General features: G+C 40.1%; 11 protein-coding genes across 17 annotated transcripts in view; 5 read left to right on the forward strand and 6 right to left on the reverse strand.

Moving 5' to 3' along the window:
* The first annotated feature begins 24,368 nt into the window (after window positions 1-24,368).
* On the forward strand, window positions 24,369-32,544 carry LOC145446242 (diphosphoinositol polyphosphate phosphohydrolase 1-like). Its single transcript, XM_080324490.1, has 2 exons — window positions 24,369-32,371; window positions 32,414-32,544. Exon 1 carries the CDS (start codon window positions 31,034-31,036, stop codon window positions 31,580-31,582), a length of 549 nt encoding a protein of 182 aa, XP_080180616.1. The 5' UTR covers window positions 24,369-31,033; the 3' UTR covers window positions 31,583-32,371; window positions 32,414-32,544.
* Window positions 32,545-33,054: 510 nt separating this feature from the next.
* Window positions 33,055-51,297, reverse strand: LOC145446222 (TBC1 domain family member 22B-like). Its single transcript, XM_080324463.1, has 13 exons — window positions 51,104-51,297; window positions 48,098-48,251; window positions 45,991-46,192; window positions 45,880-45,930; window positions 44,506-44,628; window positions 43,734-43,804; window positions 43,531-43,659; window positions 42,290-42,355; window positions 42,113-42,227; window positions 39,611-39,799; window positions 39,094-39,190; window positions 38,322-38,448; window positions 33,055-33,910 (listed from the first exon to the last, which is right to left on the reverse strand). Exons 1-13 carry the CDS (start codon window positions 51,166-51,168, stop codon window positions 33,776-33,778), a joined length of 1,524 nt encoding a protein of 507 aa, XP_080180589.1. The 5' UTR covers window positions 51,169-51,297; the 3' UTR covers window positions 33,055-33,775.
* Window positions 51,298-51,454: 157 nt separating this feature from the next.
* Window positions 51,455-52,995, forward strand: LOC145446241 (multiple coagulation factor deficiency protein 2 homolog). The gene has a single exon (XM_080324489.1). It carries the CDS (start codon window positions 51,593-51,595, stop codon window positions 52,022-52,024), a length of 432 nt encoding a protein of 143 aa, XP_080180615.1. The 5' UTR covers window positions 51,455-51,592; the 3' UTR covers window positions 52,025-52,995.
* A 42-nt stretch (window positions 52,996-53,037) lies between these two features.
* LOC145446232 (COP9 signalosome complex subunit 3-like) lies at window positions 53,038-55,166 on the forward strand. Its single transcript, XM_080324477.1, has one exon. It carries the CDS (start codon window positions 53,039-53,041, stop codon window positions 54,350-54,352), a length of 1,314 nt encoding a protein of 437 aa, XP_080180603.1. The 5' UTR covers window position 53,038; the 3' UTR covers window positions 54,353-55,166.
* A 19-nt stretch (window positions 55,167-55,185) lies between these two features.
* LOC145446219 (DNA helicase MCM8-like) lies at window positions 55,186-77,916 on the forward strand. The gene is made up of 16 exons (XM_080324458.1): window positions 55,186-55,302; window positions 58,755-58,905; window positions 59,179-59,356; window positions 60,175-60,259; window positions 60,628-60,724; window positions 61,156-61,471; window positions 62,617-62,727; window positions 64,663-64,808; window positions 65,317-65,534; window positions 66,479-66,655; window positions 70,099-70,248; window positions 70,308-70,407; window positions 71,599-71,736; window positions 73,512-73,636; window positions 74,684-74,852; window positions 77,420-77,916. The coding sequence occupies exons 1-16, from the start codon at window positions 55,241-55,243 to the stop codon at window positions 77,591-77,593; spliced, it is 2,397 nt and encodes a 798-aa protein (XP_080180584.1). The 5' UTR covers window positions 55,186-55,240; the 3' UTR covers window positions 77,594-77,916.
* A 1,192-nt stretch (window positions 77,917-79,108) lies between these two features.
* On the reverse strand, window positions 79,109-80,779 carry LOC145446225 (nucleolar protein 58-like). The gene has a single exon (XM_080324469.1). The coding sequence runs from the start codon at window positions 80,663-80,665 to the stop codon at window positions 79,190-79,192; it is 1,476 nt and encodes a 491-aa protein (XP_080180595.1). The 5' UTR covers window positions 80,666-80,779; the 3' UTR covers window positions 79,109-79,189.
* A 2,563-nt stretch (window positions 80,780-83,342) lies between these two features.
* LOC145446236 (pre-mRNA-splicing factor 38B-like) lies at window positions 83,343-88,032 on the forward strand. Of its 4 annotated transcripts, XM_080324481.1 has the most exons (8): window positions 84,306-84,715; window positions 85,011-85,082; window positions 85,291-85,415; window positions 86,102-86,225; window positions 86,293-86,389; window positions 86,481-86,603; window positions 86,987-87,107; window positions 87,360-88,032. In XM_080324481.1, exons 1-8 carry the CDS (start codon window positions 84,444-84,446, stop codon window positions 87,524-87,526), a joined length of 1,101 nt encoding a protein of 366 aa, XP_080180607.1. In that variant the 5' UTR covers window positions 84,306-84,443; the 3' UTR covers window positions 87,527-88,032. The 4 variants fall into 4 exon arrangements, 2 of the variants coding, with proteins under 2 accessions (XP_080180608.1, XP_080180607.1); XR_013917234.1 differs by lacking the exons at window positions 86,102-86,225; window positions 86,293-86,389; window positions 86,481-86,603; window positions 86,987-87,107; window positions 87,360-88,032 and adding an exon at window positions 83,343-83,481 and having other exon boundaries at window positions 83,589-84,715; window positions 85,291-85,344; XR_013917233.1 differs by lacking the exons at window positions 86,102-86,225; window positions 86,293-86,389; window positions 86,481-86,603; window positions 86,987-87,107; window positions 87,360-88,032 and adding an exon at window positions 83,343-83,481 and having other exon boundaries at window positions 83,589-85,082; window positions 85,291-85,368.
* A 218-nt stretch (window positions 88,033-88,250) lies between these two features.
* Window positions 88,251-112,645, reverse strand: LOC145446216 (signal-induced proliferation-associated 1-like protein 1). Of its 4 annotated transcripts, XM_080324450.1 has the most exons (31): window positions 111,758-112,645; window positions 110,996-111,169; window positions 110,257-110,365; window positions 109,712-110,013; window positions 107,379-107,515; window positions 104,736-104,921; window positions 103,906-104,080; window positions 102,852-102,955; window positions 102,293-102,450; window positions 101,093-101,243; window positions 100,715-100,932; window positions 99,995-100,216; window positions 98,818-98,983; window positions 98,643-98,758; window positions 98,314-98,493; window positions 97,772-97,818; window positions 97,257-97,354; window positions 97,089-97,194; window positions 96,529-96,628; window positions 95,864-95,901; window positions 95,707-95,807; window positions 95,009-95,108; window positions 94,622-94,724; window positions 94,181-94,235; window positions 93,463-93,533; window positions 92,107-92,163; window positions 90,316-90,356; window positions 90,134-90,208; window positions 89,917-89,990; window positions 89,241-89,432; window positions 88,251-88,708 (listed from the first exon to the last, which is right to left on the reverse strand). In XM_080324450.1, the coding sequence occupies exons 1-31, from the start codon at window positions 112,497-112,499 to the stop codon at window positions 88,592-88,594; spliced, it is 4,515 nt and encodes a 1,504-aa protein (XP_080180576.1). In that variant the 5' UTR covers window positions 112,500-112,645; the 3' UTR covers window positions 88,251-88,591. The 4 variants fall into 4 exon arrangements, with proteins under 4 accessions (XP_080180576.1, XP_080180578.1, XP_080180579.1 ...); XM_080324452.1 differs by lacking the exon at window positions 92,107-92,163; XM_080324453.1 differs by lacking the exon at window positions 90,134-90,208.
* Window positions 112,646-122,921: 10,276 nt separating this feature from the next.
* LOC145446855 (pirin-like) lies at window positions 122,922-124,049 on the reverse strand. The gene has a single exon (XM_080325228.1). It carries the CDS (start codon window positions 124,027-124,029, stop codon window positions 123,166-123,168), a length of 864 nt encoding a protein of 287 aa, XP_080181354.1. The 5' UTR covers window positions 124,030-124,049; the 3' UTR covers window positions 122,922-123,165.
* Window positions 124,050-128,520: 4,471 nt separating this feature from the next.
* Window positions 128,521-144,179, reverse strand: part of LOC145446205 (lysophospholipase D GDPD1-like) — an 18,876-nt gene continuing 3,217 nt past the window's right edge. Inside the window, exons 3-8 of the mRNA XM_080324440.1 lie at window positions 133,407-133,542; window positions 132,103-132,267; window positions 130,921-131,010; window positions 130,010-130,146; window positions 129,128-129,239; window positions 128,521-128,762 (exon numbers count right to left, since the gene is read on the reverse strand). Coding sequence (XP_080180566.1) covers window positions 128,625-128,762; window positions 129,128-129,239; window positions 130,010-130,146; window positions 130,921-131,010; window positions 132,103-132,267; window positions 133,407-133,542 — 778 coding nt within the window. The 3' untranslated portion in view covers window positions 128,521-128,624. The remainder of the gene's footprint in view (window positions 128,763-129,127; window positions 129,240-130,009; window positions 130,147-130,920; window positions 131,011-132,102; window positions 132,268-133,406; window positions 133,543-144,179) is intronic.
* Window positions 143,268-144,179, reverse strand: part of LOC145446206 (uncharacterized) — a 1,414-nt gene continuing 502 nt past the window's right edge. Inside the window, exons 4-5 of the mRNA XM_080324441.1 lie at window positions 143,669-143,821; window positions 143,268-143,605 (exon numbers count right to left, since the gene is read on the reverse strand). Coding sequence (XP_080180567.1) covers window positions 143,511-143,605; window positions 143,669-143,821 — 248 coding nt within the window. The 3' untranslated portion in view covers window positions 143,268-143,510. The remainder of the gene's footprint in view (window positions 143,606-143,668; window positions 143,822-144,179) is intronic.

Genomic DNA, 144,179 nt, shown 5'->3' on the forward strand with positions numbered 1-144,179 from the left:
TTTGAGCTCGCGGGCCGCATTCAACATCTGAATCCATTCGCGGGCCGCACTATATAAAATTGGGATTATAAACCAAAACGCGATATTGGTATTTGATTATATAGTGAGGACATGGAGATAATATATATGCTTATTTAAAACAATCAACATTGCTTTGATGATATCGTACACTCGTCAGAAACAGTGGCGAGATTTCATAGGCTGGTCGGCCTCAATAACCAATTTGTCAAAACTATAGCGATGAAAGTCGGTTGTCCCGATTCTTAGAACAGGATTGAAATTTAAATCTCCCATTAGCGATCTGTTCATAGATTTACTAATTCCACTTTTGGTTCAGCTCCAGAACACACAATGCTGACAGCATCATAACCATGTTAGCTTCAAACACGCTTCTATACTGTGTGTAGATAAAATATAAATACCCTGATTCTACGCATACAGAGAACGAATCTACCTAAGACACGCGCGAATCGTTTTTCATAAGCACATCACTGAAATAACTAAAACTGGAGTGGCCAATCTGAAATCACACTCGTGATCCGAATTATGTCAATCTCGTTTAGGATTTCTGTGATATTTAGCAGATGAAACCTTTCAAACTGCCTGGGCCTTGAGATCAGGCTGTCGCGACCGAAATTAAACATAAAAAAGAATATAGGAAGTATTTACCCTAGAACAGTGGTTCTCAAACTTTTTAAGACACGTCCCCTCCCCATGATAGCAAAAGATCCCCATCCCCCCCCCCCCCCCTTATCGTCATATCACAAAACGTAACCAGGATGCTATAGCAAACCTAACTGATAGTTTGATGGCATGGAAGGTTACGACTGTGGATGAAAATTGACTAAATACTGAATTGATGAAATTCGGACTAAATACTTGGAAATATTTATGAATGGGATGTAAATATTTTCAGTTGAGCTCAGCTTCGGGCCCTCCTTCAAATGCTTTCACGCCCCCAAGTGGGGTGCGCCCCCAGTTTGAGAACCACTGCCTTAGAATTATCATGGTGAAATATGCTAAGAAAGTTTAATCAAGTCCCTGCATTACTTCGATATTTAGTACGCATTTTATCAATATTTTTGATAAGTTTCTTTAGACTCTCGCGGGCCGCACAGAACGGTGTGGCGGGCCGCATGCGGCCCGCGGGCCGTAGTTTGCCCACCCCTGGCGTAGCCACACCTAGTAATCAGTGTTGGGAACGAGTCACAAGTCATTTCGAGTCATTGCGCATTTTGACTCCAGTCAAGTCAATCGATTTTCGAAGGTGACTCAAGTCAAGTCACTCGATTTTTGGAGGTGACTCGAGTCAATTCAAGTCCAGTTGTCTTTTCAAAGCATGAGGCATCATTACGTCATTTCATTTTGCTAGCTGTCTGAAATACAGATTGAGTGCTCATTAGGGTTGTTCAAAAAAAACTTTTTTTTCCAAATCTCACTCGCCTACTGACTAAATCGTCAGGTTGTCCAAGAAAACGATGCACACCAAATTTGACTCAATTCTAACCAGTCACGGCCGTGCAATCTTGAATTGAAATTTTTAATTTATTAAAAAAAAAATCTCTAATTTTTCTGTCAACCCCATGAAATTGTTGAGCTGTCTTCAAAGACGATGCAAAACAAATTTGAGTCAATTCCGACCAGTAGAAGCGGAGTTATTCGCGTTTTTCGTTGATATTTCTCGGATTATCCTTGAGCCGGGGATTATCAACGAAAAACTCAAATAGCTCCGCTTCTACTAGTCGGAATTGACTAAAATTTGTTTTGCATCGTCTTTGAAGACAGCTCAACAATTTCATGGGGTTGACAGAAAAATTTGAGAAATTTTTTTTTTTAATTTTTTTAATAAATTAAAAATTTCAATTCAAGATTGCACGGCCATGACTGGTTGGAATTGAGTCAAATTTGGTGTGCATCGTTTTCTTGGACAACCTGACGATTTAGTCAGTAGGCGAGTGAGATTTGGAAAAAAAAGTTTTTTTTGAACAACCCTAGTGCTCATTGATTCTGAACCGATGAACGAATATAGAGTTAACATATGTAAGTAATCATATAGCCTCAGTTCATAGTTACCGGCCAAAATAGACAATAGAGAAACGGATTGATAAGATGCAATACATTATCCATTTACATATTCATATGATATACTTCGAGCCTATAGCCAATGGTCGAGGGGTAGGCCTACGTTCGAATTCAACCACATTCGATTCAATTTCAATAAATCAAAGAGGTTTGGTTAAGGTACGAACAGACAGAAATATATATTTTGCTGTTGAATTACTGTACTAGTAGTTTACGACAACGTAAGATTCGATCACTTCGTCTGTGGTCAATTTATTTGTGAGAGAACAATGGAGGTTAAGTAAAACGCACGATCATAGCAATAATAGTAATATCGATAATCGCTAGAGTCATTGAGTGATTGGTCGCGCTCACGGGTTACACCAGCGGTCCGGGAACAATCCGAACAAATGCAAGATACAGTGATTTTTATCGACACCGATTACTTGATGACTTGAAATTGACTCGTGAATTTTGCTCCGAGTCACGAGTCAATCCACATTTCTGATACACCAAGTCAAGTCATTTTTGCAAAGTGACTCCAGTCAAGTCAATTCATACGAAAAGGTGACTCGAGTCATCCCAACACTGCTATATAGTAATACGAAACGAAAGGATTTGAAAAGGTTGGGGCGATGTGTCGTAGGCAGTTGCCAGTTAATCAAGGCTCACAGAATTGCGAGATCATTTTGGATGCAAAACAGAATGACTGTAGTCCCCCAAAATAGGTGCAAGCATATTAATATATCAGTGAAACAAGAATTCTTGTATATATGGACTAATTCAGGCTAGTGATAAACTATCGAATGTCACATTCAATAGATAAACAGTAACAAAATAACTTTTCTTTAAAGTAACACCATGGAAAACTGAATGGGATAGAACGGTAACTGCGTGGCCTGTCAATCATTTCCGGTCGGGTAACAGTGACCTCACGAGTTGAGCAAATTTGCGCCAGTCACAAAACCTTAGCATTGAGAAAGTGTCTGTTTTCTGTTAGTGATCTTTCGGGGCATTTGACCTTATAGTAGGTGTTTTGCAGATATGTATTAGTGATTAATTACAACTATCGAATATTGGAAATGCCTGCAAACAGTTGTGCCTTCCCTGGTTGTAATACTAGTCGGTAAAATAGTAATTCAGTACTGTCATGGGATCTGTCTTATTATTATCATTAATATTTTAATGAATACTCATTTATACAGTATATCTATTGAAATTATGGCCTCGAAAGTCAGTGATGTTGTTGAGGAATGGTACGATATTCCTCCGGAAATTGTCCATGAACTGCTCTTCAACGACTTTGACGAAAGCAAGGACACCATGTATGTTCCAAATATCATACAGCAACCTGTTGATCTTGCACCGCTGCTGCGCTCATTGGATTTCAAGGACCCGCCAGTACTCTCTGAAAAAGGTATTGAACTAGCTACGGGTTGGATTATCAGTATGAACTCCAACGGAAATCCTGATGATCTTGTGATGAGTTACAGTAAGGTTTGCGGTGATCCAATATCATTCACAAAATCAAAGGACAGGCTTCTCTCTGCCAAATTTTTACTTGAGCTCATGGAAAGAATTATTGATAATGGAATAAAGGCACCGCAGCCTGAGTCATTAGTGTCTGCCAGTATTTCTGAAAGGAAGAGTGATATTTTGGAATACATGGCTGGTTTTACTTTGAGAAAGGCGATTCGAAAATTCAATGACCAGTTGGACCAATCTTTGCTTGAATATATTACAAATAACACTGGTAAGCCCTTTGGCAAGTTGATCCCCCTAATGGAGCGGAAGGCTGGGGCACTTATTTATCCAAGCTCAGAGCTGCTCTTTCTTCTTAGGAGAGTCTACAGGGAGTTTACAAGGGAATGCAGCAAATCCCCAAAGTTAATGAACTTTTCAATTTTGCAGGACAGAGTTATCGAAAGTTCGTACGTCTTCAACTTCAGAAGCAGCATCAACAGAGCGACATGTTCTGATGTCCATTCCAAACTAGTTATAGATTATATCATTGGCTTATTTCTCAGAGTGTTGGGTAACTCCTTCACGAAAAAGCTAGTTAGTAAACTTAGAAAAGGAAGAGAATCGAATAAAGGAAGCCAGGGTACTCGTGGTGATTTGAAGGGAAAACCAATCTTGAGTAAAGAATGATGAATTGTTTTGTTTGCAATTTCATAGTTATTAGCGATCGGTGCTGCCTTTCCTGTTCGTTCTTCGCGAGATCCACCCTGTAAATGACAAAGAGTGCTGAATTACTATTCTTCCGACTAGTATTACAACCAGGGACGGCACAACGGTTTGTAGGCATTTCCGATATTCAATTGTTGTAATTAATCACCAATACAGATCTGCAAAACACATAGATATATGGTTAAATGGAGTGCAGCAACGGTGCAAGATCAACAGGTTGCTGTATAATATTTGGAACAGATATGGTGTCCTTGCTTCGATCAAAGTCGTTGAAGAGAAGTTCATTGACAATTTCCGGAGGAATATCGTACCATTCCTCAACAACATCACTGACTTTCGAGGCCATAATTTCAATAGATATACTGTATAAATGAGTATTCATTAAAATATTAATGATAATAATAAGACAGATCCCATGACAGTACTGAATTACTATTTTACCGACTAGTATTACAACCAGGGAAGGCACAACTGTTTGCAGGCATTTCCAATATTCGATAGTTGTAATTAATCACTAATACATATCTGCAAAACACCTACTATAAGGTCAAATGCCCCGAAAGATCACTAACAGAAAACAGACACTTTCTCAATGCTAAGGTTTTGTGACTGGCGCTAATTTGCTCAACTCGTGAGGTTACTGTTACCCGACCGGAAATGATTGACAGGCCACGCAGTTACCGTTCTATCCCATTCAGTTTTCCATGGTAACACCGTACTATTTATGTACAAATTGAGTTGAGTTGACTTTTACTATTTCAAAGCGAATTCTGCAACTGCATCTCTTGAAATACCGGGTCGTGTCTTGAAAATTTGTGTATGATCGCAACAAATATATAACACCACAATTCACAAACAAGTTTTGCATTGAGCATATAACGTCATGCCCGGTCATTTACATATAGCAGTTCATCTTGAAATTATTATGGAAAATGGTTATGTGGGCTATATCACAGGATAAATGGATTTTTGTAAACATTTCGAAGTTATCGTGATTAACCTTACTAATCCAACTTTTATTTATTCCACAATACCTATACCACAACATCTCTAAACAGCAAAATGTTTGTATCAGTACGGGCTATTGAAATATTCGAGACAATGACAGCAGTAGTGTGATAAACTTAGCGATTTCTAGTTTCTTCTATGTTTAGGACACCATCTGTCCCATCAGCACTATGGTCAAGTAGTCCAAAATGATGGTCCTCATAGGCAATTACACTAAACGGGCGATTCCCACTAAGAGCGAAGTCTACTACAAAAAAAGAAGAAGTCAGCTTTGTTACTGCTGACCATGTCTGGATCCTGGTATGAATGAGGGTTGTTATGTAGGCTGTATAGGCCAACTGGTTGTATCCGTTAGTTCAATAACGATAGTACTTTTTCGGCGTACTCGAGTTTTATCGCTGCTTGCACCAGGCTGTATATTAACCCAAATTCCGGACACTCTTTAGCGCCGACTAGTGGATTTCAAAATGGGTCATGACGTCACACTAGCAAAGCTTTTGCTCATAGACCAGAGGTGATCACGATCCGGCTCAGGAGTATGTGGCTGTGTGTTGTGTCGAGACCGAAAGCACATGTTTTCATCCCCTTCCCGCCCAAACAAACAATGACTTTTGAGCCCACACTATCGGGTAATCAATGCAACATCTGGGCGGGGGTGCTTGCTATATGAATCTGGTTTCTATATGCATATGGTCGTTAAATTATTTGAATGAATTCTGTCAGTAATATTGGTTTTTCCATATATTACTATTCAAGTGCTGCTCTCCGCCCACATGATCAGAGTTAGCGGTAGAGCTGGTGGAGAATGATGAGTTCGAAAATGGGGTGCGTTATTGCACATCGTTACGTCATGTTCATGTCCTACCTATAACATTGTTTATCAGTCTTATGCCGGTACGCAACACGGAGATTTATAAACACCCCACATCCAGTGGTTCCCAACCTTTTATGGTCGCGACTCCATCTCCAATTTGAAAATGCTCGGTGGCGCAGATCAAAATTTGACGAGTTGATTACTAAAAGAAGTCAGCACCTTTGCCCGGACTTACTCACGGGCTATTTTGGAAGCTGATTAGGTTCAACATATTCGCAAACCCCAGAATAAAGGTAAACGACCCCCCCCCCCCCGTTTGGAACCAGCACTATCTTTGAATAAAGCATTTAAACGCCCTTAACGATCTCTAGGAATATTCAGTTCTCCTACAATTGCGATTACAATTAGGCTTATTCCGGTAAGTGAAGGTTGTTTTTTATTTATATTTTATTGCAGTTTTTGCGAGGGTAGTAGCCTCCATATTACAATCAGGAAATGTGATAGCAAATCGCGCGCAGCGCGAAGAAAATGATCATACATCAGCATAAATATTCACAAAAATAATGTTTTTATGCCGATTTACGAAAAAATTATGAACCTACGCCAAGTCTTCAAAATTCCGGACATTTGGCTTAATTTAGAAATTCGTCCCGGACGCTAGTTTGAACAGTGAAATTCCGGACATGTCCGGGAAATTCCGGACGTATGGCAACCCTACTATATATTTACTGTAATGCTCAAGAGGTAGTGATTTTAGGTTAGGGGTCTCAAACTCAAATGTGCTCGCGGGTCAATTTTTTGTTTTTTGATGACAATGCGGCCCGCAGAATCAATAATAAGGGTAGACCTAGGCCTTTTCAACGTATTTCAAGGTTCGGTAGGCTTTGTATGACGGGACTTTGCGGACTGATATTTCTCACAAAAATCACTCGTTTAAAGACGTCGGAGTCGGTATATTGAAAGTGTGTGGAGCAGGGATATCTAGATATCCCTGGTGTGGAGTCGTAGTCTAGTTGGTATAATGAAAATGTCTGGAGTCGGAGTCGGTGGTAAAATTTACCGACTCCACAGCCCTGGTTGGTCCTACGTATACCTTTTGACTTTGTGAGATATACAATAGATTAGAGCCGACTACCAACGCGGAGTCTCGGACGTTGAATTCGGCCCTAATGGCCCATTCATCCGGTTGTAACTTGATGCAAACTCGAGTCCGTCGCAGCGAACGAGTTTGGCAAAATTGAGGGAAATCGAGAGTCGAGTCAACGTAGTGATGGCCTTTGGGTAAATCGGGAGTCAAGCCGTGGCAAACCTATTTTACGCATTCTTGTCCAAGGGATCGAGCAGTGAGTTGGTGAGTTTGCGGAGACACGTGAAAAATTAGGGGAAACATTGGTTGCGACCCCAATGGGGTCGTTTGCTTATATTCTCTGGGGTCACGGAGATGAAAATAAAATTCAAATGGCTATTAGAAGAATGTCGATTAAGCGGATCCTATCGGTGGGTCATTTCTGAATATTATCGTTCAGTTTTCAAAATAGAAGGAAAATTAATGCGAACCCGGCAAACAAAATGTATATAGGATGAGCCGAAGAGTCATTTAGAGCGCCATGGCTACTATAATGCAAGGTTAATGTCTGGTCGTTAGTATGAAGATGGCTGGGGAAGATGGTGTCGGGAGCATAGAAACCAATAGGACGGTTATATTTCCTTCCGGGAAAATAACAAGCGACCGGTAGTGCTATGTGTTCAATCAATCAATCAATCAGGTTTATTAATATTTTCATCGTTTCAAAAACATCACAAGACTGCGATACAATGAAAAGATAGGAAGGTGTCGAAACAACTTGGAGTAGCCTTTAGGATCAGACACCCACCTTAGCCTAGGCGAAGTAAATAAGAGGCATGCACACTGAATGCAAAGTAATGCAGAGAATATAAGACGCAAGCGACAAAATGAGGTGGTATGTGGCGGAGAGCGAGGTCGATGTTAGGTCGTGGTCCGGTAATCCTGAAGACTGGCTAGTATTCATTCAGAAGAAATTGCTTGTATTTCGACTTGAATGCGGACATGCTCGACGACTGTCGGATAGCCGGCGAGATGCTGTTCCACAATTGGGGTCCGGCATACTTGATAGAGCAATGCGTTTTCTTGTATTCATCATCATCATCATCATTGGTTTATTAGCAATTTTATCAGTTCAATACACCACAAAAAATGCGACACAATGAAAAGAAAGGAAGATGTCGAAGCGACTAGGAGTTGTCTATGGAATCAGACACCCACCTTGGCCTAGGCGATGTAAAGAGGAGGCATGCACATTGCACACTGAATGAAAGTAAAGAAGATAGTATAGAAAAAGGAAGCGACAAGATATAGGGCGGCGTATTCAGTCCTAATCATATGGTAGTTGTTCTTCGCTGACGCGCGTGTGCTGTACTTGTGTTAACTATATAATATAATAATTAAATAATAGCATACAATTTACAACGTAGCGTACGTTGTAAATTGCTATCATAATACATTTACCGGACACACGTAAAAATCTCGTAAGTAAACACGTAGTAATCAGCACGCTAAATTGAGAGTTGGGGTCGCGAAACATTTTCAAATCGAAATTTGGGGTCACGACCATACAAAGTTTGAGAAGCCCTGCAGTCTACACTAACTTTACCGATTTCTAACAGATTAGTGCTCTTTGGTCAGTCGTCAGTGGTCACAGTGAAATTTACAATGTGAATATTGTGTCGGTGGATATGCTCGAGTTATTACACGCCTGCAGCGCATGGGCTAGTTGTGGAGTAGTGTTGGAGGCTGGTCAGTGGTCAGCCTATACCTGCTTCATTCTCGGTTCGTAGCGGGGGTGTGTCGAAGTGAGTTATTCTATTCAATGTAATGCTGTGGCAGGTCGCACGTACGTCGCATTATTCACCACTGTGATTCTAATAGAATTCTCGGGAATTATATATGTTCATGTGAAACACAAAAAAAGCAGGGGCATCATGGTATTTTTCAGTTTAGAATTTTTACCAGAATTCCGAAAACCACTTGCCAGATTTTGCAATCGTTTTTTGTGACTGGTTATCGGGATACCTGATCAAGAATGCGACTCAATCAGTAGACACAGGTACCCAATTGTAACACAGATTTGCAATAAAAATGGTTTGAAATAACTCAGGAATGGGAACAGATCAGAATCACAACCGATTCGATGAAATATCGCGTTGTTCAATACATTAGACCCACTTGAATTTCCGACAAACGCGATACATATATAATCGAAGAATTACCCATGTTGGGACCCTAAAGGAAGACATTCATCCCCATTAGTGGACGCAAGTACCCCTAATAAAGTATTATTCACGATCATTAAGCTTCGGAATAACTCAGGAGCAAAACAGAATCGAATTAAATTCGGCTTAATATCGCGTCTTTCAATACATAGTTACACTTGAATTCCCGACCAACTCGATACATATATAATCGAAGAATTACCCATGTTGGGACCCTAAAGGAAGATCTTCAACCCCATCAGTGGACGTAAGTACCCTTATAAAACAAAAATTGACAAACAATAAGCTTCGGAATAACTCAGGAACAGAACAGAATCGAATTAAATTCGGTTGAATATCGCGTCTTTCAATACATAGATACACTTGAATTCCCGACAAACTCGATACATATATAATCGAAGAATTACCCGTTTTGGGACCCTAAAGGAAGATATTCATCCCCATTAGTGGACGTAAGTACCCCTAATAAAGTATTATTCAAGATCATTAAGCTTCGGAATAACTCAGGAGCAGAACAGAATCGAATTAAATTCGGTTGAATATCGCGTCTTTCAATACATAGATACACTTGAATTTCCGACAAACTCGCTACATACATAATCGAAGAATTACCCATGTTGGGACCCTAAAAGAAGATATTCATCCCCGTTAGTGGACGTAAGTACCCCTAATAAAGTATTATTCACGATCATTAAGCTTCGGAATAACTCAGGAGCAGAACAGAATCGAATTAGATTCGGTTGAATATCGCGTCTTTCAATACATAGATACACTTGAATTCCGGACAAACTCGATTGATATATAATCGAAGAATTACCCATGTTGGGACCCTAAAGGAAGATATTCAACCCCATCAGTGGACGTAAGTACCCTTATAAAATAAAAATTGACAAACAATAAGCTTCGGAATAACTCAGGAACAGAACAGAATCGAATTAGATTCGGTTGAATATCGCGTCTTTCAATACATAGATACACTTGAATTCCCGACAAACTCGATACATGTATAATCGAAGAATTACCCATGTTGGGACCCTAAAAGAAGATATTCATCCCCGTTATTGGACGTACGTACCCCTAATAAAGTATTATTCACGATCATTAAGCTTCGGAATAACTCAGGAGCAGAACAGAATCGAATTAAATTCGGTTGAATATCGCGTCTTTCAATACATATAGATACACTTGAATTCCCGACAAACTCGATACATATATAATCGAAGAATTACCCATGTTGGGACCTTAAAGGAAGATATTCAACTCCTTGATTGGACGTAAGTACCCTTATAAAATAAAAATTGACAAACAATAAGCTTCGGAACAACTCAGGAACAGAACAGAATCGAATTAGATTCGGTTGAATATCGCGTCTTTCAATACATCGATACACTTGAATTCCCGACAAACTCGATACATGTATAATCGAAGAATTACCCATGTTGGGACCCTAAAGGAAGATATTCATCCCCATTAGTGGACGTAAGTACCCCTAATAAAGAATTATTCACGATCAATAAGCTTCGGAATAACTCAGGAGCAGAACAGAATCGAATTAAATACGGTTGAATATCGCGTCTTTCAATACATAGATACACTTGAATTCCCGACAAACTCGATACATATATAATCGAAGAATTACCCATGTTGGGACCGTAAAGGAAGATATTCAACCCAATCAGTGGACGTAAGTACCCTTATAAAATAAAAATTGACAAACAATAAGCTTCGGAACAACTCAGGAACAGAACAGAATCGAATTAAATTCGGTTGAATATCGCGTCTTTCAATACATAGATACACTTGAATTCCCGACAAACTCGATACATAAATAATCGAAGAATTACCCATGTTGGGACCCTAAAGGAAGACATTCATCCCCATTAGTGGACGTAAGTACCTTTAATAAAGTATTATTCACGATCATTAAGCTTCGGAATAACTCAGGAGCAGAACAGAATCGAATTAGATTCGGTTGAATATCGCGTCTTTCAATACATAGATACACAAAAACGATACATATGTAATCGAAGAATTACCCATGTTGGGACCCTAAAGGAAGATATTCAACCCCATCAGTGGACGTAAGTACCCTTAGAAAATAAAAATTGACAAACAATAAGCTTCGGAATACCTCAGGAACAGAACAGAATCGAATTAAATTCGGTTGAATATCGCGTCTTTCAATACATAGATACACTTGACTTCCAGACAAAAAATATACATATATAATCGAAGAATTACCCATGTTGGGACCCTAAAGGAAGATATTCAACCCCATCAGTGGACGTAAGTACCCTTATAAAATAAAAATTGACATACAGTAAGCTTCGGAATAACTCAGGAACAGAACAGAATCGAATTAAATTCGGTTGAATATCGCGTCTTTCAATACATAGATACACTTGAATTCCCGACAAACTCGATACATATATAATCGAAGAATTACCCATGTTGGGACGCTAAAGGAGGATATTCAACCCCATCAATGGACGTAAGTACCCTTATAAAATAAAAATTGACAAACAATAAGCTTCGGAATAACTCAGGAACAGAACAGAATCAAATTCAATTCTATGGAATATCGCTTTAGTCAATATATTAATACTTCAATTTCTTGTTGTACATGATGAATAACCAAATTCGCACCGGCTTTGCATTGAGCACAATTTCTTTTCTAAAACAGTTCCAAGAATATATAATCTAATAGTTAGAGTATAACGAAAAGTAACGACGTAGCTGTGAAATTGTGTTTCCAAATGCATGGAGGGGGGGGGGGGTATATTCAGTGTATTTTAGTCTACTTACCAATGTAGATGAGCAGGTACCGTTGGTTGGATCACTAGCCACCATTCCATCTAGGATTACAGAACACTTTGAAATATAGTCGCTTTTATGATCAAGTCTTCGGACTGGCATGCCCGGGGTTTTTATTAGTGTGCCGCGGATGGACAAATACTCTGATATTGTTTTTTTAATTATCTGACCCGACTTCGGTCCAACTCCAAGATCGGATTTTTGAAATGACCGTGATCCTGTCGTAAAACCCCGATAATAATCATCTACTCACACGGCAGTGTTGTGATCAAGTCACTACCTTCCAGTCACGAGTCATCTCGAGTCATTGCACATTTTGACTCGAGTCAAGTCAAGTCAATCAATTTTCGTAGGTGACTCGAATTTTTTCAGTTCACTGCAGCTTTGCTCCCCCCTTAAGATGCTTTCACCTATCCTAGTTTGAGACCCACTGTCACAGATGAATGTGGATGGTTGCAAATACTACAAAGTCACACTGATGGACCTTACTACTTCAATTTTTTATTTTTTCCACAAACCCCCACAAAACATTACTGAACAGCAATATGTTTGTATCGGTTGGCTGTTGGCAATTAAATTGAGTTCGCACTGTAGGTTATTTGATCTCCGACGGCCGTTCTGATTATGTAAGTCATGAAGTTTTAGTAGTATTTTCGTGATTTCCCAAATTAGAAAAAAATTCCACCCTTATGCAAATTTAGAGGTCTCGTGTACCCCCTGCAAATGCTTCGTGGACCCCCAGGGGTCCGCGGAACCCTGGATAAGAACCACTGAACTGGAGGATCGAATATTAATCCGCGACAAGTGATACAAATTGATATTGTACAATACAATACCCATCTACACATACATGAGAATATAAACGCATCAACATATTCGTTTGAATCAAACTATACAAGAGGGTTGGTAAAGAGCAGCACCGCGCAATGTGGGCATCGAGCCGTCTAAGAAACAGAGATACGATGCTGTTGGATTAATCTCCTACTACTATGACAACGTAGGCTGTGATCAATTTATTTGAGATGTAACAATGGTGGTCCTGTGAGAGGTACAATCAGTGAATGACTGGTTGCTCTCAGGAGCAGTGGTGCCACTCCTAGTGTTTTAACACTAGTGTTTTTTCGGTCGTCCTAATGGTCTAGTGTTTTTTTTTTGCGCACTTTTGCTAAGTGTTTTTCTGCAATTGTGCGAACAAGGAATATTCTAACATTAGACTACTAAATTATGCGCTAAATTTATCACTAATAAGGCGATTTGGTGTCTCTGGCTGTGTTTGTTTTCAACTATTTTATGTGGTGGTGCAGTAAGAAGCAAACGTAACAGGGTGCGCTGTGAATCCGTATTTATGAGCGAATGTCTCGGAAAAAATGAAGAGCGATTTCGCTATAATGCTGTCGTTTCTTGTTGAACTCAATCTGCAGATTCGGGAAAGATTTTCATTTGCCGAGGACGGCATACTTTCGTACTTGAGTGTATTGAATCCGTTAACAGCCTTGTCGACACAAAGAAAAATAAAATCAATCGTTCCTCTAGCTGTGCCATTCCCTCTGTGATATTATTTGATGAGCTTATTGATTTGTCGCAAGAATGGGCTGCTTTTGCAAATTTGCAAAATGAACTGCAGGGGATCAGTCAATGCCATCCAATATAATTTTGGCAAAAATTGAAATATGTGCACAATGGATTCGGTGAATCAAAATTCCCTTTACTGGGGAAGCTCATGACGAATCTCTTGCATTGCCACATTCCACTGCACGCATGGGAATGATGTATGCTGCAGTGCTGCACATGGACACCTCCCCATTGTTTGGTTGAAGATGTACGGTAGTGAACAATATGCCACACAAAAGATACTTATGTTTGATCGATGGTGTACAATTGAAAGATAATTTTTATGTATGCCGTAGGCTACAATTCGAACGCGACAATATTGTATTTTTTTACTCTGTTGAATTCGTTTCATTAATTTTCGTTGAATAATCATGCAGTATATCATACATATGTATCGAATTCATGTGTGGAACACTTCTTATCTGTGGATTTGTACCTTGGTCATCATGATTACTCGGAAACGGAAAATTTTTCCTACAATTTACTAATCTAGTGTTTTTCGCCAATCTAGTGTTTTTTCACGACACAAACTTGTGTTTTTCCAGAAACGTAGAGTGGCAACAATGCTCACGAGTGACACCGGCGTATCTCGAACAATCGTAACATATTTAAGATTCGGTGAATCAATCGACACTGTGTACTGGATGACTTGAAACTGACTCGTAAATTTTACTTCGAGTCACGAGTCAATCCACATTTTTGAAGGGCCGAGTCAAGTCAAGTCAAGTCATATTTGGAAAGTGACTCGAGTCAAGTCAAGTCATACGAAAAGGTTAACTCGAGTCATCCCAACACTGTCACACGGTGGTTTTAAATATTGATTGAAACAAAACAAACAGGAAATAAAAAAAATTAAAGAACAACCCCAACCCTACTCTGAAGTAACTATGTCAACTTGGACTTTGCATGCGGTTTATTTCCATAAACTGCTGTTCAATGCAACTATTGATGCGGGGCGGAAGAGGACAAGGCTTCCCTTTTCTTTGTGAAAAATCACTGGTGTATAGCTCCAATCCGGTTCCGGCCGAAATATATAAAATCCGCCCGAATATCCAATCCGGCAATTGGCAACAACAGAGCTGAAGGAAGCAAAGTGTAAAGTGCTGAAAGTAATCCAGCAATCCGAAAAAAGCTTTGGTGTGTGTGTATCTGTGTATGCATTGCTGCGCGAGTAATTTACACAATGGGAAGAATTAAATATGAAACAAATCAAGAAAGCTTCAGGCACTGGATATTGTACGACTTGCTGTGCTCTTCGCTCGTACTGCATCCTGATGTCAGCACGTCCCAGAAAAAATGCTTGAACGAAGGTTAGTTGTTGCCTACCACGCGTGTCGTGCATGCATATAACTGATAGGCTATAAGTGTAGACTACTTGAAACAAAAAGACATTTTCGAAATAACAAGCGCCTTTCAGATTACGTATTAAACTCGCGAATAATAAATAATGAAAAAATATACTTTAATGAAATCCATGCCAGGGATATTCCACAATCGAAAAAAAAAATGTAATTGATCAAATTTTTTACTACTATGAATTTTTTACAGTCAGAGAAACTAACCATTGCGAGGAGGCCGCATTTGCGTCCACTGCGTCTCCCAAATGCAATGGAAATGTTTCATCGCAGGAGTCAGGTAACTATAAATCGATATAATCATAAAGCCAATCATTTACCCTTATACTACCTCATTTCATTTTAAGCGACCAAACATGCAGAGACTGAGCCACCAGCCATGTTCACAGGTATCATGATGAGTAAATGTATCGCGTTTTGTGTAGGTACAATATCCAGTTTTCTGCAATGATTGTTTAAATTTTCTGCTCTATATATACGTAGCGCGGAACATTTTCTCATTTTTGGCCGGAGCCGGATCAGTAGGCTACTTTTTGTGACACTGCCGGAGTTGGATCGGAGCTGGTTCAGTACTCTTTACTATGAATATGACAGCCTTACCCTCTTCCAACCTCGAATCTATAGTTAAAGTGAAACGTTCACGGAAATAAACCATATGCTTAGTTCAAGTTGTCATAGTTACTTCAGATAACGGTTGGGTTCGATCTTTGAGTGTTTATTTTCCTATTTGCATTGTCTCAATCAATATTCAATGCCATCATGTGAGTAGATAATTGTTATCGGAGTTTTTCGAGCCGGATCGTGGTCATTTCTAGAATCTGGCTTAGAAGTCGGACCAGAGCTTTAAATTGCAGGATCGGAGTAGGACCATGCAATTTGTCGATTGGCTCCGCATTAATATACGGCCCCTTCTGCAGGAAGACAAAACTCCGTGTCGTAGATATGAGAGAGCATGTTGGCTATACTTTGTTTCTCATATTTTACGAATTTACGATATATTAATTGTAATAATAAAGTAATATAGATTGACTAAATTATTTATTTTGTTTCGAATACATATATTATAAATATATATGTTTATTCACTCGAATATCAGATTGTTGTGGTTATCACCCATCAGCAACCGAGTGGAAGCTGTTGTAGGTAAATTATATATAACAAGACGGAGCTTGTGCTTGCTGTCGGGTCAAGGGTGGCTTGATGATCAGGTTCGTCAGACAATACAATTTATGATTTGCTCAGTTTAAAATTCAAGGAATATTGTTTACGCAGATTATGGATGCTGTGATGGAGGGATTGTGCATAAAGGTAATTTCGTTGATTTTACTACATATATATTTCTTATAAATATACTATAACTTGTAACATTCTGTTAACGGTAGGCCGGAAAAAGCGGCAGCTGTGTTTCGTGTCACTACTCGACAGAATGGTGGTACAACGGTTCCTACTCATGCTTAAACCCCGGAATGCTGGTACGAAACTATTAAATTATTTACCTGTTGTCAGCATCTATAGCAGGGGCAATTATTTTACTCCGCGGGCCAAATGACAAAAATAAATATGTTTGCGGGCCGAGTGAAATGTTTTAGCTATATTCTCCAGCGTATTTTAATTTAATTTACAAATTGTATTGTTAATAAATGCGGCTCTGTGAATGTGTTGATATTAGGTAGTAAGAAAGTGAAAGTTAAATATTAAAAAAAAAACTATTTGCTGTCATGATTCGATACAATGTTAAACCTGATACATTTTTGCTCTCTTCAAACACCTATCGATGTTCCTCTATTAAGAATCGAAAACAGTGGTTCTCAAACTTTTTAGGCACGCCGTCCTTAACGATAGTGAATAATTTCGCTCCCCCTTATCATGATATCACAAAATATTAAAAGTGCAACCAACGGATAGTCTGATGACGTGGAAGATTATGGGTGTTGATGAGACAATTGTGAAATATCAAAGTCGGACAATAATCAGAGCAACAACTATAAGCTGGAGACATATCGCTCGGAGCGCGAAAAATTGTTTCAATAAACTTCGGCTTCGCGCCACCGTTCTGAGTCTTTCACGTCTCCCAGTTCGAGAACCATTGCACTGAAATGTATATGCAATAGTACAAAGCTTATTTTCTTGGTTGTGCTGCCTCCCGAGCAGTGTAGGCTACAGCTTAAATACCCTTTATGTTTAGCGAAGCTTGCAGTTTTTTGAACTTCGCCCTCCTTTGAGCGAGTGTTTTGTGTTTTTGTCATCAAACTGTATTTAATTAAAATCCTTAATATCGGCGACATGCTCGGCAGAAACTGAAAGGACGGGTTTACCCATGACCCCAGTATATCAATATTTAGTTCTATAAATTCCAAACCTAAACCTTCTTTGAATTTCAGTTTAAAGCATGGAATCCTTTATGGGTAATAGATATATATGATCAATTGATCAGTCGTGTAGTAATCGCAAGCACTGATTGATTTGTTTTACGAATTAGGGATTTGGAAACATATCACGTAGAAAATTGAAACACATACCGTATAATGCGTAATGTGACAATGGCAACAAAGAAGATTTGAACTAAATTATATGGAAATAGTGATTTCAATTGCTTCTCATACTTTGCCACATTACCTTTATTTTACATCTGCATTACGCATGTCAGGTACATAGGCAGCGCAATCGTGGAATATTAATGAACAGGCTTCGAAGTAAACGAATTTCCTGTTCAGTTGATACAGCCTACGGTTTTAGTTATTCAAAAAGCAAGTTTTATGTTTTGAATTCCAAGCAACCTTTCGCGGGCCGCACAGAATGGCTCCGCGAGCCGCACTTTGCCCAGGTCTGATCTATAGTAACCAACTGATCTTACACTTTCAGGTGGAAAGGTCATCCACACAATCAATAGCGACGTCACTGAATGTTGGCAATCACTGGATTTTCATGGTCAGTCTCATTTATAATGTAACTTACACCGATTGTCCTTCTCAAACCCGTTGCACGCGGCTTAACGGTTGATGTTCACTTTTCCTCAATCATCCCGAATTTATTCAGGCTAGTGACATTAACACTCGAACCCTCCTACTTTACGACCCACTGGGAAATGAGGAGAGCTACGCTCAGAAATTGGAGTTACATTGGAAGTGAGATTCTGCAATTTTACTCTACACGTAGCACAGTCAATAACGACGTAAAGTATCAACCCGGTCTCATAAATTTAGTGGTTTTTGGAGCCATCACAAAGAGGAGTTCGCAACCCCGAGATGGACTATAAAGTCTTGCTCTCATGGTACGCAAGAAGATGGCTTCAACTGTGGTGATCTCGTGCTGAAGGTCATACATCATATATATCAATCATATATATTCGAAATTTATCAGTCATGTTATTGATCGGATCAAACGTGAATTGTATATTGCTTATTATATTGCAACAAAAATTTGGTTACTTCTGGCTGGCTTATCAAATAGTAATGTCGCCGAATACTAAACCAAGTGCAATCAGGAAATGAGCTAGCCCAAGATCTCAGAGTATGGAGAGAACTGCTCCGACCACGTCATCTGCCTTCTAGTCACATCGAGCAATGAGTATATTAGCGTTATTTCATTCACTATGGTTTGAAAGTGACATCTCCTATTATATTTATACACCATCGTCAAATAAGAAACATCTTTAATCGAGACGATGGTTCCCATAACACTATACGTGGTTAGGCTATTTGCTTGATTGTAAATATAATTTTTTTAAACAGTTTGCAAATAATTTATTGGACAATGACGGCTTCAATTTTTCGGCAAAAACTGAAGATTGCAGAAGATATCGAGAAAAAATCGGAAACATGTTGCTCGAGCTAACTGGTATGCTGAAACCTCGTGTCAAAATTTGTTTCATCAGAAATATGACCATATGTTTATTTTTGAACCATACAGATGAGACAAACCTTCTCAGAAATCGATGAAGGTAGGTAGGTATACTACTATTACTACAAGGTTTTCTATGGCTCAGGAATTCCTGACCTGGAATTTATCGACCCTTAGGATGTCCGCGAAGCTGTATTACGGATTTATCGATACGACGAGTCCGCTTCCGAATGAGCTGTGGAGGCAACATAAACCTTCAATAAATAGACACATAGACACATATCCTTGATCCCGATGGTGTCAAGGCGATAGAGGTTTATTGTGATATCGCATCCTCCTCATATTTTATGTAAAAATATTACACTACTTCACTTACTCCATGACACGATCTTCTAACAACAGGTGTGGGGAAATTCATCTACACATCACCAGCGATTGCAAACGCTACCATGTCATGTATGCAAGACGATCGTTTGCTTGTGCGAATGCTATGGATTTATCATTATTGTTATTGCTATTATAGTGTGTTTACTAATTTCAACATTTCTTTGATAAAACGTGATTATATTGCATTTTCATTTGTTTCATTCGATTCTGTTCTGTTCCTGAGATATTCCGAACCTCAATGTTCGTGTTCTATTTGGGTACATACGTCCGCTGATGGTGCTGGTCTTCCTTTAGGGTCCCAACATGAGTTATTCTTCAATTATATATGTATCGATTTTGTCGGAAATTCAGGTGTGTCTATGTATTGAACGATGCGATATTCAACCGAATTTAATTCGATTCTGTTCTGTTCCTGAGTTATTCCGAAGCTTATTGTTTGTCAATATTTATTTTATAAGGGTACTTACGTCCACTGATGGGGATGAATGTCTTCCTTTAGGGTCCCAACATGGGTTATTTTTCGATTATATATGTATCGAGTTTGTCGGGAATTCAAGTGTATCTATGTATTGAAAGACGCGATATTCAACCGAATTTAATTCGATTCTGTTCTGTTCCTGAGTTATTCCGAAGCTTATTGTTTGTCAATTTTTATTTTTTAAGGGTACTTACGTCCACTGATGGGGTTGAATGTCTTCCTTTAGGGTCCCAACATGGGTATTTCTTCGATTATATATGTATCGAGTTTGTCGGGAATTCAAGTGTATCTGTGTATTGAAAGACGCGATATTCAACCGAATTTAATTCGATTCTGTTCTGTTCCTGAGTTATTCCGAAGCTTATTGTTTGACAATATTTATTTTATAAGGGTACTTACGTCCACTGATGGGGATGAATGTCTTCCTTTAGGGTCCCAACATGGGTTATTTTTCGATTATATATGTATCGAGTTTGTCGGGAATTCAAGTGTATCTACGTATTGAAAGACGCGATATTCAACCGAATTTAATTCGATTCTGTTCTGATCCTGAGGTATTCCGAAGCTTAATGATCGTGAATAATTTTTTAATAGGGGTACTTACGTCCACTAATGAGGATGAATGTCTTCCTTTAGGGTCCCAACATGGGTAATTCTTCGATTATATATGTATCGAGTTTGTCGGGAATTCAAGTGTATCTATGTATTGAAAGACGCGATATTCAACCGAATTTAATTCGATTCTGTTCTGTTCCTGAGTTATTCCGAAGCTTATTGTTTGTCAATTTTTATTTTTTAAGGGTACTTACGTCCACTGATGGGGTTGAATGTCTTCCTTTAAGGTCCCAACATGGGTAATTCTTCGATTATATATGTATCGAGTTTGTCGGGAATTCAAGTGTATCTGTGTATTGAAAGACGCGATATTCAACCGAATTTAATTCGATTCTGTTCTGCTCCTGAGTTATTCCGAAGCTTATTGTTTGTCAATTTTTATTTTTTAAGGGTACTTACGTCCACTGATTGGGTTGAATGTCTTCCTTTAGGGTCCCAACATGGGTAATTCTTCGATTATATATGTATCGAGTTTGTCGGGAATTCAAGTGTATCTACGTATTGAAAGACGCGATATTCAACCGAATTTAATTCGATTCTGTTCTGCTCCTGAGGTATTCCGAAGCTTATTGTTTGTCAATTTTTATTTTTTTAAGGGTACTTACGTCCACTGATTGGGTTGAATGTCTTCCTTTAGGGTCCCAACATGGGTTATTTTTCGATTATATATGTATCGAGTTTGTCGGGAATTCAAGTGTATCTACGTATTGAAAGACGCGATATTCAACCGAATTTAATTCGATTCTGTTCTGATCCTGAGGTATTCCGAAGCTTAATGATCGTGAATAATTTTTTAATAGGGGTACTTACGTCCACTAATGGGGATGAATGTCTTCCTTTAGGGTCCCAACATGGGTAATTCTTCGATTATATATGTATCGAGTTTGTCGGGAATTCAAGTGTATCTATGTATTGAAAGACGCGATATTCAACCGAATTTAATTCGATTCTGTTCTGTTCCTGAGTTATTCCGAAGCTTATTGTTTGTCAATTTTTATTTTTTAAGGGTACTTACGTCCACTGATGGGGTTGAATGTCTTCCTTTAGGGTCCCAACATGGGTAATTCTTCGATTATATATGTATCGAGTTTGTCGGGAATTCAAGTGTATCTGTGTATTGAAAGACGCGATATTCAACCGAATTTAATTCGATTCTGCTCTGATCCTGAGGTATTCCGAAGCTTAATGATCGTGAATAATTTTTTAATAGGGGTACTTACGTCCACTAATGGGGATGAATGTCTTCCTTTAGGGTCCCAACATGGGTAATTCTTCGATTATATATGTATCGAGTTTGTCGGGAATTCAAGTGTATCTATGTATTGAAAGACGCGATATTCAACCGAATTTAATTCGATTCTGTTCTGTTCCTGAGTGATTCCGAAGCTTATTGTTTGTCAATTTTTATTTTTTAAGGGTACTTACGTCCACTGATTGGGTTGAATGTCTTCCTTTAGGGTCCCAACATGGGTAATTCTTCGATTATATATGTATCGAGTTTGTCGGGAATTCAAGTGTATCTACGTATTGAAAGACGCGATATTCAACCGAATTTAATTCGATTCTGTTCTGCTCCTGAGGTATTCCGAAGCTTATTGTTTGTCAATTTTTATTTTTTAAGGGTACTTACGTCCACTGATTGGGTTGAATGTCTTCCTTTAGGGTCCCAACATGGGTTATTTTTCGATTATATATGTATCGAGTTTGTCGGGAATTCAAGTGTATCTACGTATTGAAAGACGCGATATTCAACCGAATTTAATTCGATTCTGTTCTGATCCTGAGGTATTCCGAAGCTTAATGATCGTGAATAATTTTTTAATAGGGGTACTTACGTCCACTAATGGGGATGAATGTCTTCCTTTAGGGTCCCAACATGGGTAATTCTTCGATTATATATGTATCGAGTTTGTCGGGAATTCAAGTGTATCTATGTATTGAAAGACGCGATATTCAACCGAATTTAATTCGATTCTGTTCTGTTCCTGAGTTATTCCGAAGCTTATTGTTTGTCAATTTTTATTTTTTAAGGGTACTTACGTCCACTGATGGGGTTGAATGTCTTCCTTTAGGGTCCCAACATGGGTAATTCTTCGATTATATATGTATCGAGTTTGTCGGGAATTCAAGTGTATCTGTGTATTGAAAGACGCGATATTCAACCGAATTTAATTCGATTCTGTTCTGTTCCTGAGTTATTCCGAAGCTTATTGTTTGTCAATTTTTATTTTATAAGGGTACTTACGTCAACTGATGGGGTTGAATATCTTCCTTTAGGGTCCCAACATGGGTAATTCTTCGATTATATATGTATCGAGTTTGTCGGGAATTCAAGTGTATCTACGTATTGAAAGGCGCGATATTCAACCGAATTTAATTCGATTCTGTTCTGCTCATGAGGTATTCCGAAGCTTAATGATCGTGAATAATTTTTTATTAGGGGTACTTACGTCCACTCATGGGGATGAATGTCTTCCTTTAGGGTCCCAACATGGGTAATTCTTCGATTATATATGTATCGAGTTTGTCGGGAATTCAAGTGTATCTGTGTATTGAAAGACGCGATATTCAACCGAATTTAATTCGATTCTGTTCTGTTCCTGAGTTATTCCGAAGCTTATTGTTTGACAATATTTATTTTATAAGGGTACTTACGTCCACTGATGGGGATGAATGTCTTCCTTTAGGGTCCCAACATGGGTTATTTTTCGATTATATATGTATCGAGTTTGTCGGGAATTCGAGTGTATCTACGTATTGAAAGACGCGATATTCAACCGAATTTAATTCGATTCTGTTCTGATCCTGAGGTATTCCGAAGCTTAATGATCGTGAATAATTTTTTAATAGGGGTACTTACGTCCACTAATGGGGATGAATGTCTTCCTTTAGGGTCCCAACATGGGTAATTCTTCGATTATATATGTATCGAGTTTGTCGGGAATTCAAGTGTATCTACGTATTGAAAGACGCGATATTCAACCGAATTTAATTCGATTCTGTTCTGCTCCTGAGGTATTCCGAAGCTTATTGTTTGTCAATTTTTATTTTTTAGGGGTACTTACGTCCACTGATGGGGTTGAATGTCTTCCTTCAGGGTCCCAACATGGGTAATTCTTCGATTATATATGTATCGAGTTTGTCGGGAATTCAAGTGTATCTGTGTATTGAAAGACGCGATATTCAACCGAATTTAATTCGATTCTGTTCTGTTCCTGAGTTATTCCGAAGCTTATTGTTTGTCAATTTTTATTTTATAAGGGTACTTACGTCCACTGATGGGGTTGAATGTCTTCCTTTAGGGTCCCAACATGGGTAATTCTTCGATTATATATGTATCGAGTTTGTCGGGAATTCAAGTGTATCTACGTATTGAAAGACGCGATATTCAACCGATTTTAATTCAATTCTGTTCTGCTCCTGAGTTGTTCCGAAGCTTAATGATCGTGAATAATTCTTTATTATGGGTACTTACGTCCACTAATGGGGATGAATGTCTTCCCTTAGGGTCCCAACATGGGTAATTCTTAGATTATATATGTATCGCGTTTGTCGGAAATTCAAGTGTATCTAATGTATTGAAGAACGCGATATTTCATCGAATCGGTTGTGATTCTGGTCTGTTTCTATTCCTGAGTTATTTCAAACCATTTTTATTGCAAATCTGTGTTACAGTTGGGTACCTGTGTCTACTGATTGAGAAACATTCTTGATCAGGTATCCCGATAACCTGTCACAAAAAAAACTATTGTAAAATCTGGCAAGTGGTTTTCGGAATTCTTGTAAAAATTCTAAACTGAAAAATACCATGATGCCCCTGCTGTTTTTTCTGTTTCACATGAACATATATAATTCCCGAGAATTCTATTAGAATCACAGTGGTCATTATTCGATAGCTTGCTTTTTGACACGCACTAGTTGTTAGATTTAACTCCCATCAACTGTACTACATATTACGGGGTGAGGTAGAGCCGAGTTGACAGGATTCTATTGAGTTCGATACGACTCGATCCATTTTTCCATATATAATGATAATGATAACAAGTCTGAACGTTGTGTGGAACCTCGACGAAGAGACGAGGGTGTTGCGATAGAGCTGGTGCTTTCGTGTTGGAATGACTAATTGGTCATGTAGGATAATGTAGCGATTGGAATATGAGAATTATATCAACCATTTCGAGTCGAAGATCATGTCTATGTCTACGTGACACGGCGATTATATTATGATACCGTAAGTAAAGCCAACTGATTGTGAATACAATTATTTTTTTGAAGAAACTCTTGTAGGTATGAACTTTTATCTACAATTGAATATATATTTGATTTTTCTTTGATATGTTAGTTTTGAATCTTGCCACTTGTTTAGCTTTAGAAGAATCTTATTTAATGATTCTGCATAATTTTTGTATACTGTACCCGTACCCTACTTAAGGTACTTTCTATTTATTAGAAAACTTGTTAGTTCCCTTTATTTCTTGAACTGTGAAGGATGCTATTACAAATCAATTGCTAAACTTGCCATGCTGCATAATTCATGGTACCCGGCAGGCCGGTAATCATTCATAAGGTAACTTTGATGAGAGTTGACCTCGGTATGAATTATAATGAATGTGAAAATGGCGGAACCAAATTTCAGTATCAGTGTATGTGTGTACCATAAATATATGAACGAATGAATTACTGTGTGGTTACCAGAGGTCATTGTGGGTGCGATTCCTATTGGCTGCCTCTTATGAACCTTGCCGCTTGTAAATCAAACCAGTGCTGGTCCCAATCCCAGCTACGGTTGATAGGACTTCAGCCAAATCATTGTCTGGCCCGAACTGACACTCTCTTCAACTTCAACCGGTTAACAAATATGGAATTTTTTCTATTTCTTGATGTAATATCAGACATCATAATTCAGGGCGTAGATAATGAAGTAGGAGTAGTAATAAAGTCGATTGTCGCGTTCGTCAGGATTTATCAACCCATGATTAAGGTAACCGATTGATCGCAGCGCATAAAGTTAGTGGTAATCTCATGATTTAACAAACCGGAATAAATTATAGATAACTAGTATCTATAAAACTGAGTACCGTTCCTACGCACGAATATCTAAATATTTCCGATAATGACCGTGCCGATTGTCTCCTAGGTAATGGCTCTACGCAATCAACGAATTATGTACCCACCGTTGCAGAGCGATATCAATATTCTATAATCCGTTTATTAGCTGTACCGTACTAATTCGACACGACTTTCATTTCGCGATGATGATAATTCATTAATTCTACCTATTACAGTGGCAGCATGGCCGTATCGCTATCAGCTGATAGCCTATAACGAGTCTTTGCATTATGATACAACAGACAACACCACTTGATTGAAAACTCGCGAAACCTCAACTAACCGTCGCACGTAACCTTTTCCAACTTTATCCGTCGCGATTAGCAGTATTTAATCACACGATTAGCATTCTTCTGGATCAGCCAACTTTATTATCTCCGCCTAAAATGGGTCCCGATTAGCAGTTTTTAATCACATGATTAGCATTCTCCCTGATCAGCTGACTTTATTATCTCCGCACTCAATGTCATCTCGGTTAGTTACATCATCTGATAAGCTAAACCAATTGAAATTGGCACCCGTATGGTAAAGTTGGTTAAAAACTTTTAGGAGCAACCTACTAACCCTATCACGAGTTATCTGAATTCAGAAGTTATGATATTCTGCTTCTCTACCTGGGTTACAATGTCATGTACATCACCAAACGTTGATCTTTTTCTGTTACCTTTTCTATTGCAATGGTTGTAATCCCAAGTCGTTTGATTCATATCTAATGTCCAGTCCACGATGTAAGGCCTGTCTATTGTATGTCTTTGGACGAATAGAGTTTCAACCAGTTACTTCCAGTGCATCCTGCAGGTGATTTTTCACATCTTTCGCACAAATGATGTTTTTATACAAGATCCCGCCTTGGTATTTTGTCAGGTATTCAGCAAGGGTGATCACAAACCGGGCTTTTGATTACCTATTGCACAATAGGAATGAAAGTTGTCACAGTTCGGCAATTGTATACGTCTATTGTCTTGCAGTTGGTGCTTGTAGTTGGTATTCTTCCGGCGAGTATGTATTGTTTGCGATAATGATATCACCAAGTATGATGCTGTACTATGGTCAGTTGTGTAACCGAAGGGGTATTTGAGAGGCATGCCATCCTCTTGTTGAAATTTGATGCCACCAATGATGCGAACGCTGAGGGCACGGCAGGATGTTTGTTTTCAGTGCAATTGTTTCTAGTCTGTTTTGATTCCTAAATGCTCTCATGCTGTGTTACTCATGTTTTGGAAAATAGGGTTCATCAAGTAACTGATTTCAAGTCTTTAATGATGCTTTGATGATGCATTTAATGATGATATGTTGTATCGTCGTATCAAGCAGTTGAATCATTTCAGACACCGATGTACCTCGCCAGTTGGCAAAGAGACAAGGTCTCATAATTATTTTGAATTATTTTGCATTGTACTTACAGCTGCAATGGATAATGTGTAATTAAACTGTTATAGAAAATAATGTGACTCACGTCATCAAATCAATTGCCAATTTGCCACGACCTTCGCCTTATTTCTATGCCGATACTTGTCTTGAGTGTAGTTCATTTTAACACAGAAAACCAGTCCATTGCGATTTTTAAGCAAGCATGTATTGGATTCGGGCTTTCAAACGCTATTCTGGAAAACTCATTTATCGAGCTTCCGTCTGTGGTGACGTCATTGATTTCAACTGACTTCAAATCAAATCATCAAATTAATTTTAGTGTGGTTAGTAATCAAGGAACACTGAACATTAATTACAGTGTGTTAGTAATCAAGGAACACTGAACATTGATTATAGTGTGTTAGTAATCAAGGAACACTGAACATTGATTATAGTGTGTTAGTAATCAAGAAACAGTTTCTTAGTCCCACTGTTACTAATTCTAAATACACACACACTCCCTCATCTGCATAGTGCAATCCTTGCAGCGCGCAATCTATTTGCAGTGGCGAAATATAGGTTTGTGTTTGTGTCTCTTACTGTATTGAATACAGAAGAATAATTACAATAGTCAAAATGTCTAGCCAGCCATCTAGCTAATATGCATGTAGATCTGCATCTACACATTAAATCAAGTCACGCAAACTTATTATATTTGGTGACTTCAAATTGACTTGAAATCCGAAAGTTTGACATGACTTGAGTCAGTTTGAAAATTTCAGCTACTTGACTTGAAAAATTTTGAAATTGCTTGACTTGATTCAAAATTTGTGTTGACTATAAATAACGGAAATCAGAAATGTTGATGGATATGTGACTAAAGAAATAACATATCAAATTTGGATAAAAATGTAAGGACACTCTGTACAATTATAAGAAATTGGGGTTAGCTAGTCACGGTATTTGCTGGAAAACTATCTCTTCGTAAAGCTTGATCGTGTGGGGCAGTGCCAAGTCGTTTTTAAAGCGTCTCGGACTTGGCCGTGTCCAGGCCATTGCACATCAAGGCAATATGCCTATCATATCAGCTAATTCTTTCTCCATGGAATGCTATTTCAATTGCTGATACCATAATGAGAAATAGTGATATTGGGCACAGGATAAAAGCTTATTTTGAACAAAAGCAATATTTTTATACTGAAATCAATTGCAGCATTTTGAAATGCTCTATTAAGCCGAAATCTCAAATTTGGTCACGGGCGGCAAAATATGACCGTGCGGCCGTTGGTTGGTGACCCCTGGTCTAGGTTGATATGCATACCATGGCATCAGCTTGTTAGCGGTGAATTAGAGTAAGCCTAATGTTCGTTGATAGCCTGTTTGTTAGTAACTGTATTATAAACTTGTGTGTGATGCAATGACAGCCATCACATGCATAGGCCTACATATGGTTGATATGCATGGTGGTTGGTAACTGGTATGTACATTGTGTTGTATAGGCCTAGCTACTTACCTTGCACATAAGTTGTAGTCGGTGAATGTGAGGGTTTAAATTGTTTGTTTGTTCAATGCCAATTGTAGAATTAACCAGCATTTGTTAAGCCAAACCTGTGACCGCTACGTACTTGGTACTTCCCCTTGTAAAGGACTAGGTATATGGAAATGAAATGTGTTACAATTTTGGCTTATAGTTTTTCTGTGAAAAATACTAATGTGAAGCTGAACTTGATGTTGCAGATGTTTGAATCCTATGGTTTGTGCCGTTGTCGGAATTTGTTTGATAGCCTACTAGTCACAGCCATAATGGTACCTTTGCCATTGTTTTCATTCAATTCAGTGTGGTATGTTATAAACTGAGAATTGTTCCTTTGTTTCATATTGTTCTACCAAGACATTGCTGATCTAGCGACAAAAGCAAGCCTATACTATATGAATCGAATACTTGTCAACCTTGTACTACTTACTGGCTATTGATAGAATATACCTTGGTGGTGCGAAGTCCTAATGATGTGGAAGGCAGAGTCCATTCCTTTGGGACTCGCGTTTGAATCTGTCATCACATAATCTAGTTATATTTCACTCAACACAGATGCTGTTTAAATTACGTACAATTAATAAATATCCAGCACATATGAATATAGAATCGCTCTGAAGAAAATGACTGCTCGTTGTCAAAGAGGAACTGTTATTTTGTCTGTTTGATTCTGTGTCAGCATGAATTGGCTTGGTTTCTACCTCCAGGCTTACTCATGTGACATCGTGCATAGCCATACTAAATGGTCATCAAGTATGCAGTTCCATGACTTGTCTGAACCGCAGGCCTTTAAATGACACGTTTTCACTACAGGCTATTAATGGAAAGCATCTGTAAATCAATTTCACACAGCATCTTGCTTTATTGATCCGTACATCACGGCTCGGAAGCTGTATAAAGGTTTTTAGAATATTGATTTTTCTACTGTTCAAATAAGTCAGGTAAACTTATTGATAAGAGTATCAGTAACTGTTGAATTTGATGCACTATGCTTTATATTTGCAATAATAGAATGAACTTGGTGAACGTGATAGTTTTGATTGTGTATTGATTCAGACATGACATAGTGTGAAATGTGTACATGGCAGTAGTGGTTACTCATCAGTCATCACCCTACCTTCTTGTGACTCAGATATCACTTTAGGCGACCCTGTTGATTTTGGTATGTACTGCGAACAGGTTGCATTGTTGACAGCAGAAAATATGCAACTAGTCTGCAACAGTGGGTTAATGTAACTTTGTAAGCTGAACAGATTTCATTTCTGATGAATAATATCGAATATTTTACCAGTGACCCTAGCAATTGTGTCTGATAGGCCTATAGTGCTTATAGTGTGTTCCTTAGAATCCATGCTTATAATAACACTGCTGAAGTATAGGAATATGAATAATATCAATTGGTATTGATAGAGCGACGTTCTTTTTGTAGAGTAGCCAAAACAGGTAGTCTTATAGCAAAAGTATGGAATATTTTTATGTTGGATAGTTGGAATACAAGGTTTGTCAAAACCAAGGTATTTCTTATCATTGGTTGCGATGAAATCATACTGTCTTCTAGGCTATTTGGTAATGTATCTCATATGAATTTAAAAAATTATCACATTTTATGAGGCGCATTTATCAGTTGTTCTACTTCACAATTACAGGTGCTTTTCCTCAATAATAAAAATTTGATGACCAACTGTACATCATTATTCCGGCGTAATCAAGGTATATGTACAATGTACATGGTTCATTGTACTCAGTAGATTGCCATGCGAAATTGCAACAATCATAAACCTTAATTCCTTGACTTTGACGGTATAGATACAAGTTTACAAATTTCAGTCATGCTAGCATGCATCGCACAAATTATGAACATCTGAGCATACATTATTTCATCTAAAAATAATTTGTCTGGTGGCAACAGTTGGTGACCTTAATCGTAATATCTCTTTCTCTTGTTGACAAGTATGGCCTCTCCTCTCCACGCCTGTTTGCTTTATGAGCAAACATTGTCAAATGTTTGTTTGGATTGTCCTTATTAATGGGCCTGCTGTAAAATGCGATTTATTGGAGCAGCAGCAATGTTCAGACAATAGTTACAGAGAAAATCACATGTAATTGGTCTATGTGTGTCGAGTTCATGAGAAAGTATCCTAATGAGAAAAAAAAATCATTTTGTCAAATTAAAACCATTGCTCTATACAATGACAGCTTCATCCAGCATTTTCATTGAGTGATGTGTAACCTCACGTTATCCAATTGTTCATTTCTTACACTCTACTGCAGTTGGTTAAGAGAAGAGAACTGCAGGCATGATCCCAGCTTGTCATCGCTGTAATGTATTGGCACTTTGCAAACATTGGTATGGTATGAGGTATGTCTTTTCAAGCCAAGGCTTAGATCAATAAGTGAACGAGTTCAGGTAAGGATAGGACGTGCCTTTTATTTTGACATAATGGTATTTCGTGGCCATTTTTTAGATTTGAAGCGATGGTTGTTGTGTTGTTTTGGTTGATACTGACTTTGCAGGGAAGAATATTAATTGCTGCTTTGCATAATTCAGATATATGTAAGTACAGTAGTGGAGAAATATGAAAGTTAAATTGGATCAAACGAGAACGTATGACAAAGACGGCCTTCGCAGAAGAGCAGCCTGCTTATGTCTGAGTTCGGAAGACAAGCCACAAATTTTGCTCGTCACAAGCAGTAGATTCAAAGACCTTTGGATCGTACCGGGCGGGGGACTCGATCCCGGCGAAGCCCCTGATGCCGCGGCGGTGAGAGAGATCGAAGAAGAGGCGGGCGCACGCGGAAAAATGCTCGGACTCTTGGACGTGTTTGAAAACCGGGAGAGCAAAACGCGAACTTACGTATATGTCGTTATTGTCGAGAATTTAGCGGACGAGTACGACGACACCAAAATCGGACGTGCGCGAAGGTGGTTTGACCTCGAAGACGCATGCCGTCAGCTCCACCTGTACAAGCCCGTACAAAAATCATATATTCAAACCTATATGAAACGTAAGGCGTCCGGCAAAAGACTAGTTCTCGCTAACGATCCTACGTATCAGCCGTTAACGCCTGATACGAGTAATGCGATACTATCCAATAACGTCAGCGTGCTTGATGTCAAGTCGTGAATGTGCAATAGAAAGTGGATAATATCAGTGGAAGACTTGACACTTTTCCTTATCTTACGTTAGTCTTCTTTTTTGTGCCACCTCGTTCAACGCTGACCTCGTCAGGTGATATCACTGTCAAAATCAAGTAGCTCTCGGAATGGGTACTCAATGCCGACAGAGACTGATGGGCATTTGAATATACACGCACCAACTATAGTGACAGCACTTGGGATCAAAATGGTGTTGCTGCCAAATCCTTGATGAAATGTCATCGCAATGGAATAATTATGTCCTTTCATTGCTGATTTTTTGATTTGCCATTCCGATGTATGGTATTGCAATCAATCACTTTTGAGATGAAAATGCTGTTTTTGTACGCCCAGTTCACATCACACTACTAGTTGGTGCCTTCAGGTTTGTGGGACCCATTGGTATTATTGGATAACCCCAGCTTGTGTTACTCCAATGGCTGATAAGTGGCCTGCTATTTGTTATGATTAACTAAAAATTCTCCCTCACAACTGCCCTACATTCTTACAAACGAACGGCACTGCAGAGGCACACACAATCTCACAATCAAATACTAGTCAATTCAGTCCGTCTCGGACTACCTTCATGTTTGTTGATTAATTACATAATTCACCGAATTTGTACAGCAAAGCACTGATTGATAAACATATTTTAGTGGTGTTAACTCCTGGGCTGGTCGAACGTCATTTCCTATTACCTGTATGTGTAACTATTGGCATTGATCTGTGTGTTTACTCGACCTTATTGGGCTCGCGGAATTTTGTTATTGGCGATAAGGCATCTTATTGGTCTTGGTGAAATTTTGTTGCTGGCGATAAGGCTGGCTGTTTGATTGACGATGAAGCTAGTAGGGAAAGGAAACTGAAACTGTGTTGCCGCTGCAGTATCGTGCTCCGTTTTGCGTCTTCCTCTGAAAGACATTATGAATAAACGAAATCAATGTGACGGTACCGGGTGGACTTTTGCGGTGTGTAGGTATTTGGTATGGTGTCGTCAGGGTCGAAGAGTGTATTTGGTATGGTATTGTCAGGGTCGAAGAGACACGCTGCAATCATTAGAAGTATGGGATAGAAGTTTTATTGCTGGTAGCGACTGCCTAATTAGGTTATTACCGTCATCAATGCCGTTAAAACGACTGTAATATCAGCCGCCGCAACACAACGCGTCGGTCTCGTACGGAGCCCACAAGATCGTATAAGTGACAGCTAAATAGACTCTGCAAACGTTAAGTATTGTAATATACTACAATAGCCAGCGGCATGTTGGCGAAGGGTAAGGACACCACGGCCTATAAACACACTCGACGGGCAAATATTAGTTGACTAGGTTTAGAAACTTAACGGCGCAGCTGCGCACCAGCCTACTGATGGTATCTTGACTAATCCGTATCATCCGAGACACATCAACCTGTTAACCTGCCAGTGCTTATCCATGTTCGAAGATGATGAAAAGCACACAAATAACCGATGATACATTATTTATTAGCCGCTACACGGCGGAAGTACAGCGAACGAAAAAAATCGTTATTTCAATCAAAGTACATCTGAGCTATTTTCTATATAGATTTAACTAAATCCGTACAATTGCATATCAAGCCCCACTCAGGGGTAGGCGATTCGCGAGCGTATGAGGCACGAGGAAGTACCGCGACACTTCCGAGGCAGTCGCACGAGAAAACGCGAAAGTGACCAATCCCACGAGAATAGGCGAAGCTTCCGCATTCACGCAAGGAATATCCCCAAAATGTGACAATGAATAATAATAGGGCTGGACGCAATGATTCGATTCGAGTTGAGAAATTACAATTTCGAACTTTCTGGAAGCCTAGAAACCTCGACAGGCCGTATCACAGCATCGAAAACACGTGACACAAAGCCGCGCCTGTTAGTATAAACGGCATTTCTGGCATTGTCGAAAAAAATACTAAACCATCTTTAATGTGGCGCATAACAAGCGTACCAAGAGAAAGCGATTACAAGCTACCGTTGATGAATGATGATGATGATGATGTTTTCAGAATTTGCTAATTTTAGACTGGGGTCGACTTCGATTGCCCTGCGAGGTGAAAGCTCTCAACAAACGCCGACTTGGAGAGTCCACTCAGACGGCCTCGCCAGCTTTGTGAACTTCAGTCTTTTACTTTACGCCCTCTCGACACGCCAACAATCGCGACAAGCCTCGTCATCTTTTAGCGGCCAAGTGACTTTGAGCGTCTTGATAAGTGTAGCGCAGCCGGAAAGCTTCGGCCAACAGCAGACCGATCTCCGCGTCACCCCAGTGGCTGGTCGGTACGTTCTGCAGTCGCAACATCAAGCCCTGCGAATACAAAGATTGCCCGACATTTCAGCATGTGACGCAACGAACGAAATTTCAGCACGTGACTTCATAACTCCGAACTGGTTACCGGTGAATTCGGCACTTGACGGCCCCAATCGTAACCTTAGCCTCAATCTTTAACCCTAATGGCTAACTAGAATACATTAATCCATACCTACATAAGTGCCGTAACGCTTTTGTTCAGTGAATTTTTCGAATTTATTCAACAATATTCGTAACATTTCTAATTTCTAATGTCAAATTTACTTGCATTCTCCAAAACTAACCCTAACATAGAAATTAACACTAAATTTAACACACGCGCTGAAGTGTCGCGTGCTCATAATTTGTCCATGGACCGGATGCACAGCATGTTAACTTAAACTTAGCGCTTTGCCTCTGTTAAAGCATCCACACGTGAACCTACTTATTTGAAATCCGCAAAACATCCAAATTACGCGTCCAAATTAAATTACATGACAAAGCGTAACGAGGCGTATTTTAAGCGATTTCTCATTTCGTGAGCGAAATGCACGTCGTTGATGGCGCGTGGCAATTGCGTCATCATTAATTTGACCTTCGCGTCCGTTGTTATTCAATGTCGCGCCGTAATCCTTAACCTTTTCGCGAAGAAACGGTGCTGCGCTTTGTAATCGCGATTGTGACATGCGAAACAGCTTACGTATCGTCGCGCTGTTTTTTTACTTGTAAATCGCTGACCGGACGTAACAACATTTTGTCAAAACAGGAACGAATCGTGGTTGAGCGTGTTTTCGATTCGTAATGCAGCACGCCGCGTCTAAACAGGCTAACGCGGTAGCGCAACAGCTCATTAAATAATCATGGATCATTCAACGGCAAATCCTATCGCGAGTTCGGCTCACGGCACGTACAAGGGATTACGACGCCGTGATCTGCAAAACTTTCTCGTCAGAGCCAACAAATTGACACTTCCACGGAATTCGTACCAAAACCGGTCGGCACTTTACATTCGTTAGCTTACTGGTGTGATAAAGACGACAGCAAGCTGATTACTAAGCTCGCCGATTGTGACGCCATAACTCGTCAATTGCTTTGCATGTAGTCAGTTTATTTGATATGCGTCAGAGTACGCGTGGTTCTTACACATGATACAACGTCCTAAATTTCTACTTGGGTACAAAAAGTGATTATGCTACGCCTACAAAAACGTAAACTGTCAAGAAGTGATTGCAAAGCGCTCAAATTTCCCTACGGACGTACGGCACAAGAATTTCGATACGTTCGTGATGGAATATAGTCGAAAAGTACGGCGTAATAGTATAGATAACGAACTACGGATAGTTACCAGAATCAGCGCGACTGTAGCTTTCAAATAAAATCAACTTTATTAAATTTGAGAGCTCGGGTCGTCATCTATTGGATTAGCAATTACGTTGCCGTTTCATGCTATGAAGCGACAAGTCGGCCGCATCACTCGACCGTGAATCACGTGTTGCGCATCTATCCGTAGGTTAGTTATCTATAGTAATAGACGCATGAACGGCCGCAGTCTAGCAATCCAAATCACTTGACCTTGGACGTAATCCCCCACGCAAGTTCCCCCAAATAACCCGAACCGCGCTAAATCGGATCAAGTCCAAAATCGGCCGGGTAATACTCGCCGCCTTGGATTATCCCGGCTCATAGGCCATCGCGAATCGCAATACCTCGCGTGAACAAAACACACACGGAAATGACGCAGGCAATAATAATTCGTCTCAAGATACTGGCCGCGCGTGAATAATATACGCCATTCGACCACACGCCGCGATACATACACGACATGAACCGGTACAAATTTAACACCGCCGGCGTGCCATACGAGATTGCGCGATTACACATTTCGATGTCACCATACCGAGATAAGATTATACCTTCGGAGCGGAAATATCACGCCGAGACGGATCACATGGTTCTGGCAATTACTGCGCCCGATCGCCAAGACTCCGTTACACCATTACGACTCTGATCATGCTGTGAACAGATGACCAGCGCAAGGCATGCATCTATATTTAGAAATTGCTGCAAGAACTGATGCGTAAAGTGCCATGACATCGTGTATTTTCCCTTTTATGTAGTGTAGAGCAGTGGTTCTCAACCTTTTTCACCTCGCGGACCGGTAAAATTTCAAAAAATGTCTGGCGGACCGGTGGACTTTCAAAAATTGAAATGAAGCCAAAATGTAAAATATGAAACCGTTTTTTGTAATTATATGGCGCTGGAGTGTGACATTTAGAGGGTTTTTATCGTAATTATACTATCTTCATGATGGAATCCATGTGATTTTATGGTAGTGAGTCTGCTGATTCGAGGTAAAATTGCCTTGTCCAGATAAACGTGCTACCGCCGAGAGTCGTTCACAGTCTTTCGCGCCGAAGGCCGTGGGTTAGCCTAAACTTCATTATATGTTGGTACGTCTTGGCGCGATAATGGCTGGCGCCAAAATGCCTATTTCTATAAATTCTGCGCATTTCTTGGAGATGGGGCACCTAATAAGCAAGACATTTAGTGATACTAAATTGAGCAAAACGCGAAAAAATTGAAAATGTTAGAAAAACTTTCAAAAATTACGCTACGATTCATGTTCAATTGCGAAATAATTTTGGGTCTCTTTCAAGCTCGTCCCCTCCCCAATTGGGCGGTTTTGAGTGCCCCAGTTACGGTCCTTATTCACAAAACGAATGAATCGAAAACGAATGATTGCGGTGTTTAGCGATGAGTCAGCTCTTTTCTGTTCTGTACTTCTCGCTCGCATGTCGTCAAATGACACGTCTTGAACTTCAAGTCAAATCGAACATGTTTCCAGCCCTAATGTTACCTCACTAAGTTCTGAATCAGTTTAAAATATGATGTTTAATTTCTTTCATCAATGGACAAGACTTCAGCATTGCATCTTTAAATCAAGGTATAAATTTGTAATATACCTGGCGGACCGGCAGGAATGTCGTCGCGGACCGGCACCGGCGGTTGAGAACCACTGGTGTAGAGCGACACGGTGTCGCCATAATAGGAAGGCAGAATCAAAATCCCTGGACAAAATCTACTTCTTGAAACTGCTTACCCGAGTACTTTTCAAAACTTCATTTTCTATGCCACTTGAAAATATTTTGACATGACTTGGAACAAGCTGCTTCTACTATAATTTAGTAGAAATTTACCCTTAATTGAATACCAGGATGACTACTTTGACCACCTATCCCCGGAACACGGCTGGACAAGGACCAGATTCTGCTTGAGAGTAGGTTACTCAAAATAGCTTACCAGACCCCACCAATTTGCCACAGATGTATGGTTGGCCCTATCCTTTCTGATCAACTTGCCCTGATCCTATCAAGATGCCGAAAATTGCCCCGAGTGCCAACAATCACTTACTGACAAGAAAGCCAACTCTACCAGAGGCACAATGAGAAACGTACGAGCTTGAATCAGAACAGGCAGAGGTCATGAATTCTGCTATTGGCAAACATTTGATGGTTAAATAATTTTATTTGTGCGAAAAATTATCGAGATTTCACGTCATCGGGATAGACCGTTCAAGCTTTCATTTGTGTGTCTTCAAGTCGACTTTTACCAAAATACGCCACCCTAGTTTATGCCAACAGGAGTTCGTGTATCATCCCACATTGAGCTTAAGCGATCTCTTTGCCTCGATTATGCGAAATTTCATGTCGGTGCCGTCATATTCGGTGACACGATCATTGATTGTACAATACTCTTTCCAATTTTCTACTAGTTGCCGACGAGTGTCAGATGGGTTCATTTCAATATGAATATTGTATTTTGCAATTGTATATTGCAATTCTGCATGTCCAAATGTATCTTCATTTTGTGACCATGATATCTGTTCTGCATTCACTTGCAAACGGTTGCCTGACATATCAGCATGCGACACAATGGAGAACGACAGTTGAGCGTGGGACACTTAAGCCTGCATCACTTCAGCATGTGACTTTATAACCAAAAAACCAACCCTAACTCAAGACATACCGGTAATCCTGAATTTAACCCATATATATATCTCAAGCCCAATCCTTACCCTAACCCACCCCAAACCCGTACTTAACCCACATGCTCATGTGTCGCAAGCTCATACGTCCACGGACCCTTGTAAACATGACGCAAGCCCATTAAAAAACTGCTTTATACTTGGAAAAAATATAGAGTCAAGTGGAAGTAGGCCTACATAATACCTAGAGTAGCTCTACAGTTGTTTGACAAAATCAAGTTTAGCCTGACATGTTGAAGCAGTATGACATTCAAATGGCTGGCTTAGCATATCAATCACAACAGAAGTGAGCGTCATGTCATTCTTACGACGTTACAAGCAATACACGCTAGATTTCGCTGGATAGTCGGAAGTTTACTCCAGAATTTGAAGCAATCCGTTTACCTGAAAATCTTTTTCGTCCAGCAATTGTCGCCTCCATTGCCTCAGAAACGCTACACAAACATAAAGGTGAAAATCGGAGAAGCCTTTTGTTTCGGCTAGGTAAGTGTCCCAAAGACGGATGGTACATCTGGAAAAGAGATTACACCTATCTGCACAAGGTCATTCGAACCAGACTATGACAATGTCATTTCTGCCACGGCAGATTGACAGCGGGACGCAAATTGATTCACTTTAAAGTACAAAATGAAAGATATAGAAGCATTCAAGTAGTTTGGAAAATTTAATGGGATGACATAATGCATATTTTTCAACTCAGGTGGTATGTTTCAAAATCGCCAGATGTGTGTTTACGAGTGGTAACTTTTAGCTTGAGTAACACAGAATGACTGATAGTGTCACAAGTGGGTGCAATTACGAAATTGGATTCTGTCTATAACCACAACGTTTTTAATATTGAGCCAGAGTGCGATTCAGTGTGGATGACACAATACGTCATTGCCAAGAGCGTATCCGTACATAGCTCTGGGTTGAAATCATACAACAAAAATAACATGTTCCAAACGTGATAGCAAAGAATGTCATGAGTTTGGCCTTAAACTTTACAAGGGCAAATCCCAGCCTTACGTGATTTGGTACATTTTAACAGCAATCGGAGTTAATCACGAGTCAAATGACATTGTTATAGCAAGTTGAGGTCTGTAGATGACAAATATAGCGCTGATATTCGTATTAGGGCCACAAGGTAGCTTCAAAGGAAATCATTGATACCTACCTCAGTGGAATTTCCCGCATCAACAGATTGTTCATCCACCTGAACGCAAATTGCAGATACTCCACGTTCTCGTCGACTAGATGCTGATGCAATTCAGCTAAAAAAGAATATCATTGTCGACACACAATTCGCCCTGAACATCTTCCATCAATCTTTGACTGGCATCACATCATTTTAAAATATCGAACAAGATTTCAAATGATAGCAATAATTCTCAAGTCTCGCCCCTGATGGACCTTGATCATTGGTCCAACACTATCTCAGAGTAAATATTGACGCATGCTTCTAGGTTAGATATATTGGTCAAAGGTGACCAAAGTAGTCATTGATGATACTCCATTAACTCCAGTACAAGTAAAAGTAACGTTCTAAATTTCTACTCAAGTAGATAGGCTAGTTGAAATAGCAATTTTCAAAACATGGCAATCCACTCAAAATAGAAAAAGGAAAAATTGGGAAATCAAACAAGTAATTAGTCAGAAAAGAGGAGAATAGCAGGCACCCAGCTTATACCCACCATCGATGCTTTTATTCAATTCTTGCAGCCTCTGCACTTTGGTCTGAACGCCGGGCTGCGCGAACGTGTAGTTGTCTTGAATACCGTCTAAAAGCTTCGTCGTACACCAAAACGTGTCCGCTTCCATGTGCTGCAAGACTTCTTCGGAAAGTTTGGAAACGTCGTACGATTCCACGTCGGCACCGGGCTCTAAAGACCGAAATTGCCGATGGAAATTTCACAGAGACGCGCCGCACACAAGTTCAGCGCCTGGGGTGTGCAATTTATGCATCGGGTCACACAAAATACAATTTTCAAATTTCAAAAGTAGTTACTGCATGCCTTATACGCAGTCTGGTTGGTTGTCTGTGTCTTGAAATAATGGCAGATCTACATTAGCGAAGTACTGATGATGGTTGTACACTGTACAGAACTGTTTTCTATATTGTTGGCCAGGCAAAACAGAGTACCCGACTGAGTTGACTTTGCGCTGACCAGCAAGCTTCACTCACTATGACTATTTTTTCTCATTTGTTAACGGGAAATATGTGATAACGCTTTGGGTTGATCACCACTTAAAAACGTCGCGTTGAAAATCCATACTGTCATGCTACATGTTTAGGATACTATGATAAACCAATTGACGTTTCAAGGCTTGAATGATGGGAAAATTGTGTCGAAATGGCAAGTCCAACCTATTAAATAGACAGTACTTTTCCGAAATGAATGCATAATCTCAGTAGCAAAAAATATTTAATGTTACTACTTGACGAGAATCATTACAATCACTACTCAACAAAGAATCAAGTATGTAAACCGTTGTGCTCAGCCCTAGCAATGAACCTTAACCGAAAGCAAGCCAGCACGCATAAATTTATCGGTATCTATTCCATGATGCACAATTAAATTTAAAACAATCAATTATATACCATGACACACAGAAATCGAGATTTAAGGCAAACAAATAATGTGAAGCAGTAACACTAGCAGGATAGTCGCAGTAATGCCACGAAGCTAGCTTTGCTTGTATTGACGCCTATATGGGGTATTGAAGTGGCATACCGCCATCGTTGAGAATACCGATCCATCAAACATTTACACAGTCTTTCCGGCTACAAGTGCTCCAATCGACACAACGTAACATTGCAGTTGAGTAAACACTAGCGGACAAGATGCCGCAAACCCAACAATCACACATTCCGCCGTAAGACACATTCGAAACCAGAGCCCGACCGAATTGCCTATCGAGTTGATATCACACTTTGAAAGAAATATCAGTATCGGCCATTGAGGTACAAAAATTCGTGACATCGCAGCATGCCAGTTGGGAGTCATCAGAGAACTAGGATCTCAACTGGGAGTATTGATCTATTTCTTACAGCTTACAGGTTTCCAGATGCGACCTCTATCAGATAATTCTAGTTGTCTAATTTCACCAAATTAGAGCGAAATCCCAGTGATCTAATTCTAATCTAATTTGTGAAATGTTTCTATGCTCTAATTCTAACTCTAATCTGATTTGTGAATTGTTCTTATGCTCTAATTCTAATCTAATTTGTGAAGTGTTCCTACGCTCTAATTTTAATTCTAATCTAATTTTTTGTTTTCCTTCAAATGCCTTTTCGACCGCGGCATTTTGAAGCAAGTTAACAAGAATATCCCTCTCGCACGGGAGGAATCCAGTGCCAAGCCGCCATCGCATTACTTACAACGTACAGAAATAGTAGTTATTGTGCGACGCATAATAGCCATGCTGGCATAGTAGCTTGTTTGTTTGTTTTGTTGAACAATTGAGACGCTTATCGCCTAATCATGTTATATGACGCCATGATAATGCACGTTGTGATGTGCATTGATCATTATTCGCGTTCTTCCAAATTCACAAATCAGATCGCTGGCTGCAAAATATGACCTCGCGGGCCGCGTGTTGACGACCCCTGGTATAGTGCAAAACGAGCAAAGCTTGGTATACAGACGTTAATCATTCTCATGGTGAAGAGACTACACTGTGCTTCGATAAGAACTTAACTTTTTACTGTATTTATTACGCATTCACAATTTCATTCAATTTCCAAGTTTTTCCGAATTCGGTAATTCTGATTCTAATTTTAATCTAATTTGGAAAAAGCTGTGAAGCTATAATTCTAATCTAATTTGGAAAAAGCTGCGTAGCTCCAATTCTAATCTAATTCGGAAAAATTGTGTAGCTCTAATTCTAATTCTAATATTGAAAAACTCTGCGGCTCTAGTTCTAATCTAATTCGACAAAGCCGAAAATTTTCTAGTTGTCCAAGTCTGGTTCCTATAGTGTATTTCATGTTCAAGCATGGTGATGGCCATAAAGCTGTTCAAATAGATGCTCTGTAGTTTCGGAAATACGTTCGAAGCTAGCGGCTGACTACATTCGAGTTTATCGTTGACGGTGGTAGTTCTGGGTCATATTGGTTAAAAAATCCAATATTGACGGGCTCTATTCAAGACTGTAAGACACGATTCAGCATACAGCGTTACCGCAGATCTCACCTATTTGTTCTGATAGGAAAACTATAAAAAACGGAGTGACGAGGTCGTTGATGCCTTGCACGTATCCACTCGCGGGGTGGCGGATCGCCCATATGAATAAAAGCCTTTCGAATATCTGCAAACAACATTCACTGATAGCAATCCCAGCGCGACTTTCACAGGGCACGGCCGGCTTACTTCTTGAACGATTTCTTTTTGGAACAGTGGAATTAAAGGGTTCGTCCTCGGTATGTCGATGTGTATCTGCATGAATATAACATCGTATCAGACTCAGAATGGTCCCAGTTGTATTATGGATTTTAATGACGTCCCGACTAATCGCAGTTTCGAAAATTTTTGACATGCTCGGCCAACATTAGCCAGCTAGAACAAGGAATTGAGTGCGTACATCGGATGGTGTTTTGCGTGTGCACAATTGACGGCAATTGTGAATGAAAGACAAAAGCTACCGAAAAGTTAGCCAGTGAGCAGACCGACTAGGCCTGTGTCCAGAGGTGGACAGTAGGGCTGTTCAAAAATAATCTTTTTTCCTGAATCTTGCTGGTTACTTGATTAAATCGTTAGGTTGCCTTAAAAAACGACGCACACCAAATTTGAATTCATTCCAACCAATATTCGCGGATTTAGTAGGGTTTGAAAATTTCGAATTTGCCTAAAAATGCAAAAAAAAAAATTTTCAAATTTTTTTGCCAACCCCATGAAATGGTTGCGCTGTCTTCAAAAACGATGCAAAACAAATTTGACTCAATTCGAAGCCGTAGAAGTGGAGTTATTTCAGTTTTTCTTTGATAAATCTTGGATTATCCTTGATTGGTGGATCATCCTAGAATTATCATCAAAAAGTTGAATAACTCCGCTTCTGCAGCTTGAAATTGAGTCAAATTTGTTTTCCATCGTTTTTGAAGACAGCGCAACAGTTTCATAAGGTTGGAAGGAAAATTTGAAAAAAAAATTTTTGGCATTTTTAGGCAAATTCAAAATTTTTAAACTCTACGAAATCCGCGAATATTGGTTGGAATGAATTCAAATTTGGTGTGCGTCGTTTTTTAAGGCAACCTAACGATTTAATCCAGTAACCAGCAAGATTCAGGAAAAAAAGTTATTTTTGAACAGCCCTAGTGGACAGTAATGACGTTCTTCTACTTTTCAAAGTACGCCTAGGTTATGATTTTACACTACTTTTACTCAACAGTTTTCAGTATTTTAGGCAAAACTAGGGCTAGACATACTTTTTCACCTTCACGGACATCACTACTTCTACTTGAGTAGCAGCGATAACTACTTTGACCACCTCAGATCTTAAATCCACATAGCTCGCTAACACACAGCAGGGAAATGCCCGTTAAGACACGGTTATCGAAAACAGATTTGACACCATCGTTTGCAGCAAAAACGGCCCGAATAAGCAATCCCCGCACCTGGTGAAATGTATCTTTATGCATCCCTTGTCTCTCTTTATCGTAATAATCGCGGACAAAATTGAAATACTCCCTCCTTTTCCGTTCGAGGACCGCGCCCCTGCGCTCTTTATTCGCGGGCATATAGTCCTGGCAATCATCATCAAAGTTAGAAAATTAGACAGCGTTTGCAGCGCCTGAATTGTGGCATAACGGACACTTACACATAGTATCCGCCACGTGTCCGGCCTCATACAAGACGGAATGCCGGACCAGCTCAATTCTTTCAAGCGATCTGAAATATCACATAGAAATACAGGTGTCAATTGGAAGTCTTGAAAACGACAAATTCTATTCTTTATACTCATACCCTACTCCTTGTTAGAGTCATAGTCGAAATGTAGAATTAATGTTTTGGAGGCGTTATAGTGATAAGTAAACAGGATTTTAAATAGCAAACGACATGTGACCATAGTAATATTTCATTGACTATTGTGTTGGTTGCTGTTCATTTTACAATCCTATTTCTACCCGTTAACCATTGTTTATCATGCCATTCATTATGAACCTGTTTCGCGACAACAAAATTCTTGTATATTTCCAACATGCTGAAGTTCGCTCCTTATAAGAGAGAGCTTGAAGTACAAGTTTTGCAATATGAATGCATATTTTGCTGGAATAATAAGACATGTGGAACTATAACCTTTCATCAACTTCACAGTTTTCCAAATCCCACTGTGGTGCACTTCAAAACACCCCTGTGGGGCACAGGTTAAGAACCACTTCTCTACACTCTACTTCCATGTTCTACCAACGATTTCGCATGGTTGACAGTGGTAGCTGGCAATTTTTGCCTTGGTTGGATATGTCACTACAAATGTGTCAATCCATGAAGGGTTGAGCTACAGAATACAAGGACACCCACTTTAAATAAATAGTTGCAAATAGCAATCGTAAAACAAAAATATCTAAGGATACCGGACAAGCAATACTCACCCACGTCAGTATTTTCTGAATCGACCAACTTTCTAAATTTCTCGACCTTTATGGCTTCTCTTTTTCCGTCGAAGCTTTGCATAGACGTTCGCATTGATTGCACATTGGGCGGTGATACGTTAGCTGCGAAATATCTCCTTGTTTAATCGTGACGGGCGTACGGTTACCAGTACAATGAATAAATTTTTAAAGCGCAGACTGATATCAATTCTTTTGCAGTTATACAGGCTGTAACGTAGGCTTTCCTGTACGGTTGATATTTGTAACTCTGATGGTGATATTTCGCATATTTTCATACAACATGAAATAAATCAAATTCAATTACAGTTAGCCATCCTCTTATTGATGCCATCTTAATGCTACAACACAAACCCGTATTTTGTAATAACAAGAAAAACGAACTTTTCAGATAGTCTATTCATGAGTCACAAAACTAGAGCAGGTCATTTTCCAGGAAATTACACCACATTTTACCAGGTATATACTCTTTTTCTATTCCTGTTGCTCGCCAACAGGGCACTGATCTACTATATGTTCACTGAAACTGAGATCTTGATTGAGTCATTCACAATTATTATAGCGTACAACAATTTCAAGCGGTGACGTACCCAGGGAGTAGGGTTAAATGCACTCTTCAAATTTTTTGGACATTGTATTGTTATGTCATCCGTTTTCACTATGTCACTACACAATGCATATTTGTGACGTCATGTCATTATTTTCAAAAATTCCACTAGCTCAAATTTCATTCTGGCTACGCCTATGCATTCGAGTGCTAGTTTTGCACCGAGTAGCCTAAGCTAGTCAAATAACCTTCAATTTATGTCGGCTCCACATGCTCACAACTAGTGACATGACTTATTGAAGCGTGTACAATAACCTCAACTAAAAAAGGCTTTAATGGTGTGATATTTGTCAAAAATTTACCATACAGTCCTTAAAATAATATACAAAAACATAACTGAATATCAGAGGTGGTCAAAGTATTCATCGTTCCAACTCAAGCACGTGTAACACCACAAATTTCTGCTCGAGTGGAACCTGCAATTTCCGAGACATGTCAAAACTATTTCAAGTGGAAGCAGAAGAGTGCTCAAGTAGTTTCAAAAAGTAGATTTGGTAGAGGCAGTTGATCGGAGGTGGCTACTTAAACTTCGCGACTAATGGCGATGCAAAATATTCCCAAAACTTCTTTCTATTGCTTGAAATCAAAATTGGTTTTGCCTGAAAGAAAGTAGCCTACAAATGGAAGTAATACGAAAACATAACAACTTGAGCAAGTACTGCAAAAGCTACTCGAGTACTCCAAAAAGTAGAAGAATTTCGTTACTGACCACCTCCACTGAATGTATAACAACCGAGAAAAAGTCTCACCTTGATCTTCTCGATGCTCAACGCTCAGCTTTGTTTTGTCTTCATTCGGCACTAAGGCGAAAAAGTCACGTGAGAAGTACTATCTTAAATCAAACGCAGGGCGAAACTGACTCGTTTCCACAGTAGTTGTGTTTTCGTTCTGGAGCGACGCGTTCGGATCTTGATTTTCAGTAACAGAGCGGGTCGCACCGCCAGGGAAGCGCAGTGATTGTAGTTTTTCCGATGAATTCGACGCGGCCATCGCGACGCTATTTCCATCGTTGTCTGTCAGGCCTTGTTTGCTGTGGCTTTCCAGCACGAGGTTCGCAGACTCCTGCAGAAGAGGTGCGGACGTGTTGATAGGAATTTGGCTACTAGAGTCACCAGACAACACAAACATCAGAAAACAAAAGGGTGTTGTGTATTGGACACAATTCATCCGGTTCGCGCACAAGGTTTTCGATGGAATTAGATATAATGCCCCAAAGATGCAACACAGGCACTGAAACTCACTAAAAACCAGTTACAGAATTTTCTGAAATTTGGAACATCATAGATTAGGGTTCCCTAACCAGGGGTGCGAGAACTACTCCTAGGGGTGCGGATGTGCTGAATCATTAAGATTGGTTAGGTCTACTCTATTATGTAGGCTACTCTACTAAGCTGTTTTGGAATACGGGATTTGAACCGTGCCTGGGCTAAATAGCGAAGATAGAATTATGACTATTTTCAGTATGGTTTCACGCATACCACTAAGATGGATAGTAAACAATGCACCTCAAAACATCGAATGCATGTTCTCAAAGGCAAAATTGAGACCATGAGTACTGGTGTGGAACATATTCACTATCCAGTACCAACTGAAGAGGCCATTGCTATATTGCTGCCTTTTAGGACTAATTATTATATTTATGAGAATCAAGATTTTTCTACCTGCTTTAAATGAAAAATCAACGGTTATAAACACATCAGAATAACAAATTTTTGCCATCCAGAAGGAGGTGCGAAAACTGATGATCTCAGAGGGGTGCGACCGGGGTAAAAGGTGAAGAATCACTGCCATAGATAAAGGTAAGCTTACGTAGATTATACTTGAGGTTTTCTCTGACTGCATATATATTTAAAAGCAGTCATCATTGATATACAAGTACAAGTAGAGGTAATGCCACAAATTTCTGCTCGAGCACAAGACATTTCAAAACTACTTGAAGTGAAATAAAAAAGAAGTTCTGAAATTACTGAAGTAGCTTGATAATAGTAGATTGAGATGAGGCATTGCAAACCATATTCTTAGCTAGTAGTTAGATAGTGACAGCTGTTAAAATTTATGCGTCCAATAAGGCTAATTCCATTATAATTTAACAGGGGCTGTAATGCATACCCTCAGAATTGTCCAATATTTACAAATGTTATTCTTTTTTGAATTCCAAGTTTATTAAAGAAAAAAATTGAAAAATGTTCAGCGGTTCAAAAGATATTGCGATTTAAAATCCTCTCGTCACTAGGTGGCGCTACTTTCAAAAATATTTGAAATCGATATTTTTCGCTTAAATGATGGTAGAGAACCAATTAAAATGTCCAATTAACCAATTCTGGGGCCAAGGAATTCAATAAAACCAACTGTTTCGCCCTAAACTCAATGAAAAAAAGTTACGGATGAAAAAAAAAATGGGGGGGACGGGCTTGAAAATGTCTGTGGGATACAGCCTACACAAAGAAAAATTATTGTGAAATGTGCTTTCAAGCAGTATGATGCATGCCAAACACGAAACAAGAAATATGTTCGGATTTTTGACTTTTGACAATGCTAAGAGACAAAATGCATTTTCTCGTTGCGATTTACTAGGAATTCATAAAAGAAAAATATCAAAACCCCCAAAAGGAACACACATAATTAGTTTGGATCTGGCGATCTGTGACATGAACAAACCAGAAAATGCATTTTGTCTCTTAGCATTGTCAAAAGTCAAAAATCAAACATTAGTTAATTTGGCTTCAAAGGCTGATGAAATAGAAGTGGGAGTAGTCTGAAAGATTATCTACTTGGGAAAAAACATACTTTTCAAAAATGTATCTGTACTTACTGACCACCTCTATATAGATTTTTGTGACAACACTAACAATCATTTGGTTGTTTTGGATTAGTGTTTTTCAGCAACACTATTAATCATAGTGCAAAAGTCATGAATTTATGATGCATTCAATGAGGGTGACTTAAAATAATAAAAAAAAATATTACCTTCACATGTTCCGGATGAATGGAGAATTTAGATGCTGCGTCTCGTATCAAGTCATCATCTGCAGCATCCCACGCGTCTTCAGTATGGTGTTCAAATTCTTTGAATGTGAGCTTGTGTTTTGGCATGGGTGATCCTCCAGACGATTTCATTGACCTGAATGTACAGAATATTTTGTATCAATTAATGCATTCCGTGATATTATAAACGGTTTGGCAGTTGAGATGTTTACAGGACATAGTAAAAAAATAATGCTAGATAATATTAACCCTTTCCGACCGGCGGTCTAGTATACTAGACCGCGACTGTTTAACGCAGAGGAGTCGATATTTAATCCAAGATAGCTAGACCTGCATTGGTCATAAACGATTGCAATCGGTTGGTATGTATAGCTCTTATAAATACGCATACATCAGACCATGTATAACCTAATGTTGCAATGTATATCCTGCTTGAAATGCAGATTGAACACGCAAAAAGGTCTCCCGCAAAATTGAATTTGTAATGATGTTCGCGTGAGTGACCGCCTGAAATATAGACCATTGTATCTTCCGTTCTAGACTTCATATAACCGATTACAGTTATCTTCTACGACTTGTTGTTGGTCATACTATTCTATGAAAGTCCTTATATCGAAGATTAGCACGTAGAAGATGTTTCAAATTGACGTGAAAGAAGCATACCTTATTACGTGAAAATCATGGCTGCGTAAGATGACCTGACTCGTTGCGGTTTCAAACAGATGTACAATTGCTTCAGGCAATAGCAAATTATACATATAGTTAGCCATTATCCTGGCATATCCATCAATATCCATATCATGGAGCTTAGTTTTGTATAAGAAAGCCGACACCAGCCCTAACACCGCACAAATAAGCGTGCGAGTTAGGCTATTTTTGTACCCGAGCCTGTGATAACAACATCATATAGAGGCAGTTATATATCTGTTTTAGATGGCACACGAAGTTACTGTTGGCTTGTATGACTACTGTTGATCATACATGGAGCATTAGCCGTGTAGAATACGGTTCAAATTGATGCGAAATAAAGCAATGAATCACGTGAAATGACTTCCCGAGCGTATATGGGCACTGGGCAGTGTCGAATAAGGCAATATGTGTATACTTACGGATTCCTTACAGCTGCAAGTTACATATAACAAGCAACTGGGGTTGATAACACTTCAATAGCATGGAGATGTAGGCCTATACTAACGGCAACATTGCCAAGGCAGTTCCTATGTTCTGCATAACTGGACGCGCGTTGCCTTCAACGAGAATACGAGATTACGTAATCGATTACTCATCGGCGGCAGCCGCGTGATTGTGCTCATCATCACTACCTTTCCAAGATCGTAGCGCTGGGCTATGAAGCTAAGAAGACTGAGGTTCTGGCCATACCAGCTCTACCGGCGAACGCGACACCAATTCAACTGGGAGATATCGATCTCAAGTATGTAACGAGTTTTGTATACCTCGGTATTGACGTCGCTGACTCTGGAAAAGCGCTCAAGGCGAGGCGAGCAAAGGCCTGGGGCGCGGCAAGACGGCTACATAGCCTCTTCCACTCAAGTGCCTCAACCCAGCTCAAGACCCGCATCTTCCGTGCCACTGTCGAGCAGGTTCTTCTCTACGGAATAGAAGCACTCACGCTGACAGAAAAGCTGGCTAAGACACTCAACGCCAACTACGATGCACTCCTCCGCTACGCACTCGGCATCCACCACCCAGAGCACATATCCACCAATGCTCTGCGCAAACTAACAAAAACAGTCCCATGCCGTTTACTGGCTGCTGAACGACGCTTACGCTTAATCGGTCATCTAGTGCGGCATCAAGACGATCAACCAGCCGCCGCCATCATCAACCACATTCCGACGGAGCCATGGCGCAGAGGTGGCTGGAATAGAACCACATGGCGCTCAACAATAGAGACCGAGCTAGCGCAACGCGGGCTATCGCTCGAAGACGCCCACGACCGCCCACGATGGAGGCGCTTAATAAGGGCCGAAAACTCATTATCTTGATGTTCGTTTGTTTCCTGTTTTCTTTTGCCCTTTTATTTAATTGAAAGACGATATATATATATATATGAAGCGCTATGGTAGCATGTAATGTCTCGTTGGAACGTAGAGATTCATGCGGAAGGCAATCAGGTGGTCATATACTAAGAGAGGGCCTAGGTATGACGTTACAGGAGATATAGAAGAACAAAATTGTAATTTATTTTCAAGAAATCGCGAACATTTTCTCGCATAACGCTATTCCCTCTGGCGTCTGAGCCGTGAGAGTATCTCAGACCGCTAGGCGGCTACTTCAGGTTTACGGCAATATATTGGGCGTCGATTTAAGCCATATGGATGACATTTTATCGTTTTCTATGTGGATGCAGTAAAATTTTGGTCAGTAGGCCGGCCGGTTACAAAGGGTTAAAATCCGAATTAAGTAATTATCATCACAAAATGTACCAGATCTAAGTAGCCTAATGTATGTAGCATTATTCTATATGGGGGAGGATAAAAGAAAGATATATTTTACACAATGATGGCAGTTAGTGATCAATACAATGATAGACCAGGTTCTCTTAATTGCATTTGCAATGTGCACCTTCTCAGCAATTATATTATAGGCCATCGTCGAAATCCCAATGCAGCAAACATGAGCTATAAAGCTGAAAGTCCTAAACTGGAGTAGACAAATAGGATAGATGAGACAGCGATTATGTTATTTGTTATTATCATAATTGTGATAATAAACCAACAAAAAAGTTACTTGAATGCAGGACAAAATATACTAAGCAGTGGTTTAGTGTTGTATTGTATAGTAAGAGTAATGAAAAAAAGGAACACATCGTGTACATTCTGTACTACCAAACTTATTAACGGTACGGTATATGATGCCGTACCAAGTAAAATGGCATAAACACCGATATGGTAAGCCTGCAGGTAAGGTAACCGTATGTGACATCGGTAAATATAGCAAATGTTCCAATTTCTAAGCAATGCTTACCCGCCAGGAGTTTTCGGTGATGACCTTTTCCAAAACGGAACTTTGTTTGGTGATTTCGAAGACATTATATTCGTGCATTGGGACCATTGACCCAGACCCGTCACCTGTACCGACCGCTGTCTTGCAGAAGTATACCCCCAGGCTAGTTAGTTACATTGGTGACGCATAGCCTCCATGAGAATGCATTGAGGCATATCATACCAGAATGGAAATTTGCAGTTTGTAAGTCAACAATCACTAGCGAATGAAAATGCTAGCTGTCACATGTGGTAGTATATGAGAAAATTTTCGACTAAAACCTTTAAAAAAACAACTTACAAAAAATGAAACTTGGAAAACATGATAAAACCAAGTTTCACGGCTCATCAGCTAAAATTGCTAGAGCGACGAAGTGAAAGCATCGTAATCATTGAGCATGAGATAATTCATGAAAATATCGCAGTTAGCAGTTTGGTCCGTATATTTTTTAGTGGAAAAGGTTTTCGTTGGATGGACGCCAGTATGAGATTCGTGATTTCCCTGCTGATTTGCACAATGGCTGCATTCGCAGACGAGTTTTACCACGACATCGACCCAGAGTCGGAACACGGTCGCGCGCATTTGAAGGAAGAACTCGACGGAGGTCCAGTAAATAAAAAAGTCGAAGAAATGAACACAGAAGAGCTGCAATTTCATTATTTCAGGCAACACGACTTCGATCATAACAACAAACTCGACGGTACGGAGCTGATCACCTCCTTGAGCCACCATCAGAAACGGGAAGGTTCAGATCAAAGGACATTTTCAGATGAACAGTTGACTGGGATAGTTGATGAAATCCTAAAGCGACATGATGTTGATAATGATGGAATGATGACTTTTGAGGAATATGTCGCTCCATTGAAGAATATCGCTGAGAATACCAATTCTCAACAGGCTTAAGGGGTGTAATTTTTATCAATGGCACTATAGGTAATAGCAACAATATGTCCAGCTGTGAAAAAAAATATTATTTAAGATTCAAACGCCATTGATTGAAGTATTTTTCTAACATGATAAACAACCAAGATTTAGTACTATACTTTTAGTGTTGAAAAAACATTCGTTGTGTTGCACTGAAACGTATCTATTAATGCCACTTTGCCATTGTATATTTCCATGAAATATAGGGATCATTTTATATAAAGCAGGAAATTACCACCATGACACTTTAATATCAAACTTTTATTACCAAAGTGTAGCCTATGTCTGTGAATATATGTATGTACACAACTCCTTACACGTTCTTGACTGCAGTCTTTAGAAAGCTTTGTTTTTCATTTCTGATATATTGGCCTTACGAAGACGATATATGTTTATTTTATTTCAATTGAAAAGATGAGCATTGTCTGGTCTACATACTTTATCATTTGCAGTAGGCTTTATTTATTTAGGCACAAGCTGCCTCCAGGTACCACCATTATCCTAACACCAATAGGCCTACATAATTGTTTCTTCTAACATCCTTTGACTGCGGTTCTGGGATGCTCGTAAATTCACAAAGTCTATACTTACTTCTAACCGTGCAATGTTTTTTCTCCTGAAATCCATGGATATATTCATGCAATACCTAACTGTTTGTAACTGCAACTGTAATTATGCTGTTATTGATGCATGGTTTTATTCTGGCAAGTTAAAAGTGCAGTGTTTAATTGTTTAGATCCTTTTTATTACTAGTTAAGCCAAGACATTAAATTAGTAATTTGTGCCTGCCTTTATGAAATTCGAAATCCCTGAAAAGGGATACATATAATTTTTGTTTATTGATGATAGTAGCAATGGAATTGTGCCGTGCAGAATAATCTGTAAACATTGAGCTGTTACATCGTGTCAAATGAATGTGAATGAAATTTTACTACGATTACCTTTGCAGATTGTTAGCGTGTAAGTGATAATATCTTGGCACGAACGGATACCATGTCAGCAGGCCTTGAAGACTTCGTTAGCAATGTACAAAGCTTTTCCTCACAAGGACAATGGAGTAAGCTTTGCGAATTTATGAACAAGTCATGGAATCTGCTATCGAAGAACGTGTCCAGCCTGGACACCATAATGGAAACTTTGGATATCCAAGAGCATTCCTTAGGAATGATGTACATTTTATGCGTAAAAATTTCCCTATTTCCATCCACCAGTTCAACAGAAGATTTTGAATTGCTACTCACGCAATGCGACGTCTTCATAAGTCAATGCAAGAAGGAGCAAATTCAGTATTCCACTGGAAATTTCGCCCAGATTTGCCACTTGCTGACGAGCGAATTATGCAAAAGAGGAATCGCTATACGCGGCATTAAGGTACTGAGTCACGCGATCAACAAAATTCAAGATTCTCCTTCACAATTAACGTCAATCCATGCAGACTTATGTCAACTATGCTTGGACGCGAAATGTCTGAAAGCGGCTTTGAAGTATTTGGATATCGAAATAACGGATATTGCGAAAGAGAACAGGCAGTTCGAAGCGAAACACTATCTTTGCTATTATTATTATGGCGGGATGATATATGCCGCGTTGAAAAACTTTGACAGAGCTTTATTTTTCTTTGAACAAGCGCTAGTTTGTCCTGCCACTACTATCAGCCAGCTCATGGTCGAAGCGTATAAGAAACACATCCTTGTAGCGCTTATAAAGGACGGTAAAGTATCTCCTTTGCCAAAATACACCTCCCATATTGTGATGAGGGGAGTAAGACCACTTTGTAATCAGTACAATGACCTTATCAATGCATACTCGACGCATTTGGCTTCCGAAGTAACATCTGTGATCAATTGGAATCGTCAGACTTACGCTCAAGATGGAAATCTGGGCCTCGTGAAACAAGTACTGGCGTCTTTACACAAGCATAACATTCAAATGTTGACAAAGACTTTCATAACGTTGTCTCTGTCTGATGTAGCGTCGAGAGCGCAGCTCGCAGACCCACAGGAAGCAGAAAGATACTTGCGCAGCATGATAGCGGACGGAGAAATATTTGCGGTAGTCAACCAAAAAGACGGTATGGTCAGTTTCTACGACGATCCCGAGAAATACGACAATGTCGCGGCGTTGCAAAAAGTCGATCGCGACATTCGTCATTTTATGGAATTGGACAGAAAGATTCAAGAGATGGACTCTGAGATTTCTGTTAATCCACAGTATGTCCGTAAAGCCAAGTCAAAAGTAGCGCCTGACGATGACATTGACCCTGGACTCAGGTCTGCGACGCAGTCACACGCCACTAAACTCGCCTAATTCTTTCACCGATGTCATTTTTTGTATGAGACAATTTATATCGGACTAATCACCATTCTAGATTTTCTAACTGCGATGTCCACTGAGGGAATGTTCCTTCCAGGCTCATTGCATTATTTTCTAGTGACATCGTCAAATTCATGCATGGTTTAGGCTGTGGTTCCTTGGTTGCATTGTCAGTGTTCTGACATCGGATATTCTATCGAAAAGGTTTCGGTTAAATTATATTACTACTCAAATTTTTGAATACGTTTGATATGAGTTTGGCACTGTACGTTGGATAATTTTTTGTTAATGACACCATCTAGTGTGGTTAATGTGGCTAATGTGTTTGCGACTTCACTGAATTGTGACCTTTTACCCTCTGGTTTAATGCAAGTTTTTTTTGCACTAATATTCAGATTGCTTTGGGAATTTAACCAAATGCAGTATGCATTGTATGCTCTCTGTCAGTTGAGACTAAGATTGGTTACTTCACATATCGTTGAGGTGTTACAGTTATATTTCACACAACCGTGCCCAGTTAGATTCAGCCCTACCATGGGCGATGCCAAAAATAGGAAAAAAATATGATAAAGTTTCAGTACTTGTAATAACTTGCGTAATCATTGATGTTTCATACCAGGAGAAGTATGGTACGGTGAAGGCCCTATCACAATCTTCACTGAATGTTGTTCTTTTCTGTTCTGCCTCCGACGTGAACCACTCGACTAGATTTGCGTTACATACCTCTTCATTTCTATGTATTGAAATCCAGTGTTTAGCGATGACTTTGCTAATCTCATGTTGTGAAATGCAAATGTGAATCTCGGAATCGTGATTTTGTTTTGCAATATGCAGGCTAGTGTGACAGTAATTGCCGTAAGAGATTTAATCAGTGCTTAGAATATGGAGAAGCAAGATCAAGATCGAGAAAAATGGAAGAAGAAGTCTGGTAGCTATGCAAATAGGTCAGTTAGAACAGTGTTTTAGACCAGCGGTTCTCAACTTTTTTGACCTCGTGGACCGGTAAAACTAAAATACAATGCACCCTAAATATCGTTACCACAACTTGAATATGATATTGAAAATTCCATTTATTGATATCTATTGGTACTAAATATATGTACCGGTATGTGGTTTTATTAAAGTCTCTGCAATGTTAAAGACCACTAACTTAATTGGGATTGTTTGTTGTCCTTTGAAAGAAATCCAACTTAGCTATTTGCTATAGGCTCTATTTTACGGCCAAACTGAAGTTTGTTTAAAAGTATATGTAGCCTTGACATATATCTTCTCCGAAACGAGATGCAGGCTACGTTTTGACTGTTTCTGTTTCTTATCACCCCTTTGCCATTGTGACAAACACCTAAAGTAGACTGAACTCTTGATTGCGACACCATGCAAGAATGACGTTAATAAATTTAAAATTCAATGTTCATTTCTCTAATTAATGGACAAGCACTAAACTTCTTGCATTTTGGAATTGAGATATAAAATTTTAATATACCTGTCGGACTGGCAGGACCGGTGGTTGAGAACCACTGCTATGCAGATGTGGTGAGTGTGGTGGCAACATTTTGTAACAGTTCAAAGCCTCACTGGTATGACCTGTGCAATCAATACCTGGTAAAAAAGCACACTGAAGTATTCAAATTCCCTGCACGGCCAAAAAGTGAATTACTTCAATGATCACATGTCAGACGTGGTACTTCCATGTAGACTTGCATTATTTGTGGAAGATACCTAGAACTGTAAGTTTTGAAGTCTCGATTTTGTCCATTACCGCCCTCGTGGCATGTTTCAATATTATGTCTTATACATAATGATCTTTTGGTTTCCAACGTGGGCGATTTTGAGAAACAAGGGGCCTAAAATTTTACAACGTTCAGACTTCAGAGATATATATTAATTAACACAACCAAAAGATGCATGGGAAGACAGCTTATTTTGCATATGACGTGAAAGTTGACTAAAAAAAGGTTAACTGAAAGGAAAGTAGACGCAATAACCAGTTTTCCGAGCATCTAGCCTACTTGGAAAAATGACTTTTTTTAGTCAATTTTCCAGTGTTCAGAGTTTGGTGAATAAATATCCCGTTTATATGTCCTGTTTTTCGAATCCGTAAGTATGGGGGCGAAATTTGTATCGAGCTTGATAAGGGGGCGATGAGTCGAAAAAGGTTGGGAACAACTGGTTTAGTATATTAAATGCTAGAAGGGTATAAACAGCAGAAATTACTAGCTATTGTAGGCAGCACAAGATTGGGATTTCAATATAACTTTGATGAATAGTAAAGTTAGTATCTCGTCTATCAGTACAGTTACTTGAAAAATAGGGCTTATTCTGTTTAAATGAACATGTTAAGAGTGAGAAAAATTAGTATATTTTGAATGCAAGTCGTTTTGATATCAACAGTTGAACATGACTCAATTGACAAAACTTGAAATCCAAATCGTCGAGTGTTGAATAAGAAGGGGAAATAGTCTAACAACTAAGCCACTTGAAGTAGAACAAAAAACCTACTCTACTCCTGACCAGGGCATGGTATGGTATGGTATGGTATGGAAGTATGGTATGGTATGGATCGATATTTTGGTATGGAATATGGAACAATGCAGGTATGGTATGGAATGGAAGATTTTAATCTATGGTATGGAATGACATTTCCATACTTTGGAATTTTATACATTTTATCGTGATCTGTGCAAGCTTCACGAAGCGTATGTTGTTCGCTGTTCACGGAATATGATCGATTTTGTTATGTGTGAACGTGAACTATTGAACACTGTGTAGGAACAAATACGCACTTGTGCAACGGTTTTAGGAGCACTTGGAATGACATGATTTTGTGATGTAATAATGACAACTGTAATGTTGATCCGATATTCTCCCGAGTCTAGACACGACGTCTCCGAGCATAGTCTATCATATGACGCAATAATTGGTAATCTAGGCTACTCCAACTACCTCATTCCTTGAGTGACGACAGCTTACGATTACGAGCAATCATGATGCAACGAACTAAATGCTCAATGTGATTGATAATTACATTTCTTCCGAAACATTGTCCGCACATCTATACTATTTACATACCGAGATATCTTATTGGTCATATTTCAAACGATCTCTCATGAGGATTATAGATCAGGGAGCGGGGTAGATGTAAATTTGGAATTCTCGGCACGCTAACCCCAACCAAATACTGTACTAACAATCACGCAGATCGCCTGCAGCTGGGATATTTTATGGGTGCGCCTATATTATAAATTATTTTGCGAGTATTTACTTCAAAATTGCATGTGCCTCATGCCAATGTACCGGAAATGAGATGATATCCTTATGGAACAGGGGCGGGTGACTTTTCTAGTCGGCGGGCCGGAAGGAAATAGGAAAATTAGGTAGCCTACTTGGAAAGCTGGAATGCTGAATGGATAAATTATTCGCCCATGTATACAAGGAATAAATCGTATTTAATGAATGTATTTTATCGACAGCAAGTTACTTCAAAGCCATTTCTCGCCGATAATGACCATACAAGGTTGATTTGAGAATAGCATTGTCATACAGGCGCCGGCGTGTCTGCTTCTTTCTGATCAAATAACTCACGATGCAATCCTTAATTATGATTTCAAAGCGTTTAATAAGTCCGGTACCCAAAATTTACCAATAATCAATTCATTAGGGTTCAGCACATCGTAAATGCCGATAATGCAAGTCTTCTCGCTTCAAAGAACTAACGCGTAAGCTCCACTCTCGCACGCTGCACAGTGCGCACACCTATATAATAACATACAGTCGGTAAAATTTGACGTTTAGGCTAGTAGGGGGAATCTTGGCAGACTGGGGCCGCGGGCCCCATTATCATGTAAGACGGGAAACTGTCCGCGGGCCGGAAAACATCTTGTTGCGGGCCGCATCCGGCCCGCGGGCTGTATGTTGCAAGTCCCTTTTATGGACAGTACTAGATAACAATCGCTGCTCACTATCTCATTTTGATCGCGGAAGCTGTAGAGTAGTCGTACACGGCACCTCACCACCGTGAACTAAACCTCACCAAAACAGAGTCTGTAAAACTTACCGAAGTAATTAGATTCGCATTATATTCGCTCGTTTAAGCAATAATGACATCCGAAATATCAATAATATAGGTGCTATAAAAGGTACTATACTTATGATATTGAAGTATTTGAAAGTATGGAATATGTATCAAGTATGGTATGGAACAATGTTGGTATGGTATGGAAAATTGCAAGTATGGTATGGAGAGAGTAAGGCAAATATGGAGTATGGAAAATTCTCGTTCCATACCATACCATGCCCTGCTCCTGACAACCTCCGAGTGCAGGATCTGCAACGATTAAACAACATTCACGGTTTTTGCAATGAAACAGATGATCATACCATACGGTTTGCACTTTAGATTCAAAGGTAGAAACGAACCGCAAATCGTGCAGGAGGCCCCGCCGAGAGTCAATGTCCGACCGGATCCACATTGCCCGTACAAAGCCTGGAAATTCTATTTTCCAACAGAAGAATATGTTCCTGGGTCATGGACTGTGCAGACGGTGCAGGTATGCTAGTGAAGTTTGCAGCGTGCTGGTGCCTCTTTGAGCCGTAGTAAGAAAATTAATTTTGTTCAACTATCTAGTGGCATCGTCTTCTGATTATTTTATGATCATTAACAGAATAAGGACATCATAATGTTTGATTGCTGCTGCTCTACGAAGAATAAAATTAGCAGAAAAATTGCATCTTGAAAGCAATATGTAACTCAAACTCCTTAAAATGAACATTGTAATTCCTTGTAGCGTGTAGACACATTCAGAAGTCTGTCTACTGCCTAGATATTGGAAGCATATATGGCGGAGTATTTGGCAGCCTGTGATGAAGACGCAATCCTGAAAAATCAAAGTATAAGCATCGACTATAAGGACATTGCTTCTCATAGAATTATCAAGAACAACTTGACAGACTTTGAAGAAAGACTACTAAATAGTCCTGACCGCATCTTAAGTTGCATCGGTTTGTATCAAGACTTTGACTAATTCTAACTAACTTTATCTGTTGGTTATCTGTGGTGGTATTTGACCGATTGGCACCGGTGGGTTTTTATGAAAAAATTTGCGACACTTTTTCAAAACATGACCTTAATGGGATGCGAAACCAACAAGTAATATATATTTGGATGCAGAATGTCGACGCGTAACCAACTACGCCACGAAGCAAGACGAGAGCAGTTCAACTGCGCGTGTGTATAATAGAGAAGACGAGGAAACCTTGTTGTAAAATTGTACATGTTTTGGTTACTTCCTTATAGAGTGCACTACATAGACCTAGTGCGGATAACTACGTGCTGTTCACTGCAACAGAGATAGCATATTTCGAATAAGACATGAGTGACCGCTTTTTTCTCAACTTATGCAAACATTTCTAATCAGTGAGTTCTTTTGAGCATACTCCTGCAGCACAAACGGAGCAGTAAAATATTGATTCTCCTTTTATCATAACCCACTGCTTTCAATTTCAGAATATTGCATCCCTATCACCCATGCATAATGGTTTCTACTGTTCATGAAGCGTTTTAATATGAACTAATGTTCTGTGGTTGTAATACTGTTGGCATTGTCCATGCGATTTCGTTCATTAAACAATCTAAATCTATCCTTCAACTGATCTCTTGCCCTAGAAACCTTGAAAGGAAGGGAGGAGTTGGTATGACGTAATCCATTTGACCAAACGTGCAAATGGTCCTACACTTTATCTGTGTCACCTCTAAATACCACATCTCATTTCAAGCTGTAAATGCCAGTGTACTAGCTGACTTTTGGTGTATATCGCAGGTCTTGCAACCCACCAGGCGGCAATGGAAACTTTGCGGAAGATGGCATTTGAGGAAAAGGACCAACCTGATGTACCAGTTATCATGTAAGCTTAGATAATAAGATTTTGGGCACAAGTTGCCAGTCAATGCACAAATCTATCTCTAGCTCGCAAATACTGACTCACCAATATAATCAGAACATGGTCAATTGGTCAATCAACACATACAGAACAATGCCATATGAGCTATTTTGATGTGAGCAAATGTTGTCACGCAAGCAGATTTGTTCAGAGTAGTAAGCATTGCTATTCAAGTAGAAGTAGAAGTAACGCTGTGAATTTCAACTCAATCACAGGTAGAAGTAGCAATTTCCAATACATGTCAAAGCTATTTCAAGTGGAAGTGGGAACTGAAATACCGGTATATTGAGCATGCTCTGAAAAACTGCAAACACTGACCACCTCTGTTTCAGTGCCAGAATCCACAACCTAGATTCGTTGATGACGTTAAAGGAGCTCAAAGCCAGAAGCTACGGTCAGTTTGTTGCTGTGAAAGGGACAGTGGTGAAGGTATCAGTTGTCATCCATTTTGCAAGGCTGTGCCATGTACCGTAAAAAACGAAGGTTTATTTGAATTCCGTATGAAATATTTTAGTCATATCCTTTCGCACTTTGCAACAATGAAGCCACGTATGTGCACTTTTCTTCATTCTCGTACCATTATTAGTGTCGTACCGTTTGTACTGTTTACTTGTTATTTTACCAACTGTTTAGTTACCGGTACTTGTTTTCATATAGCTAGATTGACAGCAGTGTAATAATTAATGTAAAATTAGCTATAGTTAAGTCAGTGTGTACTGTCTAAAAATGTATTCCCAAGACTTTTTCCCGACTCCTCTATTGGATCTATCTACATTTGAATCTACACGGAATTGCAGCCTATTAAATTATATAAAAGTAAGTTTTTATCGCTACTTTGGAGATGACGAAGAACATTTCAGGTCGGCAACGTCAAGCCTGTGTGCACCAAGTTGGCCTTCAAGTGCGACGAATGCGGCCGAATGCAAGTGCTTTTCTTCCTCGATCATATAAGCGTTACACCGAATTCGTGCGACGACTCGGCATGTTACGGCAGGAGGTTTACGGCGCTTCGCGGCCACCCGCTGACGCAAACCGTGGACTGGCAGAGCGTGAAGTTACAGGAGGAGCTTTCCGACCTGCATCGGGAATCTGGGAGAGTGCCGCGAGCCATCGAGATAGAGTTGACGCGCGATCTGATCGATAACGCCTCTCCTGGGGACGTTGTGACTGTTACGGGTAAGTCAGTGTTAGATCAAATCGGTGGTTCTTAGCTCTAATAACATTGGGAACCCTTACGCTAACCTGCAAGCCTTCTGTGGCACAAAACTAACTGCACACATAACTGCACCTTCACTTCATTACTACAGGTTACGGATGCACACAAAATGAACAGTGCTTTAACAGAGTTTTAAAAGAACAAGACCATTAAAATATGATTTTCACACATGAATACAGTATAATGAATATTTATTATAAATAAATGTGACTTCTCCAATTCCCTTTCAGAGACCTGTTTGAAATGTGTGCCTTGGTGTTGCTCCAGTCCCTTTTGCTAAATTGCGAAGGAGCTGATAAATATCGGACGTAGAATATGTATTCCAGAATGCCAAAATCCCAACTTTTCCTCGGTATGCCACTGCACACAATTTGACTACTGCATGATCGCGCCTAATTTCTTGCAACCCCAGCCGATGATAGCCAAGACAGGCATGTTATCACAAATCGTAGATAGTCTTGGCCTCCGGCATAACCCCTGAGGCTTGCTCGGAAACCCCGTTTGAGAACCACTGGTTTAATCATAATAACGGATTTGGTCTCCATTGAGTTTAGGAATTTGCTGAAATTTGACTAGAAAAGTCAGAGGTCAGTAATGGATTACTTCTACTTTTCGGAGTGCCGCAGTAGGTCTTGCCTGCTTGCACCACTTACTCAAGTATTTCTGTTTTTAGGCCACTACCACATCTAGTCGACAGTTTTCGGTTTTTGAGCCAAAACTAGTTTTTTCATATCCAAGACCATGCTCATCTCCGTTACTTACTGTAGGTGATCGTGATTGTATGCATATGCTAAAAACAAATTTGATCATTTTTTCCTGATTCGGATATGATTGGGGCTCCTGTTCTGAATTTGAGCCCAGATTTTCCAATTAGGTTCCAGTTGAACACGATTTTTGTAACAAATTCGAGTCTTTACCTTGTTCTGATTTGCATTCGAAAATATGAATCAGGGATATGCTTCTCTGGGTATCCAGAGTATGACATCTGGAAGTAGGCTATTTATCTCCTATAAAATAATCTTCATCTTGGCGATGATAGTCGATGTTTGTGTGGCGATCGCTATATCGAACTGATTGCATCACCTGCGTTTGTTTTGGTTTCCAGGTATAATGAGAGACAGGAAAACGGAAACAAAATCGAAAGACGATAATTGCATGTCTACGATGTATCTGGAAGGGAATCACGTTAGCAACACCAGACGAAGGAATATGCAAGGTAAGCAGATACTAATGTCGGTATGTGTCCACTTTGGAGATGTCGCAAAACCCAATTTTCTTGCGCAATAATCAGGTGCTATATCTTGGACATTGACATCTAGATTAAATCATGGTCAAGTGCGACAATTAATGATGCTCAAAACCTTCCTGTTTAGCTCACAGCAATGGGGAGAGTTACAGATTACACTAGTCTAAAAATTCCGAAAAAATTATTGCACCAAAAATTTTAATGAACGATTTGGGCTGCTAATTTAAAGTTGCTGAATCCGTTCTGTTGTTAGAATTTCTCTATCACGTCAGATTTATTCCGTATCATTTTTTTCTTATTTTTATAAATTAATCAAATTTCGGCTTACGTTAGAGACATCACGGTAAGCATACATACAACAGCAATATGTCAAATATTGTTATTGAAAGCATCTATCATGAAACCTGGGTTGTTGTAATACAGAATGAGAGAGTTTTCGGTGAACTTGAATCCAGTAACTCTCTACCTTCGTTCAATCAGAAGCTCTTTTCGACCCATAAAATTACACTTGTCTAGAAATTTCAAAAAAAAATTTGCCCTTAAAATTTTAATGATTGATTCAGGCTAATTTTAGGTTGCTGAATCCGATTCTGTCGTCAGAATTTCTCTATCACGTCAAATTTTTTCGGTATGTATTTTTCTCATTTTCATGAATTGAAATCAAATTTAGGCTTTCGTTAGTGACAATTACGGTCAGCATACAACAGCAACAGATCAAATATTGTTATTGAGATCATCTACAAAGATGAAACCTGGGTTGTTGTAGAACAGAATAACTGAGTTTTCGGTGAACTTGAATCCAGTGCTTCTCTATCTTCTTTCACGTAGTAGTAGTAGATTAATCCAATAGCAACGTATCTTGTCTCTTAGACGGCTCAGTGCTTACATTGCGCAGTGCTCACCTTTACCAACCCTCTTGTATGATTTGAATCAAACATATACAGTTTATGCTTTTCTATTCTCACGGATGTATCTCTGGGTATATCATTTTGTTGCAACTTCTCGAGGCTTCGTATTCGATTCTCGATTTTGGCTCATAATAACAGACTGTAGCCTGTAGCTATGCAGCTACTCACATATTATTTATTAGCAGTTCTACGTGTGCGTGAGCGATACAACGTGAGCGATATAACTTTATATTTGTTATTTGATTGAAGATAAATGCCAATTAATCTGTCTTTTACCCAGCAAAATGTAATGACTTTGCATCATCAATCATATACTTCGATAATTCAATTTGACTCGAATTGTGACTTGACTTGTCAATTGACTCCAGTCGACTTGACTCGAGTCACCTCCAAGAAATGAGTGACTTGACTTAATTCGAGTCATCTTTGAAAATCGATTGACTTGACTTGACTCAAAATGTGCAAGACTCGAGATGACTCGTGACTCGAAGGTAGTGACTGGATCCCAATACTGCTTTATAGCACCATAAATGACACGAAATCTGGATTTCGACAGCAGTGACAGTGAGGTTGACTAAAAAAAAACGTCAACCACAACCTAATTTACGTTAGAACGAGTTTTCCGAGAGTCTAGTAGAGATACCATTTTTTTATTAGTCAACATAACAGTATAATGCTACCCGTATAATGTTACCCGTTTGTTAGTCAACGCAACGGTATTTTATGTTCGAATTTTCAAATTACCTATTTTCTCATCCGCTATTATAAATTTTGTGTTTGTTTGATAGGAACTGGTGTTTTTACATATTCTGCCATCTGTACGAATAGCGTTTAGCCTGGTAAAATGTATATCTACATCTGCATCTAAATTTGGTCATCAATAAATTGAAAACATATATTTTAAGAACTTTTGATGGCTCCGTGCACTCGACTGCCTATTTGTCAAGCTGCAGCTGTATATTCACAATGTTCCTAGTGAAAAAATGTGACTTTACAGATTGCAGAGGGGCTGACGCCAACACATCGCTTGAATTCACCAAAACTGACATGGACGGCATAGCTCTGATGCAGTCTCAAGAAGACGTCTTCTCGCTCTTGGTGGCGTCCGTGTGCCCCACCATCTACGGACTGGAAATGGTGAAAGTAAGCTCAACTGTTTTTATCTGTCGAGTGCGTCAGAAACTGTGTACTTGTACATTTTACGAGTGTTCTATACGTTTAGGCCTTTCGCTTGTGTGTGATTTTGGCGACTACTCTCACTTCTGTGTTTATTTAGGTAATAAATCCAACCAGGGCTGTGGAAAAATTTAATAACACACGTTGGAGTCGTAGAAACGCACATCGAATGCTCTCAAATGTCACTTAAAAATTGGCAATTTAATGGAAATTTCATTGTAGGCAGGTTACAGTAAAAAGACCTTTAGTAAAATTGGGGTTGTTTTGCACCATGTCAGTACCGCAGAGATTAGTATTATGATCAAAGATTTATATCTATTATTTGCACATATGGTTGAAAACCACTGGTCTATCCTATTTCGCCTCGTGTGTCTTGGGCGGATGAAAATAATAGAAGTTAAAATCACGACGCTTATCATGATTCTGATGTGACGAGTATTACTACTTGATATTATCTGCTGAAAATTGCTCACAGGCAGGAATCGTTTTGGCTTTATTCGGCGGCGACCAAGTTAGCAGCAAGCCTTCTGACAACCGCGTTCCATTCCGTGGGGATTCGCACGTTCTCATCGTTGGAGATCCGGGTATGGGAAAAAGCCAAATGCTAATCGCCGCCAGCCGGTTGGCTCCGCGTGGCGTGTATGTTTGCGGGAATACTTCTACAAGCAGCGGACTCTCCGTGACTTTATCAAGGTTAGCCCAAGAATATACTCGGTGCACAGGAGAAATTGTAATTTGAAATTTATCATCACAATAACATGGTTACTGCTGGGATGTCTAGTTCTAGATATCCTTCCTAGTTCTGGTTATCACTGGGTTACTGTTACTGGAGTAATTTAGAGTAGTAATTATGGAGTGAATAGATGTCGCTGGCTTATCCTTTATACATACTAATTGGATGTCGCTTCTTGAGTTTGTTTAGGTTTATGTCAGTCGGCTGTGAGTTACGTTGTGTTACGTATGGTGGCTAGCTGTTTACTTGTGTTTCTTCTTCATATAGGTTTGTTCTCTCTAACTGTAGCCAGCCAATCTTTTAGAAACCTAGTTTCACAACCTCCTCTTTTTGCTGTATTCTAGGTGTTCCTGATGTATATATCGATCTTAAGTCTTAAGGCCTGCCATGGGTTTTGAGTTTAATATTAAAAGTGGAATTATTAACTCTCATTAAGTTAGCAAAAGTTGCACTTAGCCTATATTTTGTTACTGGCAATGTAGAAAAGGCAGTCTTCCTATTTTACACGATTGGAGCTGACTGCGCGTTTTGATGTCTTAATCATGGGTAATCCATGATCCCTTTGGGGCATTGAGCGTGATCCCCTTACCACAATGTGTTGTGCACCTCTACAAAACAGAGCAAATCGTTATGTTACGCCAGGAAATTGCACTACAAAGTAGTTGCTCTCAATTTAGGTACTCCGAGTACGCAAGTATGTTTGCCTACTCTCCCTGCTTACTCGAGTGGTTATGATTTTACTTCTACTTCTAGTTCAGTTTTTCTAGCTAAAGATAGGCCTAAAATACCTACTTGGAAATCGATAATACTACTAATTGCTGACTATTTAAATTCAATATTATGCTATATTATTTTAAATAAATGATCATTTAATATAATACATCATTTTGACTCTGCTGTACAGAGATTCTAACGGAGACACTGCGTTGGAGGCTGGCGCCCTCGTCCTTGCCGACCAAGGCGTGTGCTGTATCGACGAATTCGACAAGATGGGCGCTCAGCAACAAGTGTTATTGGAGGCTATGGAACAACAAAGCATCAGCATCGCAAAAGCCGGCGTGGTGTGCAGTCTACCGGCTAGGTATTATGCGATGTCATTTTTTAAATTCTTAGGTCATCCTTACCAGTCACAGGTAGTAAAAGGATAGTAAAGTTGATCGGCGGCCTTATCCAAACAGGAGCTTGCTTTTTTGCATGTACGAACGATGTTATGTCTGTCATTATTGCGGCTAGCATAGAAATATATATTCACTTTTTGCTAATGTAGTCTTGCACAGAGATTGTCAAAGTAGTCAGTGTTGAGTAAAAGTGGAAATAATTCTGTAAAGTTCCACCCAATTAGTAGAACTTGCAAGTTTTGGGACATCTCAGAATTATATTGAGTAGAAGTACAAGTGACGGGCTGAAAAGTACTCAAGTAAATAGTTTCAAAAAGTAGATTTGGTCGAGGGGTCACATAATTTTACCAGTTTCATTGGTGCCGGCTATTTACAAAATTGCAGTGTGCGTCTTTTTGACTAATATAGAATGACCCACGACCCTCAAAATAGGCAGAATTTTCGGAAATATATCAAGTTACCGTGATTTCGCCCGGTTTCTACAACAAACTGCTTTCTACCTTGCAAAACCCAAGTGTAAACAGTCAGAAATTTTGCCTGTAAAACTGTCAAGTATAAGTAGTAAAGAATACAACCACTAGAGCAGGGGTTCTCAAAGGGTGGGCCACAAGAGCATTTGAGGTGGGCCACAGAGCATTTGGAAAATTTTAGAAATAATGTAAGTTTAGTAAAATTTGCTGTGTTAATCGCTAAAAAATAAATTCATATTAGTTGATGATACGTAGGCTACATTAAGCTTTTCATCCGACTCTGATAGAGACGTAGTGGTACGTATGGAGTCAGCATTTCACGTCGAAAATGGGAGGCAGAAACGGCGGCTTTTTCCACTGGCTACGATTACCTATGGCCAGGCCTGTTTATTTTTGGATTTCTCCAAAAATAACAAAAATAACTTAGTTTTGGATGTTTTCAAATTTTATTTTTGGAGAATCTCCAAAAATAAGAAACGAAGGTGTTTTTAGCCCTAATACTACATAGAAAAATTAACCGAAAGTATGTTATTATCATGTATTCATGTTCTTCAACACATCGACATCATCAGTGATCTTGATCTAACTTTCTAATACTTTCGTCACAAAGTCTTTGGCCTGGAGAATGCCCTCCAAATGAAAATAAGTGGGTGATGCCCGGTAGAGACCTTTCTCCCTGTTGATTTTCGAGAAATCGGCTTCGAACGTCGCAATTGTAGGAAACATCGAGCCATGTTGGTCCAAAGAACTGTCGCTCGTCAATAATGCGCTTGAAAGTGACGTCCATTTTGTATCGGACAGACATGGATTGGAATTGGTCTTCGATATTCTGTAGGCCTATCTACTCAAGTGTCCACTTGTTCGACAGCCCACCTCGGTGTTGTCGATCAATTCACCGAGCTGCAAGTAAAGTAGCTTACATATATGTATCACTTTTTTATATTATTAGAATCTAAAAGAGCAAGAAGTGTTTGTTCTGTCCTGTCTACGAGGTTGCACCACTTGGTGTGGTAGACAGGGCAGAACCATTTCATTGTCGACAACTTCAATTTTCTTTATGTCGTCGATGAGCCCTGCTATAAGACTCCTGGCTGCCTCGAACGTGGACCGCTTCTCTTCTTCGTCGATATTCTCGAGAAGGTCGAGGACTGCACAGTGCACACTCTGATCCTCCACGAAATTGCGTGACTCAGTGAACTTGATAGTCCAGCACCCTATGACCAGAGGACCTTCCTTGCCGCGGGTGTCATTGTCCCAGTCCTCAGCTGGGCACCGAGCTCGAAGGCGTTCGACCAGGCGATGGAGCTCATCCTGATGCTCCACGATCAGATGGCCAAGTCCCTGAATCTTTGTGACGGTGGTGCTCAGCTCTGTGGCCATGCGATCGAGGACGATTAGTTGGATCCACTGCTACAGCGGAGGTGCACAGGCCGGATTTTCATCGTTTATAATAAGTGTGGTACGGTGTCTAGTCAACCAAGTGGTCATCTTCTTAGTTGACAACCAACATGTGTCTACAAACTTGGGGCACATACTTTTCTGTTCCTGGATCAAGTCCTGTTGCCGTTGGAGGTAGCCATTCAGTCCCATCATCGTGTGGACGAAGTTATTGTTGCAGAGGTGGCGGTATTCAGCCTGCGTCACAAGGTCCCGCCCGTACCACACCAGCACGATTTCATACCATGCCGCCTCTTCAACCCTTGTCGTGTCGCCTCTGATCCTTCCAGTGAGTGGAAGTACTTTTAGCATTTCGGAGACCCCCTCCCGCACACACATGCTGTTTTTGTGTGTGTTTGTGTGTTTCCTGGTGGTTTCAACAGTATTTACACTGCTCTGACTCGTGCATTTCACTAAAAAACTTTAAAAACATCATCCAAAAAAAGCTTATTTTTGGATGTTTTCAAATCTTATTTTTGGAGAATCTCCAAAAATAAAACCCAATATCCAAAAATAAACAGGCCTGCCTATGGCTAACAGGAACTAAAATAATTTCGCGTGTATAATACCTGCTGGACGGTAATGCTGAAGTAACCAAGTATTCCAGCAGGGTCATAATGTCGTATGCCATTGAAAGGGGTGTGCAATAAACTCGGTCATGAAGTGTAATTGATGTACCGTACTTCGGCAGGTCGTATTATTGCTAGTTAAAAATGGCCATAATTACAAATTATTAGTAAGTTCTGGTGGAGGTATACTGCACCACTGCAACGAATAGTAATGGATTGAGGATTCAGCGGAGCGCATTAATATTTGGAGTCTGTTTAAAATGTCATGCCTGTAAATCAATGTACATATTGTAAGAGTCACATGAATTGATAGTATCACAACATTGAATATTCCGACATCGCAACTTCAGTTGGTTCAGTACGTGACATACAATGTAGTGCATTGTACAGCATGCATAATAAGAAAATCTTCCTCCACTCCTCTGTAATACCCTATTCACCAATGAATTGTTTGAAGCTGGCCCAGAATTATTATACTATTCCCCTCAATAGTGGAACTAAAATCCCAATCACACAGTGTATATGCAGGAATTCGATCATTGTGTTTCGCGAAGCGAATGGAGCAGCGGACGATCATAAAATACTCAGAAGTTTTAGCATATCATGGCCCGGCGTGTTTATGCTTTAATTTCATCAGTAAATAAGGAGAAAATATGACTTGGAGATTAGAGGTGGGCCACGGCAAAGAAAGGGCTGAGAACCCCTGCACTAGAGTAAGCAGTACGACCATGCAAATCTTACTTCAGCCCTCCGAAAATGTAGAAGTACTTCATTACCGATCACATTTGCTGTTAAAAATCGAAATCAGTTGCTAGAAATTATGTGGAGATCCGCTACAAAATTTAATAGGAACTGTATTTTTTTCCCTCTCACCCTTGGTTAGGTATTGGGTACAGGTTTCCTGATTTTATATATTGTTCTCACGTTCAGGTGTTCCATTATAGCCGCTGGCAACCCAGCAGGCGGACATTACACCAAAGACAAAACGGTTTCGGAAAATCTGCGCATGGGAGGCGCCCTGCTGTCGCGATTCGATTTGGTTTTCGTCCTTGTCGACCAGCCCGACGAAGAGAAAGACAAGTGAGACTGACCACACTTCCATGGGTGATGGCTATTTCGGTATTTTGCGGCATTTTCAGAATGTTATCAGACCACGTCATGGCATTTCACTCGTCGACGAGTCATGCGGACGGAATGAAAACGCACTCGCGAGTGTACACGTCATCACGTCCAAGCACTGTGAGTTGGCTTTGCGATGTATTCGTTGACTGCCGTTGCGTTGAACCTTGGAAAGTGTGGCTGCGGAATGGAGAGTTTAGTTTTAGGTCGCTCAGTAATTGGGATCGCGTTGTTGCTCGGGTTGGGCACAATGATTCCTGTAATCGAATCTGATTCGAGTGACAATTGCTATGATTCGAGTAGTGAGGTTATGTTTTAGAGTAGCCGGGTCAGACCAAAGACCTGATTAGTAACACTGGTATCCATGACTTCTCCGTTTGGCGCTCATGCATTACTGTGATAGCATGGAGGGATGGTGCAAGATTTAGAAAGCTGTTCAAGGCTATATCTGCACCTTCCTTGTCCAGCGGCATATGCACTTTATGCAGTTATGCACTCATGGAATTATAGTTTTCAGTACTTTTTTCTTACTGTGGAAGCATACGAAAGATGTAATATAACGTAAAAATCTATACATGTTTGTGGAAATAACATTTCTGTGTAGTTGTGATCAACCCACGGTATTGTCATGAAGCGTAATGAAACAGGCATGGTCTGAAACAGTGGTTCTCAACCGCCGGTCCGCTGAATCCATTTTGAATTTTATGTCTCAATTCAAAAATGCGACAAGTTGCACGCTTGTCAATTAATTAAATAAACTAAACATAAAATTCTGAATTTATTCAGAAATTTTGAACTTATTATTGTGCATTGGTGTCGTAATATAGAGTTCATGGTCAAGTGTTGTATTCGAAATTGTGTCAAAGTAGCCTACAGTTCGTTTCGAACAAGTTGGAGGTGAAACTAAGGAGACTGTTGAACAAACTTTGTTAAATTTGGACAGTTCAATTAGGCGACACTGGGCAGTATAATAAAGGCTCTAGTAAACAGCAAAGTTGCATTTCTTTCAAAGGAAGCCGAGCAATCACCGTCAAGGTAGCGGTCTTTAGCAGGACTCCGTGAGCTTCGCATTGCAGAAATTTCAATAGAACCCTGTATAAATAATATCGAATATAAAAAATGCAGCAATAAATTAAGTTTCCAATATTACATTTGAGTTGCATACATTTTTTGTAATTAATTTTTGATGGTTCACCGGTCCGCAACCTTCTATTTGAAGTTTTTCCGGACCGCGAGGTCAAAAAGGTTGAGAACCACTGGTCTATGTGGACTCTTACTTGTGAAAATATTATCGCTTTTGTGTTATCTTAGTCGTCATTGGAGTCCCGACTGGCGGAATACTGTAGGCGCGAAGACGTAGACCCGGTGCCGCATTCGCTAGCGTGGAAGTACATCGCACATGCCCGTAAAACTATCTCAAACATCGCACTAAGCGAAGAGGCGTGTCAGGTAAGGATCACATTCAAGATTCCTCTGTTTTCAAAGTTTTGAGTGTTTTCTACTACATATTAATCTAGTCTCGTCACATATTTTTTATCTGATCAAGTATAGATAACTAACCTACGTATAGATACGCAATACCCGTCGTCACGCTTGCTTGCCCAGAAGGAATTGCTGCTCTGCAATCTGAACGCAACATAATTGCTAATCCCATAGGGGACGACCGGAGCGCTCAGATTAAATAAAGTTGATCTTATTTGCAAGCTAATGTCGCATTTATTTCGAAAATATACATTAAAATCTGATCAGGGCAACGGAACCCGCTCGAAATACACCTTAAAGTCTGAACCATCGGCATTATTCTGAACAATCGCAAGCACGCAAGGGTTATTGTTATGTTCATTGTGCTGCATGGTTGCGATTGATTAGAACAGTGGTTCCCAACGTGGGCGATATCGCCCCCCAGGGTGCGATTTGGCGGCCTATGGGGGCAAAAATGACGAAGGGGACGATAGGGGGGCGAAAATGGACAAAGGGGGCGACAGGGGACAAAAATAGCGAAGGGGGCGACAGGGGGGCGATGATGCGTTAAAACGGCTGTATTGGAGTCAAGTCGGAGAAATTACCTTTTTTTTTTCAGTTAGACCACGGAAAATTAGTTGCAAAAGTGTAAAATTCGACACCGAGCCGATAAGTTGACCTTTTTTTTAGTCAGCCCGCCGATGATTACAGATTGTATACCGATTTTTCGGTCCACAAAATCTGGGGGGCGATGATCGGCGTTTAGCTTGAAAAGGGGGCGATGAGTCGAAAAAGGTTGGGAACCACTGGTTTAGAACAATGCCGATTTTCAGACTTTGAAGGCTATTTCTGCGTGGTTCCATTGCCTTGATGAAATTTTGATGCATATTTTCAGAATCAGTGCGACAGTAGCTTTCTAATAAGATCAAATTTACTTAATTTGAGCACTCGGGTCGTCAGCTATGGGATTAGCAATTATGTTGTGTTCAGATTGCTGAGCAGTAATTCCCTCCGGGCAAGCAAGCGTGACGACGGGTGTTGCGTATCTATCCGTAGGTTAGTTATCTATAGATATAGACACACACAATGTATGTGATGTAATGAACAGATTGGAGGATGCCGAATTACCAGTTGCGGTCTCTTGAACTGGCATCCACCTCGGCCTAGTGCCCGATGTCTCTGGTCTTTTTCGATGTTAATCTCTATTCCGCGACTCTTCCCTTGCTCTTTGCATTCCTTGCGAGTGCGTTCTTTTTCTTGGCATTCTTGACGTCATAAGAACAACGACAGAAAAGCAACAACATTCGTGTAGTTTATATCATCGTGTCCCTTTTTATTCTCACTCCCATCTTTCTTCAAAGACTTGGACTGCTGCTTTGCAAGCTTTCTCTCGTGACATGTTGAGGAAAACCTACTAATAGACATACGGTTTTTCAAATCATCCATTTTATATGAATGAAACCAGCATTAAACAGCATAATGTAATGATCATTTTGCCTATTTGCGGCGTCATCGGACATTCTACTGCGACCGACTCTCCTCCTGCCTACACTAATAGGATCGAGTAACTGTCCTAGTGCCTAGTGGTACTAATGTGACGTACATTGGACCTACATTAATATAATATGTAGCTCATCTGCATACGTATAGCTCAGTGCTTGTTTATGAGAGATAGACGTTGGCGGTGTAATTATTAATAGTATTGTCGTTATAGAAAATGATTCCGTGTCAAATATCATAACTGATTTTGTATGTGGATTCAGGTGTTGAAGGAGTTCTATTTGAAGATGAGGCGTGAAAGGGTGCAGGACGACGGTACTCCAATAACGACTCGCCAGTTGGAATCGCTGAAGCGACTCGCGCAAGCTAGAGCAAAACTGGAAATGAGGTCGGTATTTGCACATTCAGCCGGGTAGCCTACTTCTCTCTGATGCCATGCCGCGACAGTTCGTTACCTGTCAATAGATCTCAGCTGGCATATTCACATCTTGAAACGGTTTCGTGGGATATTGATGTATGCTATGGCGTATCTTCTCTATGCACTAAGTAGCGTAGGTGAGAAAGTAGTTAGCAGTACCAGAGGTGGTCAGTAACGCAGTACTTCTACTTTTCGGAGTAACATTGACTACATTGACCATGTGTAGCCTTTCGGTCGTAGTCCTCGCTATCTGACTGAATGCGGCTAAGTTACTTCAGGTTCGACTGGACCCAGAGACACGTTGCAGATTCGACGGACATATTACAACGAAGGCAGGCACAATAGATACATCAATACTTCCAATCCAAGACCAAATACAGTAATAACTCCATACCAAGATACTCTAAGACCAACTCTATACAAAACCCAACTACCATCACTTCTTCTTTCCCAATACCGCATGCTACCTTACGCATGAATGGTCTTGCAACCAGATAGTCCGGAGTCATTATGGCTCCGGAGCCGATCGGTTACACATGTCTCCCACTGGTCGCGCCAGTCCCATAAAGCCGTCTCACAAAACTTTATGAGATCAGCGAATCGGTTAGCATTACTGGTTACCGTAGAAGACTTTTTGTAATAGAACCTCCTAGAAAACATGATTTATGTGATGGAACCGGCTGACAAAAAAAGTGAATATTAATCTCTCCCCTAGATTGCTGAAAAGTGTATATGTTTAAAAGCTCGATAGTTTCATTTCCCGTGCCGCCAGACTTGGAAAACTAGATAATTCCAGTTTCAAATTAGACTAATTAGACGAAATGCCGGTAATCTAATTCTAATCTAATTTGTGAAATGTTTGTATGCCCTAATTTTAATTATAATCTAATTTCCGGTGTTCATGCGAAACAAGCCGAGCTTGCTCTACAAACATTTCCCAGTATCATCCTTATGCGAATGCACTATTATTTGATGTGAACAAAACTTGTTTTTAAAATTTGTTTCAAAATTCTAAAGGAACACGGTGACGGGCCAGGACGCTCGCGATGTCGTCGAAATCATGAAGTACAGCCTACGCGACACGTTTTCCGACGCGAACGATTCGCTGGTGTTCAGCCGCTCTCTGCACGGGTCCGGCGTCAGCGACAGGGCCGCCGCTAAGAAGCTGATCTCCGTTCTGCATAAGGTTTGTGGAAGTTTGATCCCGGGTCGTAACCAAGCCACAAGTCAATCTTACTTAGTTTTGACTCGAGTCATTTTCAATTCACCAATGAGTCAAGTCCAAGTCAGACGTGTTGAGACTCGAGTCTGACTCCAAGTCATACTGTTTACTACTGAGCCAGTGTCAATTTATGTCATTTCTTCTACTTATACTTGAATACCGTTGATCGACTACTTCAGTAAACGCATAACAATAGTTTCTGGCCCGATGTATCTCAAGTCATATGACTTGATTGATTCGTGCGCAATGACTCGAGTACAAATCCAGTCCATGCCAATGTAGGTATCAAGTCACTACCTTCGAGTCGCTACGTAGTTTGAGTATTGAGTCAAGTAAAGTTGCTCGATTTTTGGAAGTTACACGAGTCAAGTCAAGTGGACTTTTTAAAGTACAAGGCATGATTTAATTCATTGCATTTTGCAAGATGGTTGAATGACAAATTGAGTCAAACATGTACGTACGACCGGTACGACGACCTAGTCGACACGGATTACTCGATGATTTGAAATCGACTCGAAAATTCTGCTTTGAGTCACGAGTCAATTCAAATTTTTGAAACGCCGAATAATTTTTGCAAGGTGACTCGAATCGTGTTAAGTCCTCTGGTCTCAGGTCGTCCCAACACTGGTCAATACATGAAGTGACCCAAGAAGAGTAGAATCATTTTCATCGTAGCTCAGATTGATTGATATTGCAATTTTAAAATGATACTGACGATCAGGGTTGTAACCAAGTCGCATGGTTCCGAGTCCAAGTCATTGTGTTCACGGTTCAGTTTTGAGTTCTATTGGGTTCGCCCTTCTTTCTTCAACTCTGCTCGAGTGATATAGAATGGCTCGCATTCATAATATCGTAATTGTCCTCAGTCCTAGCAGTTTTTGGCCATATATCAGGACTGATAGACGAAGTACCAATAATGTGGTAAATTTACTATACTTCAAAGTTTCAATGAAATGTCTGTCTTGGCTGTCCTGATCTGAAGTGATATCACTCATGCATGACTCGGGACATTACAACCCTGTTGACAATCCCTGTGATACTGTACTTTAAGCCTATCAATGACCGTTATCATTATAACAGTCGATTGGTGGAACATACATTCAACAATGCTGTCATCGTGACTTTGAATTAAAATTTGTCAACTCGAACACCTGCTTCTTATCAAGAGTTGATAGCATGATGCGATAAAAGCGCCTATAAGGGCTATACGCTTTGGGTTACCATATTTTAGAAATCTGAAAAGAGGACACTTTTTCAAAATTTTCAAACTTGCAAAACCGGAGGTTGACTAAAGAAGAAAGGTCAACTTTCTGGCCCAGCTCCCTAAATACCCGCCAGAGCGTTAGTGCTGATTTACTGTATTTAAGTCTATTTTGCCTTATATTTTACCTGAATTCTCAAAAAAGAGGACATTTGAGCGTCCTCCGAGGACAAAGTAAAAAAAATAGGACAAATCCTTTTTTAGAGGACGTATGGTAACCCTACTATACGCCAGTGTTGGGATGACTCGAGTCATGACTTGGCTCGAGTCACTTTGCTAAAATGACTTGACTCGGCGTATCAGAAATGTGGATTGACTCGTGACTCGGAGCAAAATTCACGAGTCAATTTCAAGTCATCAAGTCATCGATGTCGAATCTTGCATATGTTCGTGTAACCCGTGAGAGCGGCCGATCATTCAATGATCATGCGTTTCACTGAACCTCGATTGTTCTCTCACAAATAAATTGACCGCAAACGAAGTGATGGAAGCTTACAGCTTACGTTGTCGTAACTCTAGTAGTAAAGTAATAACATAGCCAAATGTTTATTTCTGTTCTCCGTTCTTACCTTAACCAAACCTAATGTTTTTTTGAAATTGAATTCGAATATAGTTTATATAATTCTGAAGCTCAACCATTGGTGCAACCTCGAATTGTATCATATCTTTTTGTTAATGGGTAATGTATTGCAACTCATCAATTTGTTTCTCTATTTTGGCTGGTAACTATAAACTGAGGCTATGCGATTGGTAATTACACAGTTCAACAGTTCTACGTTTATGTGAGCGATGCAGCGCCTTCTTGCGTTTATATTCAACTCTATATTCGCTCATCAGTTCGGAATCAATGACCACTCAATCTGTAGTTCAGACAGCTAGCAAAATGCAATGACGTAATCATGTCTCATACTTCGAAAAGCCAACTTGACTTGAAATGTGACTTGACTTGACTCGAGTCACTTCCAAAAATCGAGTGACTTGACTTGACTCGAGTCACCTTTGAAAATAGATTGACTTGACTTGACTCGAGTCAAAATGTGCAATGACTCGTGACTCGATGGTAGTGACTTGATCCCAACACTGCTATACGCCAAACGATGACCAATAGGGATAAGAGCGCAACTGACGAAGACTGCTCTAACATAGCACTGAAACACTTCTATTTCAACCTTGGCCATATTCCTCACGTTATGCTACTTCGCAGGCGTGACTGACCCATGCCATTTGATCGACAGTGGACTATGTAGATAACAGCCTTACACTTTTACAGTTGGCCTCGAGGAAGGGTCAAAGCACGATGACTGTCCCAGATATGAATAATGCTGCTGTAGCAGCGGGACTGCGTCTGGAGAAACAGAGATTTTTGCAAATTGTCGATTCGCTCAATAACCAGGGATATCTGCTGAAAAGGGGAGGCGGAATATACAAGCTACAAACAAACTGACCGTTGCTCTCGGCGCATTTCCTCCGTGTTGTTCACTTGGTCACACTGCCACGTCCATATTTGTGGAATTTTGTTGCGTATTTTTTGTTGATTAAATGCACAATAAGGACAGTCCATATGAGCATGGTGCACTGCACAATGCCAGTCATACACTCAATAATATAAATCGGTACTTCGAATCCATAGTTTGAATTTTTTGCCCATCATTTCAAAATAATAAGTGTTATGAAAATTGAAATATAAATTATTCCTGTTGTCATGCTAAGATCCGAATTCATCTTCCGTGTCCGAAAATCGATTTGAAATACACATTTGTGCATCGACTTGACTCATTGAGTACATAGCTGGGTTGTAATGACTCGAGTCAAGATTTTCTGATGACTCGAGTCATTTTCTCAAAATACGGAAATGACTCGAGTCAATCTGAGTATTGGCTGGACTTGGACTCGAGTCATTGCGCATGACTCGAATCAAGTCATATGACTCGAGACTCAGACGGTCAAAACCGACATTTCATTGTGATTTCGAAGAACAGTAAAGTATAACCACCCCATTGGGATTTCGGCTATTGGTCCGTGTACTTTAAAATTCGATCAGAAAGTGCTAAAAGTGAGGAAAATTGGTATATTATTAATGCGGACCATCCGATATCATCAAACAGAGTTGTAACAGTGGGTTTAACGTGACGTTAACTGCAAACTGAGCAGTCAACACAATGACTTGGACTCGATCCTCTGCTTGATGACTTGGTGGTAAATTGGAAATGACTCGAGTCAAAACTAGAAAAGTGAGATTGACTTGTGACTCGGAGCTTTGGGACTTGGTTACAACCCTGCTCGTGTTAGAAACATCCCGAATTCTAAGATTTTTATCCGTTTGAATTCGAATGCTGATATGAAAAAGTAGGATTTTGTAAGGACCGAAGGAAGCGAATTTGAAGTTCACATTGCTGATGGTCAAAAAACTTTGAAATTTTAGCTACGATGCACAAGCTGCCCGCCAACCCTTCTTTTAGGAGGGGTTTTGACACAATGGCCCACCTTTGGGATGCATCAGACCTATTTGTAATAAACGGCATTGGCGGTGAGTGCTGATGTTGATGGGAGGTATAGGGTTAGGTACAAATAGCATTTCGGTCAGGGATTCTAAACTTGGTAGTCCATGGATTCTAAATGGGACCATCAAATGACAAGAGGTTTCAACTGCAACTATATTGACCTTGCTATTGAATTGTATTGCTTCATGTTGTAAGCGAGCCACAACTACAACACAAATAATTATGTAGTCCATGGATTAATTCTAAATGGGACCATGAAATGACACGAGGTTTCAACTGCAACTATATTGACCTTGTTATTGAATTATATTGCTTCATGTTGTCAATGAGCCACATCTACAACAAATAATTACACCCCAACTAGTAATAAAGTGATGACCCTCGTCCATTTCCAGATATCCATGCTCAAGAACCATTTGACTAAATTTCATCTCTCACAGACAGACAACCCACGCCAATCAAGACCAAGAATTTAATGCAAAAGCAGCTATGATTGAGAGATAATAAAACAAAACTGCGACAGAGCGGTTCATGATCGGTCACTCCTCGACTTTGATCTTCTTTTTTGCCTTCTTCTCTTTCTTCACCTTTTTCGGCTTCGGAGTCAAGGCACCTTCCGACACGATCAAAGACTTGGACGTTTCCTCATCGGATTCATCACCGTCGTCATCATCATCCCTTTTTCTTTTCCTCGGTCCTGGCAGCGTCGAGTCTCTCGCGTCATCGTACATCTTCACTTCGCTTTTGTTAATCCACTTGTCTTGATTTTTGGGTTTCGACTTCGCCAAGCCACTGATTTTGAACTGAGTGCCTTCTTCAAAAGATTTCAGCTTGGCTTCTAACATCGCGCGGCTGTCGATAGCCATTTGCGTCGATGTTTCCTCCGCAAGCGCGTCGTATCTGATCGCGAGCGACGTCTTTGCCGCAAGCATTCGGGATATTTTACCCTTGAATTTCGGATTGGACTGTCCGACCAAGGACGCGTGATAGATGAGACCGTATTTTGGAGTTTCCTTCCTTGTTTTGAGCGCACGGAACAAGGCTTTTTCGGCACCTAGAATTTGCACTGTGGATGCTGGATGTTTGGCAAGATTCATTAGTGACCCGGCGTGAGCGATCAATCTGGCGCCGACCAATTCTCCGACGAGAATAGTCAGATTTGGTGCGATCGCGGTCATGCGATTTTTAAGGTAGTCGTAAAGCTGCGCCCTGTAGTCTGTGATTTCGATTATTTGCTCGCAGAGATGAGATATATTCAACATGTCTTCATCTGAAATTTCGGTACCCATTGATATCTCAGCCATTTCTTTCATCTGTTCCTCGACGTCCTCGGGCAATATGTCGCTTAGATCCAAATCGACAGCGTTAGTTCGAAATCCCATTTTTTTTACCGTTTTGGCATATGCGAGATTGTCGGTGACGATTTTTCCTAATTCCGGGAAGTGCCATCCGTACCATTCTCTACACCTCATAATGTAGTTGTTAAGTTCTTTGTCCAAGTCGTCCAAAAGAGATATTGCTTGGACGATCATCGTATCTACTTTATCGGGACTGAATTTCAATTTGTATCTTGACAAACTGTGGGCAAGGCCTAATGCCATTGCTGTCACGTCAGATTCGGGCAGTCCTGATACCAGGCTGGTCATGTGGGCTCTGATACCTCTCATTAGTTCATGAACGGCAGGGCTATATATACACATCAAGTCCATTTTATCTTGGATCGCATTTCCAAGTTTCGCATCTGCCACAGCAAGCTTTTCATGCGCATCTGACGCAACTACTTTTTTCAGTAATTTCTTCAACGGCTTGCTAAGCTTACCTTCAACCGCTGCTGTAGTTGCGGATAAAGCTTCCGTCGTGTCATCGAATTTCTTGAAAAATTTCAGCTTGATTAGTTTTGATGCGTCTTCCGCGGTTTTGAGAAGCGGTTCAATATCCGAGGCTTCACGGACTTTGGTCTCATCTAACACTTTGAAGACGGCATAGCCGGACGGGGACTCGAAAAGCACCAACATCGCGAACGTGGAAAAGTACTAACGCCACATTAACACGGAAAGAACGGGCGAAGAGCTACTAAGCTGTTAGCTTTCCTTGGAAACCATGCGGCAATAGCTTCCGCACGTGAAAGACACGCTTCGCAGGTTAGCATCATATGGCTCAAACTTAAGTCATTGGAAAATCAATATCGGAGATCAAATACAAAAAAATCATTGCCTTTCTGTTGATATAGACAGACTTGAAATCGTTTTTGTATCATGTAAATCATATGAAGGAAACGTATTTCAATGGTTTATTTTATCGGAATATTAACTCGGCGCAATTTCAATGCATTTTTCTATTCTTACATGGTACTTCCCTTTTGCGTGTATCTATTCCAATATTATACATCATTGATCTATTCGCATGGTCTCTAAAATGTTCACATGTCGCTCAGGACTCTTCGCGGTATCCCATTCTTTATATTTGCGCAGCCTATTTGTGCATGTGCAATCTGTGCATGTCAATAATCGTTGGGTTATAATTTTCATCTCAACAAGTTACACACAATGTACAATGCCCTAAAATACAATGCGATGTAATGAACAGATAAGAGGATATCGAACACGCAGTTGCGATCCATTTTAGACTGACATCCATCACGGCCTAGAGTGCCCGATGGAACTGCTTTTTGGGTGTTGATCTTGTTGAAGCCGTGGCCCTTTTTAGTTCTTTCCATTCCTTGAGAGTGCTTTCTTTCGCCGGGTCTTTTTCTGGGCTTTTTTATCGCTGTAAGAACGGCATATGTATGATTAGAGGTCGACCGATATTGATTTTTACAGGCCGATACCGATATATCGGCTCACTCACAAGGCCGATGCCGATATCATAGGCCGATATTAATATGGAATGAGCAGAGAACAATTTCACCTAAAATATTATATATTAGGCAAGAGGGCACTTGAGAGAGAGAGAGTCTTTATTTTCATCCAACCAAAATACATAACACACGGCAGTGATGGTGGTACAGAAAATATGCTTGCACAGTATTCGGTATTAGATAGGAATGATCGATAAGACCGTGAAGGTCATCTAGTCTGATCACACCAGCATCAAACAGGTACACTTGACTCTAAGCAGTCTGGCTGTAAAAAAGGTTACAGTAGTTAAAAAAATAAAATAGAAGACAAATTAAACGATGGTAGCAAATGATCAATGAAGCAATGTCTGGGCGAGGTAGGGCAACAGTGTTAGTGTAACGACAAGAGGTGATCAAGTAGGGCTTTTTTGAATCTATTATAAGGCAATTCACGGATGTGTGGTGGTAATGCATTCCAGATGATAGGTCCCGAGTAGTCGATAGATCTCTTAGTTAGGTTGCTATTGGGTGGGGGTAAGTAGATGTTTCCTTTAGACGAGGATCTCGTGTAGTGGGAGTGGACATTTTTGGCAGGTATGAAAAAGTCATCAAACACAGGAGGCAAACTATTGGAAAAATATTTGTGAATGACTTTTGATACTTCAAAGCGGTATAGTTTGTCAACTTGCAAAATTCGGTGCTTACGGTAGTAAGGCGATAGTTTGGTACGTAAAGGTACAGATGAGATCAGCCGTATCGCACGGTTGTACATGCCACAGAAAGCTGAACAACAAACGAGAAAATTGAGATTGAAAAGAATTATTGCTTATGCACATTCGATGAAATTTGGAATAACCTAAAAAGCAAAATATGATACAGAATTGCAGATCAGTCCAGAAAAGGTAGATTGTAATGCAGGAAGAATAGTTTATCTGCATGCTCATTGCTCACCCAGCTAAACTCGTCCCCGCAAGGGTAAATCTGTCATATATCACCCTTTGCGTAGTCGATTTCTTGAGATTGAGAACAGGGAGCATTGAATTTCCGAAATATTTTAATATTTTCAAATATAAAATATCGGCCGCGATATCGGCCGATATCGATAATCGGGAAAGCTCTAAATATCGACCTCGATAATCAATCATGTCGATAATCGGTCGACCTCTACTTTTGATACGTCCTTCCTTTTTCGAACTATATTTGTGGGGCAGGATTGTAGCTTGACTTATTTACTATCATTCACAATTCGGTATATTAGCGATTTTTATCAGTTCACCACAAAAATTGCGATACAGTGAACAGATAGGGAGGTGAGGTGGGGTGGCGTGGCATGTCATGGAAGGCGAGATCGATAGGTCAGGCCGTGATCCGGCAATCTTGAGGACTCTTTGACTCGTTCTCATTTTTTCATTTCTCGCAATCATGAGGGATCCGATCCAATGAAATTTCTAATCAGGATATAATTGGTAAGAGAGACGATTGTCGCATGTCCGTTTATCTTATCTTCCTTTACTTTTCATTCAGTGTGCATACCCCCTTTTTACATTGCCTGGGTTATGTGAGTTGCCGATTACTCCACGTTGTTTCGACCATTGAACCTTCTGAACCTTCCTATCTTTTGATTGTATCGCAATCTTGTGGTGTAGTGAAATGATGAAACTGAAGTTTGCTTGAAATCACTATATGATGCGTCGATCACGCCTACTATATTTTCAAAAACACTTTTTGTAACCGACTAGTTGTATGTTTATTATAAAAACCTTGTTCTTCAAATCGATAACCGAATCGACGAGCCATTGCCAAAGAAACTGTTTCTACCGTGAATTATCATCACCGAGTTGTTGACCCCGTTGAAAGTTTAGCGACACTGTTCCGATCAACTTCTGCGATATTCTAGCGTTACCGCTACGCGCTACGTAACTGGAACTTTTCACTTCATGCAATTCGTGGTGGATTTAGTTCATGCGATTCAGTGAAAGATCGTTTATGATATAGGTGAGGTCCTGTCTAAATCGTCAAGCGATCTGGTATTTATTTAACAGTGAAGGAATTAAGGTGCTGTCAAGCTTAAATACAATCCCTGTTTCTTTGTTCCCGTACAGATTTTGAATACGTTTTGTTGTGAAAAATGGCGGCAGCAAACTACTATGAACAAGGCGAAGGCGACGAACAGGAGTATGACGACTATGGTGAGGTGAAAGTCAAGGCAGGAAACGTTCTTCCCGTATGGGGTAATGCACGGACTATGAATATTAACAACCTAATCTTGACAAACATTCAAGCTTCGCCGTATTTTAAAGTTAAGCTGTACGGATTGAAAACGTATCACGAGGTAATTGACGAAATTTATTATAAAATCGATAACTTGGAACCGTGGGAGAGGGGTAGTCGTAAGACCGCGGGACAAACGGGGATGTGTGGCGGAGTTCGAGGCGTTGGCACTGGCGGAATTGTGTCTACGTCCTATTGTATTCTCTATAAGCTTTTCACGTTGAAATTGACACGAAAGCAATTGGTGGGGATGTTGAACCACACAGATTCGCCATATATCCGTGGGTTAGGATTAATGTATATCCGTTACTGCCAGCCCCCGAAAGACTTATTTTCTTGGCTGGAACCGTACCTTGACGATGAAGAAGAAATTGATTGTAAAGCCGGTGGTGGCGCCATGATGACGATCGGTACGATGGCAAGAAATCTTTTGACAAAGTTAGAATGGTTTGATACCTTGTTCCCGAGGATACCGGTGCCGATACAGAAGCAGATCGAAGAAAAACTGAAAGCGCGAATGATGGCTCAAAGATGGGCTTTGAATCAAGGCAAGGAGTATAACGAAGAGGAATCGACCAATTCTAATTCAGAAAGAATGCCGTCGAAAAGCCGCAGCCAAGAGATGGAAAAGAGACGTAGTCACCACAACTCCCGCTCACTAGAAAGGCACTCGAGCCGACATTCGAATGACAGAGACAGGCACCGCAACCACCATAGACACCGCGACGACCGCAAGCATTCGAAAAGAAGCCGTTCCAAAGAGAGGGACCGCCACTCTCACAAAAGAAGTCATCACAGAGATAGAAGGAGTAGATCAAGAGATAAAAGTCGCAGGGATCGAAGGTCGCGGTCCCGTGACAGAGGACATAAAAAGAAACACAAGTCGCATCGGGACAGATCTTGAAGTACATAAAAGGATTGTATGTACAGCCGATAATGATACTTTTCACAGCCTCAGGTGGAAATACATTTATCTCTTTAAACGGAACACGTTAGAGATGTAAATAAGAGCTTTATGCCTACCTAAACTTTGGTTTATGCCTGCATCAAAGACCCTGGACGTGTGATAAACAGCAAATCTTTAAACTGCCCTAGTTTGAATTGTAGTACTTGAAGCAACTGATTACAAATAACAGATGAATTGGGTAATCGCCCATAGAAATTGTAACTCGGTCTCATTATAATATGTTGCGATTGCGTGCTCCTCATTGAATGCGTATTGAGTTGGTTACATTTTCAAACCCGTTTTCCAGTTTGTTGGACTGCAGCCGTCAATGGGGGAATCACGAGGACCGTGTCAAGCTGAAGATATTACATCATACCTTGTAGGACATTGCATTGTTTTGTAGACAATCGATATGTTGAGATTGAGAGCTTTTCGACTCGATGATTGACTAGCTACGGAGTAAATTTTACTACTTTCCATGTTACTATTTTCGGTCACGGTTTGTGTACAGATCCGACAATAGACAGTGGATGTATTTGAACTCGCAAATCTGGCGTCTCGTGTTATTATTTTAATTTGTTATTTAGGTTTATATGTGATAAAACGTTCTTTACAATGGAAGCGATGCGGAAGCTACTTTGTGTACTGACTTGCGCTACTGTCTTCGTTGGAGCCAGCGATTATGATTTGGAAGAACCAAACAAATGTGAAGGTTTGAAAAATTCGAAATGCTTATTTCAAGGATACATTTGAAATTAGGTACGCCTTGCATCGTTGATAAGAAATTGTAAACAAAGTAGTGGGGTATGTTTTTGATTAGGATTGCATATCAATTTTCGGCCGTTGAGCTACAATCAAATGGTATGCAAACAGCTGCTGATTTGGCTTCAACTGTAAAATTTTGGCTCACTTCATTGAATCGTGGATGTACAAAATTTGCAAGGATGCATGTTGATCAGTAACATTGTACTTGTATTTTTTCATATTAAGCTACTCAACTAGATTTTCATTCTTTATCACATCCACTATTTTTTTAGTCAAACTAATACCTTTTTACACTTTCGATTTGAAAAGTAGAATTTAGTTTTTAGTTGAACTATCATATTTTATTCATACTTGTCACAAGAACTGAGTCATATACCTCCTGTATAACGTTACTACAAAGATTGAGCTTCGAATGTAGCTTTCCCCAACTAACTGCTAGAAGTATGCAAAGCCTCGACTCGATCTGCTATTTCAAACTACGTAGGTCAAGTATTTTTCATCCTGGAAGTCACAACGAGTAGTAATTGAAATTCATGGGATCACTTCTGCTGATGTCGCAATGGTGACGACTTAGCTTTGCAATTATTTCAGTGCTGCTTGTTTCCAAGAAGAGTAATTCCAATACGTTTTTAGTGTGTAAATATTTTGTGACCGAACTGCAAGCAAGGCTCGACGAAACTGGGAGGTCAAAGGAAGTTCTTCGCACAGGCCACGGAATGGATCCGAGGAAGAAAAAGCAAATAACGTACGCCACGTCGTAAGTGCCAACCAGCTTCCTTTCGACATTTCTGGCCTTGACACGTTACTGCATCTTCGCTCTACAGCGAATTGCGACTAATCGAAGCTATGGACGGGATATGCGAAAAAATAATGGAGTATAACATCCACAAGGAACGCACCGGCAGCCTACGTTTTGCAAAGGCAGGTTTCCCATCTCGACCCTAACCGAAGACAACTCAGCATGCCTAATGTGGTTTCACAAAGTGACCATAAACGGGTCTTTATTCTCCAGGGCATGAGCGAAACATTCAAAACTCTGCACGGCCTTCGGGATAAAGGAGTCAAGGTAGACCTTGGAATACCGGAAGACATGTGGGACGAGCCGTCTGTTGAAATTACTTTGCTGAAGAAACAGGTTTGGAAGCTGATTAGAATTGGAGATGGATAGGTGGTTTTTTACGGATCCTGTCTTCAATACTAAATTGATTCAATTTTCAATAAAATTTTCTCTTCTATACTTCTATAGCTCCTGTCATCAATATTTTTCTAATACCTCAGCATTGCATTGATGTTTGCTATTAACGAATGTAGGTTCATTCAAAACATCAAAACAAACAAATAGAAAGTCACTTTCGTGCATGATCTACCAATAAACTGAACTGGGCAAAAATATGAATTCATAAACTATTTGAAAACACCTGCCTGTCTGATTAGACTACAAAATCCTGATCCTGTGTAATGTGTATTCCATTCTCTAATGTGAATGTAATACGTTGCTATGTTTCTGTATTTTGTCAGTGCGAAGTTATGTTGGAACGTCACGAAGAGAGCATAGAGGATTGGTATTTCAATCATCAGAAAGACGCTGCTTTGGAAGATTTTCTATGTAGAGATGTCGTACTAAATCCTTCGGATAGAGGTGACTTCTCTATGCATCATACTCATAAAACCTAGCCGTATGCAATGTATCAGATCAAATCTACTCCCTGTTGAAGCTTCATTCTTTTTATCCTCATAATATTCTGTTGCTTCCCCTGATGTCTAACTAATGCAGAACAATCTTCTTATAAGGATGGTCGTTTGTGGTTTATTCTAATCATCTCTACAGCCAGCTCGATATTGGCGTTATTTTGGATGAGAGCCTGGGCATTATCAATGCTGCTTCCTTTAGAATGCCTCAACGAGGAGTGGACGGGCAAGGAGACCAAATACGATTCGTCGGAAGACGAAGCCAAATTAAAAGAGAGGAAGAAGAGGAAAGAAAAGAAAAAAGCACAAAAAGGAGACACTGGAGAACCTGAAGCGAAAAAGAAGGCTAATACCAGAGTTGATTTGTAACTTCTATCTACAATAGGGCTGTTCAAAATGAAAATTTTCTTTACATTTCACTGGCTAAGTGATAAAATTGTTAGGTTGGTTAAAAAAAACGCTGCACACCAAATTTGGATCAATTCCAACTTTCAAAATGAAGTTTTGTAATTTTTTAGTCTACCCCAATTTAAATTTTTCTACAGCAATAATTTCGTCTCTACTGACAGCCTTAACAATTTTTTCATCTACTTTTAAATAATACCAATTGAAATTGAACCAAATTTGGTGTGCAGCGTTTTTTAGCCAACATCACCCAGTGAAATCGGAAGAAAAGGTTTTTTTGAACAACCCTACTGTACAGACAGATGTACTAAGAAGAAAATAGGTCAATCAATAAGTATTTTTCACCGCACATTTTTTATATTTCAATCATTGTACTGTATTTCGTCACATATTGAGTGCAATTCCAACTGTATCAAGTTTATGAATTGGTACCTAGCCGTGAAAATTCAGAATAAAACTTAACAAATATACCATGGCCTGGTATTTCATCATTTTTATTAAAATTTATCCTTGTGAGTGACAACTTATATCATGATTTGGGAAATGGTACATAAGTATAATGGTTATCAGATATCAGAAAATTGGCATTCACCAACTATAACAACGAAGCAAAGTAGTTAATCGAGCAAGGCAGGACGCTGACTAGCAAGCACTCAACTAACCAAGAATATCAAAGGAATACATAATCTCAGCCAGCATTAAACGTGTTTCAAACATATGAGCAATATCAATTGTTTCGCAGTGCGAGGGAGAAACATCCGGCAATCAATCCCGGAGAAGTTAAAAAAAAAAACGGGTGGAAATTTCCTTTCGAGGAAAAACAACAAAATGAATAGGTGCTAAAAAATAGGTGGTAAAAAACACTTGATGTATCTGTGTGCCAGAGCGAACACGGCCGAGATGATCCACACGAAATAGGCATGAAACGTGGAGAAGGTGGCAATTTATAAAAAGGTATACATGGCATCCCGCGATTGCATGGTAATACTGCAAAAAGGAATGGAAAACGAGGCATGGCAAAATCTCCGGTCACGCGTAAGTCATGTCCCTCTTTTGGTCGTGAGCAGCGGCCTGTCTCTTCAGCCGTTGGTTGTCGTTTTTCAACTTTTCTACTTCTTTCAATATCCTTCGTTTTGACCTTTGTTCCTTGATAATGTGAAATGAAAGACGTTACTATTGAACAGCTGCACGGAAATTCAACGAGATAACCCAATGAAGACATATATGTCTTGCGTGTAGAGACTATCGAAAACATTTTATACTAATTCGGGACGTCTGTAAATCAAACTATACATACCCTGCTCGAATCTATGTACGTTTGTACAATCATTGACATCAATCTACTCTTTTAGATTACTCAAGTAGATTTTGTTTGCTTGCACTACTTTTCTTATTTTACACTCTCAAAAGTACAAAATAACTTTGGGATAAAACGAAAGTCATAAGATCTACGTGAAATACCCTCCTGTATGCTACTTGTTGAATACAAAATGATGGTCCTGCTACTGAGTAATTTTCAGATTTTTTACTTAGACTTGAGAAGTTTTGACATGTTTTGGAAATACCTACTTCTACTGATATAATAATTGAGTCGACATTTACAAGCCACAGACCTGGAAAGTTTCGAACATTCATGCCGCAGGATTATCAAAGCTACCCAACCTCAAGAGTTCCATACCTTAACGAGCTGAGACTGCAGCAACTTGAGAGCGTTCTCGATTTTACGAAGCCTCACATCCGAGTCCGCGTCTATTCTCGAAATGTGGTCGTAACTGCCTTCCGAACTGGGAAAGTCCCTCAAGATTGGGGAAATTGATGCCGCAGACCTGGGACGCGAGCTCCCATCCAAGGTCACGTCAAGTTCGTCCGCCTGAGCGTAAAGGAAACAGCAGAGAGCGGATTACGAATACGGATACACTTCAATTTTATAAACAAAATTCATTTCAATTTATTAATAATTTTATCAGTTCAATCACAGGAAGATAAAAAGGCGTCGAAACGAATTCTAGTAGTTTTTCAATCAACCACCCACATTGCTCTAAAACAGGGGCGGCCTTTGCGGTAATTTTTTAGATGACATATATCATCGCATGTCGTAACTTATGGTGAACTTGCATTCTGAGAAAAGAAATTACAGCTAAAAATTTCAATGAGGCTGATTGCGAAATTCGGAATGCTGTTGACCAAAAAAGGTCACCACTTTCGCCCAACTCCAAATAACGGCCTCGTTGCCATCTACATAGTTCAGTGATTCTCAAACTAGGGGGCCCGAAGCCGCCTGAAGAAAATGATGCTTCTTCAAGTTCAATTTGCGCTCAAGCTTTACAGTTTCAACGACGGTGTTAAATACTCACATCTGAACAATAATCACTGGCGCACGAATGATAAACGTCTTCTAAAGTAGGCGAGTCCATGCTCGTTCTCGAATCTGAAACAGGGGCCGACAAAGTTAATAGAAATCATTGATAACGAACTTGCGCGAACGTAAATTACAGTGATTGGAATAAGCGCATGCAAACGAAAGCTGCAAGGAAGACACTGGCAGTGGGGAAATTTGACACCCGGACTGACCTTCGTTAACGCTTATGGGTCGGAAGGTGGCGCGATCCCAGCTATCGGCAAACGTAGTAAGCGTAGTCTCCCCCACTGCCAAGAGGAGGAACATAGTTCAACGAAATTAAACAGAAAAGAGCATGCGCGCGATAAGGCGGAAGCAATCGAATAAACCAAGGCCGACTAATCCAGATAGATACCTTCGTGATGTCCCAGCTCCACATCGTTTTCATTCCTCCACCTGGTGATGTGAAAACATTGTAATTATCGGAAAGCGATATGGTAGCGATGGCAGTTGTCCAAAATATATATGGAGGCACTCAGCCTGACATAACCATAAAGCGAGGTCTCGGACACACCTACATTTTACGGTTTCCGTGGACCCGCTTAATAAGCTAATACGAGAAAAACAGCAGCATTATTCGTACGAAATAATAGTAAAATGTACTAGTAAGAAAACATTTGTCTTTAAGATATAGGGAGTACAATTTGTTTCTCAATATCTTCGATTCAATCACGATCATTAGTCATTAATAAGATCAGATGATCCCAGATGAATAGTCGCGACGGACTGATATGAAATACTTTCAAGGCTTCATACATCTATTGGCCAAAACCTTGCCACACATAAAACATGTGTTGACGAAAGTGAAACCATAGGAAATATATTCTTCACTTTGCTTTCTTGATATGGGATGAAAATGTTGAAATTAGATATAAGGCTGTAACTGATACAATCTTATAATGTAAAATAGCATCGGCAATGATACCGATCTAAAGAGGCATTCTCTACTATCATCAACCATGTGGCAAATTATAATGACATTGAAATTAAAACACAAGATTTTCATTTTCTTTTCATAGACCACTCAAACCACGGACCCAATCTAACAAACCCTGCCATAAAGGCTGTCTATTCCATACTTTTTTGGATGCAAGACTTAGTCAAAATCTTGCAAAGTCAGCTTGAACTTGACTGAAATGTACCAGAGACCAAGCTGCAGTAGAACCCTTTTCGAGGGCCGTACGAATATTCTATGCTGGTCGCATTATGTCTGTGTGCCACAGATTGCACACTGCAGGCTTAACCAATCAATTTAAACCAATGATTCCGAAATCACAAGATATCACCCGTTCGGAAAAGGCTACAGCTGACATTAGAAATGGATATATGTTGATGTGTGACGCCCGGGAGAAGTTGAGCAAACTAGGATTTGAGTCGCGTTCTAAAAGATGGAAATCACCGACCAAAATGATCAGGTCACTACTGCATAGTTAAGGAGGTAGCTAGTTGTACGCCTGTACGGTCATATAGATTTTATGTAATAACACGCAACGCCGCTTCACAATGGACTTGACAGGATCACACTATTAGACCAATTGATCATGTATTCATCAAAAAGGCATTGATAACTGCAATTCAAGCTGATTGACTAAAGCTACATTCCATATGCAACGAACGACTCATTCCGAACCATGGCTGATTGCACAGTCGCTGAGTTTTGCAATCGATGCCCGATTCTGCACGCATAACCTTTACAAAAAGAATGCTACAGAAAGTTCCACAGACCAAAGATAATCATGCACTAACAGGTTGAAATTCGCTACCAAACCAGGGGCTGTCCACACTGCAAACATGCTGCACCGTACCCATTATGTCTGTGCAGAGGCATCACAAGATGCATTGATAATGATTTCCCTTCCGCCGTTTCTGATTGATATCAATGGAGGGCGGATTCAAATGGGTGACATGCCTATCTCTTTCTAAATTTGGTCAAATTGAAGAGTGCTTTTCAGGCCTATCATTTTCTCCTTTGACTCCACTTGTAATTGAGTAGACACTTACAGCATGACTTCTATTGAACACCGCAGCGAAATTAAAACACTGCACTGATACAAGCGTACGATACACGACAGCATAGACAGCCCCACACACTCTTTCAAAAACACTCAGCTACGCATGCACTACCGAGCAGTGAAAGAGACGATACCTTTTGTTCCGCACGATGCCGCAAATGCTCTCGTCAGAAACGGCCCGAGTCAGCGTTCTGCGTGCGATGAAAAAACACGTGGAAACGCAATATTGTATTCGCAACAATATCGCAGCGAAACGTGCACAAACGTTGAGCGTGCTCGTCAATACATGCATGCAGACAGACAGACGAAAGTTTTAGACGCAGTACGCTAAAACTTAATGCTACAGCGACTGGCCGCAAAACCTCATAGTATCGACTTATTCTCCTACATAGACTTTGAAAGGGGACTGGTGCGATTGAACGCACAATAAGGAAAATCCCGTGCTCAATAAGCACCCTTACCATAACCTTAAGGACTTCAACTCAACCATATTCTGCACGAAGCAATAATGCTTAGTGTGCATGCAAAAAGTGCCATTCAGATTTAGTTTGTATAAAATGTGGAATAATCGATGCGAAAACATGGCGCAGAATGTTGACCTTCATTATTCAAATTTTTTTCATGCCGGTACGACATATTTAGTGATACGACTGTTGATACACAACATTATTTTGCAATCGGTACTAGTTGCTGAAGATTACCCCTGACAAGTGTCAGTTAAAAATATTCAGGTTTACTTCAATATACATTGACCATTAAACTGATTAAGGACAGTGTGTGCATATTTTGGACCCTAATGCTAACGATTCTAACCGTAACCCTACCATTAATGTGTACGTAGCTATTGTGCTCATTGCACCTTAGAAAAGTGCTCTCCGTATTTAGGATGTAGATCCATCATAGGAAATGGAATTTTAGATGTTGACAAGAAATGGTAAAATTTTTATTTTAGAAGTACTATACGAAACAAATTTTTTATTTTTATTTTCACAAGCAAAATTGGATTTGAAGTACAGATTTGGACTTTATGCAGCCTGACCTTATTGTACACATGACTAATCTTATGAGGTACTAGATCGCACCAACTATGGTGGAAAAGTCAGAACAAAGCACTATACCAGTCGATCTCAGACCAAAATGCAATTGGGGAACTAACCTAATCTACTCGGGTATCCAATGTAACAGACAAACCTTAACCGACACTTGCCGTCCTCGTCACAACGCGGTCCTGACAACATGACGAATCATCGAGAAGATAACACCTATAATACGATTTACCCAGGCCGCAAAACACTCTAAAACCCCACCTCACCGAAACAGACAGAGATTCCACAGCAAAACCAGTTTGCTGCAAAAGTGCCCGTGAAAAATCATAACCACACAACCTTCTTCGATTTGCTTGCCAGACATGCCAAAAAGTCATGTAATATCACACAGTCACACATGATACCAAGGCGTGAAATGGGTGAAGTGCATGCACGTTTGCTTACGTCTGTCGCCCTGCTGAAGACCTCTTCATTAGCTGGGGGCTTCCGCCATATTTGGAATGGTACCGGGTGGACTGAAAATAAAGAAATCAAATTGACTTTGCTCGCATAGACGGCATCAAGAAAGATGACTAAACCCAAAAGCGCACACACACAAGTGGCAGGATTCGAATGTTTTGTTCATCACAAAATTCATATTTTTCAGTCGGTTTCGTTACAAAAAGTGTAACCAGTAATGCTAAACGCTTTGCTGATCATAAAATTCCGAGAGACGCTTCTATAGAACCTGACCACAGAGTACAGTTAACTTTCCAAGTCGTGTTATCTTGGAAGCGGAATTAACGAGTGCATATTTCATAAAATTGGGTGTTACAATGTTTCTCAGGTACCAGTTCCAGTAGTATTGCAATTAAAACGGCTTGAAACGTATTGCAGGGACAATACACCTTCACATGCCTCAATTTTAAAATAACTTTTCTTCAAGACAGTTTTCCCATGTCTTGAAAGTATTATAGCAGATATCGCCGGTTTTACAGTGTCACGGCAAATGAGAATGGTATTTCACCGGAATTCCCACGCAAAACAATGCGAAAAGATGCAAAAAAAGTGATCATCGGTAAAAGAGCACTGTCAACAGCTCAAAAAACCTATCGACATGGCAGAGAAAGTGACTTAAATATAAACGCCGGCGTAACTTTGAAGCAAGCATCTCTCCACTCACCATGTGTTCCCTCCTGTTTTCCGAAACCCCGTTCGTCTGTTGATGCCTCTTTCGCCTGTAAAGATTTGTATCGCGAAATTCATGCACAAAAAATGAAATCTTTGCATCGAGTGCAGCGTTAATCGCAAGGATCTGTCTTCAAGTGTTTGGATAAATTCTCATCAATTTTATGAGTGACATTATCACAATATCATAGCAACCAGACTGGAGAGTTTGGAGTTGGAGTCGTAAGCATTTAAGCAAATTCCAACTCCAACTCCAGACTTCTAGAACCATGACTCGAAATGATGTTAAAAATAATCCGAGACTCCGTTAAGGGAATCTCTGATTTCGCAGCTCTCTTTTTACACCAAATTAGCACATTTTACGACGCCATATCAGATCACCGTCTACGGAAAACGACACTTTTGCTACTGCAGCCTACATAAAACAAATCTGTACCTGGACGAATTCAAAGACGAGCGATTGTCGTCCGCATTGTTTTCGAGCCCGCTCTCGGCCGACGAGCTGTGATGTAACAACAACGATCTCGCCTTGTACTTGTCTGTAAACAAAATCACGCACAAAGATCAAAGAAATGCGACATCAGAATCTTGAAAGTGTCGATTCATGTTCTTATGATAGACTACGGTCTCAGATGGTCAGTAAAGAAGTACATCTACTTGTTCGAAGTACACAAGTATGTTTCGCCTAAGTTTACTATTTCCTAAAGTGGTTGCAATTTTAGACTATTCCCACTTCTACTTCAGTTTTACTAAAAACAAACGGATCGAGACGAGACAGGTTGATTCGATCAGACTATGTTCTATTGCTTTATTATTCACTCACCGGTAGATCGTTTAGGAGTGACGGCGTAATGGCGCAACGGGTGCACGCTCGTAAGCACAGGATCCATTTGCCGGGGTCGGAAGGGTTTAGGACGTAAAAGCTGCCGAAAAGTATCACTGTCAAATTCCACAGAACAGAATACATTCGCATAGATAGGCGATCGAAATATATACTCTACCAGTTAGGAACTAGTGATTTTCTAATATTTGAAATAGCGATTCATAGTCTCAAAATTAACTGCATTAAAACACGATCACTTCTCCGACGTACTGGCAATTTCTCATTTACTCGCATCCAGAGGCAGTCAATAACGAAGTTCTAACTTCTCACAGCACACAAATAGGTTTTGCCTGCTCCCGATACTTACTCAAGTCGTCATGTACTTTCACTCCTATTTGAACAGATTTCGTACAATTTGAATTTTGTACAGTACAAAGCAGTTTTCTGACAAGCTGGCATGCCTTTTATGACCGAAGTCAAAACAACCGCATGAAATTGCCCCCCGACTCACTGTAACTGAATCCGTCTATGAAGATTGCACCTATGTGCATTGTCGTTAGTCTCTTAATGCTGGTCACAAAGATTCATCTCGCAATTTCATAAGTTGACACCTCTGATTATTTGCCAAGGTAACTACACAGATATTTGTGACAATGTCGCAACTATCACAGTCTGTAATAGCGAGAGCAGTCTCTCACCTTATTACCGCCCTCGCTGTAAGTCAGTTTCGCAGGAAACTTGTACGGGTACGAGTTATTGCCGATGGGAGTCGTCGCCGGGGTATTCGAAGCCGAGGCGGCTGCAATATATCGATGAGTAACGAACGTGAAGAAAAAGGTAATGGGTTCGACTTACATTGCAATGGCAGGTGGATGTTCTGCGCTCTCTTCATTCTGGAAAAAATACACGGGGGTGGTCAATAAAAGAGTACTGGCTAGTCCCGCTACTTACCACTCACTACTCGGACTTAACGTAACAGATTCTAGGCAAAACTGATGTTTTTTTTACGCTTTTGGGGTACTCAAAAGTTTTGCTTACTAATCAAGTGGTTCTGTTTATTAATTACTTACAGTTATACTTCCTAGGAAAAATTACCAACTTTTTACACATTCTATTTAGTAGAAAGAGTTTTACTATAGGTGTGCACTGCCTTTACAAGTAGAACTGTTGCAACAGCTGGAAGAATACTCCCCGCTTGATTACTTCCACGTTGTTGCTAAGAGTATGCGACCCCTTCCACCCAAACAACGTTTTGAAACTGTTTGCTAAGATCTTTCCAGATCTACCACTACAATTAGTTTCGACGTGTCTTGGATACTGCATCTTCTATTTAATAGCAATACACGGGATTACTTCCACTTCTAAATTATCAATGTTCACTAGTTTGGTCGCCTCTGTCGATACTTTGTGTGTATTCGTGTGAAAGCGACCAGATTTTGTCATGCAGCAGTCCCCACGCATTACTTATCGATGGCGGATCGTTCGGGGATCAAACCAAGATTACATGCAGCTGCTCATACCTGGACTGACCCTGACTTCTTTCGTCATCGAAAAGATTCAGATTCAAACCGCTTTCCGTCGAGGTGCTGTGCTTCATGCCCGCGCCCGCTAAAAGTATGTCTGCAAGGCAAGAGCTACATTTAAAACCAGCGTTCTCAAACTGGGGGCGTGAAAGCATCAAAGAGGAGGCGCGAATCCGCCATAGAGAACGACGTTTCTTGAACTCGGAACGAGTTTAATTTGTGCCAAGTTTTAATATTGGCAATAATCCTAATTATAGAGAGTTGGAAACGTCATTTCATAATGTTATCTTGTACTAGTTGACGATTACCCCTGACGAATGTCTGCAGGGTTTATTTCAATATAAATACGTTGTTCAATTGAAATCTACTTGTAACCGAGCAGAAATATTACGGCGCAACTTCTATGCCAATACCAACGATGGCTACTTCGACCACCTCTGCAAAAACCAAAGCGAATAAAAACAAATATGACGATCATGTCAAGCAGCAATACGTAATATTTGATACACAGTATCATATCGCAATACCCGCGTCAACGGCACACTCAAACCATCCACCTCTGTTCTTCTTCAACGGTATCGTAGTGAAATGATTCGGCCTCTCCGCGACGGGAATCCTAGGCTCGGCATTGTCGTCCGAATTTTGAAAGCGCGGCCGAAAATTCTTGAGAAATCAAACACAACTTCGCGACAGCGCACCAGACCGATTTAGAACCGCCGTCTCACCTGAGGAACGGCCGGGTCCAGCGAGTACGCGTGACGCGCCGTACGCTTCGAGTGCAGTAACGTGGACGCCGGGGTGCTGGCCGCGCTCCCAGATGACGCTGGAAAGAATGAACGGAATAATTCCAGGCAATTTATTGTGGCGGTTGCCTGATGTGTGCACAACAGACAGAGTTGGTCAGTGACGAAGAACTAGTACATGTTTGATTGTTTATGCACCCAAGTAGGTTTTGTCTACTATTACCATTTACTCAAGTGGTAATGATTTTAAGCTGCTTCTGCATAACATTTTTTAGCTGTTTGGGCAAAACTAGGCCTAATATACTTTTTGACTTACTTATAAATCGTTACTTCTACCGAGTACCAACGATGGCCACTTTGAATTAGATATAAAATACGAGTCAATTCACATCCCAAAACATATTTGCGATCGATTCCCGCCCTGACAATATTTAACGGCATACCATTTTTTCACGGTATCAAAAGCAACAAAAGAAGATTCGCAAAAGTGTTTGTACCTTGATTCCAGTCTTTTGAACTTTGGTGATGCCGCTTCAGATTTAAGCTGAAATAAAAACCGTTGCGTTTTCAATAACATCACTGTCCGCAGGCAGTCTATGAACTGGGTGAATCTTGTAGATTGAGGTGTTCCGTTAAGTTTGTTTCGAAGTGGGAAGGTGTGTCAAACAAGCTAAATAACGCACAAAATATACACGGGGCAGTATGCAAGACCGTCAATGCGTTTTCGTTAAGGTCTAGCAATCCGTGTCTTGAAAATGGTGACTTGTCTGAATAAAACAATTTGGGCCAACGACGATCAGCCTATCAATGTTTTCAGAACCTTCACAGACGATGCCAAAGGTTACTCACAAGTCCAAATACAACAATGTGCGGTCACATAGATCAGCCCATCAATGTTTTCAGCCTATCTATGTTTCAGAACTTGAACAAACGACGATACACGTTATTCGCGACTCCAAACAAAACAAATTTCTCCCCCAAAGATCAGCCTATCAATTTTTTCAGCCTTTACAAACGTTGATACTCGACGCAAGTTCACCTTTGCGCCAGGACCTGCGTGATGTCCTCCAAACTTTTGTTAAGTTTCGGACGTGCCGACGGGTCGCTTCTGCTCCTGGCGTGAGAAACGTTCTCGTCGTCGGAAGAAGTGCACTTGGATTCCGAGTTGAGCTCAACCATCTTCAACACTTTGGACACGTGATACAGGCTCTTGCTGCATCTGCGAGTGAGCGATTTCGGCAAAAGTGGTTTAGGTAGTTTCACTAAAACTAGGACTATCATGAGCTAGGAGACTACGGATTTCGCCTTCTTTTCCCAGAGTCATTCCATGTAATTCAAGACTCTGAAAAAGTAATCAAAAAGAATTACCGTCTAGGGGTTCCATCCTCCATAGGAGATATCATAATAACGGTCACGACGTCGGACGTTCTCAACAAATCCAACATCTCAGCGTGGGTCATCGTCACCACGAGGACCTTACAAATCTGAACGGGTTCACCTTTGTCATACCATCTCAGGTCATCGAAAATTCTCAATACCAAACCTCTACGAGTCGGCTGCCTTGAGTCAAGCCGATGCCGTGCGCATAACCGCCGGTCTCCACGTCCATGACGATGCCTTCGTAGTTGATGTGGAATCCCAGCTGCCCGCGGACGTTTCTTTTCAGCGTCTTGGTCTTGGTTTCGCATCCGATGCTGAAAGCTTGAAGTCTGCAGAAAGAAACTAGGTGTCGAGTAGAGTCTACACAAAACACCAAGATTCGAGGTACAAACACGTTTAATCACTCACAATTTTATCAGAATTGAATACTTGCAATTTCGCACAGATCAAATTGTTTGTTGAACGATAAAAAAAAATTTGTCCTCACTCGGGGCACCATGCAGAGATTTTAAGGTTTTCTGAGAGTAGAAGTAGAGCTAACCAGAGTATTATCGGTTTAGCTGGCTGGCTATTTAACCTGGAAGTCCTGTTCTCCTGGGTGAGATCTTCTTAAGACGCAAGTATTATTCAAGACATACGAATATATTTCAGACGTTGATGCAAGTAAGTTTAGCAATGAATCTCCTAGATTCTCTCGAATCATAGTGTTTTATGCTAGAAGTAAATTACTCCAGGATCTGATAAATTCATGGTTTCGATGACCACTATATCACTGCGGTAGCTACTCAGGTAAGTGAAAGCAGCAATTTTAACAACATGTCAAACTAATTCAGTAACTGTGATGCAGAGTTGTAAATAAAATTCCAGTCAGAGTAATACAATCATAAACTGCTTCCTACTACGGAATATCGAAGTGTAGAAAACAAAAAGCAGTTTGGCCTAAAATCTGTCAAGAACACATTCTTTGTTGCTGACCACCTCTGTTCATTTAATACAGTGATGGATCGGATATAAAGAGGCCAGGGACTACAGAAATATTAAACCGAGTAATTCGAATATATTTTGTCACAAAAATAATAAAAAAATCGTTTTTTTTTTCAATTTTTCCTGGCGTTTTTCATGACTACATAAATGCCCATTTCCAAATCAAAAGTACGCTCACAGCAAAAAGATACGTAGCTTGTATATAATTAAAATTTTCAATTCTACACCAGACCACACATTAAATTTCCAATTGGAACATCATCACAGGCATCGATGACTAAACCAAAAATGAATAACACTTCAGTAAACCACAACCGCCAATAGATCTTTGACACAGAGCCAATGTTAACGCTCACCTTTGCTTCACCTCCCTCATCCAATCGCAAGACGGACAAGACGACGCCCTGATGGCTATTCGTTCGCCGCGGCCGTAATAGACGTGCAGGACATCGTCGGAAAATTCCGCCCACCCGATGATGGCTTGGCACGGAATACTGAAGATGACTCGGTCCGTCGACTTTTGAATCAGCAGAAACATGTAATCGCTCACGCCCAGCATGCACGCTATGCCTTCGGTCCTGCGATAGAATTTCCGATAAGATATTGACACGTGGGCCACCGAAAGCTCGATGATAAGCGAATTCGGGTTTAAAATGCAAGTATTCTGCCTAAAAATTGTGAAGTAGAAGTGGTGACGAAGTAGTGAAACTCTTAGGGATATCGAAGGCCTCGGATTTATAATATACTCATTTTTCTCACTCTAAGCATGTTTGGTAAACAGATAAAAGACAAGTTTCTGGGCCCATTTTTCAATAATCGTTCCTGATATACAAGACTTGAAGAAGTCCCACAGAATGTGTCGAGTCATATGACTTAGTCGAGTCGCAATGACGCGAGTAAAAGTCCATTCAATACACAAATTAAGTCGAGTCGAGTTGGGTTGATTTCCAGTTTAGGAAAATGACTCGAGTCATTACAACCCTGGCAAATAGACAAAGCTTAGCTACCAACCACATCAGGAAATAAGCTGCGGCACTAAACCGAGCCGTACGCACGAGGCTCTCACGCAAACTCACGCGCAATCCTGCAGCGCGACGTTCCAAATGAGCGATCCGTGCGCACACTCTTCCGGCGACACTTTATTCTTCCCCTTGTCCCTGTCGATAACCCGTCTCGAGGCCGCGGTCAGCGAGAATTTGGTCGTAAACTTATGACCGCCGTCGATGCCCGCGGGCAACGTGTGGTTGACTGCCAGGTCTCGGAGGTATTCCTGCCTCGTATTCATAGCCATGGCCTGGAAACAAGTGCTGCTAGTAAGGCTGGGCAAAGTAGAGTATCCTGGTGATTTAATTTTGAATGGAGTATTAAGTATTCGAACTCGAGTACTGCAATCGTAGTGCCCCGCTGATGTGCGTAATGGCAATCACTATGAAAACATTCGTATCTTTTCATACTTTGAACTTTCCGGCTCCACGCGCTGCCCGCTCCCCGTTGAGCAGTTTCGTTAACAAGAAATCCCGGAACGTTTCGGACTTTGGAAATAAGGCGTCTGCTGGAATGGACGGTCCAAACGACGGTATGTCTTGCGACCGAGTTACTGCAATTCTAAACAAATAGAAAAACAATCCCGCTATCAACAATTTTAGTCAAATATTTGAAAATGTGATTTTTTCGTGCCAGCCGTTAATTCACAATAGTTAATCACATTTTCATGACGTGTGCGGAATGCCAGTCTGCAAGGTCCCGTCAAATAAGGCTGGAAATACATTTAATACCCGCGCCGCCACTAAAAGCTAGGAAATTGGTCTGCGAGCACATTTGAGTTTGAGCCCCTGGCTCAGGTCAATGGTTTCGCACCACCGGCCCACGTCAACTTTCGGGTTATTCTGCCAAATATATCTCAAATTTGTTCTCAATTGCAAAATGTAAGAAACTGAACGATTGCCAATTAATTTGTGGAATATAACACTAAATTTCAAACTGATTTATATCGCTTCCCAAGGTGATACAAGTGTTGTAACAGACTGTCCTACACCTTATTTAAGACACCGCCTATTTGCTTTTTGTTATCATTTTACGTTAGTCGTCGAGATGCACTCTGCTATTTTCAAAGTAACCACAAACCGCATCCGATTAACTGCTAAAAATACGCAACCTCCAAACCAAATCTACTTTACAAAGCTACTCTAGTGCTGATCAGACCTTTAATTTCTACTTCGACTTGAAGCAGTTTTGACATCTCTCGGAAATCACTAGTACTACTTGCAATTGAATACAAATTTACTACTTCTATGAGCATCAAAGCTGGCTTTGACCACCACCGGTTATCGAGACGGGACCAGCATTTTCCCTCTCATCGCTATCTCAGAGCCGTGAGCATAGCTAGGATACCAGTTTCATAAGTCAAGTCTTAGGTCTTACCCGATTGGGGCCTGTGTACCTACCACCCACAAAGAAACTAACAAAGTCGACTACATATCTACATCAGCACACTGAAAATATTGACATAGATAGCAAATAAATACTGAGGTTGTGTTGTATCTACCAAATACGTATTATGAAGTCAGGCATACAAAGGCATTCGTGACGTCCCCGGTCTGTAGCTACTAGCTAGAAATATGAATGAACTATTAGACCGCGTTTTCAAGTCGAACCTGTAGCACGTTTTCGTGGAGCAAGGTCGGTGGACGCGAATAATAATGAAGACATGTTGAAAATGAGAACGGATGTTTTCGGCGGAAAACGGAGGCGAATCTGGTTCTTGGAAGACGATGGTAACGATATCGTTGCCAATATGGCGTTTGCGAAGTAACTGAAACGCACAAATCGCAGAACACAAATAAGCGACTTATTCAAATTGAAGAAGCAATCGCAAATATTGTAACAGCAAGCAACAGTTCACAGTTACAAAACAAATATGAGAGCATAATTGGACAGCTAGATAATTACAGCTGTCTAATTCAGCTAATTAGAGCAGAATGCAGGTAATCTAATTCTAATCTAATTAGTGAAATGTTTCTTTGCTCTAATTTGAATTCCAACTTGTGAAGCTATAATTTTAATTTGAAACGAATTGGGAAAAATGTGTAGCTATAATAGGCCTACTATATTGAATCCAATCGGGAAAAATGTGTAGTTACAATTCTAATTCTAATTTAATTCTAGAAAAGCTGGAAATTCTCTAGTTATCCAGATTCTGTGAGAGTATATCACCTGTTGAACATTGTTAGCGGTGTATGGCAATAAGGTAGAAACGTGGAACATAATCTCATTCCCTTGAAACGTAGTAAAATATGATTCTTTACCGGTGGAATTAGCTGAAAAAAGGAGGCAAAATGACAATTACCTTTGTTAAATAGCACTGTGCGGGGGTGTTGGGGCCTTGACACCAAATGGAACACTTAGGACACTATGTTAGGGTAGTGGCGTTTATTTGTTGTATTCATTGTGTTTGTCGACTAATATGGTCAAGGTCATCTACACCAGCTTTTTTCATTTATTATTCTGCGGCTGCCGACTTAGCGCGGTTCGCTTTTAGGCTTATATAAGACACCATTTAAATGGATGAGATGGCGAGGAGCCTAGATAAACCTTCTACAGTTAGGTAGGAATTCTGAAGTCTACCTCGGTCGGACTCAAACCCGCAACCCATTGGTGTTGCGGCTGTGAATTACGCCACTACACTATTTCGCCACATACCAGGTAGCGATGTAAATTCACAAATATTCAGATTTCATGATCAGGCTGGATATGCATCAATGCTTGATAGAAAATAATTCAAGCAATACATGTGAATAAGCGGTAAGCCCGCAATTTTACCGCACACGCCGTTGCAGTAAAACAGAGAGAGTAAAGAGAGTACTAAATTTGAACAGGTTTGGCGACCCTAACTAAAAAATGTTGTGGTTTGGAAGCTTGTCACGGTCTGGAAGTTTCAAATCTACGACAATGCCGTGTGCTAAACGTGAGGATTACTAAAACGAATCTTTCAAGATTTTATTTGGTAAAGTTTAGCTCTTTGTCGCAAGTCTTGTTACTCAAAAAACCAAAGTTATACTTCTCAAGTCAAGTTCTTGATTAGAGTCAATGCTCGACTCGAATTGAAGTACCGTACCCGAATCATTCTGCCCAGCCCTGGTAACAGGACACATCCGAGGACGATAATTCTACTTGCCTTAATCATGTTCTTATCTACATCAACAAGACCGTCTCTCACAGGACACTGGAGGCCATAATCTGACACAACTTGCTCGAGATCGACACTCACTTTTTACGTCCAAACCGCCGCGGAATTTATCGAAACCTTTCAACTGGACCTTGTCCCCGAGAAGGTCCAAAAACTCTTCAAACCCGGGACTGCCGAATTCGTTATTGTACATTTCTTCTTCCGTTGTCTGGTCCCGCATGCAATACATTACGCCTATTTTGAAGGCGTTAGCGACCTGCAGTAGATAATGGGGTATTTACAGAATTCCGATGAAAACAGGTGAATATAGCCGACAAAATGGGGAAGGTATGCGTCGTTACCAATTGTTGTCAATGAAATGTAAAACATTTCAGACACAATCAAAAAACCAATATAACAATAATGAAGCAGTCAGACCGTGAATGATTTATTACAGAACTTGATATACCCGCGATTGTGACGAAGCAAAATTTGAGTCATTGATCAAAATATGTCACACATCAGGATCGGGAGAAAAGAATGTTGTAAGCAAATATAAAAAATATGTTAGCGAATAAATATGTACATTACAAAGTGTAAATGCTAGTATCGCGTTAGCGCTGCACTAGCATAAAAATCACAACCACAGATTCGTTTATAATGTATTGCCTGGGGAAAGCGAGTATCAAATCATCACCATCTGTGCTAGTAGATAAGCTTTAAAATTTGGTCCATTAGGGCAGAATCAAGTGCTTGTTTTATCAGACAATCTACCCTCTGTATCAAACTGAATAGCAACAGCTGTTTGCTAGAATTCAACAAAATTGATTAAAAACAACTTTTCAGCGGTGCTTGAACAGGCAGCACTTGTAATCCGGAATTATTTCAGAGAAATATAAGCGGCATAGGAATGACACGCTCAAAACACTTACGTTTTGTTCGTCCACTTTCATTAATTGTTTTTGCACCACGTCAGACTGCAGAGCGTATTTCAAGCATTCGAAATTGATTTCGGGGCATGTATATTCCAAAATATCCCTCGGTTTCAACGCTCTGGCGGTGGTGTAATGTTGCGATAAGAGAACCTCTTCGAGTATTGAACCCCGTAATGTGCAAAGCTGTGAAAGATCAATTGTAAACGGCAAACTTTTAAAAGTAGAAAACTCACATAAACTATAAAATTACACACAATCCTTCACCAACGGAGAATATTCACAATCATTATCCAGTTACCAGATTCGCTCTGTTTACAGATTTCAGTAAATTCAGCCTAATTGCTGCTCAAGACATCTTATCAAGAGCAGTCGGCTAATCTGTACCTCGACTTAGTTGTCTCTTCAAATAGATGAATCACTGCTTCAATCGACCAACATGAAGTTGAAATTGCAATAATTGCTGTATAGAATTCCATACATATGCGGTGAACAAGAGATAGCCGAAATATCATGTCCATCATCAAAGCAATGCATTGTTGTCCTAACTAGTAATGAATGATACATTGTGAACTATTGCCTTACGTCAAACCCACTTACAAGTACAATGTGATAAGCGCCTGCGCCTGGCAGAATTTCATTTTTGCAGCCCGAGACCTTCTCACCTAACACACTCCTGACTTGTAACAAGCTTGGAATGTTTTTATTGAATGTTTTATTACTATCAATGAACTAGATGGTGACTTAAAATTATCCAGAGCCAGCAGGCAAATTGTCTCTCTTGGATGTCATATCACTAATATGTACAGGATTATTCACATGAACAGGTGGTGTAATATGACATTGATGCAATTCTCATTTTAAAAACCTGTTCTGTGTAGAGGAGTCTCATCGTATGCTGGCTTCAACGAGCCATCAGGGAATTGTTAAGAGTTAGTCCAATATCAAATAGGTAGAGCATCTGGTTTTATGCCATAATCAAATTAGTGTGGGGATAAATATAAAGAATTCAGAAAACCAGGCTCAGCATAAATCCATCGTGTGGGTGCATTTGAAGTATTTGACAATGTACTGGCCTGAAACACAATTAGTTTAGTCTACATCAGTGGTTCCCAAACGGTGGGGAATTCCCCACTGGTGGGGAATTCAATGGTTTCTGGTGGGGAATAGACGGGTTTGTTCAAAATTATCTTCAGGGCAGTCTTCATATTCACGGATACACATGCGCAATTACCGTTTTCAGTTAACTTTTTTGGAAATTTATGTCACTTATTCAATTTTTTTTGCGCTGCGTGCGCGATTTCATGTTGCCTAATATTTTGATAATTGGGTACTCTTTCCCCACAAAAATACGTAGAATTTATAGAAATGGAGACTTCGGCGTCGGCCATTACTGCGCCACGACGCACCAATACATATGAAGTTATAGGCCATGTAACATGCGACGCCGAGAGGTATGTGCCAGAACGATAAGCAGAGAGAAGATCTTGGCCGAGAGGGAATGCCCTTGTGGTGACCGAAATCTTCGATATATATACAATGTACATATGTTTATAGGCGGCTAAATAGCTGGCGCCGAATGTTTCTGTCCTGGCGATCTGAACCCCACAGGACAAATGCCCTCCCGCAGGGAAAAAATTATTTGCCAGTAAAGCAATACCTATTTGAAATCGTGTGTGCCTTTTAGTTTTGGCGATTTCAATATCTTTTGACGTAGGAGTTAACGAAACAGCATCATCAAACGAAGTCAATATATCAACGGGTCAGCCCGAAGATGTTCAATTCATATTTAGGGGTCCTACCTTTTCCAACACACCTCACTCAGCTCTACCGGTAAATCTGATTACGTAAGAAGAGAGGGGATAAAAAATTGATAGCAAAATATGCAATTCCCGATCATATTGACCGATTCAAACATGAATTTTATAAATTTTTCGCGCTTCGCGCGTTTACGGTCCTGGTGGGGAATGAAGGCTCGGAATAAATCTGAAGTGGGGAATGAAGACAAAAAGGTTGGGAACCACTGGTCTACATAATACAATAATAATTTTAGATTTTTCCATTTGTGTTATTCCCAATAGAATAAGCCAGGATTATCAGGTACTGGTGTAGCAGCATTTTTGTATTTTACCATAATAATGAGACAGCCATAAGGCGTGCAAGCAGACACCAAGATATCAGATTTCGAGGTGAGTGGTGTTCTAGTAAAATGTCTGGATGGGATGAGTGAAAATTCGCTAAGTACCATAATTAATCATTATCACCCGATTAGTAGGCAGGAAACTGATGCCTTATCGGATTCACAACAAGAAACGAAAGACAACCTCTACGTAGGAAACCTGATTGATTGAATGCTCTGATTAGGTTGTAAATGCATTAAATGCTGCTTCAACCTGCTATCCCGATCCCTACAAGACTATATCTATTATCTATACATGATGGTTATAAAATTCAGGAGGTCAGAATACTATAATATAAATATCTTGATTATTTTCTGCAGTAAGTCCTAGTCACAACAAATGAGGAAGAAGTCTTTGTAATATTGGCGCTGAAAAAATGTGTAGATAACACAGTAAAACCGGCTCTGGTATTGAATGGCCAACTCATTTTACCGTTTCTGAAGTACATTCAAGTACATCTTACTTCACAAGTCCGAACAATCAGTCGATAATTCCATAAGCTTTCTTTGCTATTGGCGTTCGATTCCTTCATTTTTTCCCGCTTCATACTGATGGCCACCGGTCCGTATTTATCATCAATCCCGAAGAAATTATAGTGATCTGATTGAAACGGAACAGAGCAATGGTTGGATTTCATACAATAAGTCCAAAATGGGAATTTTCAGCCCGTCGAAATCGATACAACGTATCCTACAACAGTGTATTCATTAACAATTCAGTTCTAAGATGATTAATTGTAAATCATAACATCTTGCAAGTGAGGAAACAGGGTGCATTGAAATGGTCTAGAATTATAAATTATTTATGCCGGGCCATAAATAATTGATGAGAAAGTTATTACAATTGAGATTATCAGATTGGAGTTGTCCATAATGCACAAAGTTATTTCATCTTAGATCTCCGTTGACCTTTGATGACATGGTTACAGTTAATTACTTGGATAATGTCAGATGCAGTAAATACAGTTATGTACTCATTAGCTATTCATAACCATCATTATACATCTACCTGGGTACTACTTTAGAGAAGGTCGCCAGACACATTGTCATTGGAATATTCTAGAGAGTCTGACTGTATCATTATCTTCCCCAATCTCAAAAGGAGTAGAAAAGACAGAGTACTCAACAGAATACAGGGGCCATTGGTAAATCATTTTAATGATTTCAATTGTTCACTGTTTTCATCATGAGCATGAACCCCGCCAACTAACCCAAGCAAAACACAGTACGGGAGATCACTTAGTTGCAACTTTTCAAAATATCCATGTAGCTAGTCACATATCAAAATCGACAATAAAAACGTAAATCAGCAATTCTGTTCCATAAAATTGAATGTATTTTGCTAGAGGCATGCTATTATCGAGTGAAATCATAATTGCCTTCATGTCTTATTAAAATATCTGCTAATTTCAGTAATGATTACGCGATACCGATTGACCATAACAAAGGATCTTTCCATCAGCAATTTTAGGCATCTGTTCGCTAAAGCAATACAATCAAAATACATTAGTGGCATTTGGTTTGAACTAGACCCATCATGACAGCATAATATTACTGAAATACTACCATCCACTTACGAGTCAATATAAATTACAGTCACATTTTTTCAGCCAATTATACCTACTATATCGGCCACATGGGTACACACTACACACCATAATCAAATTATTGAGTTGTACGTCAGTATTAGTTACTGTCTTACTGACTACATGTAAACTTGTACATTTGCAACGTGTAATGACATTGACGTACTGAGTACCAGAATCACAACCAGTGCATTGGTATATTGAAGTACCCTATCACAAATAATTTATTTTAAAAGTGTGTGACAATTTTTGAGTAAGAATATTCAGAGTCAAGACAATGATTAATTTCTTATAGCCTGACGCAAAAATATTGTGCATTGATGGATACCAGAGTCCAGTATAGTCAATCATAAAATCGAACTAGTGCGTTCCCTAGAGGATGCTGAGAATTGTCACCATAGTAAACTTTTTGAATGTTCCCACTAAAATGGATCATCCGTGACTAGGTAGTAGCCCTTGTGATAACACGTAATTACAAAGTCGGGCATCGAAATCCATTTGTGTGAAATACTGCACAAATTACTTCCCAAACCGGTAGTTCATATTTTTCAAATTGCACTCAATATTAACGTTTCTTTCAACAACCATATAAATGCTGTCACTTCCGAATGTCGGTGTATGTTACGTTATGACTCGAGGCAAACAAGTTTATCCTGTCACCTACCCGCACTTGACTTGAAAAGGTGAACAAAATACTATTTTGAATTTTACTGAAGATACTGGTAACTTGATCTCCCGATAAAAACTATTAGTTTAACGTCTGAGAGCTTTGGGACGCTTGACTAAAGACGATACGGTCAAGTGAATAAATGACAGATACTCTATATGCTATCACTATTTCACGACCTTATGGATACCCGATGAATTCTACCAATGACTAACCAAATACACCTCCGGATAACCTACTATCAGAGGTCTTTCAACATTAAATTACAGAGCATTCAGTAGGTCAACACCACTTCAAACCATCCCAAAACCAGACCATTGCGGGAATAGGGCAATAAAATAGATAACAAAACACAAACAGAAATATTTCTTATCAAAGTTCATATCACACCATCCAGTCAACCTGTCTTGGGAACACAAATCAACTATCTACTCGATAAGCCTAGCTAGCATGCATGTAGTTGATTGATATTGTAAACATAGGACTATTGATATGATAACCATGGAATTTATCGAAAACGAATCGCAGTCACTGAGACGCTCACCTTGCTCATAGAAATGTTTCCGATAAAACAGCGCCCCATTATCGAGATATTCCTGGATGAATCCCACCGCGTTCAGTCTCTTGTCGTCATCGATACCGCTCTGTTCCATGACCGAGACCCCTTTATTATTGACCAGCAGCATTTGCGCCGTGGTCGGACTGTTCGTCACAGAGTGTGGGCTATTTTCTGTCAGCAAGAGCTGTACCGACACCGACGGAGTCTGAGAGGAGCATGCTATATTGGATCCGGACAATTCCAAAGACTCGACTTCGCCACCAATTTCGTTGACAAAATATGGACACCTACAAAAATAAGGTCACTGGGTTTAATCATCTAGTGAGCAGAGTGAGAGTCAATCGAAAATGTATCATGGGACATTCACAGTGATCTGACACTCTCAAGGGAGGTTGAATCATATTGCGGCATGACAAGGCCATAAAAATCAATGCAATACAATGATATAGGCCTCAATCAATATCCGACTGTCCCACTAGAGACGTACACTTCAATACTTCATAAAACTGGCCGGGACAGATTCCACTCACCATCCGACAACGTCATTCGTCCTCACGTCCTCAGAACTTTCAGACGCGCGAAATTCCTTAAAATCTTCCGGCGTGGTGGCTGGAGTAACGCTGTCGTGCTGCATACGAGCTGCCAGAGGAAATGTAAAGAAACATTCAACAATGATATAGTGCCGAGATCAGGATTTCTTAAACTGGGATCCGTGAACCCCTTGGGGCTACACAGACTAGTTTTAAGAGGTCCAGGAAAGACCAATGAAAATATCTGTGTTTTTCTCACATTGTCGCATTATAGATAAAAACATAACACCACCTAAAGTCGAAATTATTACTGATTGTTTCTAGTTTGGCATTTCCATATATTATCGCATTATGTTGTTACTTTTAAATCTATCACGTCACTTCCCAAATTGTTGTTTTTGCCAGCCACTATTCCAACATAGTAAAATCATATCAGTTGCAGCTAGGCTAGATGTTAACCGCGTCAACTTCCACAACTTGGAAGTTTAGTTAAGTTGATTTAGTTTTGCGCGACTCTGTTACCAATTCATTTTAAAATTCTTGCGTGGTGTTCAATTAATGCAGTTCAAAGTGTTTTCTCGGACTAGCTCACTAAGAGGGTGTGCGCAAACCCTAAAAGAAACTCTTTGGGTCCGCGCTGAAAAAAATTCAAGAACCCCTGGCCTAGATTGACATGTATTTTCCCACTCCATTTTCAAACTGCTATACAGATAATATTGAACTAGCCAACAAGTCTTACCACTCAATGCTGCAGCTTTGCTGGCCCCGGTGGTTTCATTTTTTCTTTTGAGCGTTTCCATTGCGGTCAACACATTGGAGAAGGAAAACGTCATACTCTGCCAGTCATGATGGGCAAAAGATTGCCTGGGACGATCTCGTTCCAAGGACCAGCACTTCAAGGCAGCGCATGGCTCTGAACGAATATGAAAGACTAAATAATCCGCGAGCTTGGACAGCTGTAGTCATGCATAACCAAATGCTTTACATTATTTGAAAATAATTTATTATGAGTTATGACCCCATAGACGTAGGGTAGACTGTGTATAGTTTGTCGAATTTGAGTAATGATAACCATTAACCAAGAAGTATGCAGCATGTAAACAATGCTGAAATAATGGAGTATACTCATCATTACAAGCAAGGCTGATCTGACACAGACATTTTTTCAACAATATGCGATTGCTCAAAGCTAAACGATCATGGCAAAGCAATTTAGTCAATTACAGAGCTATGAACTGTAAACAGATAAGTTTGCAACAAAATAACCATTGCAACAAAACAAGTCAATGTATTGGTTTCTGGCTTCTGAATTTTATTCTGGCTTTAGCCCTAATTAATCTGATCAGAAACAAAAATCACAACAAATCATTACAGTTAGTTGCAGCATAGGCGTTCCGATTCTTGGCATGATATTGTATCAATGAAAATGTTGGATAGACTAAACGGCATGTAAACACTGACAATGACAACATAGTTGCAAAAAAGAATCAATGGAATATACCTTCAACTGCATTTTCAGGCTTGACAAATTTGGCTCTTGCGTCATTGTTGAGATGGACAGCTTTACCACTGTACAATCCCTGTCCAAGAACTTTGGCCATCGATTTAGATCCCGGGCTTCTTTGATCGTTCTTTTTCAAATCATCTTTGTGGCCTTTGACCATGTCAAAAAAGCTATTCTCACTTTGGGGTCTGTAGTTCGGATTTGACATTTCAGCTTTCAAAGTTTTGTGATACGGTTTCGGCTTGGCGTAAGGTTGCGGAATATCAAAGCTCGAATATCCCGAGCTTCTTACGCTGTCAGCGGATGACGAGTCTTGCACCAAAGGCTTTTTGTTCACCTGAGACTTCGTCTTCCTTGCGGAAATGATTGGTCGGTGAATGTTTGGCTCTTGAAAATGCTCATAAAATCTGGCGGCTTCTTGTACTCTCCGAGATGAGCCCGTATTCTCCTCATCCGTGCTTGACAAAACGACTCCCTCAGCGTCAGAAATTTCATCAACAATTTCGTTACTTTTCACCATTTGCGAAGACCACGGTCTTTTCACATATTCGTTTTCGATCCCGTGAATATCATCGTCGGTCAATTCCGTGGATTGAGACAGTTCAATTGGGATTTTGCTTTTTTTGTTCATTGATCGTCTGGAAGGCTCCAGCCATTTTGCTCCGTATTTCGCTGGCAGAATTGTAGTGACGTTGACTCGTTCTTTGGAGCTTGGTTTATTGCTCATAGTCCTTTCCATGTTAGCATTATAAATAATTGTGATGTCAGATTGTTGGATTTCACACTATGTCATAACAGTAGGCTACATATCAGTCGATTTACCTTCAAATATTAAAAAATCAAGGTAAATAATTCTTCTCAACCTTGACAAAACAATCAATATAATATGGATAGATTAAAGTTGAAAACGCTGTTTACTCTGTCAGACTGTTGACTGTCACATATATTTCCGAGCCTAACATATTTTTTAGGCACGGTGTTCTATAAACCAATAGAATGCAAAACTTTTTGCAGAGATAAATTAACATTAGTTTCATAAATATGTCATAGAATGATGGATGTTTCAGAGTCTTATCGGCTGTGATCGTTGTTTTCACACTGTTACAACTTTATTGATAAGACATCATATACTAAAAACTTCCAAAAGTAGCCTACCTCACCTCCGACGAAAGGATAGTGAAATACATTCAATCGGAGGAACTAATTCAAAAAGAAATTGCTTCCTGTAACGAGAGCTATTCAGAAGTACAAATTCAGGCAACCATCCCTATCATCGAAATATATTGCGGTATTTACTGCATATAACAATCATTTGATAAAAATTTATATCATTTTGTACATTCTAACAAAAAATCAAAGTAATTACTATGGTATGCTCTCCCCTACTGGGATCTCGGTACGTTTTGCGTAATATAACAGGTGAGCAGTGATGATTCTTTAAGTTGAAGTACGGTAATTTAATAAAAAAAAAGGAATTGTGTGAGCACAGGACACCGATTCCATACAAGATAAATGCTATTTACTTCATCTAGATTACATATTTTTCATCATAATGATCAGATCACATACCAAAACACATGTACACAGCATGAGAAAACCTATGGGCATACTGTATATCCATTTGTCCCGTTGGGACACTTTTCATGGTGATTTTGCCACCAATTCCACTCTGGGATAAAAGATTATCATAATATAATCGATTTCAAGGGATGATTCATGTAAATGTCTTACGAAACGTATATAGAAGTATAGCTGCTCCATTTTTGGTTGATCGAATGAAATCCTCTAGGATAAGGCATGTTCAAGGCTTCACTTCAACTGTATGAGCCATATTCTTATTTTGTTCTGATATTATTAATTACATGTTATCTCTCATTCTCTCTCGCTTGTACCTTTTGCTATTTTCCAGTGCATTATAAAGACAACAGTTATTACTATGACTCGCAAATAAATTACAGTTTAGCGGTATGGTATTACTTTACAATCTTACATAATAGAAAATACGTTTCTTTCCGATAATCGATATAGTTAATTCGAAGTGGTCATACCGGTCAGCGGTAATTGCTAAGGGAGATCCGCTGTATGACTATGAAACGAGTATATAATAGATTAAAAGTCATAGTCAAACAACCCAGATCGTAGACGGTGCTATGGAAAGTGCCTGAACTATACTACCTTCGTTTACGAGAAGCCTTGCTCATTATGCAAAACTGGTTAAGACCGCAGCAACGTCTGAATATTTTATTTGCAGCCGAACCGAACTAACCCGAACGTGACGATTCCTCTGATAAGCAGTAAGCACTGAGCTAGAACTAAACTAAGAACACTGTGCAGAAGAGAGTGACAACTTGAGAGAAGAGCAATCAGAATACTTAACAGTATACTAATGCCATGGCGTGTGGATCACTACGGTATACCGATGATCCCTTTGGTGATATCGATACATCGTACATACATTCATCCCTTTATTAATGAAAATCGAATTCCTTAATGAAATTACAGCCTCTACTTCATTTCATAGGGAAAATATCGAATATTAATACCGGCCTACCGGGGATATCCCTTAATAATATAAACCATATATTATATGGCCGTGGTAGTCTGTTGGAATAGAAAAATTCGGGATACGTTAAGATTTGTTTCAGCAATGAAGTCTAGATACATTCACTTCAGTTTTTTCGGAGGCCGTAACTTTTACTATTGAACTTGTTCAGTTATGTTGATTTTCAGTATTTATTTTGCAAGCAGGCATATCAGCCCATTATTATTACATTTTGATGATACATTTTCCTCTGTTCCATTTAAATTAGGTTTGGATATTCGTTCGGATCCCAGAAACCCCAATTATGGCATTTTATTCAGGGAAGCTGCCAGAGAGACAGCACTATAAATACTGGAAATTTATAGCATCGGGTTCCCTCCGTATTATAGATAAGGCCCTCCAAGGTGTGGCTGTGTCATCGTCTCAATTTTCAAACAATATCGTGTCGACGCCTGTCGCATCCGCGCCAGGACCCACCAACAAGACATATACAAAGTTTCGGCCACCAATCGACCGTGCAAAGTTCGCTTCCAGAAAGGTCGTCGGCGATAAAATCTTGGTACAAAATGGCGAAACCTTCGATACTAATATATTGCGAGGTGCGAAGATTACCGGTGCCAAATAGTCCTCTCTTCGCAATTACAAATATGACCTGCAGAAATAAATGTAAATTTGGAATCCCATGCGTCTCACAAAGGAGTTTTTCGTTGAGTTTAGTGTGGTGGGTTTGAGCGATTCTTATATCCAGAGGTCACAAAATAACAGCATATAGTTCAACAAAGTGATGGAGCCACGCAAAGCTAAACTCGCCCAGTACCATCACGAGAAAATCACGAATCGTTCGATGTCTTGGTCTTATAGGGGTACTCATCTTCCTAATAAAATAGTACGCAGAATTTATAGAAATAGGCCTGTCGGTATCGGCCAATACCACACCACGACAGTGAGGATCGAAACCCTCGGCCGAATTTTCTATTGACTATATAGGCGCCTAAATGGCTGTCTTCAAATATTGCTGTTGTCAAAATTCCATACTAGTAGGCTATATGCAGTGGTGGCTTTTGGGGTGGGCGAGTTGGGCGGTCGCCCGCCCCCTGGACGAAGCCTCCCCCCCTATTTGGATTATGCGCTTTTTTCAAGAATAATAACGAATATACATGGAAATCTGTATACCAAGCAAGAATATGATTCCGAACAGATGTGTCAATCATCATCAAATCTCTGCATTTGTTAGAAAAGCCCCATATCCCGATAATCATCACGTCTCTGTATGCGGTAGAATTACTTGCACACATGCAATAATTCTTGCACACATGCAATAATAGACATGGCCGAATCCAGCACCTGGCCAAACCTTTCCGTGGTGAAAGATAGATAATAATAACAGATGGGAAAGGGGGGTCTGGAAGTTACGGTTAGATACTTATAGGGGGGCCCCCGGTAAGTCTCGCCCAGGGTCCCCCCGTTTGTAGGGCCACCACTGGCTATATGCAATTGCCAATATCATTGGCCGAATGCCAACATGAATTCGAGAAAATATTCACGCTAGCCGCAACCAGATAACGCACTGAAAACATAAAACTGTCGCCCACGACCAGTGGTTCAAACGTTGGTCGCGAAAGGGCGTCTGGTAGGTCGCGCAATGAAATTTGGATGAAAAGTTGGTCGCGAACCGTAAAAGGTTGAGAAGCACTGGTCTTAATCAATGGTTCTCAACCTTTTTGGATGACGGGACCGCATTTCAAACTTCAGAGTACGTATGGAGGAATGGTGCGAACCCCTGAAAGGTTCAGGTTCAGGTTCGTATGAAGGTGAACGTTTTTGAAAGGTTCTGTGTAAACGCGAACTTGAACCTATGACGTCACGTGACGTCATATTGCTACTTCCAAGTCAACATTTCAGTGAAGTGACATACAAGATATAGCTAGGGTCCATCATCAAGATTACCGGACCACGACTGACCTATCGATCTCGCTTCCCATGACATGCCGCCCTATTTCTTGTCGCATTCTTTTTCTATACTATCTTCTTTACTTTCATTCAGTGTGCATGCCTCCTCTTTACATCGCCTAGGCCAAGGTGGGTGTCAGATTCCATAGACTACTCCTTGTCGCTTCGACATCTTCCTGTCTTTTCATTGTATCGCATTTTTGTGGTGTATTGAACTGATAAAATTGCTAATAAACCAATGATGATGAGGGACCACTCAGGCCAGATTATGCCGCAATGCTGAAGTACATGCTGACTTTATAAACGTCACAAGATGTATCGATTGTAGCAATCAAATGCTATAATAATCCCACAAAATCAATATTTTATGTGACTTTATTGGTAACAATTTCGACGAGAACTTGCAATGGAATATATGCTTACGCCTTAACGGTCTAGCCCAGGGGTGGGCAAACTACGGCCCGCGGCCCGCGAAGGCATCGAGAAACGTGATAGAAAAATTGATTAAGTTATAATCTTAATGTTCCATTTTCATATTTTATTGTCAGTATATAATAGCCCATCCTAGAGGCCTAAGTATTTTGAAACGCTTCGGTTGCTAAATATCCAAGACAATCAAAACGGAAATTAGTGAGTTTGGATCACAATTGTGATTTTTCGAGTAGAACTTTCAGTGCTGTATTTGGAAAAAACGATTCGTGCGTGTGCTTGGTAGATTCGTCCTCTATATGTGCAGTTAGTTGCAAATCCTTCATAACGTAGGTCTCAACTCACCCAGTAGTCCAAAGCAATACAAAAAGCGGAAAGTTGAAGATGAATGCTGCTTGAATCAATAAAGAATCAACTTATAGGTAGGCCTACTTCTGTTCCGGCGCCGATTGTAACGCAATATGTATTACTTGCTATGGTTACTAGGGATGGTGTGAACGTAAGGTTCACGTTCGCGTTCTGTGTGTGAACCTCGGAAATTCAGAGGTTCGCGTTCACAACAGAACCTTGATAGGTTCTGCCCTGTGAACCTTTTTCATTGCCTATATTACAATTTTCACTTCATTATGACATCTTTAGTACAAATCTATTGCATTTCAACTGCGGGCCACTCTGTGCATGCCACTGGCAGCAGAAAAAATCAACACAAAACGAATATGCACCTTGACAATCTCAAAAATTTTACTTGCTTTGTTACAAAAGTTTGCTCCAAATATCCAGCTTCCCGTTTGTGAATATTTATCGACTCTCTGCTGAGAGCTCGACTCGCAATCACACAACGTCACGAGCGAAATACATTACATGTAGTCAGCGAATGATGCTTATTCAACCAATCAATCTTGACTTCATATGTTTATTGTATCATACAAAAAACGTGCGATTGGGGTGTTGGCTACTGCTGTACAACTTATTATTGGGATAGTATCGGTAGCAAGTATAGAAACCCTGTTTTACACTCTGCTCAAAATCAATGTAGCAATACTCAGACGCTGAATACATTATCCGGTCTGGCCAAGACTGGTAAGGCGTAAGCATATATTCCATAGCAAGTCCTCATCGAAATTGTGTTGGCAAAGCGACGGATAATATTGATTTTATGGAAGTATGATATCATTTAATTGCCTCAGTTGATACATTAAGCGACGTTTAAAACGCCAATATGCACTTCAGCATTGTGGCATTATGTGGCCCGAGTCTTCGCTAGGTATCGTGTATATTAATATACGCTATCACTTCATTGAAAGATAGGGTTGGGATTAGCAATATGACGTCACGTGACGTCATGAGGTTCACGTTCGTGTTCACACAGAACCTTCAGAATTTTCCACCTCGGTATCCCAAGTTTGAAAGTGTCCTCCCTTCCCGATTCCAAAATATGGTATCCCTATTACTTGCTATAATATGACATTATTATAATGAATTCGTTGCTGCAATTCAAAACAACATTTGAATTCAAGCATCCAAACTATAGGCACAATTTATCAAATTATGAGGTGCAAAATAAATCAACGGAATTATGTTTGAGACAATAGTAAATTATATGTCGATGTTGTCCTCACAAAAGAACGTGAACACCGCAAGTTGAATGCAGTAAGCCCCCTATGCTGAAACTCATTTAAAGGTAGCATGTTGTTGTCAAAATTTTGTGTTCCGAAGTTTGACCAGACGCAGAATCAATATATCTATAAGCCGATCGTTGATCACATATTCAAATTTCCATCCTATCCTAAGAATCAGCACAACCTTATTCTTTCATCCCATGACCAGTTTATAAAATCTCGGTGATGTTTCTGGCGGATGTGTGTTATCATCAAATCAACATTTTCATTGTCTTAATATACATTCATATGAATAGATTGAATACATATATATTATCTCAACCTCTTCGGTTACTTTACATCAGGGGTCCTGAAAGTATGGGTCGCGATGGCATCTGACCGATCTTTTAATATGTAGTATTTGTTGTATTTCTTTCAACTACTATAGGCCAATCAGCGGGACGCGTATAGAAAAGTCGTCGCAACTTGGCCGGATCATAAAGATGTGCCGACCTTTGTATTGGTTTGAATCCACCACAAGATTTGTCTGACCATGGTTTCTCTGAAAATCACTCCCGGAGACCTTTAGGATGCCTTTGGAGTGTGCAACGATCGGGTGTAGGACTATGAGAAAGAGGACTCGCGAGGCCAACCCCTACCGCGCCAGGACATATGAAGACATTATGTTTTGACTATCATATCTACAGCGATAGGTGAAGTACGGTGCCAAAAATTGCCTGCGATGAAACCAAAATGACCGTTGCTGGTTAGATGATACCACCGATATTGATACGTCCGATCGTCCAAATGGTTGGTATTGAATAGTCCGAGTAGAAAGTCAGTACAACTGCAACCCGTCGTCAAATATATACACTCTATATACACTCTAATTCGAAATCGCGTGAGTCAGACATGTTCCATACAGCTGCATTGCGTACGACTGTTGTTGGCGCGTTCTCTATATCGTATAAATGCCCGTAAAATGTAGCATAGTTGTATTAAAAAGGTATACGATTTGATGTGTGAGGCTTGAATCGCGAGATGCCGATTTGGGTCGCAGTCAAAATGGTTTAAGAACCAATGCTTTTTATAATCGAATAACAGCTTGCGTTTTGGCTTATAATTACGATGTTACTAGAGTGCGGCCCCCGAATCAATTCAGATGTTGAATGCGGCCCGGGAGCTGAAAAGTTTGCCCACCCCTGGTCTAGCCCATACCGGACAATGTATTCGGCGTCTGACTACTGCTACATTGATATTGAGCAGAATGTAAAACGGGTTTCTATACTTGCTACCGATATTACTACCCCATAAACAAGTTATACAGTTTATGATGCTATTAACACAGACCTGGGCAAAGTGCGTATTCTGTGCGGCCTGCGAAGCTATTCTGTGCGGCCCGCGAAAGGTTGCTTGGAATTCAAAACATAAAACTTGCGTTTTGAATGACTAAAACCATAGGCTGTATAAAATGAACAGGAAATTCCTTTACTTTGAAGCCTGTTTATTAATATGCCACGATTAGCCTATACGCTGCCTACGATACCTGGCATGCGTTACGTAATCTGGATTCTAAATAAAAGCAACGTGGGAAAGTGTGAGTAGCAATTGAATTCACAAGAAATCCCTCATTCCATATAGTTTAGTTCAAACCTTCCTTGTTGACATTGTTACATTACGCATTATACGGTATATGTGTTTCAATTTGTGACGTATGATATGTTTCCAAATCCCTAATTCGTAAAACAAGTCAATCAGTGCTCGCGATTACTGTATGACTCATCATATCTATCACCCATAAAAGATTAACGGGCATGCCAAAAAAACTGAAATTTAAAGAAGGTTTAGAATTTAGAGCACTAAATATTCGCATACTGAAGTCCGGGGTAAACCCATTTTTCAGTTTTTGCCGATCATGTCACCGAGATTAAGGATTTTAATTAAAGTCGGTCTTATGACAAAAGCACGAAACACTCGGTCAATGGAGGGCGAAGTTCATAAATACTGCAAGATTCGCTCAACATAAAGGCTATTTAACATGCACACTGCTCGTAAGGCAGCGACCAAGAAAATAAGCTTTGTACTGTTGCATATACATTTCAGTGCCGTGGTTCTCGAACTGGGAGACGTGAAAGCATCAGAAGGGTGGCGCGAAGCCAAAGTTTATTACATGATGTTTTCGCGCTTCGCGCGATGTAGGCTATCCCCACTACCCCAGCTTATAGTTGTTGCTCTGTGTATTGTCCGCCTTTGATATTTCACAATTCTCTCATCAAACAGCCATAATCTTCCATGCCGTCAAACTATCCGTTGGTATTGCTAGCATTCTTGTTGCACTATTCAATAGTTTGTGATATCATGATAAGTGGGCGCGAAAATGTTCACCATCATAAAGAGAGGCGTGCCTAAAAAAGTTTGAGAATCACTGTTTTAGAGTCTTATTAGAAAAACGTGTATAGGGGTTTAAAAAGAGCTAAACTGTATCATGTTTAACATTGTTTCGAATCATGACAGCTAATAGATATTTTTTAATTAACCGTCACTTCCTTATTACCTAATACCAACACATTCACTGAGCATCATTTATTTACAATGTAATTTAGAAATAAAATTGAAGTACGTTGGAGAATGAATATAGCTAAATTTTTTCACTCGGCCCGCCAACGCATTTATTTTTCTCATTTGGCCCGCGGAGGAAAATAATTGCCACCCCTGTCAACATATCAAATCCAGATGGTTCCCGTACGCCTGCCAGCTATTCTACATTGCACAACGATATATTCTTTATATCAATCTTGTGTGATTACGGCTCAAGCTAACAGCAGAGAGTCACTATAAATATTCAAAAACGGAGATCTGACTATTTCGAGCAAAGTTTTATAACAAACCAAGTAAAGATTTTGAGATTGACAAGATGCGTGGTCGTTTAGTATTGATTTGTATGCTACCAGCGCCACGCATAGAGTAGTCCGAAGTTGAAATGCAAAGATTTTCATCCAAAGATGTTGTAATGACGTGAAAAAATGTACTAAATGAAGATTCTTCTACCAAGGTTCTTTTGTAATCGTGAATCTCTAAATTTGTGAGGTTCACACCATCCATAGCATGGAGCCGCATGAAAACACTCGAGTATGCTACTTTTAATAGGGTTACCATACGTCCTATTTTAAGAGGATTTTGTCATCTATTTGGCTTTTTTAAAAGTAACCTCGGAGGACGCCCTTTCGTCCTCTTTTTTGAGAATTTTGGTCATATTTAGAGCAAAATCCGACTGAGATGCCGTAAATCAGCACCGAAGTTTTGAGTGTAATCCGGTTCAATCCATTTTTTCAACTCTGCTCTAGTGATATGGAATGGCTCCCATTCATAATATCGTAATTTTCCTCAGTCCTATCAGTTTCTGGCCCTATTTTCCTGGTATCAGGATAAATGCACAAAATACCAATGATGTCGTGACTTTAATATCCTTCGTAGTTACAATGAAATGTCTGTCTTGGCCGTCCTGGTTTCGAGTCAATACCAAAATTTACTCTAGTCTAGTCGAGTCATTACAACCCTGTCATCACTGCAACCTATACTATTATGTAGTTACGTGATAGCTCTTCAGTCTTAATACATTCCAGCACTTGATGCATAAGTTGGCGGGGGATTATAAGCCGAGTCATATTGGATTTATTGCAATTTATACTCAACTATGAGCTTCCATTTTGATGCTAGTAAAATCGTGTCGAAATTGACTCTTCACAGAGACGAAAGGTCTATGTCTTTGACCGGTAGAGCTCAAAATATATCCTTGTCTGACACATATTCATCCATGCGTTTGACGCTAGTCAGCAAGAATCTCTTTTCCGGTTTCCAGAAGCGGCCGTGGATGGCTTTAGACATAACTAATATCTCTCATTTTAGCATTCGTATACAGAAATTGGCTATTACTATTTATAGAAACAAACAACAACTGTTGTCTATTATATTTTTGTGGCACATTTGGAGGTCAATCAGAGCCGCAAGAAGAGACACTGGTCTTAATAATGTGGCGTGTATTGACTAAACTTGTATTCGAGTCATATATGACTCAAGACTAGGACAGCCAAGACTGACATTGCATTGTGACTTCGAAGAATAGTAAAGCTACCACATTATTGGTATTTCATCTATCAGTCCAGATACTTGGAAAATAGGGCCAGAAACAGACAGGTTAAACTACTATATTATGAATGCAAACCCTTCTATATCACTAGAGCAGAGTTGAAAAAAGTGGGTTGAACCGAAAACTGAACAGTGAACATAATGAATTGGACTCGGAAACACTGACTCAGCCCCGCACTTGACTTGGTAGTGAATTGAAAATGACTCAACTTGACTCGAGTCAAAACTATAAAAGTGAGATTGACTTGAACTTGGTTACAACCAATGTTCCCTCTAAGCGGGGCGCGAGTCGAGTCTAAGTGATGACCTTTTATTTTAGTCAACACCACACATTACCAAAAAAATGCGGGTAAATCAGGAGTCAAGTCGTGCCAATCCTATGTTCGCACTGTTGGCGAGATTGCACAATCGTAAAAATTAGAGGGAACATTGGGTAGAACCCTGCAAAATAGCCTATCAATTACCAATCCAGCACCCACGCATAGATATGGAAATATACTGAATGATACATTTAGTTTATTTAAAAGTGCGTGTATGGCAAGCGGAACATGGGTTATTAAAATATGAACACTAAACAGTTAAACTTAAGTCAACCCAACACACGGAGAAGGTGTTACTTTGGAACATTACATACAATGCAAGCTATAAGTAGTGCTTTGATAAACAGTCGTTTAAATTACTAACACATGAAAAGGGCAATGCTTCCAAGTATAAAAAATATGTCCACAAATCACTCAGTTTCAAGAGGCATGCCATGAATGAGCATTCTCAAATCCATTTTTATTATTCTGATAGTCCGAGATCGCCTGGAATATTTCTTCTTGCGTGTTCATAACAAACGGGCCGCGTTGAACAACCGGTTCATTCAATGGTTCCCCAGCAACAAGAACAAAATGAGATTCTTCCGAGCCTTTATTTGCGAGCGAGACAATATCGCCGTCCGTTAATACCGCAGTATGATGAGGCGATACCTCTTTGCCGCCGATATCCACAACTCCCGATAAAGTGTAGACAAATCCTGTCCAACCTTTCGGTACGTCTTGCTCTAGCGTTGCTCCTGGTTCCATTTTAATATCCAAGTACATCGTTGGGGTGCGTGTGTATACTTTTGACTTGACTCCCATCGATTCTCCGGATATTACAGCAACCGTCACTCCGTCTTTACTAGGTTTTGGTATATCACTTGCGACGAGTTCTTGATACGCTGGCTCGCACATTTTTAGGTCTTTCTTCAGATTCACCCAAAGCTGTAACCCGTGACCTTCTACGTCGCTGTCTTCAGCAGGCATTTCACAATGAACGATTCCTCGCCCCGCTGTCATCCATTGTAAATCGCCAGGTCCGATGGTGCCTTTATGCCCGCAGAAATCTTGATGAGTGAATTTTCCATGTAGCATGTACGTGACTGTTTCAAATCCACGGTGAGGGTGATCAGGAAAACCAGCGGGTTTTTTCACTCTGAATTCATCTAGTAGCAGAAATGGATCCAACGATCTGAGTTTGGCTCCGCCAACGCTGCGTCTCACTCTCGCGCCAACGCCTTCTGCTTGTTCAACACTCAAAATAGTTTTTAGCACAGTTCTTTGCATCTTTTTCACACTCATATATGTGTCAGTGCTACACTCTGGAAAAACAGACTTGGAGTCACACGATTGGTCTTTTGCACTACAGCACCGAAGATCATACAGTGTCAAGAAAGTTATGGGTATTGAGAGTATTGTGCGGAAGCTTAAAACGCACAGATTCATTGTCTAAATTGCTGGGCCTGCAAGTGCAAATTGGAATGCCATCACTGGCGATAATGGACGAGAAGCACGAGGTGCCTTCATAATAATACAAATATTCTTTGTATTTGAACTTGCTCACATGAAAAATTACCGATGTCTATGGATAAGTCCATTGTTATCATCGTATTTGTTACTCAGGCAGGGCTGCCAATAGATGATATAGGCAGCAGAGGCAGGTATGTACAGCTGTGGGATGACTTATACAGAGCAAGGTATGTAACATATGTTGTTTCTAATAATGCTCTATAGCACTCAAGTGGTGTACGATGGCCCATGTGAAGTCTCATAGTACAATAATACACTTTCAGTAAGCAACATAAGACCAACCGGTATGAGCGAATAGAATTGCAGCCTCAAGTTCCACTCACGCATACACACCTACTCTTACGAATCAGGTTGCAGCTGCATATGCCTGCATTCGCTAATTATAAGTAATTATAGTATAGTTTTCAATTGTACTATAGTTATATTCAATCATTACTACGGTATAGTATGTAAACAGTGGGATATTTGAGATACAGTGGTAGTTACGGCCCGCACCGGTATTCTACATGCGATGACATGCAAAATAAGGTCAGTCACATGCAAAATAAGGTCAGTCGCGACATGCAAAATAAGGTCAGTTCGCTCATAAATCCAAATCTATACTTCAGTTACAAATCCAACTCTTTTTCTTATGAAAACGAAATTCAAAATATCTTTCCTGTATAGTAGCCTACTTTCAACATTGAAATTCCTTATCTATATCCTAAATCTTAAGATGTTTCAATCAAAAGATACTCATGATTATCTTGATTACGAAGTCAGTCGGATGTAGAATATTATTATCAGTCCGCGCATAAATCCAAATCCACATTTCTGACCTTATTTTGCATGCGACCTACCTTATTCTGCATGTCGCGACTGACCTTATTTTGCATGTTTTTGACCTTATTTTGCATGTCATCGCACCAACCCTCCTCCCGGTATTCGCTCAGTTCAAACCCTATACGAGATACTAATACGTTTGCAATACCAATGCCTCACCGTACTGGCGAGTGGAGATACGATAACGGTTGCTGAATGCTGACCATCGACTTTACTTTTATTTTTATACATGACAGATGAGACTGTTCTCTAGTAAAGCGTAATATATAGTATATATATGGTGCCTCAGAATAGCCTTAGTCATGCTTGCAACAGCAAATGGTCTACCCGTGATTTACAGTGATCGGTGCAAAATTTACATGTTCTCTGCAAGTCACTATGACAAAGCATAACATAAGAGCAAAACAGCAAATACCAAGAGTTCAAGATGTTTCGCTTCATCATCATCATTGGTTTATGAAGTCACGTGACTTTGTTATTGCCAAGCGGTCACGGTCAGTGCTCAAACTGGTCATTGTGGTCAAGTATCATTTTTTTAAACATGTTTTCATCAAATCACGTACAATCACCACAAGACTGCGATATGATGAAAAGATTGAAGGGTACCGAAACGACTTGGGGTAGTCTTTTAATCAGACACCCACCTTGGCCCATAGCATGTAAATAAGAGGCATGCACATGCACATGCACAGTGCACACTTGCACAATGCACACTGCACAGTGCACACTGGAATTAAGAATCCTAATATTACGATTGCACGACTCACGGGCGTCCTCGAAGAACGACTACCATATGATCAGGACAAAATACAAGAAAATACATCGCTCTATCAAGTATACCGGACAGCAGTTATTGCCCTGAATATTTCAATGATTTCTTTACCTCGGAATCAAAAGTACCCAAGTACAACACACGCTCGTCCATGTCGTCCAAATATCATATGATCGACCGGAAAGATCACCGCTCTATCAGATATACCAGACCTGACGTGTGGAACAGTATCCCGCAGACCATCCGACAGTCGACGCCAGCCTGACTGTTTAGAGTCAAGTGTACCTGTTTGATGCTGGTGTGATCAGACTAGATGACCTTCACGGTCTTATCGATCATTCCTATCTAATACCGAATACTGTGCATGCATATTTTCTGTACCACCATCACTCCCGTTTGTTATGTATTTTGATCGGATGAAAATAAAGACTCTCTCTCTCTCTCTCTCTCTCGACGAGCATGTCCAGTGTCCACATTCAAGTCGAAATACAAGCAATTTCTACGAAATAAATACTAGTCCTCCTTCAAGATTACCTGACCACGACATGACCTATCGATCTCGCCTCCCGTGACATGCCATCCCATTTTTTGTCGTTTGCTTTTTATTATACTATCTTCTTTTACTTATCATTCGGTGTACGTGCCTCCTCTTCACATCTCCTAGGCCAAGTTGGGTGTCTGATTCCAAAGACTACCCTAAGTCGTTTCTACTTTCGACACCTTCCTAACTTTTCACTGTGACACATTTTTGTGGGGTATTGAACTGATAAAAATTGTTAATAAACCGAACTGAACTGGAACAGCATCCCGCTGACTATCCGACAGTCGTCGAGCATGTTTGCATTAAAATCGTAATACAACCAATTCCTAGATTACCGTACCACAATCTGACATATCGACCTTTTCTACCGATACATGCAGCATTCATTTTCGTCGCTTGCTTTTATGTTATCTTTTCTTGATTGTGACATAATTCTACAACTTGAAAAACATTTTTTTTAAAACGGCCTTTGTTTTAAATGCAACCCTACTTCTGACTGTTTACGACTATACCACATGTCACAAAGTGATCAACAATCGACACTTCAGTACAGAAAAAAAATCAATATTCGTTAACGAGTCATAGAATAACAATATCAGAAACATCATAGCCAGTAATAAGCTCCGTTTCGTACACACAAAGAAATTGCATTAGCAGACATCATTTGAAACTTGAACGATTATTTCCTTTCATCAGGATCACAGGATTATCCCTCAATTCTTCAGGTCGTGAAACTTAATTTGTCCCATCATATTTGATGAAATTCACACTCATGCACCTATTTCAATATTTAAATGAGCCAGCTTGTTGGCTACAACACTACGTCACGAATTTATTTTAGAATTTAGCATTTGAGATCATGATTTTTGAGAGTAGACCTAACACATGTAAAAATATTATATTTTGCTTTTCGTGAAATGAAAATACAGGAACAGAAAAATGTTCTACCCTACACGTCAATGTACGCAGGTCAACTGTAGTCCACGACTTGTTTGGCCTATATAAACGAGGGTGCAGAACAAAAACTTCGGGTGAAAGCACAGTTGGTCATGACACAGTTGGTGATGCGTGATGGAGCGATAATTGTTAAATGAAAAGAGATCGTAATGACGTATTGACGTGATTAGTGGTTTTTAACGGTGGCGGTCGTTTATTGGTGACCTGACCATGAGCTGAAGCTCAAATTGAACACCCTAATTTCACTGTTTAGACATCGTCGGCATTCTCGTGAATGGCGATCTTGTTACAGTCGAATTGTGACGCGGTGGTATATTGATGGTGGCATTATTCCGCCCCATTTTACAGACGCAATCAGTCGAGACGAGCAGGTAGCGGGATATAGAGTGCACAATAGGGCTGTTCAAAAATAACTTTTTTTTCCTGATTCCAGCCATTCACTGATTAAATTGTCAGGTTACCACAACAAAGGCTGCACACCAAATTTGGTTCAATTCGAACATGTCTAAGCGTCCGCAGAGCCAATTAAAATTTTTAATTTAATACGTAAAATTAAAAAAAAAAAAATTCAAATTTTTCTCTCAACCCCATGAAAATGTTGAGATGTCTTCAAAGACCATGCAAATGAAATTTGAGTCAATTCCAACCAGTAGAAACGGAGTTATTTGAGTTTTTCGTTGATAATTCTCGGATTATCCACCAATCAAGGATAATTGGAGAATTATCAACGAAAAACTCCAATAACTCCACTTCTACTAGACCGAATTGAGTCAAATTTTATTTGCATCGTCTCTGAAGACAGCTCAACAATTTCATGGGGTTGACAGAAAAATTTGAAAAATTTTTTTTTTCAATTTTCCTGTATAAATTAAAAATTTTAATTGGATCCGCGGAGCCCTATACTTGTTAGAATTGAACCAAATTTGGTGTGCAGCGTTTTTTAAGGTAACCTGACGATTTAATCATTGAATGGCTAGAATCCGGAAGAAAAAGTTATTTTTGAACAGCCCTAGTGCACAAGTTTGGGAAGTGTTGAATTATACCTAGGCCTATAACTATAAATTATGGTGTAACTTAAGTCACGTATGTATAGCTAACGATCAATTATACGGCAGTGGTAAAGTCATTAATTGATGTCAGGTACTTAGACCCGTACGCATCCTAGATCGAATCATCGAAAACTGTGTATATGAAAGGTACAGAAAAATCGCGACAGCCACGATATAAATAAGATGTCAAAATGAATATTTCTGCAGCGCGAGCAATTCGATGACGTTAAAATTCGGTCCTATACTTGGGGTTCGCTTCTAGAAATTTCCCAAGCCGTTTGGGATAATCCGTCATCACACCAGTCACCCCCAATTCGAAGGCTTCTCTGAAATGTTCCTCTTCGTTGACCACCCAGAGGTATACCTGAATTGATACCATATCAAAAGTCGGCTGACATATGGCTGGGTACACGCAATAGCGCACTCTAAACGAGACCTATGAAGCAAGTCAAATTTTTTTAGTGATGTAATAGTTAGTATAGTATTACTATTATATCAAAATACAAGTAGCATTTTCAATCACGAAATTTTAATTGCACAATGGCTGTGAGTTGATTCAATCACTTGATTTAAAAGTATTCGCAGTGTTCTGCATTTCTTTGCTTTGATGTAGCGAGTAGTATAAACACAACATAACTTGTACGGCGTTTGTATATCACCAAAATCAGCAGGTCTGAATCTTTGATACGCTACAATATTTGAAATTCAGCGATATGAACTGAGACTTACGTTGATCCCTCGGTCTGTAAGGTGCTTGATCAAGCTTTTACGGAGCAGCAATAAGTCCATGAAGAAAAGAAAAATCCTAACTTTCAACGACTTGAGATAGGAAGACGGCAACCTGCATTGAATATATTCATTATGTCCGGGTCACAAATAGGGGCGCATAGGTTTGCATTTAAAACAAATGGTTGTTTAAAACACTTTGTTTGAAACATGCTTTAAACACTGTTTTAAACAAATGCCTTTAAAAAAAATTGTGTTTGTTTCAATTTATATAATTATGCCATAATTGTGTAAATACTTTCCGAAAACATGTTGTATGAGCCTGAGCCTATATGGACGACGATTACCACCCGATATAGCCGATGGTTGTAACTCTTGGAATAGTCGTTTCAACAACTACAGTACGTCTATATAGATCGTTGGTACGGAATAAATGTTCTGATGATGATGACCGCCGACCGTAAAAAATGCTGCAAGACGATGTAGTCCTGGTTAAAAATATTTTTGGTCCGAATATGACAGGGGTTGGAAGCCTATTTCGTCAAAGGAACTATATTTACCCTATATTTTCAATTGTGAATATCGATTCACTATGACGTCACAATTTAATACGCGTGACGTCATGGCTTAGAAAAAAACAATAAAAAAAAACATGTTTTAAACAAGGGCCTTGTTTTACACATGTTTGTTTTAAATTTATTTTTGTTTTAAACACAACCCTAGGCACGCAACTGAAACTGATAATCCAAAAATTGATCACATTGATCAATGCGAGGATAGCTCTTCCAGATGATGTAAAGGGAGTAGCAATTGACTTAAGAAATGCACCACCAAGGCTAATAATAGGCCCAGCAAAACAATGCAGAATTTACCGCATCTTCTCACCCCTTTCTTACGGCTTTCGCCATTGGTATTGCGAAAGATGATTCTCTAATAGGCAGTAATGGCAGCAGCCCGAACCAGAATGTGCAAATGACGAATATGACTCGCCTAGTGGAGAACGCAAGAGGCACCAATGGATTCTGTAAAAAGAACCATGTACTTTATAAACTATAAAAGCATATTTTCTCAAAATTGGGACCCGTGTAGGCCTACTAAGCAGAGCGGTGAAAACTAAAAAGACATTTTATAATTGTACGGATTTTAAATCATTATTACGTTTATTGTTTGTGACATAAATATAATGGTCAACTAATTTTGCGCTCCCTGTACTTTGCCCCTGCCTAAATGATATTCAACTCTCATCACGAAAAATACACGGGATTTGTGACTGGAAATGCTACGAAACATTACTATTCAAAAACGCTTGACAAAATAACGATAGTCCATTTGAGACGTTGTGCATTCCGCAACTATCCCGATGAGATCAGTACATGTAACATTTTAAAAACTAAGATTCAGGGACAGCCAGGAGCAAGTATTTATTCAATAATAAAATGACGTCGCGTGTCTATCGTGAAGCGGAAACACGATGGTCTGCAAAATATTAGGGGGCCAAGATTGTTTCTTACTCATACGTACAACATATGCACAATTACAATACGACACACGCTCGTCCTTGTCCATATTGTCCAATTACCATTATGTTCAGCAGGAACTACAAGAGAACGCATCGCTTAAGTAGAAGTACTGTGACGTGAAACAGTGGTCGACAACCATGTCCAGTTGTCCACATTCAAGTCAAAATAATATCAGATTCTACAGAATGAAAATTTGGCAGCGAATGCATATTTCGGCGATATGAAATTACGATGCTATGAAATTGCAAAGGCGAATCATTTCGTTCATACACTCACCGATTCGTGCAGTGCAGCGGTTGTTTCGTCGGAGAAAGTGCCCCAAGGGGTGATGCTTTCGCGGTTGTACTTTTTTATCAGTGCATTAGTCTGAAAACGTAAATACGGATAAGAAAATTAATTATAAAAGAATACGTCAAATAATAAGACATGATATCATCGGCACGCAAAAATGCTAGCACCTCCATTATAAGGGTCCGGTGGTACGCGGTAAAAGATGAGAAGGGGGTAATGATCCACAGTATATAGCGATTATGCACCACTACCATAGATCCATGCGTTGAGCGGATTCACGCAATAGTATCGCTAAGCTTGACATCGATGACGTAGTTGTTACAAATTGTAACTAAATTTCGGTTGGCCGCCTTTGACATACATAAGCAGATTGCCAGATGGCAACCAGCGTCGAAGATTCTGATCGATCTCTCCACGTAAAGAAACCATTGCCTTATCAATTAAAATGAGTGCCTCGCGGGAATTACTCGTAGCCGCCGCACTTCGCTGATATCGCAGCAAGAAACCGCTAAAGAGTAGTTCGAATATTGACGCTGGGGCAATATTGGGAGAAATAATTGATTTCGGTCGATATACCTTTCACTTACAGAGGATAGGGTACAGCCTTACAAGGAAATGTGAGGCTTACAATCCGTTATTAAATATTTATGAAATGATTAATATCGCGTCGGAGCCGGTTTGTTGCGGTATAGACGTCCCCATAAATGTCAGGCACATGTAAATTGAACACGGTGCTGCCGTGGCTGAAAAGGCGATAAATTTGTTCAAATTTGCGTGAAAATGCTGAGATTCTAAGAATTCGATGTATTCATATTCCTTAAGTAATGAATAACTGAATAGAGGTATATAATTTCAAAAAAGCTGTCAAAAAGACGTTCACAATAACGTGCCTCTTATCAAGAGTTTCCTGCGCGATAACGTAAATAAACAAAGTTGATTTCAAAACCAAATGGCGAATTATGACGCAACGATGTTGGGTTGATGAATAACATCAATAGAAACGTGAGCGCGTGAGACATGAATGAATGAAATCGTTATCAATCAATCAATCAATAAATAAATGGGACAGTCTCGAAAAAATATATTCTCGAATTCAGATCCAATTGCACGTGAAACTTTTTACATTCGCAATGCTACAACTTGACATCACAATTACCCATCACATGCCTTCTCAATCAGGTATCTGTTGAATGTTTTCACATCGATATGCATCGGCACTCCTTGAAACTCTTCAAACACCTCCTCCAGCGTGCAAATCCGAAGAGGAGACCCACTTCTGGAGCAGGTAACCCCTTCCACGACCGGTATCGAGTTCAAAAGAGGCGGAAGATCCTGTAGAACGGCAACACGACATTTCTGGACTGTCATGAAATCGGTTACTTTCGGGGAATATCAATGGGAATGACACAGCGATTAATTTGAAAGTAATTTAAATCATGTCTTTTATAGCCATTCTCAAGTCACATACAATAGGGTCCGTCGCATTTTGGCCGCTGAGTTCGAGTTTAACAAAGCACGGCATAGGAAAGTGCAGAGGTGGTCAATAACGAAGTAGCCTACTTCTACCACATCTGGAAAGCCAGGCATGAACCGCACAGACGCGGGCGCGCGAACAAAATCAAACGATAACAATTTCCTATTTAGGATACTGTACTTATCGCTGTTGAAAAATGACGTAATAATGGTAACAATATGAGTTGCTAGGGTTCAGCTGTAAATAACCGAAATATCCCAGAGCAGCAAGCCGCGAATTATACGAATACTGTACTCGAATTTGTTCGAAGTGCGCGTATTGCCATTACGCCTACTCTTATAATAATTCACCCACATTAGAGAAAGCCAAGACTTTCTAATCTTGCAGAGATATTGGTAACCGCGTATGATATATATGCGTTGCACTTTCGACCGCGTTCAACCGGAATAAATACCCGAGATAGTCTTCATTGATTTATGGCGATACCTGGCTGCACTCCCCATTCTCATAAAAAGGAATGTGCGATGTTGCGGGATTCTTGGAAATGGCAGTGGCAGTATATGATGCGGAGGTTGTGAAAATACAATGGGACTCGAATTAAAAACGAATGAATTCCATCAATAAGTATTTTGTTATTGCCTAATTAGTATACTTATCCGTATATGCTACTTAATTTTGTTGTTATGTTCATGAGTTTCTTGATACAATAGTACAAAATATGGACACCAAAATCCGGCAAAGGCAAATGACGCAAATGCGTCAGTACGACAAATTTATATTTTAGAAAATTGTAATGACAAGCGACAGACTACGAAGTACAAAGTGTCAGTGAATCTATTGTCCTGCATCACTACGACGAATAACATATAGTTTCAGAGGAACTAAGTGTATAACTATACATTTCAACCGCATTAGCAGATACAAACGTATGGGATACTATAACGGTAATGTCGTTTACCTAAACCCCCACGTGCCGATAATAAAGTCATAGAATTACCTTATAAAAAGAGTTTTTAATGCATACACTCTCGCCCGTGGTGCGGGTAAGATCATCATCATGCGACACGACTACCACATCATCTGCAGTTAGGTGGACGTCGAGTTCTAGCATTTGAGTTCCGCATTTCACTGCGCTGAAAAATAGAGGTGTGTGTCACCGTTGCTGTTGGTGTTGCGATAGTAATCAGTTCCCTCACACCCCAACATCACAATATTGCGATTTTGCAATATGATTCGATATGCGATAGGCGCCTGTCAGGAGCGAACTACTTATATTCAAACTGGATGCTCGCAGTAGGGGTGCGTCTCATGTTACAACAAAGGCGTTACGATCTCGCAGCGCTAAAAGAATACTTCTCAGGTTAAAGGGTGATGGACACTAGTTTACATTGAAGGCGAAGGCTCTGTTTGTTTATTATAATTTGGAGCGCCTCATTACGCCTCAATACGCTTCATTAAGGGATCGCCAGACAGGACGCCGATTGCCGAAAACCTAGCCTATAGCCGGAAACCTAGCCAATAGCCGAAAACCTATGCGATACAGACAGGTCGCGTACGAAGAAGCGTTCTCTCGTTTTTCGCGAGCCTGGCCGAAAGCGTACGGGCGCCTATCGAGTTAAAATGTTTTTAACTTTATCGGCTATCGGCGCTCACGGCTGGTCGTTCACCGTGTGCTTCAGTCGCATTTGGCTTGCTGGGCTATGTTTTGTTGAGTGTTGTGAATCGCAGGGAGAAGAGATGCGGTGGCAGTGGCGTTGTTGTTTGAAGTAACAGTACTAATTTACTTCAATTGTAGTAGAGTACAGTGCCAATATTGTTTACTGCACTGTATACTTGATGAGAACAATATGAGATGGTCGGCAATCATGGCACCAGATATGTTGGTATTTTGAATCATTGATATACATGCAGATAGATAGATATAGATATAGATAGATAGATCGGTAGATATAATATGTTGGGGCTCAGTTCTTCTGATGGAAGGGGCCCTGTTGTTTTTACTCATATTTTCTTGTATGCAGTGACAGGCCTATTTATGCTGTGCATTTGATATGAATTTTAATGAGGAACTGATCGAGAGCGTCCGGGACTACCCGGTGCTCTATGACTCTACACATACGAAATTTTTGGATACAATACGAAAAGATAATATTTGGATAAAGATCAGCGAAAAACTCGCTAAATACGATACAACAGGTAAGCATGACGAGTTTATGGTTATGAGTGTATGGTATGGTATAGCCCCAGTGGTTCTCAACCGGGGGTCTGCATAGCAATTTTAGGGGGTCTGCGAGACGTGAGACCTCTAAATTTTTAAAATGATTGATATACGAATTTCAAATTTTTTAAATTAGGGAAATCACGAGGCAGTTTTGCTCCGCAACTACTAAATCCTCATTACTCACATCAGAATAATCGCCGGGCATGAAATATCCTACTGTGTAAATTCATTTTAATTGCCAAATTGCCAATAACCTACTGATACAATCATTTTGCTGTTTAGAGACATTTTGTTGAAGTTTGTGGAAAAATATAAATACTGGTAAGGAGATAGTTTACCGTTTGCGAAAACTTTTCAATTTAAAGATGTCAGTCGACCATAAAAATTCCTCAAGTATTTTCCCTAATTTGTCGCAATGTCTTACTTTTCAGAGGTAAGTGCATTTTTGCACCGCAAATATTGCACTCCACCCCAGCTCCAGTAATGTTGTTTTCTGCCCAACCTCAAATCTGTTTGCTTTGTTAATATGGTAGGACTGTAGAATGACATTGTGGGAACAACATAGTTGAAGGAATCTGTCCATCAGAAAATTGTTCTGAAAATATTGCACGTCTCATCTTGGCCTCCTCACCCCTACCATTTGTGTAAACAATGCATAACGGAGGATGCAGTGGTATCACCCCGGGAAGTCTAGACTGATCCTATTGTCTATGCAATGTCCTATTTGTCGACCTACACCCACTGCTCTTGATATGCATGTGCACTAGGGGTGTCAAAAAAACAACCTTTTTTTATTCAAATTTCATCGGTTTAGTTGTCAAATTGTGAGTTTACCTAAAAAAAGTACGTTGCACACTCAATTCCAACCAGAGAAACTGAGGTCAGTCGAATTGACAATTCGGCCATTTTTGAAGTGATTTCCAGTGAACTCGGCACTTGGTGAATTCGGTCGCACAAACTCGGCACTTGGTGAATTCGGCCGTGGTAGATCTCGTAGCGGTACCGGTCACAAGGATTGGTTACTGGACTGTTTGCTGGTGAACTTGGCACTTTGAGTGGTTGTCAATGTTGTACGGGGGTCAGGGCATGGGTAGATCACACAGTCACGGCGTGATTAGATCACAGATTGCGTAACGTCGGGAAATAACGCGACGCTCTTCACTTGGTGAACTCGGCCCTTGGAGGAATTGGCACTAGAACACCTACGCTTTAGAAATGCATTTAATATGAATGAACAGTATCAAAAAGGAAATTTAAACGTGTCGTGGCTGGCGGTAGATCTCGTAATCTTGGGACCCTTCAACCCTTTTGTCGAGACGCCCTAACCCCAGAGTGGAATCGTCTCTCCAAAGGCAAAAAATAATTTATTTTGACGTGATCATGCAAAACATTTGTTGATGAGGAACACTGGCTTGTCGTGATCACTAAACGAAGAAGCGCCGCTTGATCTTCCACAGCTCCGATCACACATACAACGACAAGATCCATCTTCTCAAAACTTACACGACACAGGCCCGTCACTCGCGTCATCGATTCCAAGCAGACCGCGTGTGGTCGGTATATGCGGCTATACAATCCGTGATCTAATCACGCCGTGACTGCGTGATCTACGGATGCCCTGACCTCCTTACAAGATTGACGAATCACTTGATAATGCTGTTATTAGTTTAATAATTCATATTATTAGCTGTTAATACACTTCATTACAAAATTTCCCGAGGGCCGAATTCACCAAGTGCCGAGTTTGTGCGGCCGAATTCACCAAGTGCCGAGTTCATCGGCTCTGAAAACTGTCGAAGGTGTCTGTCTATATCAGGGGTGGGCAACCCGCGGCCTGCGGGCCCGCAAGCTAATTTCCCATTATATTATCGAAATTGAATTGCTCAGATTGTGAACTTGCAAGGCCAACCAAAAATATGATTAGTCTGGCTGCGACACTTGGGATGTTGATGACTAGAATATCAGTTCCGGCGCATTAGCGAATTCAGGATCCAGTCACATTTTTAGTAAATGTAGAGCCCCGGCTCCAGCTCCGGTAAAAATGCATGGCTCCGGCTCCAGAGCCCTGCTTATAGTACAAGTAAAGTTATTGAAAGTGGTGATATTCTTATATTTTTCATATGCAGGCCGCCATATCCGACTTCATGAGCCAAAACGTTAAATCAATGAATGACTTTACTGCTCATCTTGCAAACCGTCCAAGAAACGAATATGCCCACTTTGGCAGCATGGTTGCAAAGATGCTGGAGAAATTGCCACCAGTCAAAGCTATTTCTACAATGAGCTGTATTATGCAATTCATGGGTGAGCAGATGTCTTCACTCGAGACACAAGTTATTGATACACAGGATACAGAATGATGTATGTTGTGTGACGACTGGATATGTGCAACTGGAACTATAACTACTCGCTTTTGAAAATCGGAAACTAGAACGATTCAATTTTCAAAATCTGCAATTAGAACTAGGACTTACTCAGTTTTCGAAATCCGTAACTTAGTCACCACGTCAATTAACTAAATTGGTAGATTGCACAAGTCTGGCTGTATGTTTTTGACATTGTTGTTTACCTCTGTGTTGATACATGCTAAATTCTCTTCACTGCATTTTTTGCTTTTGACATTTTTCATGTCTTTCGCTGTGGTTCTACCTTTCTTATGCGGTAACTTGCCCCTAGTTCTCGTTCTTGATCTGTGATATTCTGTACTTAGTTGTATGTGTTTCGTTATACCCTGCTGTCAAACTATTACACTGCTTAACACTATGTTCACACAAGCAATTTTCATATTTTCTTTAATAAAAACTGTTCCAGTGATGTGAATGAAAGAATATTTATGTTTTGGAACAGTGGTTAACAATTAAATGTACATCGGATAGTGTCATTTCGTCTAGCAATATATTCAAAAGCAGATTTGGGGTCCCAGAATATCCAAAGCAGATTTGTGGTCCACCAGAGTTGATGAGCTCACACGCGATTTACCACTGCTTCTTGCCACGCAACTCTGCCAATATTGCTCATAAAGTAATTGGTAAATTTCTCCCTCACCTCCTTTGCTTCGTTGCTGTACATATTGGACCCCGGTCTCCCAGTTCGATACGTGGTCCCGGTTTGAGAAGTGGTTGTAGGGCCTCCAAAATCACTTGAAGTGGCTGGTGCGATGCCAAGGTTTGAGAGTGTGCACGAGGATCTTAGCTGCAAGAAGTTGTGCAAACAACATGCAGCTTTGGTAATGTCAGTGGCAAGTTTCGGCTCGGCAGTAATGGTGCCCCGGAACACTCTCCACCGCGCTGCCATCACACCAAATGCGTTTTCAATGACACGCCGTGCACGTGATAATCGGTAATTGAAAATAGATTTGTGCGATGGCAATTATTTGCCGGGATAGGGTCTCATCAGATTCCTGCGTTATGGAAATGCCGCATCTCCAACCATGACGTAGGGAACACGTACATCTGTCCCAGGTAGGCAGCCATCATCAGGCACATTTAGTTGACCATTCATGAACTTACTTCCGAAGGTCGAATTCGAAAATACCCCACCATCACTATGTCTCCCCGAATCACCTATGTCTACCAGAGTGAAGCAAAGCTGTGAGTCACATGCAGCGAGAAGCACAATACTATAATTTCCCTTGTAGTTATAAAATTCTGATCCCGACTTGGCAGGGGCCTCAATGGTAATATGTTTTCCATCAATGGCACCAAGGCACATTGGAAAATCCCACTTCTCTTGGAATCCCTTTGATATTCTTTGCCACTCCTCTGGTGATGCTGGTGACTTTAAAACCTCAGGCATTGGTATGGTCCATATCGCCTCACATGTCTCCTCAATTATCACTCCAACTGTCGAATGTCCAACACGAAAACTCTTGGAAATTGACTTTCGAGAATCCCCAGTTGCTAAGTACCTAAAGCAAGATATACTAAGCCTGATGACGGCTTCTTAAAATATATTTCAAACTTTACCTCAATGCAATTGCCAGTCTTATGTCAGCTGAAATAGCTTTCCTCCAATTGGTATCCTGCTTCGTTATTTCTGGCTTCAGTTTTTCCAGCAGCTCATAGAAGGTGTTGAAATCCATGCGAAAATATTCATGAAACATTTCCGGATCGTTGTGCATTTCTCTAACTAAGTTGTACTCCCCCATTTCGTCTCTGTTTCGAAAAATTGGGCGAACCCATTCCCTGTAATATATACCATATGCTTGAACTGAACATGTATGGTACACGACTTTGCCGAATCACCAAATCATACCTTTCAGACGAAACTAGCAGAGCCAATGCGGAGCAGATATTTTGCTGCACGAGCAACACTGCCAATAACGACTCAATGTCACCGTCCTCCAACTCCACGTCCATTTCCAATGCTCCTTCCGCGTCCATTTCCAATCAGTCAACAATGTTTTGATCGCAACCATATTTTGTTCGGCCCGCGAAAACGCGGACCGATACACACCAATGAAGCGGAAAGCCGAAAGCCTGCCGATAGCCGAAAACCGATGCGCTTCGGCTATAGGTTAGGTTTTCGGCAATAGGCGTCCTGTCTGGCGATCCCTTAACGCTTCGCCTCACTGCGCTCGAAAATCGATCTCCGAGCGTTTTTTTCGTGGCGTAGGGAAGCGCACAGCGGCGGCAACTCGGACTCGCGGTCGTAGTCGAATCAGTATATCGCGATGCCGGTATTGATGAGTAGAGACGGAAAGAAAAAACGACTCCTTGGCGTTGACTTTGCTACTTTTGACTGAAACTGAAGAAAAGAAAAGATTGAGGGTTGACCCAATATTGAAGAAAAGAGAAACTTTAGGTAGGTAGACCACTAATGCTTTATATTACTCTTATGAAATGAAGTATTTCCCAGTACCAATTTTAACCTACTCAGAATCGGTTCGTGTGCTGGAAAAAGTTGTCTGACAGGCCAGATGCGACTCGCGGGTCGTATGTTTGACGACCCTGCTCTAGAACCATCCGTGCAAAAAGCGATATCATTTTTGGCTGATTTCAATTTTTGAAGTTTCACCGGCCCGCCAAATACCTTATAAAATTTTATCGGTCCACTAGGTGAAAATTTGAGAACCACTGCTCAGCACTTATGTGAAGTACCATAAATGCTTTTTTCAACTCATAAATACTATTCAATGGCATAGCCAATTCTCAATTATCTCACTATCCTTTCCACTTGGCTATTTCAATGAGGTGGACCAATTTCCTGCTAATCCGTGCCGTATCTTTTTTTTGCTTATTGGCGATGTCTCCATCCAAACACCACCATAGGCCCTTGTCAAGATCAAAACAAATAGGAAAGACATCCCTACCTCTACCGCAGTGGTTCCCAACCTTTTTCGGTGTCAGGGCCAAATTTAGAATTTCAGAGTCGGTCGGGGTCGCACCAATACCAGGGCAATGAAACATACCCAAAATAGTCATCAATATATGAAAATCGGCAGTATTCTGATCAATCGTTATTGTTATGGTCATTGTGCTGCTGCGCTCCCAGTGCTCAGAACAATCGACCCTTGGTGGCTATTTAGGAGTAGTTTTATTGCGCTGGCGAGATTTCAATTCGTATTTTTGGATTCATTGCAACACTAGCTTTCGATAATGACCAGACCTATTAAATTATTCGGACGCTTCGGTCGTGAGCTATAGGACTACCAATTATGCTGCTTTCGGGGCAGTTTTGTGAGTCAGCTTTTATCGCCTATAAGCGCGAAAATTTTCTATAATTCAGATTGAATCGGTCAATACGATCGGGAATCGAATATATATTGAGATCAATTTTTATCCTCTCTCTGCTCGCGTAATCAGTTTTACATGTAGAGCCGAGGGAGGTGTGTTTGAAAAAGGTGGGACTACTCAAAAATAATTAAACATCTACTAGCGTATACCCGTTGGCAGGTACGAAACAGCACTTCGTCAGCCCCCTCCCCAAAAATAATAATAAATAAAAATAAAATAAACTTGGGTCTTGGGCTCCCATAGGATGATAAACCTACCCCTGTTACCTTTTCGCTGTTGCCACAAAACTAATGGTACTGTTAAGTGGGCCAGAGCGAAGCGCGAAAATTTTCGATAATTGATCATAAAATGTGTCAATATGATTGGGAATTGCATATATATTGCTATCAATTTCTTGTCCTCGCTTCTCACGTAATCAGATTAACCGGTAGAGCCGAGTAAGGTGTCTTGGAAACTGTAGGGCCCGTTAGTATGATTCCGTAACAAGTTATTTCGTGACCTCCTGTCTGCTATATCAAAAATATAGAATCGCCCAAACGTAGGCTTCTGAACTGAAAGACGCACACGATTTCAAATTGTTATTTCTTCACTGGAATATAATTTTTCCCTGTCCCGTGAGGTTCAGATTACCTAGGAAGTATTTTGTATATATAACGAAGTCTTCAGTCATCATAAGGGCAGTCCTGTTGGACCAAGGTTTTCTCGCTGCCGATCGTTCTGACCCACTTCTTGGAGTCGCATGTTACATGGCCTAAAACTTAATATGTCTTGGTGCGTCGTGGCGCGGTAATGGCCAACGCCGATTTGCCCAATGCCTATTTTTATAAATTTTACGCATTTTTTCTTGGGGATGACTACCCAAAAATCTCGATATTTGGCAGCATGAAATCACGCCTAGAGTGAAAAATTTTTGAAAAAGATGCATAATTTTGAAAAAACACTCTATAATTTATGCTAATTCACGAAATAATTTTTTGCTCCGTTGGGGGTTTCACATGCGGCAGTTATGGTCCTGTCTTTACCTAGTGACGATAGCAATCTACTCACTTTCCTGCAATCCTAATTAAAAACTCCAGACTCCAAGCCAAGCAAGTGTATTTTATGAATATAAATTTTATTTGTTGTCATAACTCGATTTCCTAATATTTTCTGGGGGCCGCAAGAAGGCTAACTGGGGGCCGCGGTTGGGAATCATTGCTCTACAGGCATACCTGGAAATCCTATGTTGCCTCTCAGCTGCGCACGTGCGCAAATGCGCAGTGCTGACATGGTCTCTGCGCACACAAAATCTAAGTTGCACACGAAAAATCCGAAGTGATGACCTTTTTTTTAGTCGTTACGCACTGTCGTCCAAGTGTCTGCGCAGTAAGTTGGTAAGTGTGCGCAGACTCGTCAAAAATTAGAGGTAACATTGCCTGGAACATGATTTTTAGTCATGACCGAGTGATGCAATTGGTCACCGTAAATACTATTATTTGTAAAATGAACGAAATTCCAATTTGACTGACCTCGGGTTCTACTGGTTGGAATTGAGTCAAATTTGGTAACGTGACGATTTGACGACTAAGCTGATGAAATTTGAAAAAAGAATTTGTACGCTCCTATTGCTTACATTGAAAAACAGATCATTGATTAGAAACCATTTGATGTATTATTATATTTTTAGGCGAATATCATCGACTTGTTCAAGAGCTTCGGCACAATCATGAAGAAGAAGAATTGAAGAATTTAATAGAATATGGCATTTTCCAAATTGCCTCGGATCAATAGACGAGAAGCATGTCATGTCGCAAGCACCAGCCAACTCTGGCTCATTATTCTTCAACTATAAGAAATATTTTAGTATTGTGCTACTAGCAGTTGCTGATGCTTCATACAAGTTCAGAGTGGTTGACATTGGTGCGTACGGTGCTCAATGCGACAGCTCGATATTTGCGAATTCGGCCTTTGGCAAACATGTTTTGGGAAAGACATTGAGTGTACCCCCAGATAAACCGCTTCCTGGGGAAGTTGCTCCTCTCCCTCATGTTTTCATTGCGGATGAAGCATTCCCTTTGAAACCAATTTGCTAAGGCCTTTTCCTGGTTGTGATCTAGACAACTCAAAAAGAGTATACAATTATCGAATGAAATTATAGAATGAAATGCTGGTAATCTAATTCTAATCTAATTTGTAGAAGCTGAAAATTTTCAAGTTGTCGAAGTCTGTTCTTAATGAGAGAACATTGAAACTATTGCCACGTTGGAAGTTTTTAGGCGTCTTGCTGTCAAACACTGTTGTATGCTCCTGTGCAATATCAACTTGCTATTGGTAATTGTATCTACTGTCTCTCACTCTCGCATTAATGTTGAACAGTGGTATCAAAATGACTAGAGTCAATTTAACACATTTTGAGAAAATTGACTTGAAGTAAAGTTTTCATCTTCTTGCAGACATATATTCACCATGATCAACTTTGAATTAGTGAGACAGACATTAGCATGGTTAAGATATTGCCGAAAATTATTGTAAATTTTCAAGAACTGTATTTCTTCAAGTTTTAAAAAATAGATACTTTGATTCCACTGTTACGATATACGAAATTGTTGCTGTATGTGTGGCATTGGGAAAGTTGCCTACATTTATGCAACTCTAGTAGAATGCATGCTGGTCTCCATTTTCATGTTGTATTTCCTATGAAGTAGGCTACTGCACGACCGTACTAATATGAGTTTATCTGATTGTTATACTGTGAGCTGAACGAAAACATTACGTGTTGTAGAATAAATGTATCCCTATTAACCTTTGTCGAGTGATGGACCCTGGTTTACACTGAAGCTGAAAGCCGGACACCAATACTTGATCAGTCGTAAGGGCCTTTTTGCACAGTAAAGACCTTCTGCAGGTTGACACAAATAACAGGTTAGAAATGGTTCATGTTATTTACAGGAAAGAAGGCTACTGCATGCCAATATACACAAAGTATATGGGTGCATCACAATTGAAACATAAGTAAACAGTCAAAGAAGGGAACTGCATGTTATTTACAGACATTATATTTGCGCATCCCAGTAAAACCATGAAAACTGGCAAGGGATGAGGCTACTACATATTCCATGTCTCCAACTAATCTTCACTTCTATTTTCTGCAACTACTTTCATAATTTCAATTTCCACTTTCAGCCTTTTCTCTGGATTCATACTTCTCCAAGAGCGGTGCAAGCATGCGTGCGAATAAGTCAATTTCGTCTTCTTTCTCATCTACAAAAATTAAACTCGATGCATTCAGGATATTTTTTTCATAAATAGGATTGTAATAATTACCTGCAGTAAGGCGTTCAATCGCAGAAAGAATGATTCGCTCACGATCTGACGACCGTGAGTCTTGTTTGTTTTGCTTTCCTGGAACCAGTTTGCTTAATGGCGTGCTGCAATCACTTGGCAACGGTGGTGCTGGATCTCCAGAATGCAATGGTCCTGTAGAGTGATAGGCACATAATATACATCTATTCTATATACATAACGAAATACAATTTGACAGGGTGTTCACAATTAATATTTGTAACTGAACTGAGCTGCTGGTAACTAAAGTCCTGACCAATGTTCCCTACAAGCTGCGCAAACGCGCATCGCTGATCCTGATACGGTCTCTGCGCACAGAAAATCTAAGTTGTACACAAAAAATCCGAAGTGATGACCTTTTTTTGGTATTTACGTACTGTTGTCCAAGGGTATGCGCAGTGAGTTGGTGAGTGTGCGCAGACTCGTCAAAAATTAGAGGGAACATTGGTCTTGACCAACGTCTTTCATGTTACATGAAATTTGAATGTTGTAC

The sequence above is a fragment of the Botryllus schlosseri genome, chromosome 9, assembly GCF_051294905.1.
Source record: "Botryllus schlosseri isolate E-star chromosome 9, Bs_hap1, whole genome shotgun sequence".
In the NCBI taxonomy this organism is placed as follows: domain Eukaryota; kingdom Metazoa; phylum Chordata; class Ascidiacea; order Stolidobranchia; family Styelidae; genus Botryllus; species Botryllus schlosseri.

What these genes read in the sequence shown, in the direction of transcription:
- LOC145446219 (XM_080324458.1), top strand. Translation starts at nt 55,241, where the DNA reads ATGGAGAAGCAAGATCAAGATCGAGAAAAATGGAAGAAGAAGTCTGGT. An exon ending in GTGTGCAGTCTACCGGCTAG is followed by an intron (nt 66,656 to 70,098) that starts GTATTATGCGAT and finishes TCTCACGTTCAG; the next exon opens with GTGTTCCATTATAGCCGCTG. An exon ending in TAAGCGAAGAGGCGTGTCAG is followed by an intron (nt 71,737 to 73,511) that starts GTAAGGATCACA and finishes ATGTGGATTCAG; the next exon opens with GTGTTGAAGGAGTTCTATTT.
- LOC145446222 (XM_080324463.1), bottom strand. Translation starts at nt 51,168, where the DNA reads ATGTCTTCGAAATCACCAAACAAAGTTCCGTTTTGGAAAAGGTCATCA. An exon ending in TTCATCCGGAACATGTGAAG is followed by an intron (nt 46,193 to 48,097) that starts GTAATATTTTTT and finishes CCTCTTCTGCAG; the next exon opens with GAGTCTGCGAACCTCGTGCT. An exon ending in ATGCGGGAAATTCCACTGAG is followed by an intron (nt 38,449 to 39,093) that starts GTAGGTATCAAT and finishes TCTCTTTTCCAG; the next exon opens with ATGTACCATCCGTCTTTGGG.
- LOC145446225 (XM_080324469.1), bottom strand. Translation starts at nt 80,665, where the DNA reads ATGTTGGTGCTTTTCGAGTCCCCGTCCGGCTATGCCGTCTTCAAAGTG.
- LOC145446216 (XM_080324450.1), bottom strand. Translation starts at nt 112,499, where the DNA reads ATGGAAAGGACTATGAGCAATAAACCAAGCTCCAAAGAACGAGTCAAC. An exon ending in GGCATCGTGCGGAACAAAAG is followed by an intron (nt 90,357 to 92,106) that starts GTATCGTCTCTT and finishes TCACATCACCAG; the next exon opens with GTGGAGGAATGAAAACGATG. An exon ending in GGAGCTGGGACATCACGAAG is followed by an intron (nt 90,209 to 90,315) that starts GTATCTATCTGG and finishes TCCTCTTGGCAG; the next exon opens with TGGGGGAGACTACGCTTACT.
- LOC145446236 (XM_080324481.1), top strand. Translation starts at nt 84,444, where the DNA reads ATGACAGAGACAGGCACCGCAACCACCATAGACACCGCGACGACCGCA. An exon ending in GATACTTTTCACAGCCTCAG is followed by an intron (nt 84,716 to 85,010) that starts GTGGAAATACAT and finishes CCCGTTTTCCAG; the next exon opens with TTTGTTGGACTGCAGCCGTC. An exon ending in AGAACCAAACAAATGTGAAG is followed by an intron (nt 85,416 to 86,101) that starts GTTTGAAAAATT and finishes ATACGTTTTTAG; the next exon opens with TGTGTAAATATTTTGTGACC.
- LOC145446232 (XM_080324477.1), top strand. Translation starts at nt 53,039, where the DNA reads ATGTCAGCAGGCCTTGAAGACTTCGTTAGCAATGTACAAAGCTTTTCC.
- LOC145446855 (XM_080325228.1), bottom strand. Translation starts at nt 124,029, where the DNA reads ATGAGTGTGAAAAAGATGCAAAGAACTGTGCTAAAAACTATTTTGAGT.
- LOC145446241 (XM_080324489.1), top strand. Translation starts at nt 51,593, where the DNA reads ATGGACGCCAGTATGAGATTCGTGATTTCCCTGCTGATTTGCACAATG.
- LOC145446242 (XM_080324490.1), top strand. Translation starts at nt 31,034, where the DNA reads ATGAAAGTTAAATTGGATCAAACGAGAACGTATGACAAAGACGGCCTT.